The 121,896-nt window shown below is 42.5% G+C and overlaps 1 protein-coding gene across 5 annotated transcripts; it reads right to left on the minus strand.

Annotated features, from left to right (window-relative positions):
* Positions 1 to 13,009: 13,009 nt before the first annotated feature.
* On the minus strand, positions 13,010 to 121,269 carry TBX15 (T-box transcription factor 15). Of its 5 annotated transcripts, none has more exons than XM_073234488.1 (9): positions 121,168 to 121,269; positions 108,761 to 108,981; positions 56,195 to 56,408; positions 51,693 to 51,794; positions 49,846 to 50,017; positions 48,647 to 48,814; positions 38,613 to 38,677; positions 25,560 to 25,657; positions 13,010 to 15,506 (listed from the first exon to the last, which is right to left on the minus strand). In XM_073234488.1, the coding sequence occupies exons 3-9, from the start codon at positions 56,284 to 56,286 to the stop codon at positions 14,722 to 14,724; spliced, it is 1,482 nt and encodes a 493-aa protein (XP_073090589.1). In that variant the 5' UTR covers positions 56,287 to 56,408; positions 108,761 to 108,981; positions 121,168 to 121,269; the 3' UTR covers positions 13,010 to 14,721. The 5 variants fall into 5 exon arrangements, with proteins under 5 accessions (XP_073090589.1, XP_036877141.1, XP_017532116.1 ...); XM_037021246.2 differs by lacking the exon at positions 121,168 to 121,269 and adding an exon at positions 109,079 to 110,739; XM_017676627.3 differs by lacking the exons at positions 108,761 to 108,981; positions 121,168 to 121,269 and adding an exon at positions 107,811 to 108,727.
* Positions 121,270 to 121,896: the final 627 nt, after the last annotated feature.

A 121,896-nucleotide genomic window follows, 5' to 3' on the forward strand; every position in this document is an offset into this window, starting at 1 on the left:
AATGAACCAATAGAAAGAGAAATCAGGAAAACAATTCTATTCACAATTGCAAAAAAAAAAAAAAAAAGAAAGGAAACTTTCAGAGAAGAAAGATGACCAAGGTCACAGAACTAGAGGGCTGAGTATCAGGGGTCAGGCTCAACTCTGTCCGCCTCTGAGACGTAGGCTCTTCCCACTGAGCCACACCTGCCTTCTTACCAGGACTCTCACTCTGCTTTCCCACCTATTGTGGCCTTCAATTATGTCATTATAATTAAATACTTTATAATTTAATACTACTTTAGAGTGTTAAGACACTTCTCTTTGGTGAAGAAAATAGGAACTTGTCAGAAACTGAGGTGCTTTCCTTGCTCTCATGTCTGTCATATGTTTTAAGCATTCACCAAATGATTGAGCATGTTCTAGCAAAGGAGCTTTGCCATTGTTTAACAAGCTTCACATTGGCTTCTACTTTTATGTCAACCCCAATCTTACCCCCTATATTTTGCCTAAAATCTCCTTGATCATGTTGGTGAGCCTTGATTCCTCTGGGTTCTTAGGATATGCATTATACTCTTTATGAGAAGTTCCTAGGTCTTGTATCAACTCTGTTCTATGAGTCCCATCCTCCTAATTATCAGGGCTCATACCATGCCTTTCTTTGTGTGCAGTCCTGATGATCAACTGGAAGATTCTTCTTAGTGCCCTGCCCACCCTCCTTCAAGCTGTTTTTATACCCTGTGGACTTACAAGCTAAAATCATAGTTGTCAAGTAAGTATCCTTTGGCATCACCTGATGAGCACTCTCAAGTTTCCCTTTACCTGGAGTCATCTTCATCTTTGGAAGGGACTGATGAAGTGAGGTACAGTGATTTCAGGCACAACTTCTGGATAGAGACTGCCTGGGCCTAAATACTGAGTTTACCACCTACTGCCTCTGTGACTTTGGCAATTTACTTAACCTCTCTGGGCATCCATTCATTTATCTGTAGGAGGAGGATAATAATTCTGCTAGGAAAAAAGTTGGCCGTTAATTATCACCAAGTAAATCTTAATGTTGGCATTTTTGCCCTCTAAGAAATGAAAGAATAAATATTTGAGAGTTGGGATCCCTAAAGGTTGCCATTACATTTGTACTATGGGAGTAGTTAGCTCTCCTGCTTAGCAATAAGTGGCAATGGAGTTACAAGGTTGTAAATATTACCACATCAGAACCAGAGGCCAGAAGTTACAGACTCAAATGCCAGTCAAGCAGCCCAGATGAAGACTCTGTCAAGTTGGAGAACTCACGGCCCTTCCAAAAAGCACAGCCCTATTCAGAACCCACATGAAACTATGGCCTTGATATAACCAAATCTTCTTTTGCTTTTTTTCCCCAAGACATACCAAAATTCCAGACTTTTATGTAAGATCTGCCAATTTTTAAATATTGGCAAATTATTTTTTAAATATTTAGCATTTCACATGTTTACTAACAACATACCAGCAGTTTGTAACCTCTGGTCTAAAACCTGAAGTCTGAAGGCCCATGTGCCTAGTTACAGAAAGGACATGTAACCACCACATGCTGTAACTATGACTACCAGGAATCCCATCGATAGGTCAGGAAACTTTATCTTACTTGTGGAGCACCTCCAGGCCGGGAAACCTGCAGGTCCACTCAGCTATGTCCTAGAGTCACCCTTTTTTTGCTGCAAGACAACTCTTGTTGGATTCCCCCAGAATCTCCAAGTCAAATTCCTGACCCATCCCAAGATTCCAGGCACTCACCAGTGATCTTATTTATCGTGTCAATTACTGCTGGTGCTGAGATTAAGTAAGAACTTGGGGAAAGAGATGCTGGACAAGCTGTTGCTAAGTCTATGTATGGTTATAGACATGGAGAGCCACACCTTCACCCTGTGTGGCTACCAAAGACAGTGGGAGGTTACTGGAGCCAGCACCCAATGTGTTATGGTCAGGTCTGCTGAAACCCACAAGATGCTGCATTTGGGGAAACCAGGGCTTGTGGCAGCTGTTGAGTAAGCCTTACGCTTCTGAGCATTTTGAGAAAGCTGCAGAAGCCTTGGCAAGTTGCTAAAATCCAAGTCTATCTTTGGAATCCAACACAAGTTTCCAGCAAACCTACCCATAAAGGCTTGAGGTAGGATTAGCCAAGATTTAATGCCTACAAATGGAGAAATAAATTTTATTTCAGCATTGTTTAAAGTGACAAAATAAAAATATAAAATGGAAGCAACATAAATGCTTATCTATAGGGATCTAGATATAAATTCTAGAACACCCATCCTATGAAATAGTATACATTCAGCTATAGGATAAATGAAATTGATTTTAAAAAGCTATCTGTAAAGTAACCTGTATGGTATTATTACTTCTGTGTTAAAAACAAAGAAAAAAAGGAAGGAAATAAAAACCTATATAAATGTATGTGTATGAGTGGGTACATGAGTGTGTGGACTGAATAGTCTTAAGAAAAGAATCTAGAAAGATGCATACCAAACCATCAACAGCAGTAATATGTCAGGAAAATGTGTTTTATTTTTTGACTACATTTTGGCATTTTACTTTGTTACAAGAAACAAGAAGTAATTTTGTAAATTAAAAAGTTAATATGTAAAGAAAACATTCAATTCTTATCAAATCATCTCATAATTAACTTAGCACCTATTATGACTCCATTATTGTGCTACATATCATTGAGAATATAAAAGAAAAACTCCTCCTGTCCTAGGGTATTATAATCTACTAGGGGAGCCTACTATATATATGAATAGTTTATAAACACTACTCAAAACCCAAGTAATTAAGCCATCCTTCCTTCGTAAGTAAAAAAGAATTATCATTATTCCTATTTTACAGATGAAGGAAATTGAAGCTCAGGGAAGCTGAATACCAGCAAGTGAGGGAGCGGGGAGCTGGGTTCTTTTTCTAAATCCAGGAGTCTTTGTTACTGAATACTTACAAATAAACATCTTCTTTGGGGTTATTTCGCAGAGTGTCATGGCTGTGAAGAATGAATATTTCAATAAAAACTAATTTAAAATCATTTAAAAGTGCTTGGGTGGAATTAAGACACTTAAGTTTTCAAGTCTGATTTTGTCCACAAGTGGGATTTGTCATCTTACTGCTGATCTTGCTTTTCACTTATTTCTTTAAACAGAATCTATTGCAAAGATTGACCAAAAATCATGGACAAGACTTAACTATCTTCCATAGGACATCAGAGATAGCAGAGACCCTAAAAATCACCACTTGTGACATCTCTATTTTTAAAACAGGAAACTGAAGCCTGAAGACTCTCATAGAAGAAAAGCCTGAAGGCTCTTTTACAGCTGACTCATGACAGGGCTGAGACTTGAGTCTACTAGCATTTCAGCATGTCCATGCCATGCTCCACCTCATGAATCACCCAGTAAGGCATCAAACTAGCATCCCTAAGTACCTCAGTTTATGACACAGGGGTTCCCACCAATTGCAATCTGACCTAGATGAGATTCTCACTGTGTCAGATTTCCCAAGATCAGATTTAATAGAGCGCTATCTGTCATGTATTCTAATCATGTCTATTTTGAAACATATCAGGAAGACAGATGGACAAACACCATCCCAACCAACTCATTTGCCAGGTAAGTGCCTATTATACAGTTCTCCTTGAGAGTAGGGCTCTTTGACACTCTAGGATGTGGATTATGATCTCCATTTCTAGCTAATAAATGATAGAAACAAAGAATCAAATCCAGGCCTTTTAAAAATATGTTTAAGACATGTTCCCTGTGTTCTGCTTTCCACGGTGTAGCAAGAAAAAAACACTGGATATGGCCCAAAGACTGTAGCTTCTTTAGAAGCCAAACATGCTAATGAAATCTGTGCTTCCAGGCGGGAGTCAATGGAAATCAGATAAGAGTGCATTTCACTCTGTCATCTTCTGACCTATAAAAGTGAGTTCAAAGACTAGACTCCTGGAGAGTCACTACCTTCCACAGGAGTCTCCGCTCATTTCTCACTGTTGCAGATTTCTGGATCTTGTCCTCAGGCCAGCTTTATGCTATCCACTAATCACAGCAGCATTCCACTCTGTACTTGAACAGACTGTGAAATCTGTGCTCCCTTGGAACAGAAAATAGGTCTCAGACTTTAAAATCCTACACATCTCATACTCTGAGTTTCTTGAGGCGGACACTAAGGAGAGCTGAGGTGAAACAGATGCTCCTCACTTAAGTCAAAGTGTCACTCTATCATCCTCCCACCACCTTCTTAATGTCTCCCAGCCCTGACCATGTCTACTGCTTCATGCAGTGGGAGAAAGGCCTGATGTTTTTTTGTGCAACAGCAGGTCATGCTAGAAGTGGTGCTCCCAGAGTACAACTCTTTGCAAAATAGCATTTTCTGTGAGATAATGAGCTGAAATTAATATATAGCTCCTACTGTTTGTTCTTCTTTAATTATTTCTCTAAACAGAAAGGACTATGTCACTGACAGTATAAAATGCACCTAAAAAAATATTCTTCAGTAAAGCACAATTGAATCAAGGTGTGACATCCCCAAGAACAGCCAAGTCACAAAAGAGCTAGTCATGCTGGAGGCCAAGTTAAATAACTCATAACTTTGAGTCTCTGGGTCCTGCTAGCACTCTTGAGTTTGGGCTTATGAAATGCCTGAACAGGCAAGACGGCCCCTGTTGAATCTTGCTTGACTTGGCCCTCACATGGGTAACTCTTCTGTGACTTGGCTTTCCTCACACACCTCACACCTTCCCACAAGTGACCTTTTCTCTCTGTGCTTGGCTTTTCTGTGGTGGGTTAAGTGTCAGCACATATTTGTGTCATTGGGTTCCTGGTGTGAAGATGACGTGGTCATCCATGGTATTGCTGTCCAGATATGCAAGAGGGTTGAAGTTCTGGTTGGTTTTCAATAATCCTGTCTGGGATAATTATGGATGAAAAGGTTATGACAAGATGATGTGCGTCCTACCTGTCTCTGTTACACTGACTCCTGTAGCTCCTTGAACTGTCCAGGACATTTTATCAAACTGAACTTCTACTATTCAGTGGTTTCTGGTCCCTTGGACTCTGAATATTAGACCATATATTGTTATTTCCTAATATTTCAGATCTATTTCCTTTGCTATGAAATTTCCCAAAACTTCACAGGCATACTGCATCATGTGGCACGGCTTCTACATTTCCTTGGAGCTAACAACAGACCACCCTGATTATAACCACTTGTAATCACCTCCATCATCATCTCCAAGAAGTATTCCTTGGACTCTGGATTGACCCAACTGTTTCTTTTACATGCTTTCATAGCACTCATGTTTATCTCTATCGCAGCATTTCCCCAGTACAATAATTGTTTCTGTGTATGATCTGTCTCCACACCAGACTGTGAGCTCCTATATTGTATGGATTAGCTCTTGCTTATCTATGTATTACCAGCACCTAGCACTATGTCCTGTACAAAATAGAGCACATATTGATGAGCAGTTGTTGAAGGATTAGTTGAATGAGTTTGGGCATATATTATTTCCACACCTGTGAATTAATTCTATTTGAGAAAATCTTTTTATTACTAGTATGACTTTGTCATGGTTTGTCAACCCAAGTATGGTTTGTGTTGACACTCAAATAGAAGGATACACTTCCATCTGAACTTGTCACCACATAAAGACTAATTAGTTTAATACTCCAAGGGTAACTTTATTTGCCAGGTCTGGTGAAGGGTCGTGTTGAGGGAGGTGACTGGTTTCCCCTACGCTTTCACCTTACAAGAGCCAAGGAATTAGGCAGCCACTTTGGATTGACTTGTAGTTTGTTCTGTAGCTCAGTATGGTCTGACAGCATCTTCCTTAAATCTTTCCAAAAGGCTCTGTTGGGCTTCAAGGATGCTATCAAACCAAACGGTCCTCACCCTCTGTATCAACATTCCAGTCGCACTGCAGCCACACAAGTATGCTCCTGTCTTACAGACTGGAAGCCCCAGAGGTAATCCTTCCCAATCAGTTTGCTTGAGAACAGCTCTATTCAGCTACATAATAGAAGATGTCTTGAGTTATTGAGTCACCAGGAGTCATGTATCCTGGTGATCTGAGTAGAAAAATGAGGCTTTTCCTTTTTCTCTGCCTTTTGTCCTGACTATTTTTTTTACTAGGGCCTCGATCTTCTTTAATCTGAGCATTTAAGGAAGCCCTTCCCTGGCCATGTTTCAAGAGAATGAACCTATGTTAGAATCAGGCTTAGAGAACTTTAAAGAGAATATATAAGACCGTGAAACAACGAAGTGAAACCAGCATTTAGAAGACAGGCTCTCACGATACCCCCTCAGACTAGCAGACTCTGGAAATGGGAAATGGGACCTGTAGCAGTCTGCTCACATGTTTCTGGGAGCCATTCCTGGATGAAAAGATCGCTGACCTAGCTCTTCTCTGAAAAAAAGACTAGCTGGTAAGGAGACCTGAGACGGGGGTTGTCTTGTTGTACTGGATGCCTCGTCCTGGGGGTATCCTCTCCGAGGAACACCACCAGCAACATTCTGAGGTCAAGGCCTGCACCCCGTCACAGGATTAGACAAAGCCTAGTTCCAGAAACCCACTTGAGAAGCCATACAGGAATATTTTCTGGGTCTTTCAGAATTACATAGAACATTCCCTAACAAGGCTTTCTGTAGGTAGGAAAGTGTCATCTGAAGACCTGCAAAAACTACAGGCTGAGTAGAATGTTATCCTGACACTCCAGACATGGCTTCCATATGCATGTCTGTTTTTGTGTCAATCTCAGCCTACTGATAATGATGTTGTCAACTAGAAATGCCTGGGGTACTCATCTTGGCCCCTACTACCTGTAGTGAGCCCCGCAGACACTTCCCCTACCCAAGGGCTGATGTGGCTGGACTGGCCCTTGTGGCTCCCATTATGATGGCAAGGTGCATCTCCACAACCATCAGGGAATTATGAACAAACAAGGTTTTTTCATACATCCTAGAGGGTTCACAGCATACCCAGAGTCACACAGCAGATACAGTGGGTAGAGAGGGCATGAAACTGAGCTCTGCCTTTATTGGGGTGCAGGGAGAGGGGCCTAGGGTTTCACGGGATCACTCTTTCTTTTAAAATATAAGAGCAGGAAGGGCAAAGCAGATGGTCAGTCTTGTGGTCAGTTACCTAGGTTACCCAGGACTTTCTAAAAGAGGCAACTTCACAGGTGGGAAGGACTTCTAATTGTGTTGTTGGCAATATAATTATTAGAGTTGGATGTCTTTGAAATGGATGCCTTGGCAATGAAAAGTTTAATGTCAGGCACTTACCTTACAATCAAAAAACCTAGTCATTAGGCACTTAAACTACAGTGTCATACTTGGGATTTTTTCTGGATAAAACCAAATAAGAGATGATTCTTTCTATACTATAGGCTTTCTTAGGGCAGGGAACATGACTTATCTATAGCATTCTCAGTCTTTTTGCGATGTGAATAAATATAAAAACATCAAAAAAAGCCTGCTGTAATTAACTAACTAACTTTTAATGTAATATATTAATTAATAGTCTAGGCTCTGAATGAGACTGCCTGAGTGTGACCTTAGGTGAGATTCTTAGCCTCTCTGTATTTTTTTCTTACCTATTATATGGGCATGATAAGAATAACATCTATATCATTAGATTGTTATTGAGAATTAAGTAAGATGATGTATGTAAAGCACTTAGCTGGCATGTAATAAGCACTTAATAAATGTTGTTGGTTTTTATAGTCATTACCCCTTGAGAAAAGCTTATTCTGCACTTCATAAGTCCTCAAGATGTTTCAGGAAAATGAGAAGGAGGTCCTACTGAAAGATATTTCTTACTGATGAGCCGATGTGCAGGGTAAAGTCAACTGCTCCAGGTTGCTTTGCAGAACATTCCTGAAGCTAGGACTAGAAGTTAGCTTTGCCTGTTCCTGCTGGGTTTAATGGGGAAAGCAGACTGTAGAAAAAAAGTGTAGATCAGCTCAGGGCCTTGAAGAAACTCCCTAAGACCCAAGAGATGTGTTACCTTTTTTTCCTTAGCACTCAACTAGACTTCTGTTTCACCACTTCTCCTGCAGGTAGGTGTGGCCCTTGGAGACCTAAGTATAAAATCAGGAGGGAGTCATGTAACTAATTCAAGATTCAACTTGTAAGTATCTCTCTTGTTCAAGTTTCCATTCTTTCTCCCTCTGCTACCTGAATCAAGAGGTACCAAGCCATGTGTTGAAAACAGTAGTGACTTAAGGAACCTGGTTCCTGGAACTACTGTAGAAGATCCACCTACCCAAGAAGCCCATGTTGGTTTGTGAGATGAATGAGAAATAGACATTAATGTGTTAATATTTAAGGATTTATCTGCTATGTAGATAGATCCACCTACCCAAGAAGCCCATGTTGGTTTGTGAGATGAATGAGAAATAGACATTAATGTGTTAATATTTAAGGATTTATCTGCTATGTCACCTAGAGACAGCTCAGGTGACACTTACCAGATGCATGGCTGAAGGAAGGTTGTACACTATGGCAAGAAGGTGGGAATTCCAAGAATACTCCTCATGGAGTCCAGAAACCTCTCCTAGAATAAGAACGGCTGGAGGGTTGGCTTGGCAATCCCTTGGCACCCCCTTTTGCCTTTTCAGCTTCACTGGGTGAAAATGCTGAGAAGGACTCAAATCTCTGGTTTTCTGTGCCTCTGCAAGGCCTGCTATAAAGTCTAATAAAAGCAGAAAGTGTGAGTAGGAAGCATCTGAAGTGGGAAATGCCGTTAGGCTGGCCCATAAAAGATGGGTGTTATAAGCAGTAAAATGAGCTAAGAAGGAAAACATGATGAATGTTTTCTAGGCCTTAAGAAGCAAGATCCCCTTTCACCATCCCACGTGGCACTGCTGCCTGGCTGGAGAAAGCAAGGGGCTCTGTGCAGAGCCTGACTCAGAGGTGCGGCCGTGAGTTTATCCCCAAGGGCCCTGGTTTGTGGAAAGAGGTGGTGTGGCCATGTTGCAGGGGATGTAGCCGACTCCTCCACCACCTCCCAGCCCCCACTCAACCTTTCCAGAATGAAGATTCCCACCAGGACACTGGAGGGAATTCTGAACTGCCCAAGTTACAGAGCTGACACATCTCACATAAGAAAAGGGAATCCAGAATCATGGTGCCAGGAAAAGCAAGGAGAACATTTGATTTAGAGATTTTTGATTTGACTTAAGAGAATGAACATCCTCATCCCCAGCCCCACTGCCAGTAACTCATCATCCCTTAAGAGAGCCTTTGTCTTTATTGCCCTGCTTTCCACCCTCACACCAGGACACCCTCCTTTCTCCTCAGTTTGTGCAGTTTCCATGAATTCTTCACAAGCCAACTCAAGTTCAACTTTCTCCATGCACACTTCTCTATTTGTTATAGTTCCTTTAAATATCAATTTTAGAAAAGCATAGCAATGGAAAGGCCTGAGTTGGTGACCTATCTTTGATACTTGCAAGCTCTGTGATTTTGTGCACATTACTAACATCTTCGAGTTTCCATTTCCTTATCTATAAAATAGGGATTGAAATACAATCCTGTAGGGTAGTTGTAAGGATTATAGGACACCCTTGCATAAAGTATAAAATGTAATAAAAACTCAATAAAAATGTGTTTCCTTCTAAAATTCTGCAGCATATATGGTCCTTATCACAAATTCAGTACTTTTATTATTCACAGTTTTATGTACATATATCTTGACTCTTTCACCAGGCTGAAATCTTGAAGGTAGAAATTTTCTATGTCTCCACATTACAAAGACTAGTTGTGAGAAAATTGTAGAATACCAAGCTGTATTTCACATTTTTCTTATTAATTATTGTTCATTATCCATCTGATTGCTATTCATTAATTGTTTTTATGATCATTAGTTCGAAACTTTTAACAAAGTCATGTGGAAGGGATGACTCTCATGTTCTCTCAAGGAAGTCATGAAAACGGAACTTACTGGGACCATGTGAAAAATAGATTCTGATTTGAGGAATCTCTAAATTGTTCCAGTCCCAGAAGGCCAGCAGTCAAGCTTCGTCAAATAAGGGTCAATGCTACAAAGCCCTCAGAAGACAAAAATACCTGGCCCCAGAGGATATACGACTAGGAGAAAGTATGAGGCTATGGCTGCCTTCATCATAAACTGGAATAAGCAAATTCTAAGATAATATTTGAATTTGTACTAGCTCAAATGTCACTTTTGTAAGGTAGCCCTAATCTAAATGAGTTTTCATCCTCATTTCCTTATCATCCTATTATTTTTAATTTTCTTAAAATGATTTTTGCAATCTAAAATTGTAAGATTCGTTTTTTGCTAGCATGTTCCATATCAGTCCCCCACTAGCCATGAGGTCCTTGAAAGCAGGAACAAAACTAATTGCTCACTTCTATGTTCTCATGTGTTGACACAAAGTAAGCATTAAATAACTATTTATTGAATTTAACCAAATGAATGGATGAAGCTAATCACAGGCATGGCTCTCTCTGGAAATCAGATCTCCAACTGACAATCATAAGAACAAAAGCATTGTGAAAATTTGTCTTTGTGGCTGGATTTCCTTTAGACTATTCTCCTTTAGCTTGTTGAATGCAAATTGGTACAGAAGAGACTTCTCTGAAATCCTCAGTGTACTTAGCCATGAATCAAACATTTGGCATCAGCCAAACAAATCAGCCCTTCCATCTCAGGCTTCAATGTTCCACTAATGATAAGATATTTCATAAAAGAGAATATTCATCTTTTGTAAGAAGGTTCTAAATGTCTCCAGTTTTATTAAATTACTAGGTTTGAATTGAGATGCTATAACTTTCCTCCAAAACTTATTTTATTGACTTTTTAAATATTATTTTGTTCTTAAACCACCATTCCTTCTATAAAAATTCTGAGCATCCTTCAGATATGCCCCCTATCAAGCTCTACCTCTAATAAAAATAATTTCAGCCTCACCTTATGCTGAACATGTTCTCTGAATTTTCAAAGCCTTTTATATCATTTGCCTCACATGTGCCTGACTGTCTGAAGAACGAACCCTTTCAAGAAAGTAACTATGACATGTATTGTTTTTTTAACCCTACATTATGTAATGGATGCTGGCAAGCTAGTACCTAAATTAAATATACATTAACCTGTCACAGAATACTATAGGAACTTTGTTATAATAAATCATTGTTAATTTGGGTCCCATTGATTTAGAGTGAATGATAATTCAGCCATGCAAACATTTTGCACTACCCTTGAAAAATGGGTTCGGTTGACAAATTCAACAGTAAGAATCAATATGTATTAAGATTCTATAATAGGCCAGGAACTTCCCTAGGCATTGAAGATGCATAAAGGAACAAGATAGCCTTTCCTCAGGAAACATGGGCAAGGATGGAGCAGCTTTCTAATAGCCCTTTGTATGTAATCAATGAGCCAGTAATAATGAATTTTCATCATTTCATTTAAGGGAAAAGAGAAAAAGCATATTCTTTTTCTAGTCTGTATTAAAATTTTTTACTTTCTTAGTTACAGACAGAAACATATGCCTTAATTCAGATGTAGCTGACTTGGATTGTTATAATTAATCCAAATTACCGAAATTTTTTGTACTTAATATTCTAAAACTATTATTGAGATTATTATTTTACTATTAAATGAAAATGTGGAAATATCTGTCAAGTTACTTGGCATATTTTGATTATCTATTACCTGGAACTTCAAACACTATTAGACTTGTGAACAATATTTGGTATGCTGCTAAATCAGAAATACATAACCATAAGCTTCATATGCAGTTGTTTTTAGTATGCCATTATAAAGCCAACGGTTAACTGTGAGATTTCCAAATAGGAGTGTCTTACAAGTCTTGAGACATTTCCTGCCCAAAGAGCCTATAATCCACAGAAGATACTCATCAGCCATTGTCCCAGCTATTTTGGCAATGATCAGATAGCTAATGAAATGGACAAGCATGCCGCTCTTTGAAGTTTATAAAACCAAAGCAATGATCAAGGTTTTTGCTTCCCCAAACCAAGCTCTATTTCCAGTCAATGAGTGTGCTGGCCGATGACCCAAGTCCCCCAGATGAGGCCCTAAGTGAAGTGGGTCAGTGGGTTCCCAGGGTAACTGTCCACCAGGAAATACTCCAGGGTAGAGGTAAGAGCAAGAGATTTTAAATACTGGCTCTGCTGCTTCTCGGTCATATTTAAGTATCGCAGGTCACAACCTTATCATCCTAGTCTTTCATTTGCAAAACAATACTTCCTGCCCTGCATCTCTCATGGTTATTGTGAGGTTCAAATAAGATAATATGGGAAAGTGCTTATAGATAGAATAGTGTAGGCACTTTATTAGTCTAAGAGCACATGTAGTGTGTAACAAGTCAAAATCACTCCTCCTGTGCTGTGATGGTGCATTCAAGGGAGAAGATAAATATTTATAATCAAACAGCCTCAGAGGCACTCTTACCTCAACCCCTTAGGATATATCTTCTTTCCTGATTATCTAAATGCTTCATGGGACTACTGGGGCTCTGGCAGAATGACATACTAACTGCACAGACCCTGCGTTCAATTTACCAGCTCAGTCACTTGCTACCTGAAGGTCATGGTCAAATACTTAACCCTTTTTTAAGTTTTTTCCAGATCTATAAAATGTTGATAAAAATATTACCCATCTCAAAGAATTGTGGGAGGATTGGGTGAGATATTCATATAAAACACATGGTATAATGTCTGGCATGTAGATATCATGAGGATTGCTATTAGAGTCATAGGTTTCTGCAGCTAACAGGAAAAGCAACATCCCAGTAGACTCAGATGTGGTTTCAAGACTTAGTTGCCTCTCTGACAGGTTCTATGATCCTGAATAACTTAAGCTTTCTGAAACTTTGTTACTAATCATAAAATGGGGATGCTAATATTTGCTTCATGGGATCTGTATAAAGACCATGCAAAGTAGTAGAGAAGACAGTGTTGTGTTCACTGTAGCCTAATGCAACTGCATAGGCTGCTATTTTACCCTATGAACAGAAACGTAGGAAACAATTGCAAAGATTTTATTTAGCGGCTTTCTGTGCTTGGCACTTAGAAACAGAGTTCCGTGCATAAGGGCAAATTTCTATACAACTTTTCTTCATACATATTTTACATAACCTTTTTATTGCCCCCTTTTTAATATTCATAATATTGGATTCCCCACTAGACACATAAATACAGTTATCTACAACACTCAAAACAAAAAATTTTAATATCTGTATTATTTTACTTGGTATTATTTTCATTTCCACACCACTTAAAAAGTTTAGTTTGCACCAAACTTCACTTATTTTCTTAACATTAAAGGATTTGAGGGGGAAGGGAAAGATGAAGGAAAAAAAACCCAAAACTTCAAAATGCAACGAACTATTTGATAAAAATGGATACCTAAAGGCAAGTGGAAGGATGTAGAAGGCCCGTCTGCAATTCCCCGGAACATCACAGGATTTCTCCTGCTACAGGGGCTGGGGGGCAGGCCACGCAGGGCAGGGGTCTGGATGTGGCAGGCGGCAGGCCAGGCCTCTGTTTGTCACTTCTGCTCCTGGTATCAGCCATCGGGATTCTACAGTCTTCCTTATGCACACTCCTGTTCCTGTCCCCTGCTGGGCTGCGTGCTCTGGAGCTGGCCCTTCCCCTGTGCTGTGCCCCTCTTCTGGATCACAGCGGTCACAGCTGCAGGATCAAGATGCATTCCTTCCCTGGTCCCGGTCCCTCTCACCAGTGCCCTGACCCACCGCAGTGTCCCAGAGAGGTTTGCTTTTCCATAATGCCACGATAAAGCCGTGATTCTTTCTACAACCTGGGCAGGGGTGGGGGAGGTACGAACCAGAACCCGATTTCCTTGGTGAATCAAAACACATCATTGCTCACACTTCCTCTCTCAGCCTTGCTCTCCACCTTGCCCTTCTTCTTTCTCTTTCTCTCTCGTTCAGCTGCTCCTACTCCCTCTTTTCACAAGCACCACTGGGAACATCAGTGATAGCACACTGAGTGAATAGAGCCAAAGTTCAAAAGCTTTCTTTTTTGGGGGGCCAATTCCAGTTGCAGTACTGATATTCTTCCATCTTCATTGTTGGGAACAGGCTCCAGGATATATGGTTCATTTCAGAAACAGGGTAAGCTGCAGGGGAGAAAGGTCAGCTGCTTACACTGGCCCAGTCCATCTAGTGTTGTACATAGACCAATTCCTGGTGAAAGCACCCATTCTGGGCCTCCCTCCACAGAGTTCGCCCAGTTCCCAATCCGTGTGCATGTATGTTCGTGTATGTATGAACCTGTATCTGAATATATGAGTGTGTGCATGCATGTATCTATGTATGGATGGATGGGTGTATAGGTAGCTCTGTATATGTGTATGGCTAATTTTTCATGGCTGCTACATGTTTGCATCTCCCTTAACATTGTTATAAAATGATTATTCAGTTTCTTCAAAGGCCACTCTAGAGTAGACGATGGTTTATGAAACTAAGATTCGGGAAGGCAGGAGAATGGTCACTGAGTCAGAGATGATTTCATCACACATTTCCTTCAGTGGCTTACATGTCTTTTGGTTGTCCTTGGGCATGTGCTTTCCTCCTCCAGAAAAAACAATAATAATAATAATAATAATACACAGTTACTGTTTTTCAGAGATGTGGGGCTTCCAAAGAGGAGGATCTGTGCATGGAGACTCCGGGGCCTCGGCTGCTGTAGGCTCCATGGCATTTGGACTGGCTATTAAACCATGTGTACCGACATCTGGGAGGAGGATCCTGGGACCGCCCCATACTGCCGGCCATCACAGGTGTTAGTCGCCTGCTGATTATTGGGTGAAGAGCTGATCATGTGCATGCCGTGCTCCATCCCGGTAGGCAGGTACTGCCTCTCTCCAAAGGCCCCATTAGAAGGAGAAGAACAGAGTAAAGTGCTTTGAGAGGCGCTCAGTTTCTCTGGGCTTGCAGCTAGCCTAGGGGAAGTGGGGAAATTGTATCCATACAGATTATAAGGATTGTGGAGAGAGAAGGCATTGTAGGAGCTCTGCTGCATGTGGCTGCCTCCAAACATGTGCGGTGATGAGGAGGTGGAGGCTGCATTGCCTGCCTGCATCACATACTGAAATTGGGAAGCAGGGAAGGACCCCAGCTGGCCTCCATAGGCTTCCATCTTGCTGTTGCTAGGCAACGAGGGAGGAGTTGGTATTCCTGAGATCAGGGATGGAGTCCTCTGAGGCATGAAGGTTTCGGAGGGCTGAGTGGCTGAAGCAGTGCCACTCTGCAGCCTGTTGTAGCCACTGTCACTCAGCGCTGGGTAACTCTGCAAGGCAGCCATGTTGCTTCGGGCACATGGTGGGTAATCAGAGAGGTTTAGGTTGCACAGCTGGCTCTCTCGACAGCCCACGTTGAAAGTGTTGGGGGCCAGATGAAATGTTGGAGGAGAACAAGATGGAGATAAAAGATGAGAAGACGCTGAAGGGGATGGTGTCCCAGTGCTGGAGGTGGTTGGGGAAGTGCCTGTGCTGCCTCCTGAAAAATAAAACATGAATACTATTGAGACAGGAGTCTTTCAAGATGAGTCTGTCTGGGCTAGATGGAAGCCATGCAAGAGACACCCTCATGTCCAAGATGGGCGGGTTTTTACAGAACCATTGCTTTCTCTTAACTCAGCAGACTTATGCTAAGTGAATCTAGACACACACACACTCTTTCTCTCTCTCTCTCTCTCTCTCCAAAAAAAAAAAACAAAGAGGGTGACAAACAGAAACACTAAACTCTTTGGTTTACTATGGAAGAGCCTTATTAAGTCTTACATATTTTTTTAACAATAAATCGTCCACTATTCACTTTGCCATTTCTCACCATCAAATTCACTTTCTAGTAAGACCTCTGGTAATCAGCATTCAGTTCACTAGCTCAATTTTTCCTACTTTCAGTGGAAATGCATTACATGTGTATTTTAACCTGGGACTGTTGCTTACTTCACCATATTTAGTTTTCCAGCTAGAATTATAGGGCACCAATCTCAGTACCTTAATCTAAAAGGAAATGGGGTCCTGGGGCAGGATGCCAGGTCCAGGTTGAGGCATGGGAGAGCTGAGCAGAGGGGCCCATGTGGTAGAAACTGGGGTATGGGATTTAAGTTCTGTCATATGAAAGACATTATGAACAGAATTACAAGAGCTAGGTTAACATAAAGCAAAACTAACCCGAAACTAAATCATTATGATCCAGGGGCTCTGCTAATCTCCCTGTGTAAGAGCCTGCCCAGCCTCCGAGACTGGGGCAAAAGCTGTGCATGTAGTCTTTAGATTTCAGATATTTATGACAGCAAGAGGATAAGAGATCATACAGTCAGGAGGTCCTTGTTCTATGCGGATCACTTACCTTCTCTGGGTCTCAGTTTCTTTATCTAGATGATGAGACATTGAGTTAGATCAGTGGCTCTCAAGCTCGGAGAAGCTATGAGCCTTAAAAAATGCTGAAGTTCCAGGATCCCACCTCAGACAAATTAGAATTTCTGAGATGAGACCTGCACATTCATGTTTTACAAGCTCTCCAAATGATTCTAATGTGCTTGTTGGGGCTGAGAATGAATGATACAACTCAAATTCTTTATTTCAATGCACCCAGAATATTGATTCTTAAATTTCTTTATGTATAGGGATCAATCACCTGGAGGGTTTGTTAAAACACAGATTGTTGAATCCACTCCGGAGTTCCTGATTCTATGGGTCTGGGGAAGGGCCTGAGAATTTACATTTCTGATATGTTCTCAAGTGATACTGATGCTGTTGGTTTAGGGGCCACATGGGGTCAGAGCACCTCCAGGTCCGTTTCATCTCAAGTCCCTGAATCTGTATTTGGGAAGGTTGCTCTTATGACATGTGAAAATTAGAACTGGACTGGTGGCTGATGTAAGAACACAGGGCCAGTTCAACACAACCTACTTCAAATGTGTTCTCAGATAGTTCAAGAAGGCCAAAAAGGACCTTTCCAACCCCACCCCTTTTCCAGGGCCAGGGAGCAACAGTTCCACAGCAACTTCCTGTCTCACCCACTTTAAGTTAAAGATTGTGGTGAATGCTGGGGCTACTGGATCTTCCATTTGAATTACAGAATGAGGAGCTGCTTTTCTTCCATCGGAAACCTCCTGTGATGGAATTCCTCCTCCAGGGTGAGTTTGGGAGTTTCTCAGACTGTTGAGCTCTATGATTCCCCAAGGAGCATGGTACCCTTTAGGTCATCCGCAACTCACGTAGGGACTCTTAGAACTTGAAATGCTCTAAAAGGCCAAAGGACATTTTAAATGGAAAATAACAGAAATAAGGTTTCTATCAGTAAGGGAAATGTGAAGAAAACCAACAGGAATCCAGAGACACTGGGATACAAAGAAATCACTCACAGTATGCCAGGAAGGAGGGTCTAGATGTGCAAACTGAGAGGCAGATACCTCAAAGAGGAACACAAAGTTAATTTTTAATAGGAAAAAAAGAGCCTCAGCCTACATCCATAGATACGGTAGGAGTATTGGCTGTAGAAGTGCAGATTTAGGTCATTAATAGTTTTTTCAGTTAAACTTTTACAAGCCCAACTAGTATCTTTTTCTTGGTCAGAAGAATTTCCCCAATGAACTTCCAAGATAGAACTGGATTTAGAGGTAAATAGCTCCTGCTTTTAAAGTGATTTCAGGAAATTCTTATTCATTGTTTCTTGTTCATGTCTCAGATTTCTTTAAGAGCAAGTAAAAAGATGTTTATTATACAAACTGAGATAAGGGCAACATTGTAAATAACTCTGGAAGAAGCAAACCAGAAGATGAATATGGTAGGAAGAGCACCAATTCTAGGTCCATGGACCTCCATGCAGCTGGACCCGGGCAAGGCAGGCTACCTCTTACTCCTCCTCATCTGTGAAAGAGGGGCTCAAACTGTTAGGTTTCCATTTCTGCACTCTCACAGTTATGCTTGTGTGTCTCAAGATCAAATTTATGCTAAAGTCTGAATGGTCGATAACAAGTACTTTCCAAGGAATCATTTTGATATAATGAAGGAGTTCTGGAAGGGGAAGTCCGAGTATGGGGAAGAATATCTCATGCTTGTTTTGTTGTCTTGGACCACTGAGTGGTTTAGCCCACAGGACCTTACGGGAATCTCAGAGATTCATTTTCCACAAGTGTGTGGTTCCTTTTTGAGGCATCCTACCACATTTTCCTCTTCCATCCTAAATGCCATGAGCTTCAGTGAAATAAGTGCCATGGCACAAATGGAGAAACTTGATTCTGACTGTAAAAAGATTTGTGTTTTATGAGATATGTATCTGGTCCCCTCTCTCTGAAAGTCCATCGCTACTCTCCCAGATCTGGGGTTTATGCAGTCCCTGAGGAGATCCCCTGTTCAGCCTGCTGCTGTGCCCTGTTACAGGTGTATCCCATCAGGCACTGGTCCTAGCCCTGCAGTAGTGCACAACGGAGCAGATGACTTTCTACAACTCTAAATGGTTTTGTCGGGTGGCCCGAGATGGAACGAATGGTACTGATGTAAGGCCTCAGTTGGTTTCACTACAAAATACACACACACACACACACACACACACACACACACACACACACACACACACACACACACACACATATATATGAAGAGAACTATTAACAAGTTACAGGGATTTCTGCTGAGCAGATGAGAGGTTCATATTAAAAACTTTGTAGTCAGCTTGCTTTGACTTTTAAATGACACTTACTGGAAATAAGACTTGGTGTCCTGCTGAGTTTCAGGGGGTGGAAGGCCCCCATATGAACTAGTGTTTGAAGGGGGAGAACAAGCCTGTCCAAGAGAAGGTCACATTACTTCCATTCACGCTGAAGAAATGTTCTTACACATTTGAAGTGCTTAATACAAGTACTAGCTGTTTTTCAAAGTCCACATAGAGAGAGAAGACTATGGTAGTCACTTTGCAGAGAAGCAAACCAAGATACAGAGAAATCTACATTTACGTTTTAACAGCTTGTTAGCTGTTAAAGAAGGCGGAGAGTGCCAGCCAAGTGCTAAATAAGCATAAGGAGACAGCCTGCCCTCCCTGTGCATTTCAACACTTGGCTGCCTAGAGGGCTCTCCTCACTGATACACGGGTCAGAGCTGCCTCTCAAAGAAAAGCATTCCTCATTTCCCACATAGCACTTTTTTCCTTTCACCCTCATCTCCTCTGCACCTGCCAGGTGCAGAATGCTGTAACGGTCTTGAATTAAACATTATTTCATGGATAAGCACGGATGATAGAGGCAGAAAAACCCAGTTCCAATCCCAGCTGTCTTACTGATTACAGGGCCTAGCATGTTAGCCTCTCCACATAAATGGAATTTTGAATATCTACTTTGTAGGGATATTTTGAGAAACAGGTGAAGTAATGTATATTACAAAGTGCAGAGTGCATATAAGCATTAAATATTTGTTTCTCTTTCTCTTTCTCATTGAGTGAACAAATGATGCAAGGAGAAAGGAATCTTGGGCATTTGGGTTTACATGAGAATGGCTCTCAGGTGTTGATCTCTGTCCATGAAACTAGGCATCTCAGCCTCTCCACACCCTGGTAAGCAGTAGGTCACAGCCAGGTGCCAGGATGCGGGAGGCCAGAGGACCACGGCTGGGCGTGGTGGAGCACTGGGCACATGTCCGCTAGGAGCCCATCAGACTCATGTTCTCAAAGGCTGAACCAACTCTGTTTCCTCTCTGAACTCTCTTTCCTTCTTCCCTCACTCCTGGCCCGCTATGCAAACAGGATGTCTCCCTCTCCTCTTAGATCAGGCAAAGTGGAATTGAACACAAATTGGAAGGCTTGTACCTTTCCCACTATCCTCGGAGGTCTTAATGCACTTCTGAGAGGTGATCAGAATGTAATGCCCTAAGTAGCTGAAAACTCGCTGATGATCCAGGACCGTTCCCCACCTGCCTCACCTCTCTGCAATCTATTTCACCCATGGGCCAGAGTGGGGAGTTACTGATTAAAATTCACATTCAACATTAACTTAGCTCCAGTGTTCAAGGCTAAGAGCCAAGCATACATGTTTAGCAGTGATTCCATATGAGGACAATAACCTAAAATATACTTGTGTACCATGAAGGCAAGTTAAATGTGACCATGAAAATCTTGAATACCAAAACCTGCTGCCTTTGGCATCTTTAAATTGATCATTTCCAGATTGTAACATGGAGGCTTTCACATACAGTTTCCTTCTGGGTTTATTTTGTTGTGTTTTACCCCTCTTCCACCCCTCCATCAAATTGAAAAACAGTAAAACAAAACCCCATCTGGGCTAGTAAAGAACTAATTTATATGTAATTATTTGGTTCTATGAGTCAGGCTCTTTGTTCATGTAACTTGATGGCGTCTGTCCCTGAGGAGTGCTGATTCCCATGTGTCCTTGACTAGCTTCTTTGAGGTTTCCAAATAGGTAAGAGGTAAAATGTCAGCAACCTGTGGACTGACCCCAGGGAATAAACCAGAGGCGGTGAAGTTTAATGACCACAGCCCTGTTCATCCCAACTGAGGAATTACCCTGAGTTGAAAGTAGTACCTTTCTTAAAATGCAATGTGAAATATTATGTTCCTCATGGGAATTGTGTGGTTTAATCTTAGAAAGATCCTAGTGCATCTTTCTCCACAGAGTTTAAAGACTGCATAGACCTAAACCTCGTCCCTTTAAAATAGCCTTTAATATATTCACCCAGTTCTCATTTTTCACCCTGGTCCTGTGGGTTCTGCATCTCTCTGCCCTGTGTCACACCTGCTACCTTAGGTGGACAGCCCCCATGTTGTCACTTTCCATTAACCTGTTTTCTCTGCCACTTGTTTTGCCGCCCTGCCTTGCTGCAGTGTTTGACAGTTTAATGACAGATGTTGGTGTCATTAAAACTCATCTGCATCTCTCCTGTCCATAGTATCCAGTCTTTCTACTGAGAACCACCCTCTGTCCCCCTCTACTCCTTCACCACTACCTCCAGGGAAGGCATGTGACTCAGCCCTGAACAATCCAAGTATCATATTCCCTGCTGCTCGCCACAGTGATTGGTTCAAGGATAACCCAGTTAGAGTCGATGAGATGCAGTGAGGTTTTGCTAGAAACCTTAAGGGAGGGGCTCATAACCTTTCCCGTCAGATTAAAAACCACAAAAGATACAGGTCCAGGGCTGCTGGCAGCTACATTATCACCACTGGGAGCCTGAGAATGAAGTCAGGTGAGGGATGATGACAGCCTGGAGTCGGGTGGTGGCAGGAAAGAGTAGAGTTGGGTGGATTCAAAACCTTGGTAATAGTTGGATATGAGGGGTGGAGAGGGAGGGAACATCCGGGATGATGGACGGGTGGTGGTGTCCTTCACCCAGGAGAGGGCGCCAAGTCTGTAAGGTAAACCACAGGCTCAGTTTTGGACACATTGAGCATAGGGACTTTGAGGACAAAATAGAATATGTAACCAAAAACTGTTTTAGTGGATTAAATTGAGATGCTCTCCAATCCCTGTCATTAGCTCCTCATAGACTTTGTCACTTAGCTCCATGATAAATGAGATCTGCATTAATTGCCTATCTTTGAATCATTACAATGATCATACAGTAGTTCAAAGACTGTTGTCCATTGAACTGTTTTCCTTTTCCAACGTTTACCAGTATCAGTTTGCTGAGTATCTGATCTCTTTCACTGACCAACCTCTAATCAATACAAATCAAACTGATAAAAATCCCAGCACAAACAGGGACCTTCTTAATCCTAACTTTTAACTGCCTGACAGACACTTAAAGACCCAATGGTGTTGCAATCTGTCTCGTGATGTCTGCCACCAGTTGAGGAGAAGGCAGGCCTTCTGAAAAGGCAAGTCTCCTTATCTCCACAGATGGAGACGTACTGTCAGGTCTGGTGTCACCAGTCCAGGATGAATCCTTTAAGCACAACTTTCAGATCACTTGGAGATGCTACTCGCAAAAGCTCTCTCAGTTTGGCCCATACAAATGCCTTAATTGTATATATCATCAGACAAACTGCAGAACATTGTCAGAATGCCAGGATTGAATTTAGCTATACATCAGTTATGGGCTCTTATTTCTTTTTTCTCGTGTGTCTGTTGCCTCAGTCAGCTTCCTCCAGCATTACTTACGTGGTTAGTTCACTGACATGAGCAATGTTCAGGCAGAAGCCATTTCTGAAATAAATTCCCATCTCCAGATGCATCAAAGGTATAAACTAATTACCTTTGGATTCTAAATGAAGATGCTGAATTATTCTGATTGCCATTGATTCTAAATGAAGATGTCTGACGATAAACCATACACTTACTTTCATGGAAGTGAGATATCGACCTATTTAGAGTTAATGCTCAGGTTGTTGACAATAAACTATGAATTGGAATATTAAACTAATTTTTTTGTGAAAAATTAAAGCTCTAGTAAGTAAGAATGAAGAAAGATAATGTGGTCTGGTAAAAGGAAACCGTCCTATCAAGTAGGAGATCTGCTCTGCAGGTCCCAACTCAGTTCTACCACCACTTAACTGCAGATAAGTTACTAGACTGCTCTATGTCTTAGTTTCTTTTTGTACAAGGGATCCTTTTAGATAATGAAACCCATGCATTCTTCTCCATCAGAGAGAACAACTATATAATATATCCATTCAGTGTTTTTAAAAATAGAAGGATTTGGGTTTTTGCAAAACTGTGACTATTTCACATAAGTGCTTTCTTTGAAGTTTTATCAAAAGATGGGTCTTAATGAAAGAGAAATAAAATGACTGCAAGGGCAGGATGAAAAAAATATCCTTAACTTCATCCAAGCAGAATGGTTGATCGGCCCTCCACCAGCAGCACAAAACTATCCTAAAATTACGTATTTGACATGGCAGATATTCATGTTCGAAGCAGTGAGGTAATATGGACACCTGTATGAGTCAGTCCTTATTTGGATCTTAGATTTTATGCTAACACTGCCAATATGCTCTTCACCAAAAGGAAATTACTACAAAATCAGTCTGCCACTGAAGTTTCCATAAAAAGTTTATCACTTTCTCCTTCTTCTAAGACACAAAACAGCTCAACACAGAAGGATACTGTCCAGAGTTACTGGCACTCTTAGTTTTTAAGGGAAGAGGGAATGGGTGTTGTTACTTTTATGTCCTTTGTTAACATCAAGAAACCAAGCCACATATTTTTTAATAATGAGAATCTGGATCAAGTTCAGTGTATAGTTCAGAAATATATTCCAATTAAATGATTTAATAGAGTCTTGGCTTTTCCTGTAGCCCCATCCCACTGCCATATGCATCCAATAATTCCCAACTTATTCTCCCCCCCCACCACAATAAAAAAAAGTCACTTAATAAGGGTGACGTTTTGTTTCCTAAGTTCAGTTTCTCTTAAAGCATTGTTTTCTGAGCATCAACAGTAAGTCTTCATTATCAATAAATTGTAGTAGAAACACCATGAAACCTGCTATACAGCACACCTAAGTGCCTCAGGCAGGTTCCATGCCTGCTCCTTCCCAGTGGCCCCACATGCCATCCCCAATCATCGCCCCATGTCCATATCCACACACACATTAGGTGGCTGGGCTCCAAGATGTGATCAGTGGCTCTGCCTCCTTGAGCCACAGTGCCACCAAGTGCCTTCATTCATTGTTCATTGGGTGCTTCTGGCTGCCGGGCCCTGTGGTAGATCCTGGGGACACAACAGTGAACACAACGTTGCCACCAATACCTGCTTTCAGAAACTGGCAATATTCCTGCCAACTTCATACCAGCCTCTGTTATACAAACTCCTGCTTAGCTAGAGCTTGGGAAGTCAACAGGCAAAGCAGTAACAGATGAACAAGAAGCCACCTCAGAAATAAATGGGATCAAGTCAGTGTTTCTGCTTAACACTTTGTCATTTATAAAGCATGTCTATGTAAAGGGACTCACCAAAAGTATTAACCCTCTTTGGTAGGTGAGGAAACAGCCTCAAATTAAACGCAACTTACCCCAGGTTATATGGAGAATTAGTGGCCATCCAAGATGAAGGCCCAGATTTCCCAGATTTCATAGGACCTCTGCCTCTTAATGGCCATGTGGCCTCAAAGCAGTAGTAATGCCCTGAATAAGTATTGACCCTGTTTTTCTCACAGCATTATGAGGAGAAAGTCACTTCATGTTAAGGGCTTCCATTTATCATCCACTGATATAAAAGAGGTGGAAATTCTGGGTCACTTGCCTGACCAGATCCTTGTGAAGATGAATGGTCTAATCATGTTTGGAATAACTAATCATCAGAAAGGCAATATCCCTTGTCCCTGCAGCTTCTTCCTCTTAGGAATCCATATACGGGGACATAAGGGGAAGAAGAAGACAGTGATGACTAAGAGAGCTGGTGCATACTGAGGGCTCCTGTGTTAAATGCATTATCTCATTAAATCCTCACAAGAATTCTACTATATTCTTCCATTTTGCAGGTGAGATGAAAAAACTAAGAGTCACAAAGGGACTTGGCCACAGCCACCAAGCTAGGAAGGAACAGTGAGTGACAAGAGCCTAACCCAAGTTGTCTGGCCACAGAGTCTATGCTTGGAATCATTGTCTTCATCTTAAAACCTGGGAGAGTTCAGTAATTTAGGTTATAAAACCGAAATCAGTGTGCAAACTGCTAGAAAAGCCCCTGAGAAGGGATTGTAGTATGATGTATTAAGTCTTAGAATGGCATCCCATATCACAGAGCCACAAATGCAAAAATTAAGATTCTATTAATGGCAGCGATGTGATAGAACAGAATAAGCTCTCTCTGTAACTTTGGCCTGTGTCACTTTGGGACAGGAGGAGGTTGGAGGGGAGACTCATAAAGCTGTGACACTTTGGGAAGCTTTCACTTGAGTCTCCAAGTAAGTGATGCTGTGTCTGGGAGAGCCACTGATGGGGCTGAGAGGTGGAGTTGAAATGGGCACATGAGCTGTCTGTGCACATGGGCGCAGGTTCCACAGCCTGAGCTACAAGAGAAGGGAAATTAGATATTGGATGAAAAGCACACAGCAATGGGAGGAGAAGGTCCACCCGGTCCATCAACTGGAGAGGGGTGTTTCTTCACATAAGCAAAATGAGAAAGAGCATAAATTGTAAGATTCAAATGGCCTTGCAGCAGCCCCTTTCTCACTGTCAGTACTGAGAAATTAATTCTCATTGTCTGGAGCTAAGCTTTTTCTCATCTACAAAACTAGAATAAGAAAATTGGTGAGGCTGCCATGAGGAATAAATGAAGTTAGTGAAGATCTCTTTCAAATACTAAGAGCTATGTGAATGCTTAGTGCTAGAAATAATAATTTCACCACCATTGTAGTCATGAACATAGCCTTGCTTTTAGGAGAGGAAAGAGAATTTTGGGTGCCACCTCTGGAACCAGGTTGCTGGCACAAATGGTGATGCCTTGGTTATTTTCAGAACTAACAGTTCTCTTCATTCCAGGAGAACCCGTGTAACTGTGGCTTGGCTTGGGGACAGATGTGCTCTATTCAGCTCAGCTCCCAATCCCCTCCACTGGTGCTACCACAAAGCAGAGGCCTTGCCCCACGGCTTTACCTTGCTGCTTTTGCATGGTGGTGAAATCCTCAAAGGTGAGTGTGCGCACCGGAGGTCTCCAGAATGCATAGGTCTCCATGATGGCTTCCAGTCCAGTTCTGCCACAAAAAAAGGCCAACAAAGGAAGTTGTAGATAATCCCAAGAAATGCACTGACACTTTAAAGCTCCTGGGATGTTTGACAAGTGGTATATACATAGGCCCTGAGAGACAGCACCACCAGGGAAAATTAGTCTGTAAGAGCAGAAGGTACAGATGACAGTGGACTGCAGGAGGAAGAAAAAGTTAACCCAATTCAGAATATGTGCAAGCAAGTCTTAACTATGTTGGAATTTCTCTCTGACCTTTCTTCAAAGGTGGTTTGGTCTGTACGAAAAAAACAAGTGAAGTGTTAAAGGTCAACATCACTAATATTAAGAATAAAGTTGAGCAGAGTGGCATTGACTGTTTTTCAAGCACAGGACTATGTCCTCATCATTACCATGGTGCATTGACACAGCCTGTCCCAGAGTCAACTGCACTACTGGGAATGTGGAGTCAATGAAACTGTCAAATTGCTGTGGCTTTAAAAGCTTTGTAAATCCACAGAGACAAGCAGGGCAATAGAAATAAAAGAGGAGATAAACAATCAAATACACTTGAGGTTTTGTTGCAAAAAAAAAAATACTTACCTGAAGGCAAAGAAAGGGTTTGGTCCCAGAAATTATACCTCAAGCTAAAAGACCAATGCATTTCTATAAATACTTATTGTATTTTGTAACCTAATAATCAAAGTTGGTCTTTGAGGGTCATATGCTTGAGAACTGCCAGATTTCAGGAAACATCCAATACTTTACAAATATGTTACATTAAGGTTTCTGTTTCATTGATTTTGGAAATTCCATGAATTTAACTATGCACACACTCTCTACTTTCCCCTTCAATAAATTTTCTATCATATATATGAAGTGCTAGTGGATGTAATTTTAAAAAAATTATCCAGGTCATTTCAGACATACTCTTGCTGATATTTGATGTCCTCAAAACAGAGCATTTGCTTGAAGCTTTGAATACACATTCTTATTACTGACTTTTCTTTAAACTGTTGCACTCCTACCTAAATTGAGAGAGGGAATTTCAGGGACAATGGGGAGTGTAGCAGAAAGAGGGTAGAGAGGAGTAGGTGGCGTAAGTCCTTTCCTTGCAGGTCACTGGAAGGTAACATGGTGTCCTTTTCTGGAAAAGGCAAGCATTCCCTCTTACTCTGTCCTTCTCACCAGGTATACATTTCCAGAGTTCTCTCCAATCTTGTATACCAAGAATAAAGTGAGAAGTTTTATTTTAACTGAGAACAAATATCCTTTCCTTTATAAATGGCTATAAGATCCCCTGAGGTTCTTCTCAGATGAGCTACAGATACACAGATAGGCTCTTTGTGTTGGAAAATTTCCCTTCTGAACAGGCCTTACTTGCACAGTTAACTTTCGAAAGTCTTCCCTGGAATCTTGGAGGCTTTAAATACACCAATGTTGGCAAATCAAACTCTGTATTTTTAGAAGAGGTTGAGAGGAGAGGGTGTTGCATGGTGTTTATTAGCTGTTAATCTGTTAAAAGTAGGAATAGAAGACATCTCCACATAGTCACCCACATTAATGCAGAATACAGTACATGAAACTATTTGTGAAGAGAAAGAGTCCAGGCAATTAAGGAGTTCAGAATAATAAGGGGCTAGGCAGATAAAGCCATGCTGAGCCTTGATGACTATAAGAAATAGATAGGCCAGGCTTAGCTCTGACTGCCTTGTTTTGGAATGTTGGCGGCCCACCAGAACATGTTAGGATTCCCTTTAATGGTATGAGAGGCTCACTGCAAAAGGCAAGGTCTTTATTGTTCCACCTCCTATTCCATCTTCCTTGGATCATGGACCAATGAGGGACAAAATATTAGCTCAAGACAACAAACAGGCCCTTCTCATTTCATAACAAAGTGATGGAAGACTGTGAAATAGCATTAATACACTGATTCACTAACAATATTACTTTCATTAAGGAAATAGAAAATGAACTTTGATTTCATTTTCCTAATAGGCAAAAAGACTGTGGCAAAAGTATTAATTTCATTTTAGCAGAATTCTATATAAGATAGTGACCATTTGTGCATTTATCCAAATCTAAAATTAAACTGAAAGACTGAGTTATAGAATCATAGATTTACAAATTGGGAGAGATATTGGATATCATCTGCTTCTACTTCCTGTGATGCCATCTTGGATGGTTATTCAGCCTCTGTTGAGTATTTCCCAAGGAAAATGCTCAGTTTTCTGATGGAACTGTTAGAAAGTTCTTGCTGACCCTGAGCTGAAATCTGTGATGTAACTTTTCCCTCTGGTTTCATGACCCACGGGTAGATGAGAGTGCCAGACATTTTCCACATCCTCACAAAGGAGACCTTCCTTAGATGTTAAGAATGTAAAATATGACAGGCCGCATATGAACACACCCAAAGTCCTTCCAGCCCCATGGTCTGTCACAACAAGGGTCATTTTAGTAGTGGAGTTCTGGGGGAGGGGTTCAACCACCAAAAAATAATGGCTGAGACCACACAGTCCTAACCATGCTTTAGTAACTGCTGTCCTCCATCTCTTGTAGATCACCCTAGGCCCTTATTGAATCTATTTATATATTCAGAGCATGTCTCTTTTTAGAAAAATTAATCCCACTTGTTTACTATATTTGTCCTCAAACTCCTTTAGGCTTCATTGGGTAAAACACACTCACTTTGTATATCATGATTTGGTAAAGTGCCACTGCAAGGTAAGTATTAAATGTTCTCTTTACCAATACCATCTGTATTTTGGATCCCATGTTTTTCTATGTCCCAGAGCTTAGGACAATGCCTGTTTAATAGCAAGATCTCAATTGATATGCATTGAATTAATATAGGAGTGAATTTTCACCCTATTTTTATATCACTTGAGTCATTTTTTCATGAACTTTAACCAGCATTCATTTTTCTAGGCCTAAAATGTAGGAAAACAATTTGATGTAAAATTGACATTCTGACACAGAAGGAATCCTCTAGTACTGTAGACTTGGGAATTGTTTCTATAGCTGTTTATGTCTTTCTTGACTCAGGTCTCAGAGAGGTTTCATTTTTCCTCTGGTTTCTTCCTCTCTGATCATAGATTGCTGACTTTCAGCAGAGTTGGAGCCCCCTAGCAGAGGCCTGTGCCTTCTACCCCCATCTTCTCTCACAAAAGTCCTTGCCAACTACCCATTTACATCATCAGCCATTCTGGGGTCTATTTAGAGTTTACCCTGAGCCACACACTTTACTTTTTCATTATCATTAAACCCTAGTTTTGTAAAATTGTATCTCAAGGCGCTTCAAAGCGAGTTCATTGTCTAGTAGACCTTTGCAAAGCTGAACATCGTCAGCATGTTCCACTCGGGGGGCCTCTCCCTCTCCCCATCTTTCTCACACAGAGACCTGACGTCATCTTCGAGGTCTCCAATCAGACATCACACCAGCAAGTGTCCCGCTCTTGCTTACTTCTCCCTATTTGCTCCAGTGACAACAGAGCTGATATCCAAACCCTCTTTGTTCAACCCACTGGCTATAATCGCCTCTCTGATATCAAGGCCCCTTCCCTTCAGACTTTTTCAGTCTGATCACTGCCAAACCAATAGAATGTGCCAAAGAGGAGAGAGAAAAGGAAGAAGAGGAAGCAAGCCAAAGAGATGTTTTGCAGACTGATGATGCCTTGAGAGCAGTTGATTCAGAAAAAGAGCTAGGCTGTAAAGAAATACCCTTCCAATCTTCTCATTCCAAAAAATAAAATAAAATTGTGGGACCACCCCTTTGAAGTTCAGAAAATATTTGATAATAATAACAATGTTACAACTACATTTATGAATCCAGCACACCAAGGTATAGTTTCTGCATTTCACTGGTCTTGAGATAGAGAAATGCTTTTTATGTTTCCTAAGTTTTTCTCTGTAATTCTGACTTTTGACTCTTCCCCATACATCTCGTGACACTGGAGCAAAGGGAACATAGGCCAGGAATTGACAAGGCCCTTGGTCATCTCTCAGTAGAAGACAGTCAAGGGCTAAGGGAAGTCTACTGAGACAGGTTCTTAAAGTCATAAAGGAGTTAGCCAACCAGGAAAACAACTATGTGTTAGATTTAGGAAATATAAAGGCAAAAAAGACACAGGATCTTTACCCTTTAGGAATGTCCTGTTCAACTAAAAGAAGAGAGCATGTAAATTACTTATTGATGAATTGTGTGACAGATGCTACATTGGGGAAATGTAAAAAATGCCATGGAGCACTGAACAAGGAAACTTCATACACCTGGAAAACTCAAGGAATATTCCACAAAAGGCCAGTTATTTAAGTATAACATTAAAGGGTACTTGGCTGTTTCCACACAGACATGAGGCAGAAAGAGCTTTCCTAGTAGAGTTAATAGTATATACAAAGACTTGAAGATATGAAGAGAAGGAATGTGTAGGGAAGTTAAAATATTCAGAGTGTCTGGAACTCGGGGTGCAAGATGAGGCAATGGGGTAGACATCGTGGATATTTATTCCATGGCAGGTGCTTGGATTTTACCCCATGGGCTGATGATGGGGTCATTATTTGAAAAGACACAAAACCAGACTATATTGTTCTTTTAGATCTAATTGCCATATTTCAACTCTATAACCCGTTTTCTGAGACTACCTTGGTCCGCTGAGGTGTGGTTAAACCTTTTACACATCCTCCTTCACTGGATCTGGAATCACTCCTACATCTAGATTCCTCAGAGTATTTGCTGTCCAGGGGTATTCTAAAAGACCTCCCAATAAAGGTCTGCAAGTTGGCAAAAGAAAATAAGCCATCATTCCAGTGACTGTGAAAGGGTACAGGGGGGCACTTGGTGAAGGAGGGAGCCTAGTAAACAAAATGTTCTTCATGTAATTGTAGATTAATGATACCAAATAAATAAATAAATAAATAAAAGTAAGCCACCATTCAAAACCTGGCTTTAGATGGTACAATAAGTACGTCTATATAACGAACTTCCTGTCATTGATGTGTCTTACAATGATTTAGAAGAACAGGCGTCCAAGGGATAGATGCTTGGAGTTGAGTTTAAATTGTTTCTTACTCTGTGATTCCAATTTGGGAACCTGGTCCCTGCATGGAGTTCTGAACAGGCAGTAATGGCAGTCCGTGAGTTTTCACTGCCTCAAAAACGACGCTAAAATCTACGATAACACAAAGCAGGCTAACTAAAATATTAAGTTTCTTTGCATTTGATTGGAATGCTAACTTTAACTTGGTAATACTAAATCACACTAGGGGCAAATTAGCATAGTGGTTAAGAGCACCTGCTCTGGAGCCACACTGCCTGGGTTCAAATTGCAACCCTGCTGCTTACAAGTGCAGCCTTAGCCAGGTTATATAACCTTTGTGTGCCTAAGTCTCCTTATCTGCAAAATGGAGATATTGGTACTACTTTTTCCTAATCATTACTTAATAAATACAGACTTACTAAAGACAAAATACAAAAAAATAAGAGAGAAAACATAATGAAATCTTGAGAACCATTGGCCTAACTCAAGCAAAACATCCTGCCATCTGCTCAGGTTGTAACCTATAACAAGAGGAAACATTCTTACTTCACTAGAATTCAAACCTTTGTCAGCCCTCTGGCTCTGGATTGATTGTAGAAGGACCTGGATGTTACCTAATCCCATCTCTCATTCTTTCCTCAAAGAAGCAAAAATGTGTCCCTCAAGCCTCTAAGGGCTCATTATCTTGCAGATATTTCAGACTCCAATATGTTAGCCATTAAAAAGACGTCACTCTGTTAGATGACACCACCCCTGGGCAAGAGCCATAGACAACAAAACAACTGCCAACTTTCCCTGGCAAACCCACATGGCCAAGAGGACAATGGTGGAAAGGTTCACGACAAAGGAGGGAGAACAAATAACAGAGCAGAGAAAAATGTTAAATACTGGCTGAAAGACTGTAAGCCCGGGGACATGATAAACAGCTACAGCCTGAATGACTAGGAGGAGTCTGGCAGGATGCTACTGCCAGAGTCCAAGACAGAGCCAGCTACCCTAAACTACAGATGCAGCAGTGCCCAAGAGGGAGTCCAGCACTGATTGCTTCCATAGATCTGCTAAATGGCATCCACACCAGGGATAACAAAGGGGTACGTAAAATCTACAGGGGCTAGTAAGATTGCCAGGAAAGAGCAAGACGAGATTGGCTGGAAGAATACAGTCAATGGCTCTAGGGAGGGTAATGAAAACATAGAAATTGAAAGTAAAGGAGATGCTTGGAAAGTTGTGCTGGTTGAAAGACAGCAAGTTGTCAAGTCATTGGCTCTAAGCTTGCTCTGTGAGCGGTCAAGAGTGACAGGGCACTAGAGGTGACTGAGGGTAAAGTTGTCTGCTGATTGGCAAGCTGTGCCTAACAATGGAGAGTGACTTCATTCTCTGGATGCTGTCATTAGCTAGATTTACAAATTTTAGTCACTGTACTCAGTTTCACCACCAGTAAAATGGGAAACACTGTACCAGTATCCACCCACTCAAGAGATAGAAAATGGACAACACGGACAACAGGTACTCTATGAAATCATTATTACTATTACTCATATACTTATGATTTGAATACCTTAAAATAAATATAAGGTTGAACTGCATGAAATTGCTGATATTTTACCACTGTTATCTGCCAAATATAGTAACTTTATATGTTCTGCTTAATAGATAAGGGTATAATAAAGAAAAAAGAAATCCTTCCATTTGCAACAACATCGATGGATGTAGATGGTATTATGCTTAGTGAAATAAGCCAGGTGGAGAAAGACAGATGTCGTATGATTTCACCCATTTGTGGAATACAAAAACAAAGCAAAACAGGAGTAGACTCACAGACACTAAGAAGTGACTAATGGTTACCATGGAGACGAGTTGGAATGGGTGGGTACAGAGGGTGAGGGGGATAAAAGAACCCAAAAATTCTCAATCATAATATAAGTTGGTCACAGGGATGGAACTGCAGCATGGAGAATATAGTCAATGATTCTGTAACATCTTTCTATGTTGATAGATAGGTAATTTCACTAGTGGAGGTGAGGATTTAATAATATGGGTACCTGTTGAACCACTGTGTTGTATATCTGAAACCAACATAAGATTGTACATCAACTACACTTCCTTAAAGAAAATAAAGAAAAGGGTGTAGACAAGAGTTGAGGGGCTTGGTTTTAGTAGAGATCTCTACCAACAGATTTTAACTGAGATCCACCTTGTAGTGTCCTCCCCTGACTCACAAAGAAAAGTCATTTCCTTCAGATCTCTGTGGAGATGAACTGGCCCTGGGGCTAATGTCCAGCTGACTCTTCCTTTGCCCTTTTGTTTACTTGAGGCCTTCTGATTGCTCATCTCACAATCCTCTGTCTGGCTGCAACCACATCCTTGTTTGGTGTTATGAGGAGGGGCTGGCCTTTGACAGGGGTTTCTGTTTGTGCCCAAGAAGGTGGTTCTTCACTCTTTGAAGATGGCATTGAAACAACAGCTGCTTAAGGGGGGGATCACAGGGAAATTCTTTACTCCCAAATACTTTCTCACTACAAGTAGAGATTCCTTCCTTTGGGTTATGTATTAGCCTCAGTAAGCATCCTCCTCTAGCAAGCAAATACATACATTCCTGTAATGCAGTTAATGGCTCCATTTTTAGATCAGTATCCCCTGAAACATTATGGAAAGGGACACTAGACAAGGACTGCCACCAGCCACATTCCCAGTAAACAGTAGTGCGTGCTGGCTGGGAATCAGCTCAGACTCAGATTTCCTCCCACACCTCACCCTGTAGGTCCTCTTATTTTTCAGTCAGGGGCAACCTGTTAGAACTAGCTACCCATATCAACCAACTGCCCATGACATAAGGCCTGCCATTGGCTTCTTTCTAACAGTTCCTGAGTTGTAGAATTTGAGAGTCCTGGTTCAAGAGTCCAAGGGCAGATTCCATAGAGAAAAAGATACCCCTAAAAAGCTGCACCAACTCTCTGGACTGCAGAAGGGCTACTCCACCTGGACCTACTGTAGGACCAACAGCAGTGGCTTCTGGGTTTCCCCTCCAGCTATGAGTATCTGGAAAAAAATCATGTGCATGGTGCATGGGGCAGTCTCCCTTGAAGCTTAGATGTGGTGGAGACTGGGAATAAGGGTAAAGCGCAAAGGCCAAAGCCAGGACGGAGGCTGCCGTTCTCGGAGGACCCAGAGTCGTGCCCTCCATGGAATTTTGAAAATACGTTCATAGGGGCTCCCACTCCAGACAGATCATAATTTTAATCCTATCCTTTTTATGTATGTGTTTGCTTTGGAGGAAGTCCCTGGGAATTATATAAAATTTCCCAAGCTGACTTGGGCTTTCTTGGCAGCCCCTGCGGACAGGAACAAGGCTTCACATTGGATGTGGACTGAGGGACCCACAGAGTCCTCTTTCGTTCTGCTCCTCTGGCTTTTCCCCTCTTAAAGGGCAAGGTTTCTGTGGTGGTGATGCTCCCTCTCGCTGAGTACAGTGGGCTCTCCAGGCATGGGGCAAATGTACCTCCCGAGGCTGCTGCTCGACTCTGAGACTCACTGCAAAGACTCTTGCTTCTCTTCAGCTCCATGACCTTTGTCTTCTGTTTGGAGCAGGCTGCCCATGGGGGTGGCCACCCCCAAAGACAACTTTACCTCTCAGTTCACTACTGAGTGACCTTTTCCAACCAAACTTCATCTGCTTGAGCTCAGTTTCTGGGACCTCTTCTTTCCTAAGGCTCACAGCCTCTGACACTTGCTGGGCATCCCTCCCTGAGGGACCCAGGTAGCACAGGCATGCCTACACTGTCCAGAGCCAGTGTAGATGGCCTGAAGGATGTGTGCCTAATCTACAGTTAGGCTAAATCAATATGTTACAGAAGTAGGCCATCTCAGGTCTTATGATCGTATGGGAGTGGAAAGTTAGCAGCACCATACTCAGTTTGAAGTGTGGTAACCTCACACTGAAGTGTGTGAATGACATTCTAAAAAAGCAGGGAGAACTATGATGGGCTCTGATGATGGTAGCACCAGAGGGCCGACCTATGGACTCAATGGGCTCCTGCTGGGGTTCTGGAAGGTCCAATGAATATCACCTCTTATCCTCTTTTGAACTCAGAATAAATTCTAAGAAAGACCTAGAAGTCTGATGCAATGAACACCAAAACAACAGTTTTACAATTAATAAAGGAGTCTGGAGACTCTGGGACAGGCATGAGGGCTGAATGCATGGGTGAGGAATCCTCCAAAATAAACTGAATCCAAAACTGCGGGCTTCCTCCACTGGGCTTATCAATAGGAAAAGCCCAGAATGCACACTCCTGCAGGAAGCAGGTCCTGAAGAGTTCCTTCCCCCAGCTGACCAATCAGCTCAGCCACTCTTGTTTCCATTGAGACGAAAGAGAAGGTGATGGGGCTGGATGCCGGGAGTACTTCTTCATGGATATCTCTTGACATTAAAATATGAAGAATGGGATAAGTATCATCACTGCAGCTCCCGAATGTTCTTGTCTACCCTGAAAGGACACAGCTGTCGGCCCTGGCCACTCTCTGATGGCACTGCAGTGAGAGGTTTACGGCTTAGAGAGATTCATGAGAAGCATTTAAAAAGAGTGTGGTGGGTGGCTGCATCTTCCCCCTCTTCCCTCTCACACTCCTCCCTTCCTGAGCCTCTGGATCACACTGGGATGGATTTTGATTGACAAACCTAAACATGTTTTGGTTTGGGGTTTGGCAAATTTGTGGAACTCTAAAGTATTCCACAAATGTTTTGTGTTCTGCAAAACCAAAAAACACTGGCCAAGCACTTCCCTCCCTAATTTTTAAGCCCATGTGTTTTTAAAGGAAATGCAATCCTTATGTTTTGGGTACATTTATATGCAACTCATCAAACCATGCTCATCTGTATGAATCATTTGATGTCTAAAATGCATGGGGAGGATCACGGACTTAGAAGAACTGTGTTGGCACAAGAGGGCAATGGGTGAGGCACTGTTTGAAAGGTGACCGACTGGACTCTGGTGTGGCACAGAACCTCCACTTCCCAGAAGATTTATGAATAATCCTCTATATCTTCACCCGTCATCCATCAATCCTTGCCATCTGTAAAACAGTACTAATTCTCACTCTTATCAGATCCAGCAGGCAGCTAGTAAGAATTAAAGTGTAATAATCAGGTAATTTTGAGCTTTGTAAAGAGAAAATACAAGGTATTTTATACTTGCCCCAACACGTTTGTTTTAATCTGGCTTCCCAGAGTGCTGGAGGATAAAATTGGCTTCTACTTTGAAAATTCATCCAAGAGAAGTGGCTTCAGTGTCATTATATCAGTTTCACCCACTAGGCAAGTTCAACCTGACTTCCTGTCCTCTACTAGAGAACTGCTCATTACAGAAAATAAACCCCATGTTTATAGGAAGTAGATGAAAACATCACAGGGAAGAGGCTACCAGGACAGGCATAGAATATATAGGTTGGTTTGGGTGGGGTGGGGGCGGGGGAATAGAAGGTTCTGTGTAGTCAAGTAGTATCTTTAAGTAGATGAAGGGTTTTTAGAGGAAGAGTTCTATTCTCTATACCTGAAGATAAAATAAGTCAAATTTATATTGTTAGCATAATAGAACACAAAGTATACAGGCTTGAAAGCCAGGTGGACTTAGATTTTAATCCCAGCCCCAGCTTTACTGTGTGATACTAGAAAATCTGCTTAAGCTCTCTGAGCCTCAGTTTCCTTACTTATAAAATATAGGTTGTTTTGAAGATTAGGGAGATCGTTAGTGAAATGTCCAGAATGCAGTGAATGTTCAATCACAGACAACTTCTGTAATTACTGATATTACTTAAAATAGCCTGCAGGTTTTAATGGGACATAATAAAGAATCTCCATGCAATCAGAGAAATTCACAAATGAAACACTGAAATGGGCTAAGGAAGATCCATAGTTCCATTTTCCTGAAGTCCTTCCAAAAAAGAGCAGCTCACCAGGAAGGACAGAGAAGTAACTATCTGTCCTGAGCAGTTAAGACATTCCCCAGCCTTAAGCCAGACACAGACCAGGGCCAAATGATGTGTCAAGGTCCCTTCTAACCCAGTGAGACAGCAGGACCTTAGGACTTGAACTGAGATGTCATCACAGCTTTCTAATCAGAGGCAAATACTTCAAGATACATTGTCTATTCTCAAGATTAAAATGTGTCTTCAACTCCCAGAGCATAGTTCTAATGCTGGTCAATACAGCCTATCTATTCCAATTTTCTATTCTCTGAAAAACAAGGATTCACATGGGAAAAAAAAAGAAAATCTTTGGAATGCCAAGATGAAAATAAACAAATACTAAATGTCACTAGAGACACAGAAGAAAAGAAATGGAAATTATTGAATAATTATAATCAGCAGGGTTGGCCCCTGGAGACAAATAGATGTGTCTAGAGCAGAAATTCTTAATTTTTGGTCATGGATCTTTCTGAGAATCTCAAGAAAGCTATAGACCTCTCTCCAGAAAAATGTACACTTACTCATCCACACACAGTTTTCTTTATAATATCTTGGAACTCACAGAAGCCCTGAAATCCACCCATGAGCTATTCATTTTTCATTGGCTGAATTCAGAAAACAAAGGCCTTTGTCTTACTTTAAACAATCCCTGAATAAGAAATTATTTATCCTACAGTCCATATGCCTGAGTTCTAGTGTGGTTATACCACTAACTAGTTGCTTAACATAGATGGAACATATTACTCAATTTTGACATTTTCAAACTGGCAGTTTTAAGTGAATTTTACCTTACTCAACAGATGTGACCTTAAAAAATGCCGACATAAATAAAATTTTGTAGAAAACTATATGTATTTTAAATATATGAGAAGACTTTCATAGCAAGATGCTTTCACAAATCATTTTGTAAGGGAAATGATCACTCTATCTGATTCTTAGCATATACCTGGATTCTAATACAATGTGCTACATAGTTGCAAGAGGGATTCTAAATATAATATTACATGGTTTATTAGAAAACTCTAGCAGAGAAACAGCAACATAACTCCTGACCTTCTGTGTCATTCAGATGTAAAGAAATGTCCTAAAATAATGAATGTATCTGAACACTAAATAGTTGCAGCAAAGCCCACATACTTTAGAAGACACGTGTCACGTTTGCTGTTTCAATATGATTTATATAAAATGAAATTTTCTGATTGGATAGCCTTAGATATATCTGCTTTCCCTGGTAATTTCAACTCTCTCCAAACTCCCCATGGGCAACAGATTTTAATTTTATATCAGACAAGTGAGATAAGAAGGAGTTAGAGAGAAGCAGAATTAACCAGAAAACACCATGGTCTCTAAGGACATTTACAGCAGTCTTACAAACAAAAAGTCTTACAAACTCCAATAATTCCTAAGTTTCACTGTATAACAACCCAGCATAAGATATTGCATCTCTAAGAAAGGTGTCATTCTATAAACTCTCTTATAAGCAAAAAACATCTAATACAGTTTGGAAATACTTCCTAGGAGAAAAAAAGGTTAATTTTTCTCAACAAAGGCCTAGCTCCTAAAGATAATACTCTTCTGGGAAAAAAAAATTTGTTTACAATTCCTTGTTTCCTAATAATGAAAAATAAATGACATATCACCATAGGTTGTAGCCACCTACAGATACTCATCAGAAAACGTAGCAATCTTCTGAGGATAATAAATCACTATAGAACTTGTTTTAAGTGACTCAATTGCCAAGTATGACATAGGAAGAAAAATATCACGGGGGATTTGATCTGCTGATTAACAGTATGTTAACAAAGAATTTAGATAATTTAACCTTTTGGGGCAGCTTTTGGATTTCTGCATCAGCCGTCCAGTCCTCTGTGCCCAAGGCAGCTCAGAGGCACAGCAAGCAAGTGTTCCCCAAAAAGGCAGTGGTCAAACCACCACTGGAGCATGGGGAACAATGTCACAGAAAAGAAATGTCAATGAGCTTCTTACCTGTTTCTTCCAGAATCTCTGAATCCCTTAGCAAAAGGGTTTCGGTCAATTTTTAATCTGGTGATCTGGATGGAAACAAACAAAAAAGCATGAATTATATTTATATTAACTGATTTTTTCAGTTCTTCTTCTTAGAAAATTAACAAACATCATTCTAGTATTAACAGCTGTTTTCTTATTTAGTTCTTTTAGTTTCAGATTTAAATTGAGGTTGATACAGGATTTGGGCCTGGAACACCGATGTCTGACCCACCTGACCCACTTTCCCTAAAAACCACGGTTTTCCCAGTATGTGACTCTGTAACCTCTCTTCTCCTCATCTTTCTTGCCCCAAAATGGGGGATAAATCACTTGCCTGGATGAACAAAGGCATCAAAATGGAAACCTGGGCAATGGTCAGGTTCATGGTATGTGCCACAGAGGAAAGTGCTTCTGAATGAATAAGTAAACGAATGAGGGAGCAACTAAGTGAATCATGAACAGAAGGATTCAGTCAATCCAAGTAGGTGGAATCAGACCACCAGACAATCCACCTCAGCCTGAAAGAACCAAATAATTGACGGCATTTCCCACTTCACTTAAGTTGTGCCTTTCCCACCACTAGGGATTGTTCATTTAATGACCTAAAATGGACTTGTAAAAGACACAAAAAGCAGCCAGATTTTTGTCAGGGTTGCACCCAATCTATAAACATGGACTGGATGGGGCAGGATGCAGCACATCTCATCCAGTCTCCGAGGCTCACAAGCAAATCTAATGAAACAAAGGGGCAGCTTCGTAAGACTGAGCACACCTGGTGCAAACAACAGTGTAACCCAGGTTGAACGGGTCCTTGGGAGCCATCTGATTCGACCACCACTCAGTGCACAAGTCCCTCTCTGTTGCATCCTACCTTAGTCCCCTTAAGCTCTGCGGTAGTATATATTACCCTCATGCCTCCAGACTACAACTAGCTTGACCAACAAATTCCACATGCACTCTTGAGCTTCCCCTTTCGGTCCTGGTCACGGAAGGCACTTTGATACCTTCATGCCTAAATCACATGTTAATGACTCACTACATTCAAGCAATGGAGATGTAGGGGTGGCAGCTAGGGAGCTCAGAAAAGAGGGATTTCACTCTCAATGGGAAGTAATTCTAGTAATAAGGGAATCTCATGATTTAAAACCACTTTCTCATTTCTGATCATTGCAGAACTTATCACTAGGATTGCTAAAGTTGTTTCCTATGTTGCAAATATTTCCAAGTCCCTCTTCCATCTCGCTTCATCAGAGCAGAGTTTCTCAAAGCCACAGTCTGTAAAGGTCTTTAAAATACAGTGTGAGATTCTGACAAACAGACTCTGACTTGGAAGTACTGAAGTTATTTTTTAAACATTCTTTGCCTCTAGAATACACACTAATAATATAACACTAATAATGCAGCAAAGGCAATTTTACAGCCATTTTATAGGCCAGAGCAGGAGCCTAAAGCTTTGACATTCTAAAGTCTAATGTCTGCCCTGTAAATACTGTACTGAGTTTAAAGACTGTCACTGGTTTTCTGTTTTTTTACTTAAAATCAGTTCTTTCTTCCTCCATAATCTACAGCAATAAACCACACACCATATTTTCTTTTCAAGTTGGGGTCATAATATTTTATTTTCTCTTTCAGGTTGGCTTATCCTGACTGACTCATTTATGGTAGGGGTTTCTGATGTATGATTGTGCTGCCATGTTTTGAGGACCTCCACAGGCCCCTGTAAATATAATAATATTCTATCTCATAGGTCTGGGAGAAATGGTTGAAAACCTGTTTCCCACAGCTCACTGTATCTCAGACCAAGGTGTCTGCATGGGGATTTAATAGACAAATGCTACCAAACATTAGGAAAAACCTCTATACTTGTTTCAAAGCTTTTAATGTGAGATTTAGACAGTTTATAAAGTGTGGCTGTGCATTCATATTTGTTTATTATCAAGTGCCTTTGTGTACAAAGCACTATGACAGGGAACACAGGAGACAGAGTGGTGTGCAGTCAGTATATGGCTATGTATCATCCATTTCCCCTCTGAGGAGCTTATGATCTAGAATAAAAGAGCAGGTCTGTACACTAATAATTACAATATAAAACAGAAAAATGATAAGGTTTACAGAAAATACAAAATGCCATGACAACCTAGAGTAGTGATTGCCCCAGTTTGAAGGGCTCTGAGGATTTACCTTAGAGGGAGCACATGAGCAAGGCCTTGAAAGGTAGGCAGGATTTTAAAGAAAAATGCAAAAAGGGTAGAAAGGAATAAAACAAGCTTTTCATAAGAAAGGTCCCATGTGAGCCAGAGCATTGAAGTGGGGAAGAATGAAGCACACTCAAGAAACACTGGGGAGTCCAGTTTGACCAGAGCACTGGGCCCAGGCAGGTGCATGAGAGAAAGCTAGAGAGGCTGCCCTAGGCCACACCATGGAAAGCCTCTATTACCCCACTGAGGCACTTGGATACCCTATGGGCAGAAGAGAGCAATTTCAGCTAGAGAAGCCAAACTATGATCCCAGTGCTGATGACTTCGGCTGTGCCTACAAATACCATGAGTAACACGGACAGTATTTTGGAGAAATGAACCAATGTATTCTCAATCTCAATAATCCTTAGTTCCTAATAGTCCCATGGTCCCCATACAAGGGCCAGCCTGGTAGACTCAGATCTTAAGAGTATCTTCTATACTGTAGAAAAGGACACCAATGACAGCTGGAATATAAAGCTTGCTCTCCTTTGGAGGACAAGGATGTGATGTAAGGTAAATTCTTACCAGGTAGAGAAAATCCTCACTTTCCACCTCAATGGAGAATGACAAAAGAGGAGACAGACAACAGAGAAGCAAATAGTTAGACTTCCATGTCCCTTAGCTCCCCTGACTCAAACCAGAATCCAGACACACACATGGAGCTAACAACCTCAAACTAAAACTGCTGCCTGGTCTGGTAAAGCAGGAAGAGGCTTGGGTCAGCACCTCCAGGCTTCGCATTGCCTGTTGTGGTGGGCCAGGGACTCAGAGGTCCCTGCATGCCGTGACAGGGAAGGCAGGGTGACCCCACACAGAGGCGCTACAGCTGAGGCAGTAGCCAAACAGAGGACCTGGATGAAACTGAGATGCGGCTGAGCTGGGGAGGCCTAGTTGGTCCTGCTGAGGCAAGAACACAGGCGCCCAAGTTCAGTAGTCTCCTGTCAGTGACGTGTCTCCACACGAGGGACCCATGGGCCAGGCCAGACCAGATCACCCACGGCAAAGGCAGTGAGGCCCAAGAACAGCTCATTTGAATAGTTAATAATCATGCTTATCAATTAGACCCAGATATAGCCGTCAATCTCCACCTCCCACCTTAGACCAGGTCCCATCATCTTTGACTAAACTCCTCTAAATAACCTTCAAGCCGATCTCCCTCTTCCAGACTTGTGCCTGTCCAATCTCTTCTCTCCACAGCAACCAAACTGATCTTTGTTAATGCATGATTGGATCATGTTATCCTCTTCAGTGGCTACTACTATACTCAGAATTCAAACACGTCCCCTTGCCTGGCCTTGTAGGGCCAGCATGCCCTGGCTCCTGCCTGCCTCTCCATCCTCAGCCACACTCCTCTGGTCCACAGGCTCTAGCCAAACTGCTCTCAGTGCTGGAATGTGCCAAGCTCTTTCCCTGCTCAGGCCCTTCACACTCACTCTACCCCAGACAAAGATGCTCTTCTCTCTATTCTTTACCAAACTGACTCTATCCTAAGTCTCTGTCGAAATGTTGTCTCCTGAGAGAGGTCTTCCTTGATGATCCCTCCAAAACAGGATGCTCCTGCTACTCTTTGTAACTATGCCCTCTTTAATTCTTTCTTTGCTCTTAACCCAGTTGGTAGTTAAACATTTATTTTGCTGTTTACGTATTTACTATCTGTCTCTTCCCCTGGACTAGAGGTGGGAACTGTGTCTATTTTAAATACCATTTTATCAATAACCTAAATAGACATGTTATTCATGCCCAATGAATATTTATTCAATGAATGAATAAGTGAATAAGTGAATGAATGTTCATGTGGGAAACAGGCATCACAAGTCCCAAAGCCATCACAAGCCTTAGAGAATATAGACCAAACAACTCTTCCGATCCTACTTGTTCACTGCAATCATTACAGGCAAAAGTTTTAAATGTCCTTCTAGTCAGAACAAGGTCTATTAGTAACTTCCTGTGTAGCTAAATCTATTCTACAGCAGTGTGTTCAAACTGGGTCCAGTGATAATGAGGAGACATGGAACATGCAGAGGTGTGGAAGCATTTTTCTTCACTGATTTTATTTCCATAACCTTATACTGACTTGTGTAGTCTTGAGTTATTGAAGAGGGGGTGGCTGCTGGCTTGCCACCATTAACTTTACTCATTTTCACTCACTTTCCTGCCCAGTAACATAGACGCAGTTAATAAATGAGGTTTATCTCACAAAGCACAGTGCAGATATAGTAGCACAAACTACAAAGAAAATGAAAGTTGATCATCCTGAGTACGATTTTACAGTACCAAGGCTGAAAATTCTTATTTTTTACCATATTGTTTGAAAGATATTCCATCAGGCTTTTTAAAAAATTTTAGCCCATATGAAAAAGAATTCTGTACTGATTTGATGGGAAAGTTCAAGCAAAACTACCTCAATAGTTTAGGATATAATCAGCAGCTCAAAAATCCTATTAGATTTGCTAACACAAACCTGGCTGTGGTTTCAGACTTCCTATCTGGTTCATGTAGCCGATTCTCATCAAGAAATAAGACTGTGTTACCTGAGGAGAACAGGGTGTGTCTTTTTAAAATCTAGTTTCCTGTTTGGAAAAAAAAATCAAAGTTCAGCAATCTTTTTACCTTAAAGAAGACAAAGATTCTGCAATGGAAATTTCCTGCTAACTCCATGAGAACATGTTGGCATCAGCTTCTTCCAAGAAAAAGCTTAAAATGTAGAGTCACCTTTATTCCCACTTCTACCACCTTATTCTCTGCGATGAGATTCTGGACATGGTGTACCTTCCTCTCTGCCATAGGCCTGCCACTCCAAAAGCAAATAATAGTAATAATAAGTTCAGTATGCTAGCAGCTCTAGGAGTCTGTGGGTCAGTCAGTAAGGGTGGGAGGAAGGAACGGGAAAGAGGGAAAGAAAAGTATTAAGTATTTCCTGAAAACAGAAACTTTCTTCACAGTTCACTACTACTTACATCCAAAGGAGCAGAACCACAGATAAATAAGCAAACCAGTAGTAGAGTTGTGATGGCTCATCAGACATTAGGTCATTTTCCAAGCATACATTCAGTGCTGTACACTATAGGACAGACACAGATACCTTAGAATTATGGAAATGGAAGAGTCCTTCTTGGTTAGTAGTTTCTGGTCTTCAAAATTCCATAGGCCAATTCAATGCCCCCATTACCACATTTAAGTGATTGACATTGACATTCCAATTTTTTACTCTACCAAATGAATAGAGTTCACATCTATCTATTATCTCCTGCCACCAATATTTCATAAAATGAATGACATTTTAGTATCAAAAAAGTAAAAAGGACAAAATAATGTGCAGTACATTAAAATCAATGTTTACATGTATAAAAAGTTCCTATATGGTCTTTATTTTCTCCTCTATAAGCAGACTATAAAAAGCTTCTCCATAGGCTGGTGACAGAGAAGCACTGATTCAGATCAAACTATCAGTTTGCAAATGAGAATGGAGTGATTTATCAAAGGCAGCCCAGTCCATCAGCTGCAGGCTTTGTTCTAGAACTTAACTTTGACATGGTGTTTTCCGCCATATCACACTGGTTTTTGTAGAGGTACAACTTTTATTCTCAAAAAGCTCAAAATATTGAGAGGAAGATTCGACACATGCACAGGTTAGAATATGATAAGAATCATAACAGAGGCACAGTGCACTAACAATTCCATGAGGGAAGGACCATTTGCAGCTGAAAAATATAAGGAAACTCATAGGGGCCAGAAATTGCACTGAACTTGAAGAAGAGAGGGAATCTAGACAGACAAAGATGAAGGTAAAAAGCATTCCTGGAAATACAGCAGCAGAAGACAAAGCAAGGCGTTCACGACATAGAAACAATGGTAAAACTCTAACCAGACTGCTGAGCTCTTGTGGATGCATGATGAGGACTGATGGAACATGAACCTAGAAATGTAGCTGGTAATTAACCACAGAGGACCTTAACTTGGGACCCTGGACTTAAGTCCCTAGTGACTGAGGAGTGATTAACAATTTTTGACAGAGAAATGATGCCATCAGAGTTGTGCTTTAGGAAGATCCATCCAGCAATAAATATATGTGATGGCTCATGAGACATTAAGCTTGCCATCCAGGCAACTCAGCTGGAAGCTATCACTATAGCCCAAGGAGGGCAGGTCCAGGACAAGGCAAAAGCAATGAGACTAGACGGTAGAAAATATTTCATCAGTAGAAACAACAGTTTAGTGGCAGATTGGATGTGGTGAAAGTCGGGCATCCATCCTCGGTGACAAGATGGAAGCCAACAGGCTTTAACAGTAGAGAGGACTTGGGAGAAGTAACAAATGAATAGCATCTTTTGGAAGACTTTGTTTCCCAGCAACAAAACACCATGTTCCCACCTCTCAAATGTGGACTTGCTAAAACTGTACTGGTCTAGAATATTGTGGGGGTTAAAAAAAATGTGACAGATATGAACACTATAATAATTTTCAGTACTTGAAAATCATGTGTCAGCTGCTTCTGTTTGATAATAATACATTGCTCCCAACACTCACTGAAAATTGTGCATAAAAAAAAGGAGGGAAAGGAGGGAGAAATTATATTTTCAGAGCTAAAAGAGAGTTAGAAAGTATAGGACCAACTGCTCATTTTCCTGAAGAACAAACTGAAGCCCAGAATGACAAAATAGCTCAAAGTGACATCAGTAGCTAGCGGGATTTTAAGACTAAAACTCAGGTTTCCAAATATCTTGCCCACTGATTTCTGGAATAAAACACTGTCTTTCCTTCAGAAGATTGGGTATCATTTTTTTCCAATTCTATTCCCTTTATTGCCCTTCCTTCATTGTGTTCTTCCAAACAAGTTCCTGAGAATAATGAAACCCTACCGTGGACATTTTTTTTTCCTCTTTACTCTCTCATAGGCCTCCTAACTGGTCCCTTAAAAAGATACATATATATATATATATATATATATATATATATATATATATATATAAATTAAATAATTTTGCCATAAAATATTAATTGTTCTCTTTCTGGAAGGCTGAGGGAAATAAAAACACAGAACAAGGTGAATACAGCTCACAAAAGAGAACAGTTTGTGCTATCCGGCATCTTCATGACAAGTCTGAAAATTATTGTTAGGTAACAACTCTAACTTACAGGGTCCAGACCTCAAGATTCCTGGGAGAGAGACCTGAGGTTAGTTTGCTTTATTAGAAAGCACTGTATTCTATTAAATCATATCTACCAGCCAAAGAGAATGTTAAACAATCATGCTTATTGATTTTCCAAAGACTGGAGGCATGTTAAACAGGCAAAGGCTGTTATCTTGATTACAAAATGGGCAGAATTGAGTATGACTCATCTATTTTAAATGTCAGCACATTATGAATTCACCAACATGACAAGAGAACAGAGATCAAAGTAGTTACGTATCGATGAGAATACCTTCAAGAGCCAAAGCAACTCCTCCAATATCCAACCATCCACTTTCTCCTTAATGAGCAATTTACTGCCCACTCTCCTTCATGCTTGCACAGACCCAGCCCCTTCACAATGTAGGCTCACCATTATTAAGTGGATGCCAGGCTTGTGTCAGTGACTTTATGCACATTCTCTCATCCAGGTCTCATAACAAACATTATGAGGCCAGGACATTTTCAGACCAGGAAACACAAGTTGAAAGGGGTTAAGAAACTTGTTCAATGCCACACAATTCATCAGTAGAAAGGTCAAAAATCAAACTAGATGTCTGCCACCGCATCCCATGACCTTATTCCTGGTATTCTGCTTCCATCTGACCGCCACTGCCCCATCCAGTCCAGATACAGACAAAATATTTATACCTGTACGATGTACTCAGACACAGAAACACTGCCTTGAGAGAAAGCAGAGGAAGTGAAAGCGATTTCGGGCACCCCTGTTTGGTTGCCTTTCATCATCATGGTGAACTGTAGCTTTCGAGTTTCAGTGTGGGTTATAAATGTTAATCCTCCTGGCCTCTAGAATTGATCTCAATGAAGCAGTAGAATGTTCATTTGTCAGTGTTCTAGTTTGCTCTACAAACTAAAATCTCAAGTTGTAATATTTATTATATCTCTGCCTTCATGAGAAACTAATGATTAAAATGGTGGGGTGGCCAAGGTAGTCTTGGAAAAAAAATCTAGTCGGTTATTCGAAGAACTCAGCCTCAGACTCCCCCCTCTTCTATAACACAGTTAATCTAACTACAGCTCCAGTTCCTTCAAAGGCCATGTCTATATTGCTGCTCTATTTTATATATCAGAGCTTGAAAAATCTTGATTATTAAAGTTTTCTGTAAGGACCCCCCATGACATCTGCGATTATACTCTCTACAGAGTTTGAGAGGGTTCAATGGTTTTTAAATACTGTGTCTACCAGGGAAGTCTGAAATTAGGAACACTTTACACCTGCTGAGAAAGCCCAACAACTTTAACATTTAGTGGACTAAATGGTGGCCGAATTCCTCCAAAAGTGAAGAACATGTAAGGAATCTTATCCAGATGCACTATGAAAGATTGAAATACTTTTTATACGAACCAAAGATTATACAACATACCTTCAGGTGCCTGGCACGTAGTAGGCACTTAATAAATATTTAGTAAATGAATGTTTTTCCTCTATTTTCTCTGTCAGAGCATTAAGCATAGTATCTAACACAAAAGGTATTGAGTATTATAGTATAAGCTCATTTTGCTCCAAACAGGTCCAAAATAAAAGTATGCAAACTTTCAAGCAAAATAAACAAGCAAAAACTCTTTGTTTCAGAAAAGGATTCGCTGCAGAATCTTATTAATTAGACAACTTTCCAAAAGATGAAATACAATCTAATTTATAAGAATGACATTTACATGCAACTTTTAGGGAACTAAATAAAGTGAGATCATTTGTAAATCCACCTAGTCACCCTCCTCCAAAAAGAACATTGTTAAGAATGCCCACAATAACTCTAGATTTGACCTCTCTATCCTCCACCATCCACATACCTCCTGCATTAGTCTGGCTCATTCATACCTGTATCTCAACGTCAGAAAAAGCATTAACTCTTCTAGGAAAACTTCTGTCATTCCCCAAAACAAGAAACACCTTGTCCACATCTCTGTCATTAAATTATTCCACTATATTATTATTATGTATTTTCATGTCTTTCATTCAATTAAAACTTTTCTTGGCTTGGGGAATCTGCTCAATTGCTCTTCCAAGATTGGAATATATTGCAAGTTTTCAATAAATATTTGTGGAATGAATGAGCAAATTACCAATATAAAAACAAAGAGATCTTAGGGTGTGGCTGGTGATCACATGGAAGTAAATTTAGATCGAAAGTGTAAATGGAAGCAGTGCGGCTTAAATAGAGTTTGAGAGGCTTAATGTCTTTGATGTAGCCTGGTGGAGGGAAACATGGAAAACTGCAGATAAGAGGGAAGGAATGAATTAAGCCTCAGTACTTGCAAAGGAATTGCAAATGATGAGGCACATTTGCCAGGATGTAGGAGAGAATATGAACATGGGTACAAGTTCAGAGAGACATGAAAATGACTTAGGATGTTTAGTTCTCTTAGTCAAAGATCTTGTCTCTGATCTAAATCTAGACTATGCCAGTTGCTACTAAGCATTACTGCCTTGTCATCACCAATGCCTTGTGTGCACAGCAAGCCTAGTGTCTCTCATTCCAGCTCCTCAGTAGCATGTAGAAGGACTAAGCATTTCTTAACAAAAGCATGAATAAGCTCCTTTAAAAGCAGGTGCAGCAGGAGACTCAAAGGCAGCTGTTACCTGCTGGTTCTGATAGGCTGTGACTGTGGTGAACACGGTCTCAGGGAAGTTGAATGTTTTCACTCCATCCCCAACAGGGACAGGTTTGGTGGGAGAAAGGTCACTGCTGAAATCTTTTCGAATCACATGAACTCGAGGCTGGTATTTGTGCATAGAATGCAGAATGATCTGAAATGAGAAGGGAAAACATTGTGCCAGGAATCACTCTAAGGTCACTACATCTTTTCAAGTTAACATGCAAATAACATCATAGGATAGAAGCATTATAGAAGATTAGGGGTAAGATGTACAGGAAATTGGAAACCAGTGTACCTGCCCATGGCAGGAAGGACTAAATGATTGCATAGCATTACATGGAACCATAATACAGAGTATTCCAATCATGGGTCGGGGGATGTAAAAAGTTTTTTTAACTGAATCAATACTGAATGACTATTCTGATAGAATAGGCCAGTAGTAGAAAACACTCCACTGAAAGGCCACAGAAGCTGTGCTATGTGACAGTTGTTCCTTTCTGCTTCAAATTTTCAGCATGAGTTCATGCTGTCTTTAAATTCTACAAGCTATTATTTGTCCTTTGTTATTTAATTTATGGACATTTTCTTAGTCATGTGAAAATGGATGGCACACATATGCTCTTCCTTCCTCAGAAAATTGTCACTCCCTTAAAGATAAGAACAATGGTTTTAGTTTCTTCAGTCTTCCCATTGTACTCGGTATGGATCCTAGCCTTTAGGGAAAATTTAGGATACATATAATTGCCAAAGATAAACTAAGAAAACCAGGGGCTCCAGTTATACCTGGGAAGACCTATTATTCTAAGTTCATAAATCTCTTAACAAACCAGCCAGAATTGTCAATTCAGTTGCTTTTCTAAGTTTGTTACTCTGTGAGCTATTCTACCTAATACAGTGATTTGTTTCACCGTATTTTAATTGTCCTGCATTTCTGTCTCTGAATTCTCCCCTGTGTAGACTGTGAGTGTCTGGAATACAAGAACTCTGATAAACATAAACTGATACATAGCAGACATTTGCTAAGTGTTAGATTTGTAATGAAATTTCACAGAAGGAAAAAAACCTTTTATGCATACTTATTTAAAATATATTACAGTGGTATCGAGATGCTTATTCTACCTGTTGGCTCTATAGCAAAATGAGGAAGAGGGAGGGAGAAAGAGAAGAGATTCTTTGACTCACATGTCCTTGATCATCCAGTTCATTGTTGGTCAGTTTGAGTTTGTCGAAACTGACCACTTGTCTCATCCAAGTGTCTCCAGAAGCTAGAGAATCAGGGTGTATATAAACTCTTGGGGGGACAGGGGAATCAGCATTGCCAGCCACCATCCACTTGGAGCTATGATACACATATCTGATAGAGAGAGGGAGAGAGAATTCAGAGACAGGTGCAGAGAGGGGGTACAGCACCCAGAAAACAAGTAGAAACAGAAGAGAGAAAAGACAAAAAAAATGACAAGAATGGAAAAATAGTAGGGATTAAGCAGAGAATGTAACAGAGAAAGAGAGAAGGACAGATAACCAGGGAAAATGAGATAGAGACAGAATTGCAGAATTAGTTGGAGCAGGGGATGGCAGAAAAGTGTTGTGGTTAATGATCAAAACTGCAACTCTCACAAGGAAAACATTTTCACAGTTCTTTTTATTTCTTCTCCCTCTCCTTGCCTTACACTCGTGTGTGCTCACAGACATCCTGAACCCATGTGTCTAGCTACGGAAAAGATATTTTACTGCAACCTTTCACCTTTCAAATGCAAACCATATAATCCATTGGCCACTTGTTCAGAATTTGGTTCCTTATTAAAAACATCCTCCATGTTGTCCTCTATAAAACACAGCCATGTGCAAGATACCCCCAAGCCTCTCACTTGTTAACCATTTCCTTGCTAACATCTAAATTCTGAGGCATTCTATGAAAATGGAGGGCCTTTGCCTTCGTGCAACCATACCCAGAAGCACCAAGTCTTCTCAGTTAGTGTTCTGTTTGATGAACCTAGTTTTGAATGTTATCATCTTCCAAATTATTTTCTGACAAAGCCACTGGAAATGACATGTTGGTAGCAAAGGAGCTCAGTTTCCCAGAGTCTGCCAATTGCTCTGTAATTTTAAAAAGTAATCTCCATGGATATGGCACTTCTCTACTTCTCAGTTCTAAAGGACCACATGGCACCTGGACCCTGGCAAACAGAGGCACTCAGTCCAAATCACAAGTCCCAAGATCCTCTAAAACAGATCTGAAGCACCTCCTCTCCTAAGTCCTGTATCCAGACCACTTCTCTTTTGACCAGCTCTCTGCCCCTACCATACTAGTCCTGGTCTTCCCCAGTCATCTCTCACCTCCAAATTCTCAGCTATTTCAAAAATGAGCTGCAATTCACTGAATTGATTGAGATCTCAAGAAATCAACTAAGCCACAGCTTGCTTCAGATAAGAACTGTATGTAATCCATCCAAGAGACATAAACACTATGTTGGCTTTTAAAGACTTTGAAGGAAGGTCATGTAACAAACTCAATCACAACCCATATTAATGGATAATAATTCCTCTTAACTATATGTTCTTCTTGAAATCTTACCCAGTTCTCCAATTCTTCCCCTCCATCATCCACAAAGTAATCCACCAAATATATGGTCCACTTCTCCTTCCCGTCTCCAGAATAAATCACCTCAACCCATTTAGCATTTCATAAAACAAATTGTTCAATAGGTTAATCACTTTCAATATTAACTGAATTAATTGTAAACTTAAGGTCCATTTAATCCTTGCTATCCTGGCAGATGCTATACAATCCACTCTCTCCAGAGATATATGGGGTATTTCAAACCAAACCTAATCAAGTCCTGATTTCCTACTGCTAGCAACTACTCCCTGCCTGGTGCTCTGCCACAAATCATTGGTATATCCTCCATCTTTGTTTCCTATACAGCGCATTGTATGGTGCACTGTTAAAATACTTCATCTAATGAATTTAAAGAACTGTCCTGGAATTTTTTGATGCCCACAGTTTCACATCACAGAGTCATCATCACCTGTATCTTTTATTGTCCACAGGCACAATGTCCATTGCTATGTAGTACTGCTGATGTGGATCCAGGCCAGTGATTTTCACTCTCATGGCAGGAAACATCCTCCTATGAAGGAGAACAAGGTAGTAGGTTCAGAAATCAGAGGGAGAGGAGTAGCAGGAGTAAAATCTTGGACAGACTCTTCCTGTTAGGAGCCCTAAGCATACCAAAGTCCAATTCCTCTAATTCTCAGAGTGGCTGACTTTTTTCACTTCAGAAATTATCACTATAAAATATTCTGAGAACTCTTATTGCTGATGTAAGCACCTCCTTTTAAAGAGTTCATACCACACCCTCTTTATATTATTAACTTTTAATGTGATTAGATAGATAAATTATGTGTGTGCGTATCCACACATACATCTCCTACTAGACTATAACATTTTAAAATATACTCTATACTTAACATATTTGAACAATCTATAATACTTTTTATTACCAAGTCTCCAAGTTATACCGAACTACCAACTAGATTACCACAGTTAATTATAGGTGATCATGAAATTTTGTTTGACATACGGAGTCTACTTGAAAATGGTCACTCTAAAAATAATCTCTGAAGAAGAGAAAAAAAGGTGCTACCATTCCCCAAACAAAGGGCCACTAAAGTTTTTTTTAATGCATAAAACTGTAAAAAAAAAGTTCTGCAAGTTCTCAGGCTGTCAACGTGTATGTCAAAGGAAGGACACTGTGGAATAGGGAGCAAATACCAAATGAATTCTAGTGGCCTCTGGGCAATACCTCGTTCTACCACAATGCCTTGTTAAACTTGCCAAAGCAAGTGAGGTCAGGATATGACACTTTACAACCACCCTCATAATTGAAGAGGAGGAGAGGGGGCAGCCCAAAAAAGGTATTGAGTTTCATGGAGTCTAGAATAAAATTTTCCATTCTTCTTTAACCATAAGAAAGAAGAAAAAAATCAAGCTCTTTTGTCATTCACTTAGGAATCAGAGATAAAAAGTGCTCAGTTCAAAAATTTGGATTGCCCTGAATGTGCTATAGGGTACTTGTACACAAAATGCTGCATTAAGCTTAACCATCTGGTGCCAGTTAGTCGAGCTGGGCAGAGCATGGTGCTAATGAGGTCAAGGTCACAGGCTTGATTCACATACAGCCTAATTGGCTTTGCTCCATTTCACAGCCATAGACCATACACTGACCCCAGACAGCCATCTTGCAAATATGCCCTGGTTGTTTACATAAGGGGCTTTCTATGCTAATCACATACTTCACTACTCACCAAAATCAACTCAAAAAGCAAATGTTCTCTGGTTGTAAGTCATCATAATCATATTTGCAGGGAAAGCACAAGAGGAACCAGAAACCTTTAATAGGGATGATGGCTAATTATCAAATATTTACAAAGAATAATGCATAACCATTCCTTCTTTTCCACTTTATAACTCTTCAGAAGCTTCTATTAGTATATCATTTTAAATTTTCTCCCTCTAACCTCACAAGTTTAATAAGAAATCCTTATGTTTTAGTCTTATTGTGGGCTAATGAAATTTGACAGTGGACTACTCATAATGGCTAAATCTAACATTCACTATAGGTTAGGCACTTTGATTCACGTTAAATCTTTCCAAAAAATTAGGAACCTTCTCTATACATTTAAATGTAGATCAGTAATTCCCTTCTTAATAACAATTATTTATGTTTGCCACATATATATATGTGTGTGTGTGTATATATATATGTGCATGTATATATATATATGTATATATATACACACACACACACACATATATATATATATTTGAAGAGCATCTTCTCAGGGACAGAAAGTCCTCTCACTTGCTATCTGAGGTAAGAAAATAGGGTCCCTCTCAGCCTTTTACAGAAGCTCCGTTCCATTGAAGGTGATAACTTTCTTTCTTAATTACTTCAATAAAAGGGGCTAGATATTATTTAATTCAACCTCTGTTTTGCCTGAAAATGTATATGACCTTAAGTGGAGAAGCTACCAGGCCCTTACGAGCACCCAAGTTCTAAAATGAGCTGTGTGATTTTAGGTAGGTTATTTAACCCCCTTAACTAAAAACAAGGAAAGAGTCTAGATAAATTCCAAGGTGCCCCTTGCTTTAAAATCCCGTGACTACCTTTGAATTCTCAATTTAAGAATTCATCAAAAATTGCTTTTCATTTTTGTCAGTATTTTAGCACAGAAAATCAAGTGAAGTCACAACACCCTAAAGAAAAATTAATCTTTCATATTCACAAAATAATATGTGTTTTCTTTCAATTTTATGGCTGAATTTAGGCCAATTCTTGTGTCTTCCAGACCCATTAATCCTGACAGGCATCTCTGTCCATGGTGCTGATTGTACAAATTATGTTGGTACTTCAGAGATTGAGGGCTGTGTAGACTGCAGTAGTTCTGAATCAACAGGATTACAGTTTGGGGGTATAAGAAGAAGTAGATGGTGACTAAAACCTTTTGAGTTGGACAAAGAACAGAGAGTCCACACAAGTAACATAACCAAGAAAATGGGAAGGCGGGGGGGGATTGAAAAGGATACTATGTAGGCAGGAAAAGGAAGTGAAAAGGAAGAAATCGACAGGTGAAGGGAAGGGAGTGAAGAAAATTCACAGAAAAGAAAGTCTTCTTTGTATGTTTCTACACTGTTCCAGAATTGCTTGAGTAAATTTACAAGTAGCAATGGCAACAGCTGAGGCAAACCAATACAAAATCCAATAAATACAGTCTCTAAACCTAAACAAACAGATACGTTTAAAGAACAAAATGTATATTTATGCTGTAAATATCTGGATATATTCAGGGATCAAGCGAACTTGGGAAGACAGAGATATGGAAAAGAAAACACCGCAGAAGAAATCATGAAACGCGGCCACAGGAGAGTTGTTAAGGAGGCTCAGGTGAACTGAATTTACTGAAGTGCAGGGAACAAGGGAATGACATCAGGAACAAAGATGATTAGAATATACAGACTCGGTTCTAGAAAGTGAAAAACCCAAAGTAAAAACTGAAAAATATTATAGACAAAAAAAAATTATACTATTTCCCCTCTCCCAACCAACCTCCTTGACAAAAACTAAGAAAAGAGTAAAAACTTTTTTTTAAATTTCTCTGTACCCTTCCAAACCATGTTATCTAAAAATGTAGGGCAGGAGTAGACAGAAACCAAAACAACAAAAAGGAGATGGTATTGAAAGTAATTCTCCTTCAAAGATGCTCCTCCTAAGAAGCCTTTTAATTATTTTATTCATTAGCAAAACTTAGAGGAGGAAAAAGGTTCCAAAAAATAAAGAAAATGAGCAAGATTTCAGGTCCTTTTAACCTCATGTTTTTGTGACGTCTTACTGTTTTGAGGGGTTTCTCTATATGCATTCAAGTGAGCTGGACCCAATCAAAATATTCTTTTACTTTAAATGTCCATGTTCATGAAGACAGCTGATAATCAATGACTGTGGGTCCTTTTGGTCTCCATGATATAAGACTATGTCAATTTTCTTTGAAAATATGAAAGCACCATATTTTTTTTAATTTCAATTAACTATTCCTATATACTCAAAAACTAAGTCCAAATTTAATTTTATTTAAATCATTTTCATTTTTAATCCAAGGAGCAAAAACTACAACCATTTTTTAAAAATGCAGAGTTATAAATAGCTAAGACCATTGTTTTAGAGGCAGACAGTTTTGTGTGGAATTCTGAAGCTGCCCTTACCTCCCTTGTGACTTTAGTCAAGTTAATTAAATTTTTTCAGCCTTTGCATCCTCATACATATATGGGATTATCATATCTTATCCCAGAGGATTCTCATGAAGTTTAAATAATATATGTTGAGTATCCAGCACAAAATAGAGACTTAACTATAGAAAATTGAAGTATTCCAATAAAAGAGTAGCTTAATTATTCCAGGAGAAACTGTTGTTTGAAAAACTTTTATCATCCTACATAAGAGGTTTTGCAAAAATTTCCACCAGATCACCATGAAAGTTTTGTAATAATTCCAAGCCAACAATAAAACACAATGGATCAATAAACAGGACTCAGAAGATGCACAAAGTCCAATCTTACCAAAAACACAATTCTTACAAAAATGTCTGGCTGCTTGAAATTCCTTAGAAGATGCAAGAAGTTGTTTGGGGAGCAAACTTTTTCTCTTAAAAACATTGGAGGATGAAGTAACATGTGCTTTGGAAATCTACTGTTTGGCTATTATGTACCATGGATCTCCAGTATTAGCTGCAATACATTTGTAGGCAGAAAATGTTTGCAAGAATAAGGTAATTTAGGTTTAAGTGGTCACTGGAGGAAAAAGCAAAACCACAGGGAACACAACAGGATCACTTTACCAAGATGTCCAGATGTAAGTGCAAGTTGCTTTGACTTCACCAATGAGTCCTACCACCAATAAGTGGGGGGAAAAAAAAAATGTAACAGCTCCCGTACATTCATTCTCCATTCTTTGAATCTGGCCACTCATGTTCTTACCTGCCTGCTTTGGTGATGATCATCTCAGTTCCGATGTCATGGAACCTCTTCCAGAGGTCAGCACACTGCAGCTCCACCTGAATCTCCTCCATGGAGGACAGGGCCACAGGCACAGGGCCTGCAGCACCAGGGCCCAGGTCAGTGCGAGTGTCAAATGAGCAGGAAGTCCGCTCAGTGAGCACCTCAGAGTCTGAACCAGTGCTCTGCTCGGAATCTGCAAAATAAACAATCAAGACTTGGGTGAGAAATGCTGAGCTCTCTACCACAGCCCTGGCCCTAAAAGATAGGGGGCAGAGTCGGGGGCACAGTAGGGTAGGGAAGGTGGGTGAGCAAGAGGAGACTCAAGGCTGGGAAGCTCCAGAGCACAGCAATCAGGGCATTTTATGATTTTTTTTAATGGTTTGTTTTTGTGATTTACAACCTTCTTTCAGGTTTTGTGTTTCCAACATGACATCTGGCATTTTAGTAAGTTTTAGCAACAGCTGAAGAAAATTGGTCCACAGCAGGTAATATAAAAAGTACTAATGTCACCATGGTGAAGAGAATGAAGCCAAACTGGGGCAAGAAAATAAACAAATGCCAAATAAAAAAATTTATAATAATAAGTACAGACTATAGCTCCTTGTCTAGATTATACTGTTTCATTAGGCAAGAAAAGATTCAATAGTAACAGCAACAGGTTTTTTAATTCCATACCATTCAGCATCACTGCCCACCAGCCACTTATTTTTAAACACAGAATTTTTCCTCCATTTATATATCCTGGTCATCAAAAATAATGAAAAGTTGTTTGGGATCTGTAGAATCACTTTGTCATATATTTGAGTAAATGGCTTTTCCTAAGAGTCCAATCAGGCCACTTTGGATGAAAAAAAAATTGTGCTGTGAGGCGAGGATGTAAGCATATGGAAAAAGTTACCCAAGAAGGCGGTTGAAACAAAGGGAATAAATGAGTTCAGAGGACACCTTGATTGGTTTCTGAGGTATGGGCAGAGGGGAGGGGCCATGCGAACAGGAAGGTAGGATTGAGAGCAAACAAATAAAAAGCCGGCATGCTGTGCCAGATGGTCCTTTTCCCCTGTGTGTTCTATACTCATGAAGGGGTGAAGTGGGGGGCAGGTGAGGTGTGTAAACTGATAGAGAAGTCTGCAGTCAGATTTACTAGAGAATTTTTTAATTTAAGAAAAAAAAATTACTTTTAGAAGCCCAATGCTAAGAATTGCCTTTCGTAAGGTTTCCCAAACTCAGATTAGCTGATAATAGTTTTCTTAGGTCAAATGTTACCATAAGCCAAGCCTAAGAGCCTATTTCTCTAACCTACCATTAACATCTAGGATTCCAATTGCTGCCCCTGTAAATAAATACTTACATGAATAAAGGTTGGAAACAGGACTATCTTACTCTGACAACTGACTTTTCAGTGTTGTTGAAGGCCAGGGCCTGTTGGGCATCAGTCCTTGACACTAGCAGGGCAGAAGGCGGATAGACACAAAGCCAGACCATCTTGCTGCCATCCTCACTCATCTGCATCAGGTTTCCAGGCCTGTGAATGGTCCCGTCCCCTTTACTTTACTTTCCTTCTAGGTGTGATGTGTTCCTCTCTCAAACCCAGGCTACATTTTTGACAAGAATCTTCCAGAGCTTCAAAGTGTTACTTCTCTCCACCCTCCCCAATTCCTTACCCTTCCTTCTGAAGACATTCAGGATACTGCAGAACTGAACTGAGCTCCTAAATAAAAGGGAAGTCACTGCCCAGAATCCGGAATTTATCCACAACCACTAGTCCAGTTACCACCTTCACCAAAAAAAAAAAAAGTTTTATAGTGAGGTTTTAGATATTTAAGCATATAATTTTAGACCTTGGACTAAACAGAGGCTAATTTTGGTCTCCTTCAAGCATAGAAAAGTGGAGCTACTTATCTGAGATGAGAACTGCTGCTGAGTGACAAATCTCCATCCCAGCTTGATTCTATACGCCTCTCAGGAGCAGAGCCATTATGTCATCACATACTTGGCCAAACAGCAAATCCAAGCTCCTGAGACATGGATCCCCAAATCCCGCTTCATTTCTGTGATATGCTGAGTTCTCCTCACTTATGGATACTGTGAATTTTTCAAAAACTTCTCAAAGCCAGATTTTTTAAAAATAGTCTTGTTCTACCTTTGGGAGCAAAGTGTTATGAAACCTCCTACCACAGAATGCTACAATTACAAAAAGTTGGAAATATTCATCCTAAGTAGGGCCCACAGAAACTTTGAACATACGATTTCTCCATTGTATGTTTTGGAAGGGAGATGGGACAGTAAGATATCACTATACTAAGTGATAAAATGTTAATGGTAGCCAAATTGAAATCAGGATTGGAATGCAGACTATGGCTAGAGAATAGGAAATGAGAGACTCTACTCCTAACTCACTAAGTCATCTGGAATAAAATACCTACACAAAATGTAACATTAAATGGATTAATAAATAATCTTGGACAAATCACTTAGAACAATGGACCTATTTCTTCCTCATACATCATGAAAATGTGTATACTCTCTTCCACTTCTAATGACTTGAAAAATGTAAGATTCTTTTCTAAGGCAACTTTCATTGGTAACCCAGGAACCTCAATTAGAAGCATCAAACTTAAAACTGTTTGGGGAAAACAAGTTAAAGAAGAAACAAGACTTAGGGGCCCAGATTCACATTACCATAGGAGTTAAATAATCTTAGTGGGCATTTTGTTTATAGTTTCAATCCAATCAGTCAATAAGCACCTATCAGCATGTGGCCCTATATTAGGTACCATGTAGATAATTTGAGACAGAATCCCCGACCTTGAGAAGTTTTCCAGTTAATTTTGATTGAGTATGCATTTATTGAATGCTTACCATGTGACCAGCACTGTGATAGATACTGAGAAACAACCAAAATACACAATGAGGCTTCTCTTAAAGGTATTTACAGCACAAGTGGAAACTGGGAGCATTCACAGAAAATCAGAGACCAATACAAATATTATCATGCAGTTTTGCACACCATCACATACTGCATATCTCATGGGAATACAGAAAAGAGAGTGACCTGGGAGAGCTATGACAATCCTGGGGAACCCATGGTTATTAGAAAAGATGAGGAGTGGAGGCATAGGTGATATTGCCATGAAGAGGATTTTCAGAGACAATTGCTTCCCTGGAAATACTCTGTGCTTCTGGATTCTCACTCCTTCACAAAACAGAGACTAAAATGTTTGCATACAGAACACCAAGCACCAGCCCATATGCACTACGTGATTTTCCATTTGTAATTATTTCTTAGATACCATAATTTGGAAATAAAATATTATATTTTATATAGTTTTTTTAACAACTCCTAGGGTAGGACTACCTGTGCTGCAAGCTACCCTATAATACCCTTAAAATAGGAATCTTAGAGTCAAGATCTAGGTAAAAATAAAGCTTAATTATTTGTAAAATACATTTCTAAATCATACTTACATAAAATATTTAGGCTAACCAGATAAATTATTTAAGCTGTTAATCAGAATGCATAATCAAGTTACCAAAGTTATGAATGTATGAAATGCACAGCACGTTATTTCATTCAAACCCAGTCATCCATTTGGAAACATAATCAGTCCCTTTAAGATGACAAAACATCTCTTTGTTTTTAAGCTCTTTTATTCTTGGCAATTTGTGACTTCCTGCCTTCAAAAAATAACCATTAGGAACTCATGTGAATGACCTAAAAAGACTTCTTGGCTATCAGATGTCTCCTCTGAATAGTATCCTAACAAGAGAAGCTTTGGTAAATCAGGAACATAAGTGATAATACTGCACATAACTAAGGAAGTTAAGTGAGAAAACTCTGGGAAGCTGCACCCTGAGCCGGTTACAAGCCACTGGAGAACATCGTGCAACTCATGGGGTCAAGCCAATATATCTATTATCATTCCTATAAAACCCCTAAAAAATAAATTCTAACCATTAGTTCATGGTGTCCAATCATATTCAACCGCTGACCTATTTTGAAAGGATAAAATGGATACTATAACATTAAGTTCCCACAGAAAGCTGAGGTTAGCTTAGACTGAGTTAAATTCTCCATTCATAACAAATAGTAACAATAATAAAATAGTTCTTTATTTTTGTTTTACACATTTTCTAATATATCCTTCCATTTGATGAGGTAGACATGACATACAGTTTTCCATCCATTTTGTAGATGAGGAAATTGAGACAGAAAAATTAGAAACAAATGGCCTAGAAGCTATGTGTTCTGCCTTCTTATCCAATGATCAGGTCTCCCCAAGATCACACTAAGTTCAAGCACAGCCAAAGCAGCCAGCAGTTCTGTAACACCCCTCAACTGTTTTGACCATCCTTAGAACTAAAGTGGTTTAACATGTTTGATCTTGGCCACATAGGTTACATAATTATTCTGGCCCCCATTTTCCTTAGTCTTTATTACACATGCACATGCACATTTAATGAGGTGCTAAAAGTCCCTTTTAAGTCTGACATTTAATGAATGGATTAGTAGTACAACTTAAAGACCACCAAGTCCAACAACACCTTTGATTGACAGGTATAGAAAATGCCTGAATTGTGTGAACTCTGACTTAATATCAAATTAGACATTATTAAAAGATATTTCAGAGTCTGCCAGGTGATTTTTATCTCTCCTTAACTAATAATTTTGAAGAATAATTCATTACTACAGTGAAGAAAGCACATTTACTCCTGGGGCTCTGCTACTCATCACATGTGGGGTCTTGTAAGTCACTTCATTTCATGGAGCCTCAGTTTCTTTATCTTTATGTTTTTTATTCCTTTATCTTTATTTAGGGACTAGGGGATATCTTCCTTCTCAAAAAATTATATTTATGTCCTTATAATAAAATAGAATCTAATGATTCTATTGGTAGTAACTTTGGACAGTGAGATGAATATAAGCTAACAAGAACTATCCCAGTGGATGGTCAACATCTATTGAAATTTACTATGCACCTGGCACTCTTCTAAGACTTTATATACATAATATCATTTAAAATAAAAAAGCTATTATTTCCATTTTATATATTAGTACCACACAAATCTAGATTACATCAATTCTGTCTCCTAAGGACTGCAGGCATGTCAGACTATATTTAATTCCATCTTTATTTTACCAAACATTTGTGCTTCTATGATCAGGTTATATATGAACGGACCAAGATAGATAAAACAGGTTCTTGCTCTGAAGAGCTCACAGTCTGGTAAGAAGGACACACATGCTGTTCCAGGAGCCTATGATAGGTGTTCAACAGCTGGAGGAGCAAAGCGTAAGGAGTTCTGAAGAACAAGCAAATCAACAAGAAGATCAAGAAGACTTTACGAGGTGACATTGAGAATGGACTGGAAATATAAGTTCAATATGAGCAAGGAAAGAAATTGTGGGGACAGAATTTAAGGTAGTAGAAATAGCATGAGTAAGGATTTGTCACTTTTAGAGAATTGGAAACACGCTGATATGGCTAGACCTTGAAATATACAGGGCAAGAGGGAGATGAGATAAAGATAAGAGATAAAGATGGAAAGTCAGGGTCAACTCAAATAAACAACTATTGATTTAACATTTACTATGTACCAGTCACTCTTCTAGATTCTTGAGACATCAGAGAAGAAACAAAAATTTTTATGTTTTATATTGTAAAAACTATAAACTATATTTTATAGTTTATATTCTAGAAAGAACATGGGTGTCATAATGTGGAGTTCAGACTTTATTTTCTTTACACCAGTTTTCTTTTAAATGAAGGTGGTAATGGTTCTGTCTTCCCTTCTAAACAATGAATTCCATATGCTGAGTTTAATGCTTTGCCACATGTCTTATATGAATGATGTATGTTAACCTGGTTTCAGTGTGGAAAATGGATGGTAAAAGACTACTACAGTCAGAAAAAAGATGTTAAATTTTCTGAGATTAGATGCACAATGCCATTTCCCTAAGACTGGGCCTCAGCTGTAGTATTTTACCCCAAGGAAGAAAATAGTTTGAAACAGAGAAGGACCCAACCCAGATGCTAGTCAATTGTGATTTGTTTTTGTTTTCTTCCAATAACTGGGACACTGCTATAATAAGAGGCACTTCCTTTCTGATATTGGCTGTGCAGCCACTCGTTAGTCTACTTACTAAGTCCAAAGTCTCTAAAACCAAGGCTCCCACAGTATCTCAGAGTCCCATTCACACCAGGGAGGACATCAGCAGCTCGTAACTAAGCAGCACGCTCTGTACTGGGCTCAAGTGAACTCCTGTTTCCAGAGGACCTCTGCAGTGGAAATTGGTTCTTGGATGTCAGATTTTATCTGGTAGCTTAGCAAAACCTTGGGATGAAACTTTTCATATAGTAATTCTAAACATGGCAGAAACAAAGTGTTTGGCACTGACCTGAGTACAGACTGAGCCCAAATTTGATACCCAATCCCGAGCTTCAGGCAATGAACTATAACCCAGGTTGGATCAATCTAAAATTATGATGATAGCAAACACTCAAATTGGCCTATTAGATGACTTTAGTAATGGGATGAAGTCTCTGAGATCTCCATGTCCTCCAAGTTTTATTTGGGAAATGCAGAAGGTAACCTGAAGCCTACAAATCCCATGCCAATAAACCAATTAAGGCACCTAAAAGCACACATCTCTCAGCTGCCTAAAGCACTCCCCACCTGACAGCCAGCACCCCTCTCAGTGATACACAGAACCGGAGGCAAGGACCCAAAGTCATTCCTGAAAACTAAGCCTTTGAAAGTGGCTTTGCAAAGAGGTGGCAGCAGGAATTTTTATATTTATTTCTTATTGCTTAGACAAAGGCTCAGTGTCATTAAAGTTTCATCCTCTAGTGCTCCAGCATGTTTTAAAGGAAGCAAAAAGGGGGAAATAAGTAACAGGAATTACACTCTTTTATATGCATTATCTCATGCAGTTTTCACAGGAAACCCTGTCAAGTAGGAATTATTGCTACCATTTTACTAATAAGGAAACAGGTTTGGCAAGACACTATTCGCACATTATATAGCTTGGAAGTGTCAGAGCAAGATTTGAGTTAGCCTTACACTGGAGTTGATGCTCCTTCCGCTAAATACTATTGCCCAGTTTTGAGAACTAGACCTGCAGAGCTGTGTACCTTTCCACTCTGAACTTGAAAATGCAGAGCTAATGTTCAGGCTGCTCAGTCCAAAGGTAGCTCTATGGAAACTAAAACACAGTCAGTTCTTCTGAAAGAGAAGAAAATTCAAACCAAGGTCAGACAGGAATTTTCCTTTCTCAGGAGCAGGGCAGTTATGCTCAGAAATACGCTACATCTCCTTAACAATTTAACATTATTTAATAAGTCATATACATGTAAAAGGCTTTCTTTTGCTGTATTCCACTTCCTGTCTCCAGTCGCTCCTGGGTAAAACATTCAAATGGGACACAGAGATAACTGAAAAGCACTGTCAATGTCCAATCACTCCTTTGCTTTAGCCTAGACCATAACAAAATAACATTACAAGGTCTTGGAAGATGTTTGGACCTTGAGAAATGTGTGATGACAGCACTGAAAGACAAGAGAAGGCAGCTGAAGTAGTTCCTACTTGTGCAGAATTTGGTTTATTTAGGCTTACCTCAGGTCAGAGTTCAGGGCTCAGAAGATTCTCCTAAGGAGAATTCATCTGATAACAATGTATGTGAAAGCACTTTATAAACACTAAAGTATCAAATTGACATACAAGTTTATATGCCAGTGGTCAAGTTAATCAGGAAGACCAAGTAAAAATAAGGACAAATACAGGTCCTGGATTTTCTAGAACAGTCCTAACTTCAAATATTTAATTTCATTCTCCTCATAATATTAGAATTTTTGAGATTGACTTTTTGTTCAGAAAATATTCCTGATGAAAGCACAGAAAATACATAAATGGAATAATCAAAAATTGATCCCAAGCCACATGGCAATATTCAACCTAAAAAAACCTCTTGTGTTAGAGGTCCTCCAAAAATTGACCCTAATTGACTGAGTGGTCTTCAAGATTAACCGATTTTTCTGGGTGAAGTGATACATTAGCTCACCCCAAGCCAGTGCTTGTTAGTCCTTTGAAACCACAGCTACTTCCAACCAACCACCACCTCCCTGGCCACTTCCTAACACCATCAAACATCTGCCACAGTGGTCTTTTAATTTCCATGAAGTGAAAAGGAAGACTTCTCACAAAGGGCCTAGCAGAACTTGCCTTATACCTTGTTAGGATAATCTCACTGGGCACCAGTAACTAAACAAATACATGCTGATACACTAAAGGGGATGAATTAAGCAGACAATTTCCAAATGACAAGTATAAAGCTATGACTTCCAGAGCCAGTGCCCTTGGAGGTGGCAATTTCAAATATATAATCTCAAATATATAATAGACATTTGAGTACAACCAGGAACATGTAATGTCCTTCAAATTATACTCAGGAGACCACCAGCTACACTCAGTTTAAAAATCCACCCAACCTATCATGCTAAACACAGGGAACCATCCTGTTTAATAAGTTTAAAAGCTATATGGCTGGCAACCATATAACAATCTTCCCAGTAATGTTCTGAATTCATCTGTTCAGTAAATCATATATTTATTCAGCAAATCGTTATTGATTACCTAGCCTAGACCTGGCAATGTGCCAGGTACAGTGAGGGGTACAAAACTGAACAAGATATGATCTATGTCTTAGGGAACTTACAAAATCACTTAGGAGAAAGGACAGGTCAATAAATAATCTAATAAAAGTAAAACAGCCAAAATCCAGCAAGGCACATAGCACTGGGGATTGGAATTCAAAACATGGAGTTATAAAGCTCACCTCTTTCTTTTCCAACTCTCTAATCCTGAACAAGTCACTTAACCTCTTGTGAGTCTTAGTTTCACTATTTGTAAAATCAAGATATCATTAATACCTATGATGTGAAAATTTTATGAACCACTAACAAACTATGTGTATGTGTGTATTTGTGTAAATACTTTATCAATAATAAAAATAATACAGGAATGCAAATTTTCATATTATTATCTAAGACAAGTATCAACAAATGCCACAGGAGTTTGGAGGTGAGAACAATCTCTTCCAGCCCCGTAGTCTTTTCTCGGCCTAATGAAGAGATGTCTGCAAAATGAAAAGGCAGAGCTGGGGAAAAGAGAGGGACCTTCAGCAAAAGGGAATTCTATGATAGAGACATGGCAGTAAAGTCTACCAGACAGGTTTAGAGAACAGCAGTTAATTCAGGTACATCTGTATTAGTCCTCTTGCATCCTCAGCACCTGAGACAGTGCCTGGCACCTATTATGCACTCAATGAGCTTTTTTTGTTAAATGAATGAGTTGATACATGTTTAGCAAAGCTAGAGAAAAGACATAGCCAGAGAAAAGCTGGGAGCGTAGGCTCCAACCAGATGAAGAATCTCGAATGCTATTCAACTTCTGATCTTTTCAGGAGACCAATATATCTCTGGTAATGAGGTGTCTTAATTGAGTACCATGTTCCCAGGGAAATACCTGCAGGGTCACTTCCACACACCCTGAACTTTTAGAATCCCACCAGCTTTTCCTGCCATGGCCATGAGTTGTGGTAAACTGAGTGTCTAGGTCTGACCTGGAACCTTTCAGAGACTTCAGATGAGCTCAGTGAGTTCAGAACTCACACTCAAGCACCTAGAAAATTCTTGGAAACTAACCCTCCTCCACATGAACCCAAGGTGCCTGCAATCATGAAGATAAAATGAGGAAAGGAGTAAGGCCTTCTACAAGTGCTAGAGCTAGTGATGCTGATGAGGTGGGAGTGCTAGGGTGGCAGAGATGACCTCCCCTTCAGGGACAAATGGTTCCTGCACACCCAGCTGCTGTGCCCTCAGACCCCCACGCAGCTAGTGTGCCCACTGTCTGCAGGAAAGTGAGGTTTCAAGAGATGCTGGGAAGGCGACAGAGCACAGTTCTTCTTTAGAGTCACACAGACCCAGATGGATGACTTCAGGCAGTGACTTAATCTTCCTGAGCCAATTTCATCATTGGAAACAGAAATGCCAATAACTCTCAGTAATGCCACTGGCACACAGCAGGAGTATATTAAATGTTAGTTCCTCCCATCATTTGTTAAGGAAGGTTTTGTGCTCACAGGAGTTATATCTTTTCCCAATCACTTCCCTGTCTATATCTGAGAGAGAGAAAGAAGGTCTGTGCTTTCAAAATAAAAGAAAAGAGGACCCTAGTAAACAAAATTTTAGCTGTGAAACAGGAAAAGATCACATGTGAAGAAAATAAGTCAGGCCCTAGAGCAAAAATTCTCAAAACTGAATGGTGGTAGAAGGAGAACTGGTGGAAAGGCAGAAAGAGTGAAAGCAAAGAAATAAAGTGACAGCTAAGAAAGCCTGTTTTTGTGTGAGTCTACTTAAGTGGTTCTCTCTGGTTCATGATGGCTGCCACACTATTTGAGAAGGAAAATGACTAGGATCTGAAAGCACAGAAAAATAGCACAGATCACTGGAAAAAAAGATCTGTATGTTGGATCTTCAGTAGGAAATAGGGCCAGGGAGGCAAACTGCAAGCCTTCAACAGAGAAGGGGCGAGATCACGCTTGGTTGAAGTAGTTTTGTTCCACGAGAGGTGGGAAAGACAGCAAAGAGCTGGGAGGATGCAGCATCCCCTGACTCCAGATTGACAGTGTTGTCAGGAGTACTCACCCTCTGGCTCGGGGTGAAGAAAATACACGCTGAGGAGGTCAAAAAGATCTAGAGTCTAAGGGAGTCTTCCAGGGAGCCCGAGGGCAAGGTCTGAGAATTAGGCATTATAATTCTACTTGACAAGGGAGATCACTGAGACTCGGTTAAGGTAACATTCCCAGCACCACCCACCCAAAAGTATCAGAGAGAAGAAAAGGACCTGGGTCTCTCTTACTTCACAGCTCAAACTAACCCACCATCCCATACTACCTTAAAAAACCCAAAAATCCAATGCTTTGATAACAGAAAGAAGTACAGGACAAGTATTAGGCACAGGACAAGTACTGAGCATGAAACAAACACACTGGATTAAGTGCATTCCCATTACAGTTGTCCTTGTATTTATAACTCAACAACCCCTGCTTAAGATGCTTGCTGAACTTAGAATCTCACCCTCACATCTCAAGTTCCCAGATTCCTCCAGGAAAAGCCCACATCCCAAGTCTCTTTTGTCTCTCTTTTTTTTTTCTCTCTAGACATTAAGTTATCAAAGGATGCTTACCCCAAGGCAGGTTCTGGTGCCAGCCCAGAAGAAGTGGGTGGGGCAAGGTAAGGTGCCACCATACCCTATCTGCTGTGTAAAGGCTGATGTGAGAATCCCAAAGTCAGCGTGTGTGGCATGACACTCCCAGCTCCATTCCTGACTCCTGGACTCATCTTGCTCAGATCAGTCAACTCCCCTCATTCCTCAGCCAACACCTTGGCTGTACAGCATATGTCTCTGCTTTGCCCCAGGCCTACTACCTACCTTGAGGGTCAGAATGACCCTTGAAGAGATGGTGCCCTCCAAGTGTGTCAGCAATTCAGAAACTGACAACTTCTAAAATAGCTGGTGTGCTACTGGGTGTCTGTTGCTTTCTGAAGCAGTGCATGATTTCCTTGCCAAAGCTGCTCCTCCCTCAGGGTTCTGCACTGCCTCTCCCTGCCCCAGCCCGGGAAGATGTGGAGCCCAGCGGCCGTGGCATTTAAGCGCTGTCAGAGTTCCCACTTCAACCCCGGTAGTGGTGCCAGTCCAGCATCTGTCATGATGACCCAGCCTGAACTGTATTTAGAAGCTTCGGACATGGCACTGTGTTCCAGCCCATCTCAGAGTGACTGGAGATTTCCTGAGCACCTGGGATTGTGATTCAAGTGCTCCTCCTCCCAGGCCATAGGGGTCAAAATGACTTTCCTATGGTCAGTTTCCTTCTCGGGAAGGTGCCCATCTGCCAAGGCCTCTCTCAGAGAGTCTGACTATGCTGATGCCATTATATAATGCTATTTAAAAATCCATACTTTTTATAAAGGTTGCAAGACATGGCAAAGGAAAGAGAGAATGGTGGAAAAATCAGTCATTAAAGGGGGTTTAATTCTCCATACATAACTATTCTCACAAATTTACAAATTAATTAATTCCAGGTAAATTTCCCTGGAATTATATTCTGGGAGTGCTCAAAATCTACCAGTTATTGCCAATGAGTAGAGAGAGGCTGCATATGTTTCTTGATTTCTAGTAGGACAGTGCATAATAATTCACTTTGTTTTCTTGGCAGCCTCCATGCCAGTCTAGAAAGTAGCCTACAACAGCCCCCAAAATTATAAATTACTCCTGATTAGTGGTAAAACAAATAAAATCCCATTTATTTACACTTTAACATAGTCTCTGCCTAAACAGTCAGACTGGTAATGTATAACACTAATCAGGTGGACTATCAGTTTTGAGGTCTACTGCACATGAAGGGGGTCCTCAACTTTGCTAGACCACAAGAGAAAGAAAGGCTTTTTCCCAGTTGACCCCCAACTCTGCCCCAGTGTCCCTGACCAGAGTCCCATGGATATACCCTGTCATTTAAAAGGCATCAGAGTTTGGCCTCTCCTCATTTCTGGGCAAGGACCCAACACTCAGAGAATGTGGTTTTAGGATCATGGCATCTAATCCATTCAGGGATTATTTTCCCCCCTACTGCTCAGCTGGGTGTGTTAATCATCACCTCCCTTTGTTCTGTAATAAATTCAGCCCAGGCTAATTCCAAGTCTCTATGCATCACTGGAGTTTAAAGATGGCGTTTTGACAAGTCAGATATTTTGAATCAATAGACCACCAACCAGTCAAAAACCTTAAGCAGTTTTAGGAACATGTGGAAGTAATTATTTCCAAGAATTCACAAGTCTGGAGGATGAGATCTTATTGATGGTGTGTAGGCTGTTGTATATATTAAAGCATTACTTTATACACCTTATTCTACGTGTAATCAAAATTGATTTAACAGTGAAGACAGATTTTCCTTATTATGTGAAATATTTTGTATTATCAGATATAAATTATAAGGAGTACACTCTATGCAGCCCCTCTAAAATAACCACTAAAAGACTAATAAAATTATAAGTGGATGTGCAATGATTACATAAGTAAAATTCAAATGTTATAGGTCAAGGAATTTCATAGAAACCAGCATATTTTGTGTGACGTTGACTGTATACCTACATTTTAATTACAATTATTTCAACTGCATGCAGTGACTCTTTCTGTACAGAAAAAATTATTCCACAAAATATTAATTTCTAATTTTTTAAATGAAGAGAGGTAAACCTAAAGTCAATGGATCGTCTTTTGAAGTTTATAAGTGACCTAAAATTATAACTAAAATATGTAGGAGCTTGCATTTTTCTGAGAAAACGATGTATGGTATTTATGGGATTCTCAGAGAAATCTATGACTTTAAAAGGACAAAGACCACTGGTTTGATAGGCTTTCTTAAAGTGGGGGGGGAAATGTTCATTTTTCTAAGCTCGATTCTGCTATAATGTAAAGCATTTCCCATTAGCCAGATATTTCCAATGGGAGAAATATTCGAAAGGGTACAACACAGAGTACTAGAAGTGCATCTTAATACAAATATACTCTTTGTCTCCCTTATGAAGACGAAGTGGTTGTATTTCTCTTCAAGAGTTAAGTGGTCATGTGGGACCACCCCAACTTTCTCTGTATGGCTCCTTACTTCCCATTTATCTTTATTTTAACCACATATATATATATATATATATGTATAAATGGGTTTTATTATTATAGTCCATATCATTTTGCAAAGCAGGGGGCTTAAAAATTATCCCTAAGTAAATGAAAGTATGGCTTTTCCTGCGGCCTTGCTGCTGTCACTCTTGCATACTCTCTCACCCGGCCTCCCCCCACTCTCAGAAAATCCTCACTGGCACAGGAACCCCCGTCTCCCTAGGCTGTCTCTCCTTATGTGCACCAAACCGCAGCAAGTTTGCTATCAAGGGACACACAGTACAGTCTCCTCCACAAGGATGTGCTCTTGGTCAGTGGTCCCCATAGCTCTGAAGAAATCCTCTTCCCACTGCCACCTCCCACCCCTGCCCCATGTGCCCTAGGGCAGTGCCTGAGTCTGGCACTGGAGTCCAGAGGCAGCTCCTCAGGGAAAGCTGGACATAGCAAGTAGGTGACGCTGCCTGGGGCAGGACTGCCAAGGCTTTCCTAAAGGCCAAAGCAACCAAGCCTGCCCAAGGAACATTTTGGTGAGCTCAGTTTGTCTGCTACTGAGAACCTCCTCACCCTCATTATCTATTTTTACCACATTGTGATGCTGAAGACTGTGCTGTCATTAAAGTGAAAGATAAATGGAGTAAACTCTCCATTATCTGTCATTCTACGATGAAAGGAACCCCGGATTCAGTGTCAGAAGGCAGGAGTTTGAGCCCTGGTTATGACCTTGATATGAGGAAGACACTTAACCCAGCCAAGTCTTAGTTGACACATCTGTGGAAAGTGTATAAGGACTCCTACTGCTTACCCAACTCAGTGAGTCTGGAAGGTAACATATGCAGATGAAAGCACTTTGTAAACTATAAAGTGCCTTAGAAATGTAAGTCATCAGCATTGCATGTAACCATTTAATCCACAGAGATTTTTCCCCATGCTAAATCCCCACTTATTTTTCAGTGCCTATTAACCATAGGAAACTGAGACTCAAAAGCAAAGTGGTGAAGTGAGAAGAGCCTGCTTGCTGGGAGCCTGAATTCTCTCCTCTCATCATCCATGCTTCCCCTATTTGTGCATCCAGTTTACTCTCACTGAGCTGCTACTGCCTCACTTTAAAATGGAGATGATGATTCCAACACCTGTGTGGCAAAGATTTAGACAAACTGAGCTCTCCAGCATCCTGCTCCATGGCCTGTGATTCTGCTAGATATGACCAAGGTCACAGGGTTCTTGGTGGTGGAGAGGGGACCAGCACGCAGGTCTGCTCATCCATAAGTGCAATTCACATCACTGTTGCCCTGGCCTCTGAACCACAGCACCTGGCCATCTCCCCAGGGGTAAGCCTGTGGTGTGACAAGATCCTGAATTATCAATGAGGAATCACAGTACAGTTAGGCTGTCGCCCATGCTAAGTGCATTTTACTATATTCTGATTCTCTGTTAAACTATGTAGCATCTTTTCACTGATCAAGCAAAATAGCCCATCCATAATGGTGGCAGGAAGATAGTTCTTCCTTAAATGATCAGATTGCAGTCCATTCTGGGAGATCTGCTCCTTCACACACCTCTTTAGATGGAGTCATTAGGCTACAGAGTAGTTATTGTAGCCAAACTGCTTTAATCATTACCAGAAACAGGCAGCTTGGTTCAGTCCAATGACATAATGGTTTGTGCACAGGCCCCTGGGGCTCCCAGACCTGAGGCAGAGCTGGCCTTCAGCTCCTTTCATGTGAAATGAAGGCTGGTCCCAGTGAAACCTCAGATTTTCATGAAGTCACTCAGCTTCTCCAGGGTCCTGCCTCTTTTCTCTCTGGGCCTCTGTGTAGCTCCTCTTCTCTCAAAGAATACCTCACTTCTTTGCCCACAGAGTCACTGTTCTAGCAGGACTCAACAATGTTCACAACTTTCTTTCACATCTGCAAGAAAATGCCTAATGCAACTGCACCAATTCTCGTCTCTCAGAAGGACCTTTGGAGCATGCTGCTTGTTGCCTCAGAGGAAGTGACTTCCCTTCCCTCCAGAAAGACCCTACCATGGATTGGATAAGGAACACATCGGGATTCAGTTCTGACAAAATGATTCGTCCCTGAAGATAGATGTTCTGCTAACTCGGTCCTTAGAATAAAGATGTGACATGTTCCTTCTCATGCTCCTAAACTGAACTACCTGTGAAAGACTTTCTTCTTGCCATCATTTACAATTTCCTTATGAACCGATGTGGTCCATGATAAAATACATCCTCCTGGGCAAAAAGGCAAAGAGTTTTAACATATATCAACTCTGATCATTTGATGGTGGCAGTTTTGAAAGAATAAAACTAAAGAATATGAGGCCCGATCCAGTCTTAGATGGGAGAGTTCCAGATCAAGTGTGATGTCTGCCATGGACACAGGCATAGGGAGTAGCAGCTTATGTGTTACATATTCTTCACTATAATATTGCTTCAAAGATTTCTACCAATATGCTGCAATGCACGAATTGGCACACTGTCCCTATAAACTGTTCTCAGGGAATAAAGGCTATTATGTCATTGTTCATATTTTGTGTCATTCTTTTCAAGTGGGCCAGGTTTTCTAGAGGCAGCAGATAAGCCACTAATCTCTCTCTTCTAGCAATAAGGCCATCATGCTAGCAAACTTCCTCTGCTCTGACACAGTTGTGGTTTTAATGGAGAAGTAACGTCTTCATCAGTATCTGTGCTATTTTCACACTTCATTTCCTTCCCCAACTCTTGGATGAAACCCATCCGGTCCTGGTGATTTACTTTGTGGGAGTTTGTTTCAAGTAAGTTTCCTTCACTAGGGATGCCATGTGAGCATTTTCAGGACTCCAGCTGGGAGCACCCAGCCTTGAAACATCATTGTGTGATCAAGTCATTCAAGAAATCCAAAGGCGTTGGCAGGAACCCAGCAGGGAGGCCCTTCCTTAGCTGAGGCCTTCAGGTCTGAAGGTAACAGAAGCAGCTGCTACTTTCTCTGCCTCCCAGCCTGCACTGGTTCAGTGGCTCAGGCAGTCCAGATCTCCAGGACCCTGAGAACTGGGAACAGATGGGAGGAAGATACAGACACTTTGATTGTGATCCACAATTGATGCTTTCTCCAGAACTCTCAATGAGTTTCACAGTCTCCAGATAACCTCAAGGCAAGAATGGTCTTAAACTTCTTTTGTGTGTCCTACAGTTATGGGAGTCACCCACCTCAGATTCTCTAAGATGAAATTCTCTAATTTCAAATATTCCATTCTGTGGTCCTTGGAATACATTTGCATTTAAAACATATAAATAGGAAATAGTGTCCTAATATCTGGCTTGAAAAACCATCCCTTAGCATAAATACACAGCAAAATATTTTTAATTTGTACATTAGTCTGCTGGGCATACATGGCTTCTGAAGGAGAGATTCCTCTGCTGATTTGAGACCTATGGCTTCATCGAGGCAAGGCCATGTGTGACTTGCTCTCCACTGGGAGGAGACAAAGAGAAGACTGAGGTTGAAAGTCTTATGATGAAGCCAACTAACATGGAGCCAAGACTCACTGGCATAAAGAGGCCCTCTTAGGTCATGCATCCTGGAGGCATAAGTCCACATGAGGTGGTCTCATTTCTGGCCTTGAACATAGTTTAAATGATGAGCAGAGCTGTGCTAGGCCATTGAAGCATCTGCCAACTGCAGTAGAAGAAAATAGATGAGCCCCTTCCCTCAGAACAGACTCCAAATATAGGGCTGGGCTGAGACCTTCCCAGAGAGGCCTATTTAGGTGTCACTTCCCTGAGCTGCATGACCTCTATGTGGTTTTGTCATTACTGTTTTGTTTTCTTAAATGAATGTCTGATCCTTGTATCTTGATAACAATAGGCCCACCCCTCCCCATTCTCCAACAGGTAGGCTTTAATCAAAATACCAGAGTTCAAATACCATTACCAAGAAAAACAAGAAAAAGAACAGCTTCAGTGTCTCCAAGTTTGCTGGCATGAAAGCACAATGTGCTTCATATTTCTTATTGGAGAGCAGGTGGGTCAGTCTAAACATCAGCACATAACCTTGGTTCTTTGCCAAATGAGTCAGTGAAAAGAGGAAAGCCCATGATTTGTCACTGTAGTGCTATGTTTATGCCCCTACAAAGCAGCATGCAGGAGCAATTTTAATACTGCAACAAATTCAAGCTTTTAGAAACAGAGAGAATCATTACACTACTCAGATGCCATCTAGCCTTATACAATAAGAACAGAATACTCCAGAACACAAGTGAGTAGGAAAAGAACTACATCAGTAAGTCATAAAGACATCTAATTTGGAATAAATCTCCTTGACAGGAGAAAAAAGATTCTCCCTACCCAAAGAGTAGAAATGTCCAAATTCCAGCTGTCAGAGGATAATAAAATAATAAGGAATAAGCTTATCTCCCAAGTGTAAGAGATACCGTCCCCAACAGGCTTGGCATTCTAATTTCATAGTAGAGTCCCACATTGAGTTCTGTGGAGTTCTACACACAGGCAGTTGCTAACGTTCAATTCCCCAAAATAAGAAGCAGGAACATCTCTCTGTTAAGAAATCGGAGTAACCTATGCCGCTCCTACTTCTCCCAGTTGGCGCAAGGCCACTGGAGGGGTTATGAGTAACAATAATAACAGCCATTGGCTGAGAGCTGGGAGCAGATCTGTGGAATCCCAGGCCCTGGTCCTCCCCTGCTGGTTGGCAGGATCTCCAAGTGGCTCCTCAGCTCTCCTTGGCAGGCATTAAAGTTCACCTGTTGCAATCACAGGTGCCATTTTCTGCTCTGCCTCATGGCCTTGGTTGCGACACCCCATTGTTTCTGATCCCTGGTGGTAAAAGCTAAAGGTCACCATTGACCTGGGCCAAAATCACTTCCTGCTCCCATCCCTGCCAATTTGCACATACACTCCAAAGGTCACCAGCTTGATGTCAGTGCTCTCTGTCCCTACATGGGCCTTGCTACTCCTCCAGACCTACAGCCCCCTTCTAGGTTCTCTCTTTTCTGTGCCATCTCTTCCGCAAGCGCAAGAGGACCCTGTCCCCATCTATGTTAGAAATCTGAATGGGACTCTCTAGCAGTGCCTTCTAGCTCATAGGAATATAAGTCTAGGGTACAAGATGATGCAAGTGTACTAAAAGGAGATTATTTTTAAATTATTTTTGTGGTTAAAACCAACCTTGTCTTCAAAGGAAAACCAAGCTTCAGTTCTCAAACAAGCCATCACTGACAGACAACAGTGTTAAGCCCACTCTTTTTATAAGATTTTTTACAATCCTGGAGCCAACTGTCAGTTCAAGGTGTTTGATCCCGTGTCTCCTTGGCAGCCTGTCCGAAAATAGCCTTAAACACCCACAAATGCCCAGGTTAGGCACCCACATGAAGTATGGCTAGGCTTCCCAACTGTTCCAACAGCAGGAGGCTCAGCAAATGACTACTAGGCTCCATGAAGGCTGACAAGAACTTTTTCCTTGGCCAAGAACCTGCACTAGAGCTCACAAAAGACAGAATCAAGTACTTCTTTTATTTGAAATTCTGCTGTCTCAGAAAACCAAGTGCAGGAAAACACCAGATAAAGGCTCTTAGCACTTTAAGGAATGGTGAATCCTGTATTTAGAAATACTCTCAGCTCAGGCCTCTTACAGCAGTATAGAAATTGAGAAAGCAACCAAAAAAGGAGGCTGGAGGAAAAGGAGGCATTTCACTATTTAAAAATATATAAACCCAATCTTGACATTTTCCCATATTCCCAGGGACTGGTTTCTGGCCTGTGGCCAGCTGGGAGTATTCTCTTTAAGACTTGATTGTGTGATGAAATGTATTAAGGCCACTGATCCTAATTGTAAAACACATTTTAAAATGCAGTTTCATTATTTCACAGTTCACATGATAATATTTCAAATGGGAGTAGAAGATACATAAGAAAGGCAGTATGCCTATAATATGTATGACACACATATGGGAATTATCTCAAACCTGCATCTTCCTAACCCAGCACTAATATTTTATACACAGGGTTGTCTCAAGTTTTTCTTTCTTTTTTAAACTTTATGGGCCTTCACACTCAAGAAAGTCAACAAGTCTCCTATTCACTACATGAAATTTTAAAATGAATATTGGTTAGTATTTTGTAGCCTCCAACAAAGGTAAACATTGTTTCAACAAAACTGAAAAGAAAATCATTCTAAATAAACACTAAAATTAACGGGCCAATATCTTGTCTTTATTTGGAGTGGAATAACCTAAACGTGGATTTTGTAAGTTGTCTATAGTGGGCCTTGTCCACCCTTCTAAATTCTCATAACCAAGAAGACCAAATAAAGCCAAATGTTCTAGCCCTCGAGAATTGTCACATGAGCGTCGGGTGATGACTGAGAGGAATACTAATCATCCCGTGGACACTTGGTAAACCATCAGGCTGATCAGCTACTTTCCAGTAGACTGTAAAAACCTTCTTTTTCTCCAACCCACAATCAAATAATATTGTAATTTGAAGAGTAAATTTTACAAATCAACAAAGTCAAATGAACCTTTGAGGACCAAGGAAAGCTAAGGAGTTCCCCTACTTGGCTTGCCAAGACAAGGATCAAAGGAAGCTTGGAGTGGGTGCAGTATCACAGACCCGGAACCAAGGTCAGGTATTTGGCCTTTTCCCGGCTTCCAATGACACTGAATACAACAGATAAATTAAGATCAAGGCACACAGCAGTTCTAAAAGCACCAGCCTGTCCCCAGGAGATACCAGGGGGCAGCCATCATCCACCATGGCCCAGATCTTGTCGTCACTTGGAGGAACGCCTGTTAACATGGAGATGGATTACATACAACAATGTCTGATCAAAAGCCCTACAACATGATCACAGAAGGGGGCAAACTCATCAGGAGCATTCACTTGGCCAAGGAAGAGATCCTAATGTAGTACTGGACAAAGACAACAAAACTTACTATGCTCTGACTCCTGATGTATGTGAAGAAGTGATTACCCAAAATAGCAAGAGTTCTCAAGTGCTTACAGGAAAATCTGACCCTTTAACTTAAGGCAAGCATGGCCTACCAGCAAATCTCAAAGACAGGAAATATTTCTGGGCTTAATAACTCAAACTGATATTCATTTCAGATTGGAGGATTTCCTTAATCCAACTGTTGGTTTCAATAATTAATACACCCAGGCATCCTAGCTGGGAGCACTGCATGACTGACAGGGCCTTTATTCAGCCTTCAGGTTTCACCAGAACTACCCCTACCATTGAGGGCAGAATCCTAAGCACCTCCTTGACTGGAAGAATTACAAGTTATCAAGCTTCAGGCTTTATCAGGCCCAAAAGAAAGATTCAAGAAGCAGAATGAAGAATGCAAACCACCTTTTCAGAGGACCCACCCCCCTTTTCAGAATCCATCTTCATAGGTAGTATAGAAGTCACTTACAATGGTGTCATTTTAGGGTTGCCAGGAAATCTTCTCTTGCCCTAAGTTTGCCTACAGCTCAACATTGTAGATCACCTAGGCCATGGTTTTATTTTTAGTTAAAGGAGACTTTTAAATATAGCAGACAGCCCCACCCCCACTTTTAAAAGACTATGTGGTTTCTAAATAAGGAATAATGTGGTGAAAAAGATGCTTAGGAAAAGTAAGGTCTGGAACTGCTAGTGATTTTGCTTCCACATAGACAAGCCTAGAGCCATTGCAGAGTGATGAGGTAAAGCTAACACACCAAAATCTTTATATTTCACAAGTCAACAAATCTCATCACTATATCTCCCATCTCATATGCCCCAAAGCAGTCCAGATTATGTCAGAAAACCAATCAATCAATGAATAATTCCTAAGCACCTACAGTGGAGGATGCCAATAAATATAATGCAGGGGCCTGTTCCCCAAGACTTTACAACCTACAATGTAGACAGTGTGGAAATATAAAATTGTTGGGCCAGCAAAAAGCCTTGGCATGCTTTTCTGCTAGGTGGTACTCTTTCTGTGAGAGTCCAGAAACACAGCTCATGGAGCAATTTTACAAAGAGTAAGCTCCCTGCTCTAGGACAAGCAAAGAGTAAAAAAAAAAAAAGGCAGAGTATCACATAAGGTCATACTCTCCTTCAACTCTATGACCCTGAACTAGGCTCCAAGGAATGCTTATGTATGGAAATTTAGTGAGGTCCAAGGCTTAGTTACAGCAGCCCACTCTTCCCTATGTATGTACCATTGGGATTTATAGCCCAGTAAAAAGGTCATCTATAAAACAGTTCACCTTTCCAGGCAAGGTAAATGTGCACAGAGTTCATCCTAAGTCTGCAAAGGCCTCCTGTCTTTATAGTTATGAGCTTGGGGTCTTGCCTGCCTTCTCCATTCTCATCCACAACCTCCTCCATGACTTACTGTGGCACCCATATAACACAGTAATGATTTATATACTTCCATGTGGTATTTGCCATGGCTTAGTGTATGATCTTGTCTTCCCTTCTAGAACACAAAATTTCTGGAATCAGGGTCCATGTTTTATGCTCTACAGAATCTGGAACTAAGCATAGAACCAACCATCACTAGATAGCACCATCATGAGCTAACTGGGAGATTTATTGCAGTTCCCAACAAACACACCAAATAAATCAATTATCAAGTGATTGAAGTTCACATTACAAAGCTGGATGTGTTCACTAAGCTATTGTGGTTATCATTTCATAATATATACACATATCAAATCATTACATTGTACCCTTTAAACTTACACAGTGTTATATTTATAATTATAGTCAATAAAACTAGGGACAAAAAGACTGGAGGGAAAAGCACCTGGGTTATGCTTTCTCGGAAACAAAAAAGTTAACATCCCCCAAACTGGGATAAGCCAGTATCACATACTCTTGATGTGGTGTACTGAAGACACATCACTTCTGTGTATTGCTGCCAAAATGTATAACCTGAATCTAAACATGAGGGAACATCAGACAAACCCAAATTTAGGGACAGTCTATCCTATAAAATAACTTACCTGTACACATCTAAAGAAAAGATCATCAAAGACCAAGAAAGGCTGAGGAACTGTTTCAGAATAAGGGAGATTTTTAAAGGAATTTAATAACCAAATGCAATGTGTGATCTTGGCTTAGATCTTGGATGAGGAAAAAAAGACTATCTGTAATGAACAACAAGACAAATGGTGAAAATTGAATATGGGCTGTGGATTATAACAGATTGTATCAATGAAGGAGGTCTTCCGCTCACTGACAAGTCATTCAGAAAGCAATTAATATGTATGTGTGTATGTGTATACAAATGTATAGGTGTATATGTGAGAAAACAAATGAAGCAAAACACAGATGATTAGTGAAACTGAATAAAGTATATACAGACTGAAGTTCCTTGTACAGTTCCTAAAGCTTTTCTGTAAATTTGATATTTTATCAAACTCAGAAGCTAAAGAATGTTTCATTTGGGAAAAATATCAAGAAGATCTTGAAAAAGTTACCACACAGAGAGCTAAAGAGATACTGAGCATCTTTAAAATTAGATTAAATCTGCTGACATGCTAAAATTACAGAAATCACAACAAATTTTGTCTAACAAAGCCAAAGATTCAGAATGGATTCGCTGGTTCCTGCCCACCTCCATTCCTATGAGAAATTTGGGAAATTAGACTTGATTATAGAATATTACATTTAGCTAATTATTGCAGTGTGGAAGAAATGCAAAGTACTATAGAAAAATGAAAACAATTAAGTATTGAAAAATGCAGCCATGTGCTTGATAATAATTAAAGTAAAAAAAGGAAATGAAGAATTTGGTCCATGTTGGACCAATCCAGTGAGTGGTCAGACTTTGACCGCGTTAGCTCAGGATGATGCCTTGGCCCAACACAGCCCAGCTTAGATCCAGGAGCTAGGGTTTCCTCAGGGCAGGGCCAGGACTAGGGTGAGGTGAATAAGGCACTGGCCTGGACTACAGAAGTTACAGAGACACCAAAAAATCCAGTAATCAAGATAAACCATACCTTACTGCAATATTTTTAAAAACCAAAATTAATACAAAAATCAGTGATGAATAAAACATCAAAATATTAAACACCATGTTATGAATTGATTATTTGTGTCCCCTGCCAAACTCATGCACTGAAGCTCTAATCCCAGCAGGATGATAATTGGATGTGGGGCCTTTGGGTTCGATGAGGTCATGAGGGCTCTGCCCTCATGCTGGGATAAGCGCCCTTACAAAAAAAGGCACCACAGGAGACCCTATCCCTCACATTGGCTCTCCCTCCCTCCTTCTCTTTCTCTCCACAGTGAGCAGACACAGTGGGAACGTGGCCATCTGCATAAGGGAGGGAGCTCTCACCAGAAGCTGACTGCTAGACCTTGCTATGTGAGAAATAAATTTCTGTTGTTTAAGCCAACCAATTTATGATATTTTGTTATGGCAGTCTAAGCAGACAAGATCAGTATTACTAAACTGTCTTTTTGCTTCAGACCCCATATCACTCCAACAGTTTGATATTTAGTTCACGATGAATTTTTTTGCTTTTACTTCGATTTTATAAAATATTGCAATAATATATTGTTTGTCCTGATTAGTGAGGTAATATTTTCCTCCCCTAGTCCTAGCCCTGCCCTGGGAAACAGTGTAAAGCTTAACTCTGCTCCATCCTACACTACAATATCCTCACATGTTGCCTGCTACCAGCTCACCTTCCCAAAGTAGCCATGTCCCCATGCTTTCTGGCCTATTTTACCAATGTCTTGCCTTGTTAGGCAGTGGTGAGGTGCTCATTAACTCCCTACCAACTCAATCTGGCCAGGCATGACTCTTCTGCTTCCCAGTGGCCTGGTTCCAAAGAAGGAAAATAATAAACAAATGTCTCACCCTAGGAGAGGGAAAGAGAGGGCAGAATAGTGAGATGGCAAATTGAAGAAAGATGTATGGAAGATCATGATTAATGTGCCGGCATTATGAATACGATTTAATGGGAAGTCTAACTGAGAGAGAAGATGCCTTATCAGTCATCAAAGAGTACAACACCTCTATTATACTATATATGCATAATATACTATATATATGCAATAGGAAATTAAACACATGTTGTGGTAACTTTCTGTGGCAGAGAAGATAGGAAGAAGAAAGAAAAGGGAGGTGGAATAGAGGTAAGAATGTCGGTGATTAAGTGCCTGCTCTGCACCAGGTTCTGGGCTAGGTATTTCCCACATTACCTCACTGAATCTTCCCAGTTCTGAATGCTGGGCTGTGAAGGATACACCCCTATGCCAGAAAGCTTTCAGGAAAATAAGAGTATGCATTTATAGACATCTGCAAGAGAGACTTCAGCTCTCCCTGCTGGAAGGCAGAAGGCGATGGTCTGCCAGGTGTACGAGGCATCCGTATCTGAACGTGAAGTGTGCAAAGTGTCTCAGGGCGGTGCCTGAAAGATGATGGTCCTTGATATTTTCAGTACCTGACCTCTGTCAGCACTGCAGGGGCTCCAGTCTCTGTAGGTGGAAAAAACACACCATCCCTACCAAACTGAGCTGAGCCCTCCCTGGAGTTACTGCTGCTACAGCATCTGTTCCATTACTATTGTGTTTTCCCCATCTCCTAAAATTAACTTAACACCCTGTGCACTGGCAAAACACAGAGCATTGTTCTCCAGAACAGTGTCAGTCCTACTTCAGTCTCCCAATTCATCATTATTAAGTAGAGAATAAACTCAGTTCAGAGTGCAATGAAAGCTACCAATAGACCAAATGAGAGATGAAATCTCACTTCAAAACCAGAATAACCACCAATATCTGCAATAAATTCAACATATCCCAAAACACTGATTAAAACTTGAGTTAGGAGTCAATTTCCCCACCTTGTACAAACACCTGGAATATATTGCCTTTGGGTGGAACAGAGAAGCACATTTCCTGTGGCTTCCCAGAAAGGAGAAGTTTCTCTGCATCTCTCCTGCACTCCAAGAAAAGACTCAGCAACTCAGAGATGGGCAAGATGACTGCAGCCCTGTAGGTTAGCTGAAGAGTCCCTGGAGCAAAACTAAACTTGGAGAGAGAAAGAAAAACAAAGAAGAGAGAGAGGAAAGGCAGAGCAAGGGAGAAGAATGTTGCAGGAGCTGTGGGGTTTGAGTGAGGCAGCATGGGGGTCCCCCCAGCTATTTCTGCCTCTGCCTTTGGCAGCTCTCCATCTTGCTGTGTTTACGGACCTGATGTGCCTTTCCACCCAAGTATACACTCTAGGCTTGCCCTAGAAAACTTGCCACCTTCCACACAGGTCAGGTTTCATCTGATTCACACCAGGAAGCTCTGGTTTCAAGAGGCCAAAGCATTTTTGCAACAGAATGCAAACCATCATGCACATCAGACGCAGAGAACACCTGAAGCTTTGCACTGCCTTGCACCTGCATCATTGCAGCCAGCACCTCCTCACCTTTGACTTGAGCGAACAGATTCAATGACTGAGCTTCCCCTTCCCCAGGCTTTGTTGTCTACACTTTCCCACTTCCCATGACCCCAGAAGAGGGAGCCAGTCTCCAAAAGCACCAAAGTTTGCATGACAAGGTAGGGTGACCCGGCGGCCAAACTGGTGGTGCAGGGGAGGGCTGCAGGGATATCTGCCAGAGCAGGAAGCTCAGGGTTGTGATTTACAGGGCAGGACACAGCCTCCCAGGCAGGCTGGTGTGTGCACCAGCATTTTCCCTCAGGATCAGGCTTCATGTTCCAAAGCTGAGCAGGTGTGAGGAAATAAGGACAAGTGGCCACTCTAACTCAATCATAACAAATTTTTGCTACTTATTGCTTTGGAGGGAGAGAGTGATGGCAAGATCCAAGGCCTGGTCACCACAGCAGTGGCTTAAAGTGCAACGTAATCAACCTGGACTTGACCCAACCCATCCTCTTGGTGTAAGAGAGGAACAATTTGCCACTGCAGCTGTCATGGACACTAGGCAGCCGTAGCCAGAGACCTGCAGGCAGCAGTGACAGGAGAGACTACCAGTAAAAGGAGGAGGATGGCAGTGGTTCTGGACTGTGGGGACAGCAGGAGAGGGCTGGCCCCACAGGGACTGGGAATTCAGGCAAGGTCTTACTTCACACAAGCTCTGCTTCTAAGAAACCTGTTAGGAATCAGGAGACTAAAAAGTGACCTCCTGGTTTCTTCCCAAATCAGGCTGAGTCAGGTGTCCCTGCTCTGTGCTCTCACAGACTCTGTGCACACTCCTCTGGAGTACTCATCACCCTGTAGTATAGTTACCTGTTTACGTCTCTGTCTTTTTGAGAGCAGGGACTGCGTTTATTCACCCTTCTGCCACCCATCACCCAGTAGTCTATCTGCTACTGGGTTAATGCTTATTAAATGAATGAATGAACTACTGCTCTGATAAAAGTATGATTCATTCCCTCCACTGTGATGTAGAGCAGTCTGTGTTTGCACAGCCCAAGTTGGAATAAGGCAGCCATCTTTGCTGGAGCCAAGGAGTGTTACTCAGGGTTTGTTCATCATTGCCATGCAGCCTAACCTACCCTGACTAAATTCTGACCTCCCCATCCTTACCATTCCCTTCCCACACTTTGTCATCTACTTACTATTGTCACATGAATCTTCCTAAGGCATACCCCAGATGGCAATACATCTGCTAACATTTATTGATCACTAACTATGGATGACTTTCTGTAATCTTATAACAAAGCTTCATAGATAAGGAAACTGAAGTCAAGAGAAGTAAAGCAACCTGCCCAAGTTTTCAGAACCAGTAAAGAACAAAGTCACAGTTCAAACCAGTCTAAGCGCAATACCACTATTCTCCTCCAAATTTTGCTCCAAAAACCCACTTAATTAAAGCCTTTGTGCCTAGATTTTAAAGTCCTTAGAGCAGAGACTATTCCTCATCATCTGTATACTGTAAGTGCTCAATAAATAGCTGTTGAATTTAATTGAATGGACTATTTGTCTTAGGCCTCTTATAAAAATAACCTGAAGAGCTAGTGCATGGGTCAAAGAAAATATAAGCACTAGGACAGAATAAGCAACATGGATCACAGCTGTTTGCAGCCATTCTTTGGAGAAAGGTGGGAAGAGTCATGTAGGAATCATATTCTGGGCCTCCCTCCAGGCTTTTCCAGTGGTTCCAATTCTTTCCTACAACAGGAAGGGATAAACACCCTTCTTCTATTTCCTCTCACCCACAAATGCTAGGAAAATAGTAACACTAATTAGTTGTAACAAGGTGTTCATTTCACACAGTTCTCAGCAGGTTGTCCTGCTGTTCTTTGAAATGGTCTGGAAACAGCCTTGATTTTAAACATCTGAAGATAATTGAACCAAAGTTGCACCCAGAAACCCTGAGTGACATGCCTTTTATTCTCTCCCTCACTAACAAGAAATGTTTGCTGCCATTTCTTATTTACTCAACACCTTGAAAGCCTATGGCACTGATGACTTGCACCCCAGGATCCTAAAAGAATAAGTTAAATTAATGATTGGTAATAAGTGAGGAGGAGAGAAGCCAGGGAGACTAAACAAAACCCTATGCCTGCTTGAACTGAATAAGGAATTTCCCTACAGACTTATATACTTAGACTCTGTACCTGGGAAAAACAGGGAAACTGCAGGGAGAGCTCAAGAGATTTTATGACAAGATCAATTTGCAAACATTTTTCAAAGACAAGGATATCAGTTAGCAAAGATGGAAACATTTTCTAATATACTGTTGGAAAGTGGGTGGGAAAATAGCCTGTGGGTGGAAGTGCAAGTTGCATGACCTTTTTTGGAGGGTAACTTCGGAACACCCATCAAAATTTTAAATGACATGACTTCAACCATACAATTCTACTTCTAGAATTTATTCTATAAAGCCTATCATAAGACTTCCCAAAGATATTCAAATGACTGAAAACAACCTAAAGTTCCACTAACATTGGTTCTATAAAAATTATTATAGATCTGCATAATGGAATACTCTGTGACTTTTAAAACAGCAGGAAGGGAGCAACCTGTATGTCTGTTTAACAATCTCCAGCATAACAGTTTGAAACCTAAGTCATAAAGTTCAAAGTACTGTGTGTGTTATGCTATGCCACTATTTGTGTTTTAATTTTAAAGGTACATATATATACACATATGTGTGCATGTATCTATAATGACTCATATATATCACTCATGTAATGACTCACAATATCATACATAGAGCTGGAATGGTACAAAAGAAACTGGTAACAGTGATTGACCCTGGGATGACTAACTAGGAAACTAAGGATGGGAGATTACTTTTAACTTTATGTTTTTCAGTGATTACTTTATGTGCTGTGGGAATTATTGAAAACATGCACAGATTATCTCAGTTCTTAAAAAATTTATAAGCAAAAGAGAATAAGTAACAACTGTCATAGCCTGTTAGAGAATTTAACAGGTATAGAGGTAACCAGAGGCCCAACCCTAGAAGATGGTACATAATGATCACTGTCACTCAGCAAATTGGATTTAACAAATAGTGCAGAGCAGGTCCCCTGGACCTACTGGAAAGCAGCTGAGGAGACACAAAGGTAAACTTCTGGGCCCAGAAACACTGGCTTCTCAAAAAGAATGAATTAAACCCTCTACATCACTACCACATGCCTGTAGGCTCCTCAGCCAGACCCCTGTAGAATATATGTTAAGCATTTATTGCAAGGCAGGGATGGTTTGAGGACTGGAGATACAGACATAAAGAAGACAGACTCCTGACCTATATAGGAAATGCCAGATCTCATAAGGGGATACATGAACAAATAATTGTTCTCCAGTATCATCATTACCATAGTCTACTGGAGGTACTACCAAAGTGCCAGAGGAGAAAAGCAAAATGCTCAGCCCTGTGATACTTAGAGCATCAGCCTTCAAATACAGATTCACCAAATACCAAGGTAAACAGACTAACAACAATTGCTCACAACACTGCACATTTATTTGTTAAGGAATCTACAAGTGATTGGTAGAAGCTTTCTGTAACAGAATATTAATCAACATATTCCTTTGGTATTGTTTTGATTTAGTCAAGCCTCTCATTGAATAATTTCAAAACTAAAGGATCAAAAACGACCCTATAATTGGTGGTCATTTTGGATTTCATAATAGTAACACTGCATAAAAAATGAAATGCCAACTGGGTAAAAAAAGAAATGACCTGAAAGTAGCAGCATTATGTGGCAAAATTTCAATCAGAATAACTTCAAATAATATGTTCACCAACAAGCTCAGGTTTCATGTTCTCCATGTGTCTGACCAACATAGCTGTATTCCATCGAAAAAACCCTTCATCTTCTAATTCAGTGGATCACATCCATCAGTTAAGTGAAGGAGACAGACAAGTACAAGATAAAATAAACAAAGCACTTGCTTAAAGCCTGTAGACAAAAGAAAAGGTTAACCAAGTGTTTCACTTTTAGACCTGTGTTTTATTCAACTTGGTGTTTCACTCAAGTCTAAATATCATTCTAAGAGTTGCAAATGCTGGGCAAAGCTCCCTAAGTTAGCCTGCATAAAATTAAATTTAATTCTAATTTAATTCACTTCCAGAGTGGTATTCTGTTGCCAATGTTAAAACCCTGAAGGAGTTTCATTCTCTATGACCTCTACAAAAAAAACAAGTTATATTTGCCACAACCAGAAAAACATCCTGAGCTTCATTTGCCTAGGGAGCCTGTAATCAGATATTACTTACTACCTCACATTATTTCAATAACCACAAGTTTTCATTCCTATTAAAACAAAAAGTAATTTTTCTGACCTTGCTACAATAATGAATGTTCTCAGTTATGACTATTTATTTGGGTGCTGATAGAACAATACAGTTTTAAAAATACAGGTTCACAGCACCTCTATCATATGCCAGACAGGCACTAACCAGTCCCTTGTCTCCTAGGCATTCCTAAGGAAAACAGTGGTTTCTGAAGGTGTTACCCATCAAAACTATCTGAGGCCTTCTCACAGACTTCATCTCCTTCTCCCTGCCCAGACCTCCTGAAAGTCTCTAGATTGGGACTCCAGGATGTATCCTCCAGGTACATTGAGCAGTCAGCTTAGTACAGAACCTTGTTCAGTATGGGGGTCCTCAGGAAGCAAATCAGAGGAGAAGAGTTGGTCACAGTGAGGGTTTAACAGTTTCCGAGCAAATCAAGGACATTTGCTATTCATTAGCTAAGATAATATCAATGAATCAATCATGTTTTAAGTGATAATGGTATTGCATTTAGATCAGAAAATGGCCCTTTTTTGAGTCTACTCAATACTGAAGTACTTAGTAGTGAAATGACACAAAGTTTTTGGTTTGCTTTAAAATACTCCAGCAAAAAAAAAAAAGTGGTGGGAGACAAGTGCACCAAAGATATTGATGGCACTAGAGGTAGGTTATGAGTTCATGAGGGTTTGTGGTACTTTCATATTGAAAGATTTACATAATAAAATGTTTTTAATTGTCTGAAAGAGAACAGTAATACCCAGAGCCAGTTTTTGCCATACAAGGCTAGTTTCCACTGCCTCTAAAAGATAGCTGGCTGCATTCTCTCCCATTTACATGCAGAAATAAGGATGCAGGGAGGGCAAATGATTTACCTGTACTGCCAGTTGCCAGCTGCTGAAAAGTGCCTGACATTTTTTCCTTGTAGGAGCCTTTGCACTCAGTATTCTTCTCTGAAAATGGAATTAGGCCCTTTTAGCCATGACTTAAACAACGTTTTCAAAGTTGACCTTTGTAAAGTATTTTGAATTTTTCTTCAAGAAATTCCCTGAAACTGGACACTTATATTTTCAAGCAGAAATGCACTGAATCTGTGAGCTTAGCAATGCAGGAGGTAAAATCCAAGTCACCAAGGATACAAAATGTGTCCACTTTCAAGCACCAACAAAAATACAGAATCTGGCATAGGAAGATATGACTTACTTTTAATAAATTTGGTATACAAAAATCTGGCATTACCAAAGTAATAGGGATTTATTTTCATTTTTATCAATGGATTTTTTTTCCTTCCATAGCATTTCACTCTAGAACACCTAAAAACAACAAACAACTTTATACACTGGAAAGTAAGTTTATCATCAAAAAATCCTATGAATGCATTTGGTAAAAATTCACCCACTTCAAAGTATTAGGTATAGCAGTGCCCAACTATAAGTCTCCTGGCTAAAATTATAGTGTATGATTTATTTACTGGAACTATGCAGGTATCAGAAGCATTGGTACTGAAAGTATTTGTATTCATAGGTAAACAGGCTGTTTTGTTTATACGACCAGCTGAAAGAAGGAAAGACTTAGGAGCTCTAAGCATGGAAAATAGTTTGAAGGACTGGTGGCTCTCGTTCGGTCTCCGGAAAAAGGGTGTTGGTGCCATACTTCCCACCTAAAGAAAAGCCCATGATGTGGATGTTGGCTTCCAGTCTGCAATGAATGTGGTCTCTAAACCAGGCACAGGGAGCCTCTCTGTTTGCCCAGACTCCCTTCCAGATCAAGAGAACAGGCCTCAAACTAAATCTTGAGAACCAGGCACTTCAACCTTTTTTGGAAAGTATAAATGTGGGTGAGATCAGAAAGTTACTTTTCCGTATCTCCCTAAGATAGAATGTCCATTTATCACAATCAATGCAACACCTAGCAGAGATTGTTAACAAAATCTGGGTTAAAGAGAAGCTCTCTTACAAATTACAAAAGGCAGCTGACATAGTGGTCAGAACATGTCTTTCCCCAGAGTATCTGCAGCTGAGTTCCTTAGCATCCTGGACAAATGTACTTACTCCCTGGACCTTAGCTCAGCTCAAAGGAGAGGCCTCACCTGGAATCCTGTAACTCAAGATCCTCCCATCTTCTTCACTCAACAGGGCCATATCTTTGTGAAACAGAAAAGAAGGGATCTTGACGGGTGTGATTACTACAGGGGCCATACAGCAGTGACCTTGTGGGGTTATTGATCCTGGCCTAGACCATGAGAGACCCTAAGGGAGGCCTATCATTTAAGGGTCAGGCCTATCATTAGTTAAGGGTCAGGATGCCAATAAATGAAAAATGAATTTTTATACCACTTATTGGCAATATATACTCCTTAAGATGCTCTTCAGCATCTAAAGAGCCCTGTTGTTCATTAGAGCTGTGCAAATACGGTCCTTCATGACCTCCAACTGGATCTTGGTGAACTGCCATGTACCCACTTCCTAGGTCTGAGTTCCTGAGACATATTCTCTCTCTAAAGGGGATCCATAATAAGAACTATGTTGAAACAGTGAACTCCCAAAAGACACCAGGACATTAAATAATTCCTAGGGTCTGTTGGCTATTAACATTTAGAGGTCCACAAAGAAGCATCTTCATGATTCAGGATCAAAGATACTCAACTAGAGAAAGCCAGACTCACAGTCACCTTGCTTGTTTACATATAAAGTGCAGAGAAGCACTGTTTTCCCACAACTTAAAGCTCAAGGCATCAACTTGCCCCAGGTCTTTTGCTCTCCATGTAACTTTGTCTCTACTCTGCTGTGTTGACAGTTCAGCAGCGACTTGGGAGCCACCAGCCCTGAAGAACCCATAATGACCCTGCCCTGGTCCCAGAAACCAGCCACTGCTGTGGGCATGGTAACTGAGAACCAAAACAAAGACAAGTTTGGAGAGACTTTTCCTCCAACGCAAGTTCCAACTCCACATAGCAGTGAGGCAGGTCATAAGACACAAAGGATGAAAAGAAATAGCAAAGTGAGGTTCTTTTCTCCTAAAAGATCTGAGTCATACCCAGGAAAGTAGTAAGGACTTTACATATAACTTCATAGGTACCAAAAAGTACCTGGTACTTTGTGTATCTCTGTCCCTGACTCTTCTTTATAACAGTACTGGTTCTGAAATGCATTCTCACAGAGCTCCCTCAGCCTTCCATCTTGCTCAAAGGTACCTTGTGTTTCAGTGTTTTCTCCTTTTTCCTCCTGACAACTTGCCTCCTCCCCCATCGTGAGACTCAGCCCTGAGCTGGGACCTCCTGTCAGTTCACTCACATATTCCTACTGCCAGTCGAGGAACAGCCAGAAGAATTCTTATCATTCTGCTTCAGTTTATCCCAACTCTACTTTCTCAGGCAAATTCATGCAATCTGTCTTTGATTTAAAGATATTTTTATACTTCTGTTTAACACTGGATATTTTAAGATCGCCTTTTATTGTATTTCTTTTTCTCCCTTGCTGGGCAGAAAACAGGGCTGCCATGAACATAAGGCCTGAAAAAGATAGGGACAAAATTACTCTCATGAACTAATTTTGCTTCTAATTGCATTAAAATTCTCCTTAATCAGGAGAGTTCTGAAATAGACTGGACGCAGAGAGCATTCAGCAATTTCTAGCTACAAAAATACCTTGTTAATAGTACAATTAGATACCCTTTCCTTCTTAATAAAACCCAGTAGCTTAGCTCCATTTGAGAGAGAGACTCCAGTGCATAGAGATATCAATTGACACGTCCAAGATCACACTTACAGGCAGCTGTTGGCAGATGCCTCATGCTGGGCCTCCAGGACAATATTGAAGCCAAATCATCTGTAAAGTGGCTGTGGTGGTTACAAAACCCATCAAAAACCCAGACTAAAGTTTGACAGCTACCAATTCAGTTTAACAAAGTTTCATGGGGTGCAAATGGGGATTCAAAGGTAGTAAGACATGGTGCTCTCCAGGGTTTTCAGTTTAATCAGCTTATAAAACAAATATGTACTCAGAAAAGTTATCACTCAAGGAAAAATGTGTTAAATGTCATAAAAAAAAGGTACAGAGTATTAATTCCTATAGATTGCTGCTTTACCCCTTCTTCAGTGACCAATTTTTAAAATGTACAAAAGCTCAATCAAAAGCACTGTGTGTGTACACATGTACAGAAGGAGCCACAGAACAGAGACAGCCAAAGTCACCACCACCTCAGCTACAGGCATCAGTTGCTCAAGAGTCTTGTAACAGGACAATGTAGCAAGACAGTAAGAAGCTAACAGGTATATATCTTGCCAAGGAAAGAAAGGACTAAAGTCAAATTACTGGCCTGTTGGTAATGTGAAGTGTGCTGGGATTCTCTGAAGCTGAAGGCAGGACAGGAGTCTTGCTCAGAAATGGTTGCATTATCTTACTTGATGAAGACTTCTCTCCGGAGGACATTGCTGATGATGATGGTCAGTGGGGGACCCCTGTACTTTTATCATCTTGGCTCCACCTTTGAGAGCTGCAAGGTACTTGGGTGAGACGTCTTTGTGACTATAAAATCACAGAAGTGCCCTGGTGCCATTTTGAGGGAAAATCATAGGGAGATTGGTGAAAGAGGAGCTCCCTATAGCAGACTCCAAGTGAAGATAAAGCTTGTGGCAACTGAGAACCTTCTCCCATCACAGTACTACCCATACTGTATGTCAGCTTTGCATGGACATATGTAATTTTCTTCTGAAGTCATCATATATTTGAATCTGTACATCATGTCAATTAATGTGTATATCAAATTGCCCTTTCTCGTCTTGGAATATTTGTCATATTACATGATCAAAATGGGTTTTGAAAGTAGGATGAACTTTCTTCCGAAGGAATTTTGGAGAGGGGGAGGAGAGTGCTGAAGACAGGAGGAGCAGGAGCACCTGTACGGAGGGTGAGAGGAGGTCGGCCTGTGTGCAAAGGGAAGGAAAACGGTCTCAAAAGGACGTCTGTACTCTCACGTTTATTGCAACATTAGTCATGGAATCTAAGATATGAAAACACTGAGCGTCCATCTATATGTATCTATATATAAACACATCAAGGTATTATATATGGATGTCTGTGTTTGTGTGTATATATATACATACACACATACATATGAATATTATGCAGCCATGAGAAAGAAGGAAATTCTGCCATTTACCACAAAATGGATGAAACGTGAAGGCATTATGCTAAGTGAAATAAGTCAGACGGAGAAAGACAAACCCTATATGATCTCACTTACATGTGGTATCTAGAAAAGGCAAACTCAGAAACAGAGTGGAATGTGATCACCAGGGGCTAGGAGTAGGGGAACTTGGAGATGTTAAAGAGTATAAACTTACACTTAGAAAATAGTAAGTTCTGGAGATCCATTGTACAGCACTGTGATTATAGTCAACAATATTGTGTCATACACTTTGAAGTTGCTAAGAGACTAGATCTTAAATGTTCTCACCACAGAAGATAATCATACTGCAATATGTAAATGGTCAAATCAACACACTGAACACCTTAAACTTATGCAACGTATATGTCAATTTTTTTTTTCAGTCTGTGTGAAGGGATGTGTGCTATGAATAGGGTAGCAGTGGAGGTAAGCCAGGATAAGTAGAGATTAAAAGGATGGTTCAGGATGCTCCTGTTTGACACTCATCAAAAGGTTTCTCATAAGAACACTGAAGAGTTTCTAAGCTACCCCAATTCACCAAAAGTATAATATGAGCAAGGTAGATAGACAATAATATCGAGCACATTCCATTTGCCTGGCACTGTGCCAAGAATTTAACATTTGTTCTCTCACTCCGTTCTTACAACAGCCCTGCAGCAGGCTTTATTGCCCTCATTTCACATGTGTGTAACTGAGGCACAGACTTACATCAATTGCCTAAAGTCGCACAGCCAGAACCACGTGCTTGCGCCAGGTAGCCCTGAACCCAGCCCCGCTCACTTCTCCGCTGTGCAGGGCTGCCTGTTTAGCTCCCATCTGGTGTCTTAGTTTCTCATACCAGCCAGTTTTTCTGCTTCCAGGATAGGAAGGACCATCTGCTTCTATAACACTCACCCTCACTTCCCAACAGAGACTATCCAATGCAGTGAGGGTTAGTACTCAGCTGACAAGATGATGGACCAAAAACAACCCTTGATGCTGGGTTAAAACCTTTCAAAAGTCTACCTACACATTTGCCCAAAAATTTCCCTTGCAACAAAGCCAGATCTGTCATTCTCAACACTCACCAGAATGAGCCATGCAGCTGTGGAGGCCTAACAATTTGGGCAGGAAAACAGACAGGCAAAGAAAGAGAAGAATGTAGTCAAGCCCCAAGGAAAAAATGTTAACATCCGGAACCAATTCACCCACACAGGCTGGAGGACCGTTACACCCAGCGCTCTATAACACTGCTCAACAACTTCCCCACCTTCCACACACACACACACACACACACACACACACACACACACACTTGCCAGGGCTTGGTTTACTAAATGCTTACACCTACGGCAGTCAAACTGTCCCATGTCTGTAGGAAGCACTTCCTGTAGTACCTACCACCCATTCAGAATATTACAGAGATACCTTAAATCCCTGTGACATCACAGTCTGATCTGGGTAGTGCACAGTTGCACCAGATGGAATCTAATGTTCCCAGGATTAACGCTAGTCATGTAACCAGTGCTCTGAACTGGAGGAAAAGGAAATGGCCAAAGTCTGGCTGGTTTCATATCTTGCAGAATCTACATTTCTAATTGGGTGGATCTCATGAGTGAGATCCAGGAAATCACCCAAGACCGCAGCATTCATCTCATCCTCCACTACACTCTGTATTTCAAGAATTCGGCTCCACTTGGGAAAGGAAATGGGCCCAGAGATTCATGTGCTGCAAAAGCATAGCACATCTTATCCATCGCTGTCTGTCCAGGGTGGGGCAGGCCATAGGAAACACAAAGCTTTAAAACAGAGATGGACTTTACATCTTTCTCTTTGAAGCTCCTAAAAGTCACATTTTTGTGACTGGGCACAACAGACAGGAATATGATAGACCTTACAGTTAAACAGCCGAGCAAAGTGTTAATGCTACAATCCACACACTGAAACCTGGGGTGTGGTTTTCCTCCAAATCCCTGTTGGAGACATGAGACTTCCTAAGAGAGGAAGGCTCCTTGCAGAGGGAGAGAAACTGATGGAAAGACAGTGAACAGGTGTGCCAAAACCCCCTGAAATCCTAGTAAGTTCCCCAATACTCACTGCAGACATCACATCTACTTACAGTGCGTTAGAAAAGTAGAGGAGCACCGGGTGTGTATTCAGGATGAGAGATTTCTGCAAATAACTGATACCAAACGAGGCTGCTTTAAATAGAGCTGTTACAAAATAAATGAATCAGAGCAGTCACTCAGAAGTTAAAGTTGAAGCCACGACCCTGAGAGCTGGTGTACTTGCTGTGGGTCCTCAAGGCAGTTCCCTAATCCTCGGGTATTAAGAAGAAGCCACTGTGGAAATCAGAACCTCTTCCTTTGTAAATTCAATCCATGGCAAAGGGATTTCAGCTGTGATTGCTGAATTTGAAAAAATCAACAGTACTTAGGATTGCACAAATTGCTCGTCACTGCAACTGATACATTTCTAAGCTGTTCCATTTTGAATCAATTATCAATAAGATTCCATCTATCCTATTTTGAATGGAGAAAGGAATTGGTAAAACAAAGCAGCTAATGGTTCCCTTGAATTTCACTGCATGAGAAGATTTAGAATGAGGACGTTTTAGATCAAATTCAATATGTAGCCACCACATTTCAGATACTGAGATTCTCGTGCATTAAAGTCAAAGAAAAGGAAGTAGTGTTGGGAAGGCTACACATGCCCCATTCCAAAGACCGTAGCTTAGAAATTCAACCTCATAGCACTGTCACACAGATGCTTCTACTAGCAGGATTGGAGAAGGCACCTGAAGGCTAGAGAGACTAATAACAGTAAGAAAGGAAGAGAGAGACCCAGAAACTGTAAATGACTCTCATTTATAATTTAATAATTTCTGTCTGGGGAGACAGCAGGGGCAGCAAGCATAAATTTCCATCTATGAAGTTCAGACTTCTCCCTAGAGCACTGAAGAGTCTTCTATAGGGGGAGGCAATTTAGTCTAGTGGTTAAGGACATTGCCTCTGGAGCAACACAGGGCAGGGTTTAAGTTTGGACGAGTCACTTAAGTAGACTGGAGCTGTGTGATTACCAGCAGGTTATTTAACCTGTTTGGGCCTCGATTTCCTCATCTGTAAAATGGTGAAACAAGTATTTCTTTTCAAGGACCACTGGGGTAAACACGATGAGAGGATGTGAATAAATCCATTAGTGTAGTGCCTGGCTCGGGGTAACCCTCAATCCATGACAGTCCTTATTGGTTAGCATTGTGGGCACTCTGAAATTAGAGGATGTTTATGAGATTGGAGAAGCATAGAAACATCTGTCTTGGAAATAAAATACAGGACAAAAAGTCTGTTTGGAAGACTGGGACCTAAATTCCAGCCATGGCAGAGCAGCTCCCACCTCACCCGGATGGTCAGGCAGGACCTGTGCTCTTCTGACAAGGGCACTGGGCTACTGAAGAAGGCCTCCAGCGGTTCATTCTTCTGTGCTTCTTCCCCCAGGAATGCAACTTCTCCCTCTGCTGCCAGAAATCAATATAAACAAAGTCTAGGGTGTAATTAGTTTTTTCTTTTTTAAATAGTGATCAAATCCAGGCTTCTGTTTTCTGGAAGGAAGAAAACCGTGCAAAACTGTTCAACCAGATGTGAGTTCTAACACAATGGCTGAGCTTCTGCTGTTTCCCTAAAAAAAGATTTTCTACTCCATTCTTCCTGACAGTCAGCTTAGTAATAGGTTTTCCTTTAATTTAGTCCCTTTGCTTCCTTTTTTTTTACTCAACAGCACACCTACCATTTTTTTTTTTTATTGCTGCAGTCCCAACTAATTGGTGCAACTAGTTCATTCTGCCCAAAACACCTTGGGGATCATCAGAATACAGGCTTCATAAACAAAGACCTTATAAAAATGAATCTTCCTGGTCATCAAAAAACCTCAACAAAGATCTAGGCGATGCTGCAGTTGTAGCTGCATCCATCCCACCAGTTCCTGGACTTGCCATTGGAATGAAGAAGGAGATATCTAAGCTGCATACAGTAAAACAACAAATTTGACTGGATCTATACTGTTGGAACTCAACCAAGAATTAGGAGAAGTGCAAGTTGTAGCGCTCCAAAATCTTACCACTACAGATTATCTATGGTTAAAAGATCATATGGGATGTAAACAGCTCCCAGGAATGGGTTGTTTTAATTTGTCTGATTTCTCTCAGACTGTTCAAGTACAGTTGGACAATATCCATCATATCATAGACAAATTTTCACAAATGCCTAGGGTGCCTAACTGGTTTTCTTGGCTTCACTGGAGATGGCTGGTAATTATAGATCTGCTTTGGTTATGTAACTGTATTCCTATTATGTTAATGTGTGTGTGCAATTTAGTTAGTAGTTTTAAACCTATACATGCTTAAGTTACTCTACAAGAAGATATGTCAAAGAAATAATCAATCTTCCCATGTTTTCTTCCGTCTGCTACCTCTATAGCTTTTCTTCTTCCTTCCTAATTATAACCCTTAAATAGAATTCGTGCCTCATATCAAATTTACCGAGTATCATAATTCCTCCAAGTGGTAAAGATACCTCAAGACAAATGCTGGGCATAGAAGCCACAGGGCATAAATCTGCAAAGAAGTAAAAAGCTAACCTTTTCAAACAATATGGCTTCTCTCTCACTTACCAACTTTACATCTCCCTGTATGGCCCCGGAAGATGACTGGTTAGCCAGAGACAGGTAAGATTCCTCAAGGGAGGAACAACCTAAGACAGGCACAGTCGCAGGGGGGCCATCAGGTGAGAAATTGGGGATCAACAGTGGTGAGGCTTAGAACCTCACCCCCCGTTTTGAGAGAAATCTTCTGCATCCGTGGATGTTTTAATGCCCTTGTCTAGCTTGGATTAACACATAGTCTACAGGCACACACCTGATCATCTACAATTGCTCTCTTACAACACTAAACTATGTTTTCTACCTTTATCTTGCATCTACCTACCACTTCAGCATTTTATTAAAAATAATAATAATAATAATAATAATAATAATAATAATAATAATAATAATAATAAAGGGAGAAATGTCGGATCCACATATAAATCAAGTATAAAAATCAAATGAAATTCATATTTGACCTGATTGTTTATAGTTCATAATGCGTGATCAAAACCGAAAGTTTCTGTGATGACTGCCCTTGTGCTGTTCACCATGTAAGAACTTATTCACTAGGTAAGAATTTGTTCACCATGTAAGAACTTGTTCATTATGCTTCAGAAGATTGGAGACTGACAGGAATTAGGCTTGAGATGGATTAATGATTGTGCATTGAGCATTGACTCCCCTATACAGAATTTTATTGTTGTTAACAACCATTTGATCAATAAATATGAGATGCCCTCTCAAAAAAAAAAAATGAATCTTCCTTACTTCCTGTACTATAAAAACCTGACCTCTTTGGGATTTCTGGGCTTCAGGTAAAAATACCAGAAACTAACCAAAGAGAAACATGTTTGTGTTATTCCACTTCCTGCATCCAGAAAGACCCCTCTGTCCTCTAACAGCTGAGCTCCTGGGGAGCTGGTAAAGCTGAAGCAACCCAACCCCACCCTCTGCCCACCACTCTTCCTACCACATGCTGGCTGGCTGAAGCCCTTCCTCCCTCAGATGCTCACTCAGGTGCTGGCTTTTTGCCTCAGTGGAATCTTGAATAGGAACAGCTCTCAAAGTCTAATTTGACTTTATTAACCACTTGTACTCAGATTCTGTGCGCTATTTCTAACCACAGATTATACACCAAGTGTGGATCCCACTTCAAGTTCCAAACATTTCATTTAAAACAAAAGACTGGAATGGAGGGGTGGGGCTGATGTAGATTACAATCTGTAACAATTTCTTATCCAAGCTGGTCACTGAGTTGAGTAATCATTATCAATTCAATTGATAGCAATAATAAGCACTATCTCATTTAATCTTCATAACTACCTTTTGATGAATATTTACTACAAGTTTACTATTACAATTTCATAGATGCAGAAACTGGGGTTGGGAGAGATTAAATAATTTTCCCAAGGTCATACAACTAGCAAGTGTTGAAACCAGGGTTGGAACCAGGAACAAGCAGTCTAAACTCCTAGAGCCTGAACTTTTAACCACTATACTGTATCATTCATTTATTCATTAAACCAAATAGATATGATAACATAATAAAAGAATAACTATTTTATAACAATGTTGCAGGATATACATATACATATATATAGTTGTACATTATTTGGAATAAATATATTTTACACATATATATATATATGTATACAGCTTAGCACACAGCTAAAACGTAGTGTTCAATAAATGTTGCTACTTGTTATCCTTGTTCTTGTGTTACCATTATCATTATATTTTATTATTTACTAAGTGTTTGCTCTGTGCCAGCCAAAGTCCTTGCTCTATAGTAATTTATAAGGTAGTAGTGAGAGGATGACCAGTAAGTAAATCCACACGCTCCTTGACTGAAGTCTGCATAGGCACTAGGGCTGCAGAAAACAGGCATCAAATAAGGGTAAGGAGCTGTCACTGGGGTTTGAAGCCCAGCTGTAGGAGTCTATAAGGAAATAAAGTCAAGTCCCACAAGATGGAAACATGAGAAACCTCCTAGGTGTGTGCTGGGCTGTTTTTTGTCTGACCCTGCCCTCAAGTTCAGCAGCTATGAATAGAGGTCTTGAATGCAAGCTGTCTTCTGGTCTATCTTGTTGACAAGCGTTTTGCCTGTTACTAAGTCATCATTTTAGCATTCTCACATCTCTGCCAGATCAAGATCTCAGTTTAGCAGACTAGACATGGAAAATAGTTACTAGTGCTTTCCATCAGGTTCAAATAGTAATGAGGGGCCACCGAATTTTTTGAGGTGGGGGAAGGCTCTACCAATTCAGTTTACTAGTGATGAAGTTGCTTTACTCAGTCTTCACTTTCAAATCCACAGTTTTTCCAGCTATTTCAGGGAATGGTACAAAAATGTTCACAGCATAAATTACCTACATTTTCTGTAAATTCACTAATGCCATAGAATTCTTTAGGCAGGAGGGTCCTGAGGGTTCACACAAGCAACAACTGGTTACATCAAACACAAAGGACTAGAAATCACTGATCCAGGACTTCTGAACATGTGATATTAATCTAAAAACTTTGCAAGAGCTTTATGGAAGCTCTTAATTCTAGCTGTAAAAACATTTTTTTTCCCTTCGGCCTTGTGCTATTACTGTTACTTTCTAAAACTGCAGTAAAACTTCCCATGTTCCAACAAAATAAGAGATGAGTAAAATGATGGCCAGGGTGCATTTAGGAGAAAATGTTAATATTTTTAAGTTAGCAGGATCACAGAATCTTATAGCTAAGGGGGCCTCAGGTGTCATTTGAGCTCCTCTCCATTTCACAAACCAAGAACTGAGGGCCTCATCAGTGGCTATGAAACAACTTTATTTTTTCAACATTTATGTGTCTGACTTTAAAATAAATATCCCTAGTTCCAACATTAATAACAAAGCTAGCACTAGAATCTAGGTCTAATTTAAGCTAGTTTAGCCCTCTTCATACTAGAATACGTGCATATAATCTAGAATATGAGGGCTTGTGTTAAAAGCTTTGTAGTACAGTGAAGACTCATAGATATGCACGTAAGTAGTTAAGGTTCCTGAAGTGTTTTACAATTTATTATTCCTCGGCAAGCTTACTTGTATGATTAATTTCTAACGAAACCTTTTTTTCTTCCTAAATACTGCAGTGCATAGGTATATAACCCTTCCCCAACTTTGCTGCAAAAAATAAAGAAATCAAATTATTAGGCTTCCGAATTGAGGAAGCTTTATCAAATCCAGGGAAAGCATTGCTGTGTTCATAACCTCTTACTGGCACGAATGTTTGCTCCTCACCCCAACCCCACTGTGAAAATCAGTTACTTATTTTGCAGGAGCAAGAATGCAAGTCCTGAGCCACCCAAGTCACCTAACCCCTAGGTTACTACACTTCCGGGCCCTGAGGGCCGGTGCGATTGTCGCTTTGGAGCATGGATGCTTCAAGGCAGGACTATTCTCTCAGCTAACACTGAGCCCGATAAGGGTTATTCCCGCCTGCTTCTTACAGAACATAACCATTTCTCAAGGACTAGCAGTCATTTCCCAATCTACTTTGTAAAATTGGGTGGTTTCTTCCTCTTTTTGAAAATTTATTTTTAGGAAAACTATCACTTCATTGTATTTAATCTCCAAGAAGAGCGTGAAGGACAATTATTCGCTGTCCTTTTGTCTGGATGGGCAGTGCAGGGTCTCTGGGCTGGGTGCGTCTCAAAACGACAGAGTGACTTTCCTTTTCAGCAGACTGGCTATGATATTTACTGACCCTGGAATTACCCATTTGGAAATGGTTAAGGATTAAAAGTTCTTCAGGCCGAGGGATTCTTGGTTTCTAATTGCTAATGTTTGAAGTCAGTTTGATTCCTTGGAAATTTGTTCAGCCTGATGAAAGCAAAAGCCCAAACTCGCCTCAGGGCGAGAGGTGTAAGATCCTTGGGTTCCGTTTGTTTGGGCTTTTTTCCCGGTTTTTTTTTGTTGTTGTTGTTGGGTTTTTTTGAGGTCTTTCACCAAGGCCTTCCCGATTACCCCTAAGTCCCCACATTTCTCCAGGATGTAATTAGAGCTGAGAAGGACACAGACCAGCTCTCAGGATTCTGGCCTCCCTGCTTTCAAAGACCCCGCGCGCGGCAACCCACGGTGCACGCGGCCGCGCAGCCCAGCGGGCCGGATCGGGCCCCGCGCGCGATAGCAGGGACTGGGGCAGCGCGCACCCAGGCCGGGTGGCCCTGACTCGGCTGCCGCTTCCGCCCCGAGGCGCCGCCAAGGCCGGGGCCAGGGCCCGAATGCGGGCAGACGCGGCCGCGGCCCAATTCTATGGCTTCTGAAGGTCACCCGAGCTGCCTTATTTTCCCAGGGGTAGTTTCACCGGAGGAGGTGCAATCCCAATTCCTCCCTTGGTGAAAGGTCCTCCGAGAATTTTTTGAGTTGGGAAGAATATGGGCGTTTTCAACGTGTGTGTAGAAAGTGGGGGAAGGAAACAGAATGTTGGGTTCACTCTGTTGAGAAACAGGCGCTATAACTCATGGCTCCCAGTTACGTATTGAACAATAATCTCTAACGATCCCCTGCAAGGGAACTCTACTGTTATCTGTAGTAGTTGGTTTTTTAAAGCAGGCTGTATTAGTATATTACTTGTGCAATTCAGAAAGAGGTTGTTGTTTTTTTAAACCTCTGAAGTGTGTGGCAATTTGGAAAGTCAGCTCATTTGAACCTTGGAACTATATTGAAAAAAATGTAAAAGAGAAGATTTTTGCATGTATTTTCTATGTTCTTAAATTATTTTCCCAAAATCAGGGTTTCTGTCATTTGTCTATTAACCATTATGATTATCCAGATTTCTCTTAGCAATTTGCATAACTCTCTGCATAGAAAAACATGGAATTATCCTTCAGAATACAAGGTAGCACTCTACCTGTCCAAAATGAAGATGGCATTCACAAAATTAATGCCAAATTTAGTTAGAACAATTTCCACTCTCACTGTTCTTTTAAATTGCATCTGTACAGTCTTACTTTCTGGTGTTTTCTCTTAGACTTTGGTCAAAACCATTAATTAATTTGAGAGTTAAGTGAAAGCATCAATACTTTAGAAGTTTCACATCTGGGATTCTCTTGAATTGTCAGATGATAACTAAAGATAAAATTTCTTGTCCCCAGATTTTAGGTGTTCCCAGTTTGTTAAACTAGCCACTCACACATAACACACAGCAGTTTGTTTTCTCAGAAATAATATCTATGTCCCATTCAGAACTGTGGTGCTCACACATAAATTTGTGTCTAAACACATATACTGGAATATGCTCTTTAATACACTTTATACACTTACATATAAAAGGCAAAGCTACATCTTGGCTAATAAAAAGAATACAGAGTAAAAAGTATCCATTCCAAGACCTATTTTCATTTCTGATATCAAAAGCTTATCATTAGTTTGGAGTCAGCAAAATATCACACTCAAAGTGAAGCCCTTAATGGCAATGAATAAATGTTGATTTGTCATCACCAGTTGCTTGAATTCCCCACCTCTTCCCATTTCACCCGTGGTCCTCCCTCCAGAGTCTCATTTTCCACCCTGCACTTAAAGCAAGGGCTTCACTTAAATTAGCTAATGATTATCCTGGCCCAAAAAAAGTGTAAACAGGTCCTAATTTATAAATTTGCTAATTGCTGCTCCTAGAGCAGACCCTGAGTGTCTCAGTCATGCATTTAAAAATTCGAGGCTCACTAGAAACCAGAAAAAGCAAAGCAAAAATAAACCTCATGGATGAGAGAAAGAAGCAGGAAAGATTCCACATTCCACCAGTTCCCTGCTTTTCCCTGTGGAAACTTATCCCAAAAGGTCAAAACTAGAAAACCACTTAAATATTCTCTCCTGCTGAGTTGCTTTGTCTTTGTCTTTCGGGAGTAAGAAAGCAATAACCACTGCACTCCCAGAATAATCATTAGATGGGTTTCTGCATTTCCAGAAAGGAGAGTGAAATGCCAACCTGCTCTTTATCCCTGTGGAAAATGCACAATTCAATTCAGGCCTGCTTTTCTTTCTTTCTTTAATCTACAGTCACCTAGAGAAGGAATTTGCAGATCTAAGGAGTAATCATTTTTCTCCTGGGTGAGAGAACTAAACTTCTAACAGAACCCATAATCAGAATCTCAAAAAAAGTGCTCTCATCTTATTAATATTATGTTTTGGGCAATAGAGATGGTTGTAACAGACCTGGAATATTTCACTCTTTAATACTAGCAATGCCCTTAGAGAGACTGGGATAAACAAAACGTTTCAGTCTTCTGAGCTGAAACGTATCTGTCCCTCTCTCTCCATGGCCCAACTTTAAGCATTAATGATGAGGGACTTGGCTGCATTAAACTCATGTCTACACACGCAAAAGAAAGTATACAAATTAATGGTGGAACACAAACCACCAATAGCCAATCATTTTAGTTTTGGCTCCCACGTTAGGCATTTCATATCATTCTTCACTTGCTCCTCACATGCCATGTGTAATTAATTATAGAGATTTTAAACTAATTTTCCCTAATAATTAAAAGATGTTTGTGATACCATTTGAAGTAACTGGGAGGAGGGGGACAGAAAGGTGGCAGCGGGTATGTGTCAATATAATTTCAGTCTGAACTCCACTGTTAGGAATTTAATTCTCCATTTTCTCTGTATTAACGTCACCCCATGAATCTTTTTTCTGGCAGTTTCACCTATAAAATAAAAAAACGCAAAATGGCCATGTCTGAACCCAAATAAAGTGATCAATAAGAAATGGCGTTGGTCGGGTGGAGTATGGAACATGTGAATCTAGAATGGCTGCGCCTCTAGGCTGTGAGCTGATCTGTCTAGAAAAGGCTTCGCCGCCCATTAGGCTTGTGCCCGCGGGACCAGTCTCTGTGGGGCAGACGTTGGTGGTGGTGGGGCCAGGAGAGTGGCCACCCTGCACCGCACAGACGTGACGAGAAAGACCCTTCCGCCGCACTCTGGCTGGTTACCCGTGCCTTCCGCAAGCATGTCGGGCTTCTGCGGCGCAGCGAGCGTGGAGGTTGGCTGGAACTGCCCAAGTGTAAACCATAGCCGCTCCAGCTTCCTTCCGTCACAGTTCAACTGTGGGCAAAGGTTTTCCCCATTCCGCGTCCTCCCCACTGCCCTTCCACAGTTTGTTCCATCTATGGGACGGAGCGCGTCAAATTATTTCCTTCTTCCTAGTGGCTTCTAGTGTGTCACTGCGTCAGGGCAGGAGTTTTACACAGAACTCCGCGACCCTCCTCACCGCCAGGGAGCCATTGTGGTGCGCGCTCCCTGCCCGGCACCTCCAAGGGACGCCTCATTTAGCCACCAACCGACCAGCGTGAGAAAAGGGCGTCTGGCAGTCGTCCCACAACGGTCCCCACCGGCCTGTGAAGAATTCAGATCTTGCTTACTCCCTCATTCTCCTACCCGCAAGGTCACTCACCGAAGGGGCAGGCACCGTGGAAGGCTGGAGCCTTGCACACCTTAAGTAGGCCCCACCCTTGGCTCCTCCGCGGGGCCCAGTGCTGGCACCGAGGTCCGCACCGCTGTAGAGACGCACGCACCACCAAGGAACTAGAGGTCCTCACCCGGGACTCTATCCCAGGCATACACTTTGGCGTCTTACGCAAAGCACCCCACACCTTCGCCCTGCGGCCCAAGCCCCGAACTGCGCCCTGGCTGGTGCTTGCCAGCTGAAGCACGTTCTCTACATGGGCCTTAAACTCATTGCTTTATCTCCTTTACTTAAAGTGTCAGTGAAGAGTCATTTCCTCCGTTTTGACCCTGTTTCCCTGTTGGGGGTGAAAGGTGGGCAGTGGAGTGGTGTCAGGATTAAAACCGTGGAGTTTATGCAAATAAGCCATAAACTGGCAGATTAATTCGTGTGAACAGTTCTCCCTAATACAAAAGAAGTAAGTATCCTGGGGGACTGAGCGGGCTTTTCCAGTCTCATTTCACCAGTGTAGCTCGGACGGGCGCGCGCGGGAGAAGGCGAGCTCCTGACGCATGTGACGTTAGCGCGGAGCGCTGCGCTGCCCGCGTGTTTGGGGGTAGGCCTGCTTTGTGTGCCCACCCGCGAGCGCTGCAACTTCCTTAGGCCTCTGGAGCGTCGCTGCTGCAAGGCTCAGGCCCGCGAGCTCTAGAAGGGAAATCCCTCCGCAGAAGGTTTGAATTATTTCGCTCCGCGGGAGACCCGGCCTCGGCCGCACTGGGCTGTGGATTTGGGCGGGAAAGGCCTAAACGGATCTGGGAAAGCCGGGTGGAGCGGAGCTGGGGTCTGAGCGCAGATGGCGCCGCCGGTGCCTGAAATACACTTCCAAGGCCTCAGCCGGAGCAGCTGTTGCGGGCGATCCAGGCTGGAAAGTTTTCTCCATTGCTGCTTGAGAGGCGGGGGCAGGCAGGCCCGAGAGCCAGGCTCCTCGGAGACCCTCCCCAGCTGGCGGCTGAGTCCTGGCTGCTTCTCCGAAAGAGAGGGAGTGATGACCCGGGTGTAATAATTAGGGCACCTCACAGGCCTGCTTTTCGGGCCTCGAGGTTTCTCAGGACCACCATGCTCGGTGGAAAATTTTGAAATGCATATTGTGTGTCCCCTGATGTGTGAGTGCCTACGTTGCGCAGGCCGGGCTGGTCCCCCGCTGCTGCAGGTTGGCGCCCCAGGCTGTGGGAGCTCCACGCCAACTAAAACCAGCTCTGTCCCGACTCAGAAAGAAAAACGGGCTGTGAAAAAGCAAAAGGCCACGTCTTTGAATAAAAAATAAACATTAAAATCTCACCTTTGGGTTGTCTTAGGATCCCGAGATTTTTGAAACTTGACTGGGGAGGGCTGAAAATGGGCGCACCAGTCAGAGAGAAGGGATGGTGAGAATGATAAATACAGTTGCTCTGTGCGGGTGTCCTGTGTACGTGTGCATGTTTGTTTAATCCTTCTTCAGTGCCAAGGCGATTTTGGTTTTGTTGTCGTTTTGTTCTGTTTCTGACCTTTTATCCGCGGCCTAGGGTGGATGAGCCACTCAGCGGGTCTGGCGCGCCGTGGGTTCTAATCAGAAAAAGATTCTAAACAATCGTGAGGCCTAGCCCTGCAGAAACGTGGCCCTGGGCACAACTGAGTCGCCTGTGCCTCCTCTCTCACATCCACTAGCATACACACACCTTTAAATGTGGCCCACTGGCTGTTTGTTAGAGCGCTATATTCAAGAAAAAAAAATCAAGAAAGGCCTGCAGGGGACTCAGAGCCCGGGCCTTGCCTTCTGCTACCACCCAGGCTCAGAGTCCCTGGCTCTGCCTCCTCCCGGGACTGCTGCCGAGTCTCCACGCTACTGAGCTCTTTTTCTTAAATGTTTTCTCATTCTACCTCCGGTTCGTAAGAAAGCCTTGGCCACTGCGGAGGCTCTAGTTTGGAGATCCCTTCAGCCTACGACGTGGCCAGGCCCCACCCGCGGAGCCTGGGTCCGCAGAAGGCCCGCGAGTGCTCTTTGCCTGCGACTCCTTCCGGACCTTTGCCCTACAAACGTATTTCGTCTTCTCTAATCCAGAAGCATATCTCTAATTTTTTTAATGCGATAAAGGTGGAGGTCAAGTGAACTCTCTGCTAGGTACAGTCTATGTTGGAGGTCAAGTGAACTCTCTGCTAGGTACAGGTCTATGTTAGAGCCTCATCCTACACCTATCCTGCGGATGGGAGAGAACAGCATTCTGGACACCAGCTCCTGGCGTTCATATCCCTGGACTGATCTCTCCTTGCCCCAACCCCTCACTTTTCTCTCCTGATTTACGGCTGAGAAGATGGAAAAAGTAAACTTCGATTTGGGTCTCTGATTATGAGCCCCGGTGTTGGTCCTTTCAAAACATGCGACTCAGACCGGCCCCTGGAGATCTGACCCCTTCCTCAGAGAAAAGTACCCGCGGACAGGGCTCTGCCATGCGCAGTAGTTAAATAACTTCTGCTTTTCCTACTGTCGGGAAAATAGAATTCCAAATCGTGAGTTGTCATAAGGGTGGAAAGAACTTCCACTCAAGTGTGTGAAGGCCCAAGCGAGATTCTGACAACAAATAAATGCAGTGAGGAAATAGGGCCCTGCCAGAGATGGGAAACACACATAAGCTACACATTCCTTTCTGAATTGCCCACATAGGGGTCTGCGTGGACAGGCACCCACATCCAAATACAGGGAAAGACTTGAGCGGATGAAATAAATCTCCTTTTAATTTTCTTTTCATCGACTAATAAAAATAATTCCCCAGCACTAAACTCAAATACCGTAACGGGCCACAAGAACACGGAGAATTCATAAAACTTTGTCTCCGCAAGTCATCCACTAATCGCGTTATTATTAGCCTCAGGAGCATGGAAATTGAACTGTCACTGCCGAAAGAGAAAATGTAAGCGACAGCTGTCCCTCCTTGGATCGGCCAGCTTTCCAGTCCCCAAGCTCCTGGGCCCACGGCCACCCCCATCCCGGCTTTCCGGCACGCCGACCCAGGTTTACTCCTCAGCCCTAGCTGGTCAGCAGAAGAACCTCCAGAACGGTTTTAGAAGTTGTAGCTGTAAAGTTTCTGAAACCGCTAAACCAAGCTGTGAGTGTGTGTGTGTGTGTGTGTGTGTGTGTGTGTGTGCGCGCGCGCGCGCAAGATTCTTCTGACAACAGCTGTTCCCTGGGGCTGTTTTGCACAGTTGAAATCTTGGCACTTAATACAAAACGTTAAGTTGTCCCCCGCCCTCCCAGGTTTCTCTTAAAATACAGACATCTACATCCGCCCCGTGTTTATATGTTGTGTGACTATAATCCGAGACAAAAAATCTCACCGTTCCCCTCAAAGACAGAGATATGGGCCCTGAAGAGTGACTCAGGGCACGGGGAAGGGGTCTAACACATTCGTCTTTCCATAAATGCCAACGAAATTGAAATACAATTATGCTCCCTCGTCGCTGGAGCAGGGGAAACACTACAATTTGCGTTCCAGAAAAGTTGGTGGGGGAAGGGCGAAGACCGACGTTGAAGGTTAAGTGGGAACTGGGCATTTACCCAGACTGGGGTATGGGGCCGGGAACTCCACTCAGTCCTCCGCAGCCATCAGAACCGAGACCCAGGCTCTCTCCAGTCCCGCTGTTGCCTGCGATCCTCATCAGTTCTAAACCCAAGGCCTGCAGCCCCTCAGCTGCGGGCACCATGAACCCAGAAGAGGAAGAAGGGATGCTAGCCAGGAGGGGTCCTCGCTAGAGGCTGGCGACGAAACTGCAAGGTTCAGGCCAGTTCCCGCAAATTGGTTCAGAAGAATTCAGAAAGGCTCAAGACATTTGCGCGAAGAAAAACAAACCCGCTCTGGAGCAAGGCAGGCTTCAGCGGCTAGGGCCTCCCTCCCCACCCTTGGGCTCGCCGCTGCCGCCCGGCGTCCCTCTCCGCCCGCCTCCAGCGGTCTGATCCTACGCACTCACCAGGGTGAGGCTCCAGGCCGTGTGCGGCCGCGTCCTCCGCGTCTCCGAGTGGGCCCGCGGGACTCAGCGCCTCCATGGACAAGTCCAGCCCTTTCTCCTCCCAGTCTCGCAGTTTCCGCTTTTTATTTGAGCCGATCAAGGCTTCAACGGAGAAGGCATGTGCTCGCGAGCTCAGGGCGACTGCAGATCTTCTCCTTTCACTCATCTTAGCCGCCCGCACCCCGGTTCCCGTTCGCCCCGCTACTGAGGGAGCAGCCCGCGCGCACCCTCACGCTCCGAGCGCCCGCCGGGCCGGCGGCGGCTCCGAGACGGCGGCTGCGGGGATCCTCTGCTCCTCTCCTGCGCCCTGCCCCGCCCTTAGTCACCGGCCCAGACAGGCACCCCTAGATGCCCCAGCCGCTAGCAACGAGCGCCCAGAGCGCCTCCCGCTCGCTGCATGAGCGCCCGAGTCTTGCTTCCCACCCACCGGGGCAGGCGCTTACAGGCTGTGCAGGCTGGACTTCATCTTTTTTTATTCTGTCTCTCTCTCCCCTCCCTCTCCCTCTTCCTCTCTTGGTCTTCCCGTCCTTCCTCTGATCCAAACTTCTGGGAAACTTTTTTTTTCTAAATTCCTCCTTTCCCGAGGAGCTGGGGGCAGGCGGTGCGCTCCTGTCCGAGGGGCGACGGAGGGAGGGGGGAGGAAGGGAAAGGCAGAGGGGAAAAAAAGCCGGCCCCCGACCAATGGCGAGGAGGGAACAGGAGAAACCCTGAACGCGCGGGCCAATGAGAGGTGGGGAGAGACTGAGGCTCGGGCCAAGGCTCGGCTCGGGTCTTCCCCGGCTTGGTCCTGGGCCGACTTTAACCCCTGGCTTCCCGGTCTCCCGTGGGCTCCTCGTTGGCGCAGGGAGAGGAGCTGAAAGTCGAAGTCTGACCTGTGCCATTACAAACTCCTTCAAGTCCCAAATCCTTACCTTTTCCTCCCAAATCTGCTGAGTCTCAAAGAAGCTGCAAGCCAAGAGTCATTTAATTACAGATCTGGAATTTGGGGGCTGCGACCAAATGTCAACCTGTCCAAAAACAGGAACGACTCATAATCTCCGCGCCTGCCCCCAGATGCTTTTGGATCTGCTGGTTCCGTCCGGATTTCACCACACGGGTTCTTATTTTCCTGTTGAACGATTTCTAAGCAGCTCTAGTTAAAGCAAAACGAAAGAAACAAAAAAGCCCCGTCACTATCCAGGATCTTGTAACTGAAAAATCGAAAGATCGCTTCCTCCTTCCAACTCTACCTGGGAGTGAAGGAGACCTAGGCGCCCTCAAAACAGGAGGCCGGCGGTGGGTCGCGGATCTTACCGCGCGCTCCGCAGGCGATGCCGACTGGGCCCGCTCGCAGCAAATGATCGCCTCCCTTCTGCGTGGATGCTGAGCAGAGCCTCGCCTGCTTGGGGCGCTTGTTCTGGAAAACCCACGGAGAGGGGCTGGGCTAGGGCAGCCAGGAACTTTGACAGCGGAAAGGGAGCTTTTTAAAATTCCCATCAAATCCATCACCTCGCAAGCCCAGCTCTCCCCACCCGCTGATCCTCCCTCTGCTCTTCAAAAAAAAAAAAATTCAGGACAGTGCGGTCGTCAGGGATTTCTAAGGAACTTAAAATCCAATACTGATGGCCATTCTCTTTTCCTGCATCCCCTCGAGGTTATACTACTGGTCGCGGGCCGCAAGAGACTCCAAGCGGAGTCCAGCTCAGAGCCAGTTCAGAGGGGCCGAAAAGTTAATCTTGCCAAGCTGGAAAAAGGTCTCGGATTTCGCAGACTACAGCCTCGCCACAGCCTGGTCTTTAGTCCCTGGTTGAGACGCTTGCATTCCCGCGCAAAGAGGCAGCAAACAGCCAGCTCGGTGCGAGCGACAGACTAAGAGGCCCAGCAAACAAGTCTCGCGAACAGCCGGGTCCTGAGCCCTCAAGCCTTGGGCAGAGGGGTCCAAGGCTTTTCATAGACACCCCAAGAATGAGTAACCATCAGCCCTCCCACCGCGAGGCAAGAAGGGAGGGCCTGTCGGGCCTCTGAAACTCTGCATTTCCCTCCCAATCGCGGAAGGCAGGCCTGGATATCAAGTCCTTGCTCTTATAGTTGAAAGTGCTCTGGCGCTGGAGGCAACGACCAAATGTCATGAATGTACTTTGGGCCTCTTTGGAGGCAAGGGGAAAAGGTCACTTTTGACCTCCCTCAATTCAGCTCGGCCCTGAGGAGAGGAAGCTGGCCGCACAGCAAATGCAGAAAGAAAAATGGAAAAGCCACCAGATGAGTGTGATTCAACCAAGCTCAGCCTCCCAGGTCTTCCAGGAGCCTGTGTCGCAGTCTTAGGGGTCTTCCAGAAGCCCTCCAAGATCCCTTGGATCTAGAAGCCAAGTAGTGAGCCCTTCAGCTTCTCTCTGCAGTGCTGCAGGGCAAACTGCCAGCCAGGGCAGCAAGTCATAGGGCCTCTCACCTCAGTCGCCCCTGTGTTTCTTCCAGGAGCCTTGCAGAAAGTGACTGTGTATTCACCACCACCCCACCTTCAGCAAAGGAGTTGGAGACAAAGCAGGCCAGGATAGGGCAGGTACCTTCACCAGTGGCTGGGATCTGTCCTTCAGCTCCAGATGCTGGTGTCACCACCTGGGGCCGGAGCCTGCCAGAACCAGGCCTAGTGGGTAGGGATGGAAGTGGCCTGTATTTTTACTCAGTGCTGTCCTCTCCCACCTCCCAGTGCCTGCACCTCCTTTTTTCTTCTGGCAGCTGCTTGCCTTGGCTTTCCCTGCTAGATCTGGTTTGGATTGAGATGTAGATACATCGCAGGCCCTATACCCTCCGGAGGCCATGAAATTTCTCAAGAAGAGGAATTTTTGTCACCCAGGCACTTAGATGTAGGTCCAGAAGGCCTGCACCATGTAGGTATCTACACACACATCCCCAAGAGCACATAGAGAAGTGAGCAATGCCTTCGGTGGCATGCAGCTCACCCCAAAATACACTTAATTCTGCCCAAATTATCTCCTCTAGCCCAGCCCCTCTCCGTGGGTTTTCCAGAACAAGCGCCCCAAGCAGGCGAGGCTCTGCTCAGCATCCACGCAGAAGGGAGATCATTTGCTGCGATCAATTAAGTGAACAAAATACACTTAAGTGAGTTCTCAGAGGAGCTCTTACATCCTTCGTTCAGGCTGCACATAGGTTGCTCCCACCCCCATCCCACATACACACATATCCTGGAAGTGTATGTTTGGCCATTAAAACAAATCAGACAGTAAGTAATGAAGCCAGGCTGGTTTGGGACAGTGCTGAAAACAGTCATTTTCCTCTAGGTAAATGGGAGGGGCAGGGAGATTTCTTTTTGTGACTATAGGAATCAGTCATTTTTTCAGGGGCATGCACTCCCTGGTATGTGACCATGTACTGATGGGAAGAAAGTCTGGAAAAAGATTAAGCAGGATGGTTTAATTTCTGTGACTTACACATATAATTGTATGTGATTGAGAGAAGAAAAAAGAGAATTAGGGCTATTAAATATAAGAATCTGGGAACATGCTATGCATTTTTTTTTCACTCATTACATAAAAAGGCCTTCAGATTTCCTTTTCTTATCCCAGTTTCTCTCTCCTTTAACCTTAAGGAATAAAAATGGGGCCCCTAATGTATGAGGCTAATTACTGAAGCAATCCCCAGTTTTCCCAGGCTTGGGTTCCAGCCTGAAATAGTTTAGGTTTATTTGAAGTTGAGGATGACTGACATGGACCAAGCTAAAGGTCCCACCCTCTGTCCACCCCACCCCTACCCCTTTCCCCTACCCTGTCCCTGCAGGGCCCCAAAGAAGAAGAGATGGTTGCTAAGCACCTGAGAAGTCAGAAGAGATCTAGGGGTGGGATAGAGGCACCAAGAGGAACTCATTCACCCCCTGCAGGGACATGTGTGAAGTGAGTGCCCACTCCTAGCTTTGAGAGGAGGTAAACCAAAAAGAGGACAGCAGCATAGTCACAGCTCATCTAAAACTGAAGGTGTCCATATATTATGATTTTTCACAGAGTTCTGCAGCATAGAGACAAAAGTCCTAGAAATGGAACCCCTTACAGCCTCCATATACCTGTGTTTTCCTTCTATTTCTCCACACTAAATACCACCCTAAATACTACCACTGCCAATGCTTCATTCACCAGAGGCGGTAATTTTGCAGTTTTCAGTGAGTAATCGAAAACCAACTTAAAAATAGTTGGCCAGCAGGTCATGTTTAAACTGCCCCTATACACATGGGCAGGACACTCTTTGAGGGAGGGGTGGCAAAGATATTACAATGAATCGGGCCTGTCCAAGCAGGTAATAAAACATTATGAGGCCAGTACGGGGTGGGAGGAAATCACCGGGACTCCAAAGCAGGTCCAATTCAGTTTCAAACTGTGACCTTAGGCATGTCAATTAATGGCCTGTACCTCAGTTTCCCTGTTCGCAGAGCGGAGGGGTCCTAAATAGTTTACAACTAAACAAAACAAGCAAGATAATAAGAGGCAGGACAAACCTGAGGTTTTATTATTTGGTGTGACCGAATCTTCCGGGAATGTAAGGCCAAGGTACCCACTTTTCACTTCTTTTCCCAAATTGGTGCCCAGTCATGGAGTGGCATGACTGGCCTGGAGCCCTCCGGTGGGCGTGGGGGGGAGGGAGCTGGTTTCTAGCAATGCCCGCCCAAGGCCAGTGGGCGGAGACAGCGAGGGTCCACTCCCCCAGGCTGCATCTGGCATCTGAGGTCGCCCGTGACCGTTCAGGTTGCCGGGAGCTGCGGGACGGTCCTGTGTCGTTGACTATTCAACCACTCCCTCACACTATTTAAAAATAAAAGTCCGTGGGGGCGAATCGTCTTTAATGATGTTTTTTTGTTTTCACGAAATAAAATCTTTTGTTTTTATTTTAAACTAGCAGCGTGCCCACTTCTTGGTCCTTCCAGATGTTTGCAATAAAATCGCAAGTTTTGCCTTTGGGATTGGAAATAAAATTTAACGGCCTTCACCCTGTAATTATTCTCTTAGCTCGCCCTTCATAAATTTACCTGCTTTCTATCGGCGTTGGGGTAGGGGGCGAGCGAAAGGAGAGAAAGCCCCGATTTTATATTTGTTGACTATAAAAAAAGCGCCACCCGGTTTCCTCGCCTTCGGCGGCCACGGCGTAGCCGGGAGAGCCTGGCCCGGCGGGCAGCAACATTGCGCTATTGTTCGCTGACTGCAGTCTGCGCCGGAGGCGAACCCCTCCACAAAGGGGGCCTTGTGCCGCCCTGCCCGGAGCGGCAGCGCCCAGGAGGTGAGGAAATCCTGTGCCCCTAGGTTTAGCTCCTCTTTCCCTTGGGCGTATCGCGCAACCGGGACAGTTGAACCTTCGCCTTCAGTTTGCACCAGCCGTGCAGGACGCCAGCTCCTGACCTGCCAGCCCGAGTCTTCGCTGGAAACGAAACCTCCAGCCTGCGTGGAGCCCACTCAATGTGAAGGAGGAGCCTGCCTCTGGATACCAAGGTGCTACGGAAAGGCCGGCTGGGGGCGCGAGACAAGGGCCTAGCCCTTTCCTTCTTGCATGGGCTGGGCTGGAAGGTACATTCTGGCACCCCTCAGGAGCTCAAGGTTGCTTGGCAAACCTAAACAACCCAACCCAAAATCAGAGGATTTGGAAGCCACCAGCGTGCACCCTAAAATAAATGTGGGCACATCACTACTATATACTTGTATAGGAAGCTGATACTGTACAAGATGTATTTTGCATGACTACACAAAACCATTATTCTATCTATCCAGCAAGATAAACGTTCATGTATATACACTGTGTACAGCTACATGTTTGTACCCACATGCTTTTCTAGGACCAACCATTCATGCAGAAACAACGCATGCTTGGGTACACAGCGTCACACACAGGGCCATATGGGGAAACAGCCTAGCTACACAGCTGGCCCCAAAGTCTGCAGAAATCTACAGGCATTCTGCTTGCTGCATTTCTATTCACAACACAGCTCCCTCCTGTGTTGTGCTTCATCTATGAAGCTGTACCTCTGGATTCTCTCCTTCAGCTGCACAAAGCTACCTGATCTCATAGATGACAAAAGAAGGGAAAAATGATGAACACCACCTTTGAAGTCTCACCCCTTGGGAATGCCACCCAATGCCTGGGAGAGATCAGGATGTTCCCCAAAGCCCAGGAGACCTAGCAGGGACTAGAAGACTGAGCAGAGAGAAGTGGTGGCACCAAGCAGGAGCAGCAGGGTTTTGTCTTGTTTTGTTTTATTGACATGCAGCTCCTTTCACCATCCAGCCAGTGGGCCTTGGGTCAGAAAGCCACACCGTAGGAGCCAGACACTTTCTAGGCAGAGAATTCTTTCCAGTTCTCTCTGACCTTTGGACTCCCAGCTCTTCCAGCTCTAAATGTGACTACACCTGCCCCTTTCTGCTGGGGTTGCAGGTGCTTGGCTAAGAAGGTTAAGCATTCCCTTTGTTTTTTTCCCTGAGAGGAAGAGTTATCTAAAACTTAGAGGGGTAAAAAAGGGGAGAAGCACCAGATTCCCTAGGACCTACGGCAGGGGCTCGTGGTGTGACCAGGTGGGGGGCTGCTGAGGCTGGCAGTAGTGAGGCCAGACAGAGCACCTAGAGCCCTGAAATGGTCTGCCACAAGGACCAGCAGCTAAAGGTGAACAAAATTTGAGGCATTAGGGCCTTGATGTGATAGCTTTTTCACCAGAAGCACTTAAATTTCTCGTTACTAATAAAAATTGGCCATCCAAGAGCAAAATGTCTTCAGTAGAACTACACAAGCTAGCCAGGCCCTGAGCTGTCACTCGCAAACACAGACAAGTAGAATCTAACAGCCCCCTTACGGTCCATCTCCCCCTTGCCCTGCTGATGGAAAAATTGTCCGTTATACATGGAGAGTCGAAAAACAGCTCTCTGATTATGCAGCTCTGATGAGGCTGGGGAGTTGATCCTCCTCGAGTGTGTCTCGAGGTCAGGGTAGCTGGAGTGGCCAGACAGGTGCTTGCCTCTAACACTCAGACTGGGAAAGGAAGGAAGGAGCTGGCTGGGGGCACAGGGTTGGGTTGTGTGAGCCAGATCATGAGAGGCTTCTTGTTCGCTTTGGTCCATAAATTATAGGCCACCTCTTTGGCCCTTCTTGGGTGAAACCAAATTAAAGGGGATGAAAAAAAATCTGGAACTTTGTGGTAATATGTATTGCTTCCTTGGTGATGCAGAAACTAGCTGGGTTAAGGAAAGTACCATCTTGGGGAGCCTGTTGTTGGACAAATGAGCCCTCAGAAGGTTTTTAAATATATTTAAAATACTGTTATATATATAATATATACCACATAATATGAAACCAATTATATATATATATTATATATATATGTAGTTGTTTTACAATTCCAACTGTCTTTCAGAACGAAGACAACTATATCTTTAGGTGGGTGTTTGTGGAGAGGCCACATTGCCAGTGTTCCAGAGTCTGCCAGTCAGAAGAGATGGGGGAGAGAGGCAGTTCCACACAGGAGACACTCAAACAGCAGAAAGAGACATTGCACTCTGGCCCACAGCCAAGCACCCCAGAGAGCCAGGGGTGAGGGAGTTAAAAAAATTATTTTTCCCGTAATCAGGAAAAAAATCACTTATCTTCACATACTTCCCAAGGATTTCACAGGACAGTCAACAAATCCAGGAAAATGATGGCATTCCCAGGGCAAAAAAATCAATGACTCAACATTCTCCTGATTCATAATGGTGTCTGCAGCACCAGAGGCCCAGGAGGTTTGTGGATTCTGTGGCACAAGAGCCAGGGGCACACCTGCCCCCAAAATTGCTCTCCTTGGCTGCTTTCACTGGAAATAAGAACTTCTGACCCAGCTCAAAAAACAGCGAAAGGCAATGCCATGCAGAGGCCCCTGCTTCCAGGAATATCAGAGAAAGGAAAAATAACTGTTTATTTCCACAGTCTTTGTTTTTTGCCATCAAGTCTCATTCCTTATCTCCTCTCTTTCTGATCTGCACCACTTATGAATAGTTAATATTTCTAGAGCATTTACTCTGTGACATGCCCTGTGTTACGTGCTAATTTAGCTGTATTAAGTCATTCCACCCACTTCAAGTCCTATAAAGAATCAAGAACTTGTGTTGCTGGTCCCATTTTAGAGAAGAGAAAACTGAGGTACAGATGGGTTGTGTAACTTGGTGGGAACCTACAGTTTTTCAGTGCAGGTTATCTAGATCTAGAGACAGAATTCTTAAGCCCTATACATCCAGTTGCTCTCGGTAGGAATGCACTTAATGCAATTGCACACTTAGGTTCTCTCTGCCTGCAAGTGACTCAGGCAAAGGAGGTGAGGAAACGAGGGAGTTACTGATGAAATTCTCTTATACAGGCCGAAAAATGCCCACCGCTATCTAAAATACACGCAGAAGGCTGTCCCCTCTTGAGCGCAGCATCCTTGCGCGGAGAGGCGATGGGGTAGATAGAAGGGCTGGAGCTCCACCTGGTCCTTCCTCAGGGCGAGGCGTAGCGGACGCTGAGCAGAAGAGATACAACGCCAGTAGCCACACTGGTGACTTCCAGGAAGGGAAACTGAGGGCATGTGTTAGTCCCTGGCGGGGCTCATGCAATAACCAAGATCACGCTCCAAGCTCGGGTTAGGCTCCTGTGGCTCCGAGGTATCTTTCCAGGCCGGCGTCTGCCCGCAGCCTCGCAGCCCCGGGCCTTCCTTCGCGGCGCCGGTCGGGTCGGCCTCGACCTCGGCTGCTTCGCTTTAGAGGCCTCGGCTTTCCAGGACTCTGACCCTTTATTGCTTCAAACCCCAAACCACCCATTCCTTAAAGGCTTCCTGTCAGGCCCCTGCCCTCCCTGGCCTCCGACCCTCCACAGCACACGTATAGGCTGGTTACTGGGTGATTAGAAGCACCTGAGCCCTCAGAGCAGTTCGAAGCACCTCTTCTGCAGTGGAATTTGTCTCCGCGGCCATGGTCGTCAATCAGACCCCTTAGCCCTCAGTTTGGGAGCTTCCTGAGGACAGGGTGTGTTAATAGGCATGGGAGGCATTTCCAAGACTCCACGGTCCCTGGAGAAATGCTGCTCCCTGTGATGGGCGCTCAAATAGTTTGAGTTCTTTCGCCCACCCCACCTCCCACACACATTCACAGGGATCGACTTCCCTGTCGTCTACGTATTTTAATACTCATTTCTCCAGCTCAGATCCGTTTGAAATGCAAACAAGGAACAGATCTCGTGGCCTAGCACCGACTGGTAGCCTTCGACTGATTATTCCTCAACAGAGCTGAGGACTCGGAAATCAATTTGTCGCGAAAGAGAGGGTAGGGACGGAAAATTGGGTCCTCAGGGGGCTACAGAGAGGGCGAACTCCGAAGTTTCTAAGATAAACCTTGGCTTGAGAAGGAAAGTCTTTGGCTTAATTTGGCGTGAAAAGGGAATAAAGCAAAAGCCCACCGCGCCCATGGAAGGCTCGCGTGAAGGCACCAACCAGTTCTGGGGAGCCGGCTGGCCAGGAGCTGACTCATGTAGAAATCCCCACCTGTCAAACGGCGCACGTCCGCACTGATGCCCTCAAATCCTGCGCGACCTCCAGCTCCGACGGGCTCAGGCTGAGTCTAGTTGGGTTTCTGCGCCCGGACGGCGGCAGCCTCCTGCTGTCGCCCAGGTGTAGGCCTCGCTCTTCCCTCCCACCCCATGCGAAGGTTGGCCTGCGGGGGGCTGTGGGGAGAACAGTCCCTGGGTAGTCCCGGGCGCGGGCCCCAGCCAGCCGCTTCCTGCGGGACCCAGAAACAGGGGAGAGGTGAAACGCAAGAAGACTTTCCCTCCTCCTTTCCCCTTTTCCCCGATTTTGGTTTCTCGGTGGAATGTTGGCAGCTTCTCGGGCTATTTTTTCTCCCCCTGATGGCAAAACCAGTCTCACTGGCGGACTTTCTCAGAGCAGGCACCGTATTGGAACTGCTGTCCAGGAGATGCAGTTTCTTGGGCCGATGTCCCTGGTGTGGGTGTTGAGGCAGGACTGAGCTCCGCGCAGCTACTCAACCTGCATCTGCCCCTACTCTTACCCTCCACCCCTGTCCCCCCGGCAGGGAGCTTCCTCTGTGAAGCAGATGCATTTTTTTCAGCCAACCCAGGGACTGAGTCCATTCTCCTACCTGTTTGGGATTCCTGCTTGCTATCTAGCCATCTATTTTTCCTGGATGTTTACACAATAACTGGAAAAACATGAGTTTGCATGTGTCTTGTGGGGAACACTGGGGAGAGGGATCAATGAGTGCAGGTATTCATCTGGTCAACGAGAGAAAAGGCATGTGCCGAGAGGACCCACTGAGCCCCTCTCCTGGGTATAAGCCTTTGGCCCTGGGAGGCCCCTGGGCACTCTAAGACCATCAGCTTCTGTTTTGCTCCCAGTTCCCTGCACTGGCGCCAGCAGGTTCTCTCTGGGTTTAGCAGTGCAGGTAGGCAGGTTGCTCAGAGCCTGACAAATGTGGATTGGGGCTTTTAGGACTGAGAGGTTGCAGAAAGCAAATGCCAGGAAAACATGAGAGGGAAAGGAAGTACAAAAGGAAAGGAAAATGTATGGAAGAAGAGAGAAAGAAAAGAAAGGGAAAATAACAAAAGGAAAGAAATGGAAAAAGAAAACAAAGGGAAAGAAAAATTGAAGGAAAGAGGTCAGGACTTCTTCAGCTCTTGAAACTTCAGCCCCACTCCTAGCCTGGGAATAAAATCCACTCACCAGCCCCCACTTCGACCTGCCTTTACAAAGTAGGATTTGGGGTGAGTCAGGACCAAGGATTAGGGAGGAGGTCTGGAATGGGTCTTAAGGAGTAAGTACCTCATGCAGAGCAGAGCCGCTGTGGCTAACCCCCTAGGGTTTCAAGCCCTTTGCTAAGGTTCTTAGCACAAACCAGACAAACCCAGTGTCCTAGCAGGACCAGCCTGCAGACTGAAGGGCAGAGACGCAGAATCCTCCAGCACCACTTCTTCCAGCAATGATGTGTTGGATACAAAGTCGAGAGAGGAAGCAGAAGTGATTACAATCAGAGAACAGAAAGAGCACAGTTTTGGGGAGAAGGGGCTCAGGACCTTAAGGAATCAGCGACTCCAAGCAGGCCCTACAGCGGTGGGAGTTCGGCGACGTCTGCTTAGGCACAGGCAAGAGGGCCTTTCGGCTGCGTGAGGGTGGGAGAGGTTGGTTGGAAGCCCGCAGTGTCTGAATGACTCCATACCTAGTGTAATGTTCTCCCGAATCTTAATCCAATTTGAGGTTATTAGGCAAAATGCCAGGAAAGGCTGCACGTGGGTTTTATTTCGGTAAATCCCTTTGGGTAAAAGACGGATGGGAACCAGTTGATACTGGCGCTCCACCACCTAGTTTGTAGCTGCCCTCACCCTTTTCTGGGCCGGAAAGAGGGTGGAGGGCAACGAGTTCTGAAGGCAAGAGGTCGTTTTTCTCCCGGAGCTCCTCCGCACCCCCTTCCAATTCAATTCACCGAACTTGGAGCCTTAGCCTTAGTTTTTCCTATTGCATCCCCCCGCCTCCAACCTCTCCACACCTTCTCTCCTACATCTCAAGGTCAAAGACAAATAAAGCCCAGCTTCCTGCCTCGGGTGAATCACTCAGACCAGTCTGAGGGGAGAGGGGAAGAAAAACCCGGAGAAGAGGAATGCGCTGTAACCCCCGGCGAACAGATGTGTTTGGCGTCCCGGGCCCAATCCTGGCCGAACCCAGAAAGCCAATGCTCATTCGTGCGCTCGCGGAATTACATTTTCTCCCCGGTCCAATCATCTCTTTACAGAAAAAAAAAAATTAAAGAAATAAAAATTGCTGCTTTGCAAGATCAAAGTGCCGCTTTCTAGTGCATCTGGTTGAGCACGGAGATGGGGGAGGAGACGGGGAATAGCGGCGGAGTCACAGTGACCCAGCTTCAAAGTGTTCTCAAGAGTGAATTTTGGCCAGTGGATTTTAAATTCTCTTCCCCTTCAAGTTCGCGCTGTGCGCAGCGGGGAGGCGCGTACCTGCGCTGGTTCTGGGTGCGCGGAGAAACCTGGCCTTGACCACCTCCTTGCCTGCGCTAGATTCTAAGCCCTGAGGCTCCTGTTGAGACACAGACTCGCAGACCACGCAGGGGGCGTGGTGAGCGCGAAGACGAGGGTGTGTAATCAGCAACCGTAGGGTCACCAAATATCCGAATAAACCGTGGAGAAAACACGAAATCGCCTTGCTCCAACTCAGGTAGCTGCTGGAGGCGCCTTGTCAGCCTTCGCTGCTCTCAGGCTGGAAGGTCACTTCTGCTACGCCCGGACTGGGGAGAACTAGGTCAAGGTTCGGATTATTCGGGGAACCGGGTCAGTCGTAGACTTTGCATGGAAAGGGCTGTCAGGAACTTGGTTGCGGAGTTGTTTCTGTGTGACTGGGCGACACTGCCGGCCTGGTCAATTAGGCCAGAGCTCCTTCGGGCTCCCATGCGCTTTCCTTAAGCGAAGAGCGGGGCTGGCACCCGCCACGCCGAGTGCTCGGAATTGTGGCCGGGGGCGCTGGCACAGGAAGCCGCGAGAGGTGAGAGGCGAGTTCGCAGGGCTTGAATTTTTGAGGCCGAAGAAGGTAAATCCAGGTTGGACTGAGTCCCGGGGAGGGGCCGGCTGCCTCTCCACTTTTGCTGCGAGGTAACTGTGGAGCCAGGCGGCAGAGATGAGGGCTTTTTCCTTGTCGTCTGCGAAGCCTACCTACCCAGCAAGGCGCGTAGGACTGCCATGTCTCCACTAGGCTCTCTGCGCCCCAGGGGACAAGCCGGAAGACAGCTTCTCCCAAAGCCCGGCAGCCTTTCCTTTCCAGGAAAAACCGAGTGCCCAGTGTCACCTCGATGGCACTTGATCTGAGTTGACTCTAGGTGGTCATTTTTGATGTCTCAAATTTCAGATTTTCCCGCCAGAGCAGGATGGGTTAAAATAACCAGCCGACAGCGTGCCTGCCCCTTCCTGCCCTGGGTTCCGCGTCTCCCTAGCCGCCGGCATGGCTGCAGCTACGAGAGGGCTCACGAGGGAGGCGGGGGGAAGGAGGAGATGGAGGGTGGCGCGAGTGGGCAACATGGTATTAGTATTCTCATTTCTAGAGAAGACAACCAAGGTCCCTATAACTTCGTCGACTGGTCCTAAGGTTCCTGAGCAGCAAAGTTAAGGCTCTTTACCCAGGTCAACTAAAATGTCTCGTTCTTCCCACCCCCTTAGGGGTGATTCCACCACCTAACTCTCCCTTCTCCCGCCCGTCACTCTGGGTCATCTCCCCGCAGCTTGAGCAGCTGGGCGCGGGGCCTGTACGCACAGCCCTCACCGTGCACGCCGAGCATCTCACCTCAGCCAGGCAGGTGCAGAGGTGGCGGGCGCGGGAGACGTGAATCGTCTGGCCGAAGGGCAGAAGAAGGTTGGCCGCCTCCTTCTCTTCCCGATGGCTAAGGGGGCAGAGAAGGCGGAGGTCACAGAGCTGGGGAAACCGCCGTCAGCAGGTCCCGGCCCCGCCTCCCGAACACAAAGTCCAGGAAACCTTGGAACTTTCCATTGTCTGAGACGCTTCCCTAAACAAATTCCCGTGTGATGAACTACACAGAAGAAAGGATAACTGGGGGCTTAAGAAGAGAGGGCCTACGCAAACTCAGGAGGGGCTCAGGGCCCAGAGCCCCCTGGCTGGGAAGTGTGAGCAGAAGCCCCCCTGCCACCAGGGCCACGCGGAAGTGAAGAGGGCAGCGCCTTAGCGCTTCCCCGGCGCTTCGGTCAGAAGGCTGAGCCCCCGCCGTTCAGTCCTCTGGAGGAGGGGGTATCCAGACTGGACTCTTGGGTTCCGGATGGGCAAGGGATTGGAGTCAGCTAGTGTTGGGCTTCTGGGAGAACGCGTGTTCTTGGGAGACCAGGATCACTGACCCCAAGTGCCAGGTTTCCTGGATATTGAATCTGTAGCAATCTCCACCCTAGAGGGTGGCGGGTGGTGAAGCTTCCCCCTTTCTTGTTTTCACTGAAGTTACACTCATCCACCCCGTGTTTGCTTTCCTATGTCTGCAAATCTCTCTTGTTCCCATTTTCCTGGCAC

Source organism: Manis javanica, chromosome 4, assembly GCF_040802235.1.
Source record: "Manis javanica isolate MJ-LG chromosome 4, MJ_LKY, whole genome shotgun sequence".
Lineage (NCBI taxonomy): Eukaryota > Metazoa > Chordata > Mammalia > Pholidota > Manidae > Manis > Manis javanica.

Coding starts and splice junctions, on each gene's coding strand:
- TBX15 (XM_017676627.3), bottom strand. CDS start 108,015: ATGAGTGAAAGGAGAAGATCTGCAGTCGCCCTGAGCTCGCGAGCACAT. Junction 51,795..56,194: donor ATCATCACCAAAGCAGGCAG/GTAAGAACATGA, acceptor TCTCCTTCATAG/GAGGATGTTTCCTGCCATGA. Junction 38,678..48,646: donor CAGCCTATCAGAACCAGCAG/GTAACAGCTGCC, acceptor GTTTCCATCCAG/ATCACCAGATTAAAAATTGA.